The sequence below is a fragment of the Centrocercus urophasianus genome, unplaced genomic scaffold (genome assembly GCF_019232065.1).
Source record: "Centrocercus urophasianus isolate 14NV4802_14NV808 unplaced genomic scaffold, USGS_Curo_1.0 seq_22, whole genome shotgun sequence".
Lineage (NCBI taxonomy): Eukaryota > Metazoa > Chordata > Aves > Galliformes > Phasianidae > Centrocercus > Centrocercus urophasianus.
Window position 1 is genome coordinate 13,234,244 of NW_024884778.1, and position 143,628 is coordinate 13,377,871.

Here is a 143,628-nt window from a genome sequence, read left to right on the forward strand (position 1 = left end):
GCAATGGAAAATTACGAGTGTGTTTTTTTGATTTTCTTAATAATCAGAGGGGTTTTTTTTACAGCAATATAGAGTAGAAATAATGAATGAAGATGTAAGGTGAGAACTCAAGAACAAGAATCTCTGCAAAAAAAAACCAAAAACAAACAAACAAACAAAAAAACCAAAACAGGCTCAAGGAGCTTCATTTGTGCTCCTGGTCAGCAAAATCAGACTCAAAAGGACTTGGACTTTTAATGCAACTTTTTGTTGTGCCAGAGCAATGCAGGACTCAGCAGTAGAGAAAAGTAGCAGACTTTTGGCCTATCTCTCACATGATCGTGACAGCACTGAGATGGCTGGAAGCTGTCTGGAGCTGAAGCAGCCTTCAGGTTGCTAAGGATGAAGGCCTTCTTGAGCAGCCACAGGGACTCCATGGCGCTGAGACTGCAAAGCACCAGGAGCACCTCGCCCTGCTGCTACAGTGCTTCACTGCACTGATGTGCTCTGTGCCACAGAACAAATGATGGCTGGCATGACACAGCAGCAAATGGAGAAGGAGTGTCACATGGATTCAATTGACTTTGTAAAGAGTGAGGGAAATAATGACCGAAAAGGGCTCCTAAGCTTACATTGGGAAAGCTGTAGTCAGCAATGGCATAGTTTATATCCTTCTGTATTTCTAACTGTATTGTTGTCTGATCTAATCTGAAGCCTAAGGGCTTCTTGCATGGGGAGATAGAATCCAGATGAGACACCTGTCATCTTAACATCAAAGCACTTGAATCCAGTGTGGAAATGGGAGGTTTTTGTTTTAAGAGAAGATACACATTTTCTTTTTGGTGGACTCTGCGAGCAACATGACCCAAAATGTCCTGTACCACTGGGCTGCACAGAGCCAATTAAGTTTCAAAAACACAGTGAGCTGTAACTAATCAACGAGGCGGGACAAATTCAGTATCTCACCAATATATGTTTGCCCATCATTTCTTCTTGTCTTCATCCCAGAAAGAAAAAGCATGAAATAACTGCAAATGCTGCTCTCCAACAGTATTCTCTGAAGTAAACACAAATCAAATATAAGTGTTAGCATTCCAAAGTGTAACAAGAAAAGTCATTGGGACTCCTAACCGTGCAGATGAAGTGGAATTCTAACACAGCACATTGCTGTGGGTAAAATGCCAAGGCTACAAACCTCTCTGATTAGCTTCAAGGCAAGAATAAATGTGTTTAGGAGCTGTGATCTTGGGGTTGGCTTTTGTGAATGGCTGGAAAGAGAAGTGTGATGATAGACAGGTGAAATATATGACTGATAAGGGTAAGTGGCAAATAGCAGAGCAGAAGCCTGGTGAGGGCTGAAGCTACTGAAGTATGGGGGAAGGCAGATATCTACAAATAAAGTACCTAAAATGTGAAAGCTGATAAGGAGAGGACAGCATGAAAAATAAGTGTTGTAAACCAAATGAAAATATATGGCTTAAGCTTTGGTTGTGTTCAGTGCAGTTATCACTGTGAAAGTTATCTGAGTGTTTTCCTTAACTAGCAAGAAGCAAACATATCCCTTTTATCCCAGAACTAACAGAATAAGGAAAAAAAACAAACACAGAGTCGGCAGGAATCCTTCTGCAGCCCGTTCCCCTGGGAGAGAAAGGGAGAGGGTGAGACACCCCTGACATTCAGTGAAGGAATCCAAGATACGCCTGCTGTGTGCCAAGTCCAAATCTGTCCCTTGTGAGAATGTTACTGGATTGGTAACATTCAGCACCAAGGAATCTGTGCTCAGAAAGCTGCTGGCTCACAAGCAGTGGAGATTTCAGGCGTCAGAGCGAAAGGCACAGCCTCGCCCCCTGCATTACCCCCAGTGCAAAAGGAGGACCCTTGTGCAAAGTTATTTGTGCTTCACACTTGTCCTAATTAAAGAAAAAATGCTCGTGTCTTGATTAACTGGGGGCACAGATCCCCTTTCTCCTGTATGTGCTTGAATTCTCAAAGCAGTTGCAGTGCGTTCGTGTATCTCCTCACAGAGCACGTGCTGGATTTTTTCTAGGCAATCTTGACTCCTCCGCAATGAGCTCTCATGAATGAGGCTGACTGGGGTGATTGCTAATGAGGGCAGGTTAGGGTATGGAGTATGTTCCCTCTGTTTCTGGAGCACCAATGACACTGAGGCCACTTGGCAGGCTGTGTCTGAGCTCCTGAGGAGAGGTGTGTGTGCTGAGCCATCATCTTCAGCCTTGCATTACCTGTGACACCAGAAAACTGCACAGCACCGTGAGCTTCAGGTGTATTCATTTAACAGAATGAGCTACTTGTTCTGCTGAAATGAAGAAATTGAGTTATGCTTCTGCACAACTTTCTGGCTTAGCTTCACTACTGTTTTTCTACAGTATGTAAGTGAGAAAGGGGTATGATAGGAGCTCGGATGTTACTCCTGTGTTCTGCTCTGGGGTGCGTTTTCTAGAGATCTGCCTCCTGGTTTTGCCAGGTTGGAGGTTTTTATAGCAATCAATTGAGATTAAAACCAAGCAAAGAGCAAATTGCACAGCTTTCTAATAGTTCTTCCCATAAAGACTACTAGAAATAGATGGGTTTGACAAGGAGATGTCCTGAATCACCTTGGCTTCATGCTCCACTGAGACCATGTGTTAATGAGTCCCAAGTACTTACAGCAGGTTGATTTCCCTTTGGGATTGCCTTTGCACATCCTGCAGAGCTCAGTGCCCCTTGTACTCCAGCGTTCTGGGGCCAGGGGTGCCAGAACATCCACCAGGAGCCCCACAGCCCCCTGTGAAGTGCTGAGGATTGGCCATAGCAGAGTGTGAAGCACGTTCCCCTGTACTGAAGGCTGTGCACTTCCTCCTTTTGGTCCTCGAGCATCCCTTTCTGCTCCCAGCCCTATCACAGGGAGGATCAGTACACCTACTTCTCTTCCTTCAGTGTTTCTGGTTACCAGGGAGACAGCAGTCTGTCTGGGCTTTGCAAAGAAGGCCTTTGAGCCTGACTCCTCCAAGAGCAGTCAGGGATGGGATGCTTTTTTTCTCAGGCACAAGGTAATTCCCCCACAACCAGCCCTGTATCTGTGCTGCACACTGCCATACAATACTGCCATACATACTGCACTCACAAGGCCCTGCATGGAAAGGGCAGTGGCCTGGGACAGGGTGTGATCCCTGCAGTACAGGACTCATTTGCTACCAGTGTGGTCTGTGCACCCAGCAATCCAGAGGTTTTCCTCAGTGCTCGGTGACCTGGAACATTTTCTTTTATGCCTTTCTTGCAAAAAAAAAGCTGAAGGAAAGCATGTAAGGACAGGCTGTCACACAATAATACAAGTGCTGCCTATAATTGCTCTGTCAGAGTGAACACAGAGTGACAATGGATGTGCAGGATTTGGGTTATCCATGGTCACGTTCTCTGTTGTCTCATGGGCATGAGGAAACTGCATCCTAGGATATTCTGCCACTCCCCTCTTCCTTTCCTTTACTGCTTTCCTAAGCATATTAAAACCCGATTTGATAAGAGTTTATCTGTGCTTATTTCTCTGCATGCAAGGTGCAGCTCCTGTTGTGGAAGCTACGTGTGCTTGTTTGTACTGCTGGCCATAGGGAACACTGGAAGATGCAAACTGTGGTGCTGCCTGAAGCCTGCAGACATGGATAAAATAGCTTTGAGTCTGGGTGAATTTACAGTCTAAATAACAGAAGATAAAGAAATATTCAGGAGTCTGATAAACTCCACAACCACATCAGAAAAAAAATAAATAAATAAAAAGGAGGTTCTTCCTCTGAGTTACAGAAAAAGGCAGAGCACACCCACTGCAGGAAGAGGGCAGGCAGATGGTTTTGTGTGTAAGACCAAAGCTGGAGACGTGAGGAGCTGAACCTGGGAAAGGAAGATTGCTGTTCAGTGACACAATGGGCTGTGAAGTCAGGGATAACAACACAGCGTAGAGACTACATTCAACAGGGGAATAGAGACAGCACTGAAAGCATCACCGTTTTTGGAACACATTTTAGGCTGAGAACACATGTTGCTAGGAAACTTTTATATTAAAAGGCATTCATCTTTAAACCTTGGGAACACAGTGACAGCGTTTCCTCCATGCTGGGGAAGTACTTTCAGTGTCAGCCCTGACAAGCAGCATGAGAAAGGAAGAAAAATATCTTGAATTGCCTGGGGCAAAGATTAAAATCTAAGATTATTTTTAGATATCTTGCCGCATTTAGCTGAGCTTTAGTCCTTCTGGTTTGACTAACAAGAGACTGATAAACAAAGATGACCATGTTTTGTTTGGTAAGATGTTTCATGGAATGAGAATTGAGATACGTGATTTAGTTAGTCCAACCAGGAGATAACGTGGCTTATGGCAAAACTCAACAGGATACCATCTGGAGAGAACGACAGCTGATAAAATCCCTTCAGGCTATTGCATTCTCATCCACAGGCTTTCTGGCATTGTTTCCTGGCTTTATAAAAATTCTGTATACACTTCTTCGTGGCTTATATAAACTCTTCTAAAAATCCCCGTGCATCAGATCTCTTGAGGCCAGTTTTTATTATTTTTGCTGATGTTAAAAACCTACTTCCTGAGCAGAGAAATCCTTAGAAAAGAGGAACAATTTGTGGGGTTCTCTGCTGGGATGAGACTCCCCAGTCTGGTTCTAGTAGTTCCTTTCCCTAAGAAAGGCACTGCAGATAAGAACATCATGAGCTGTATTTATAGGCTTTTGTTAATAATATCCCCATGTGACGTGCCCTAGTGTAGCTGGAGCTTTTCCATTGTATGTTCAGCTTCAGCATCCTCACATGTGTTAATGAGAACAGAGAGCTCTTCCTCTCTGTCTGGCACCTCCAGGAGGCAGAATTCTGCTCTGGGTGAGTCCTGCAATTCTCAATAGATTCACTGAGAGGGGAAAGTGCTCTGTTAAGAAGATAAGGTAACATCCTTTGTACCTTCATGAGCAAGAAAAGAGTTCTGTTCAATCTCTGGGCAGAGATGATCGCCTTTAGCACTTCAGCTATAAACTGGAAAAAGCAGACGAGCTCTAGAGCTCAACCTATTCGTAACTTAAGAGTCGTCTACTGAACCAGAGCAGAAAAGTAAACTTGAACTGCAGGATCCATTGGCTTTGTTAGCATATGTTGCATGCAATCTTCTTTTCAGAGTGTTTTCATACGGGCATGCGGATTAATTTAACAGTTGGAAACCTTTCAAGGCAGGAGCCATCTTTGTTTTCTGTGCTGGTAACACCATTCGTTTCATGCCTGATGCTATTTAGGCACTGACGGAATATAAATGAGTAACAACAGATGTTTGAGTCCCCCCATGTATGTTTGTGCAGGCACTCATTCTGCAAACACTGCTGCAGAATGTGCGGGAGCGTGACACTTGGACAATTAACCTCGTAGCCAGTGGGATGATGAGTAGGATCAAGAGCTGAGCGTTACGTAAGTAATAATTACATTGCAGAGCATCTTTCTGCAACGCCCTGTTCGTCTTCCTTGTGGGAGCTAGAAAACAAAAATAGCTGAATGCTTAATAAAGGCAGGCTAAGCGGAGATCACAGTCACCTCTGAATCCATTCCAAAGCACAGCTCCCACCCTGACGGCAACGCGTTCTCCGTGGTGCCACTTGGTGGAGCTTAGTGATTTCGGCTATCGCAGACATTGTTTTGCACTTCTTTTTTGGTTACACAATCAGTTGGCACTGAGCCCTGGAAACTGACAACATCCCCGCTAAAGAACTAAAAGCAGCAGTGCACCAGAAGTTCTGGTGAAGAAGATACTGACTCCAGTTGAATTTGGTAGTCATCGCTGCTCTTCCTGAAAGCAATAAAATATACAGTGTTCGATTTAAAAAAAAATAAGAATATAAAGTGCTGGCTTAAGGCTTTGGCATTCTTGCTATATAGGAGGAGAGAGGTGTTGAATTGTATCATGTTTTATTTATTTTTAAGCTTAAAAATAGCATTAGGAAATTTGCCTTTGAAGTTTTATCTTTATAAAGTTTTCTGTAACAAGGGCAACGTGTGCATGCATCTGCGTGAAGGACCTCACAGCAGTTCAGATGTGTGCTTTTCCTCAACTCGCATGCGAAGAGCGAGCAGATCAGTGGTTAAATAGCAGAATCATAGAATCACAGAATCATTAAGGTCGGAAAAGACCTCTAAGACCATCCAGTCCTACCATCCATGTACCACCAACTATGCCCACTGACCATGGCCCTCAGTGCCACATTTACACGTTTCCTAAGTACTTCCATGGACAGTGACCCCACCACCCTGGGCAGCCCATTCCAGTGCTTGATCGCTTTTCAAGAGAAGCTTTTCCTGATGCCCAACTTGAATCTCCCCTGGTGCAACTTGAGGCCGTTTCCTATCATCCCATCAAAATGATTGATCACACCCCACATCTGCCTACATCTGCCCCAGGAACTAGTCAGTGTAATAAAACTGAAGCTGGGATGTGGGCTAATTATGTGCCCACATACACACTTGTGCTCAGAGCTATGTGGAAATCAAGGGTATGACATCTATGGAGACAGCTCAGGACAGGTGGTGGGTTTTCGGCTTCCCTATAGGAACTGGAAGGAATAACTGTGCAGCACCTTGTCACTGGAGTACTTCTCATGTTCTTAACAAAGAAACATAGCACCACATATTTATCAAGTACCGAAACTGACATTCTATTAGCGTTCTTCTGGTTGGCATTCGACAAGGAGCTCTGGGATCCATTCGGAGCTGGCTGTGATCATCTCTAACACCCACACTATTGGCTGATGTTTGCTGTCTGGCCATTAGTACTTACTGCACAGAAAAGAGCAGTGCAGAGTAATTGTGCCCAGAAGGAGGACAGAGCTCTAACTGACCCATAGTGCCCACGGAACTTCCTTGCACAGTGTTCACTCTTTGCTCATGCCCTGCCTGCACTGACAGGCCCTGTCAGCTCAGGTTGTCGTGTATTTTCAGATGGCCTCGTGGTGTTCCAATAGGACAGCCCGTGGAAGGTCAGAAATCCCATACGTTGGTCACTTGGTGCTAGCTCTCCATACACACAGGTGTTTGTTTTCAGCCAGTCTCTACATTACCTATGCTGTTTACCTGGTGTCTGTTTTCTCAGTTCAGTTTACCACTGCAGCAGAAGCACTTCAGGATTTCAGCTGTTGCTCACAGCAGGGCTCAGTGCTGTAGCCAGGAGAATGGCTACGAGCCCCTGTGGCCTCAAGACCTGCCATTGCTCCTTGTTCTTGTTTGTAAAACAAGCCTATTTGCTGGCATGTTTGTTGCATGCTTATTATTTCTGCCTGTTCTGCTCCATTCCTTACCTGCCTCTACACCTTATTTAGCTCTATCCATCAATTGTGTTTTTAAAGTATGGCAGGGATCATAACAGCAAGTGGCACAAGTAAGGGGAGAGAGGTTTAAAAAACACCACTGTGCTATCTGAGCTCCTGCAATCCTCGTGGTCACACAGAATTATCTGGAAATTAATTGGGCAGCCCATTTGCGTTTATTGTAGGCTCAACGCCATCATTTCCTGGCAAAAAAAAAGCAGATAAATAATTGAATACAAACTTCTGAATTAACACAGCAATCTTTGAACAACTGTTAATGATCCTGGGTCAGATTTTGGTGGGGGAGGTGATAACATGCCTGCCTGGAAAGGGAACCTCACCTTCAGGACATGGCATGGGGATGCATGTTACAACGATAAATGGTTCCTGTGTCACTGGAGAAGACAAACAGAGGCATTTCTGCACGTTGGATTCAGGTGATGCCATTTCCCCACTGCTGCTGCCTGCTCTGCTCTTCCTGCCAGCTGAGTTTGCCACAGCATCCACAATTTCACTGCACAGAGACCCTTTTTAACATGTCTGCAATAAACGTTTGTACTAACCTGATGACTTGAACTATTGCATCTATAAACAAATAGCCAGAACAGAACAGAAATGACCTAACTGAGGCTATATTGTGAAAGTGGGTCTTTAAATTATTATCCTTTTAAAGAAAACACAGGCCTTGTGCAACATAGCATTCGGGCTGGTCGCATACACGCAGCAGGAAGAGCACAGCCTCCATACAATTGGAAGTGGCTTTCCGTAAGGACGTGACCCACTTTCAGTCGAGTAATAAATTAGAAAGAAAACCAGTTAGTAGAAGTCCGAAGGCCTATACATATGTTTCCACAGTCCACTGCCAGCATGTATTTTAAACAAACACAAAATTTCTCAGTATCCAAGCACCGGGAGGTCAAGCTGTTAGCATGGGGAACTGGGCTAAACTTTCTTACTGCAAACTAACAAATAGCTATCGATCAATCAATCAACCAACCTATTTACCTATCTATCTATTTATCTACCTACCTATCCATGATGGCTGCTCTGAAAGTAATGCCTCCTATTTTATGATGTTGGCCCGTGATGTCAGAGGCGGATGTTGGTGGTATGGCAGTAGAGGCTGAACCTTCCCACCAATATCCTGTGACATTTTGTTGCCATGTGACAGGTAGCAGCAGAGGGGTGGTCTGATAGAATGATGTCTGACATGAAGTGTGTATGAAGCAAAGGGGTGGAACTGAATTCCTACATGTGGAAAAAGATGACACCCACTAACATTCATCAGTGCTTACTGAGCATTTATGGAGACCAAACAGTGGATGCTGGCACAGTGAGGGGCAGGTGGTGCGTTCCAGCAGCGGTCGGAACAGATCATGGTGCTGCCACTGGCAAGACCTCTACCTGTGGGGCTGTGGCAATGAGGGGAGCACCAGTCCTCACCTGCACTCTTCTTCCTGGAGCCCCAACATAGCAGTGCCCTAAGTCAGAGCCATTCCATTCTCTCCTGAGACTGAAGGAGGATGCAGGGCATTTACCCTTCCTCGCCTGCCTCTTGGTGCCTTCCTCCTGTGTTCTGCTTACAGGACTCCTGTTTGGGCAGTTAGGGCAGCACTGCCAGCAGTGCCTTTATAGCCTCACGCTGTGTGTGCTCACAGAGCTGTGCTTTGTGCCCCGACTGCACGTCCTGCAAGCACTGCATCGTATGGGAATGCTTCAAAAAGCAAACCACTGAAAGATGGAATGTTTCAAAACACTGAGTTATTATTCACCAGCCACGTCTTTACAATAAACAGCAGAGCTTCAATTAAAAGAAACACCTGCTTTCTTATTGTGAAGTTGGTGTTTTTTTAATGGTCCCATCAAAAAATGAATAATTAAAAGAAAAAAAACGATTATGATTGCTTGGCAGACACCTTCTTCGCACTCAGAAATCTCAGGTAATAATGAACAATAAGTTCTCAGATTTATTTAATTAAATCCTAATTACCAAACCATATTGTGTTTGTTTGTTGGAACTTCACGCCTACGACAGAGGGCTGTGAAGGGCGGGGTGCAGGATCCTCCTGCGGATGCACGAGCAGCCCCGTCCCTCTGCGGTGGGCACAGCCCCGCGTGTGCGGCCCGGCCCGGCCCCGGGCGGGAGCTCGGGGTCCCCCGTCCGGTTCAGGGCCGCTCTCCGCTCGTACGGCGCCGTGTCGGCCGCCGGGGACGGAGAGAAGAAGCAAACAAAGGAAAATCCCGATCCATGTGGCGGGCGGCGCGCTCAGACCCGCAGCTCCGACAGAGGTGCCGCAGTGAATTATCAAACGCTATGAATGAGTTATGCTCGTCGTTTCATCGATTATGAAAAATTACGAGCACGAAGGGGGCTGGGTTCGCGGCACCTGCCGTAGCGACCGCTCGCCGCAGTCACCTGTGCACGCACACGGCGTCGGGGATCCCCCGGCCGAGGCCGCTCCGCGGTGCCACCGCAGCATCGCTGGGATCGCTCGCCCCGCCACCCCGCTGCCGCCCCGCACGGCGGCGGAGGGCGCTGCGCAGCGGGGCGCGGTGGCGGCCGGCCGAGGCCCTCCCATTGTTCGCGGCCGGGGGCGGGCCGTGCCGGGGGGGTCCGCCCTCCGCCGCCTCATTGGCGGCCCGCGAGCGCCGGTGCGTTAAATGGGGCGCTCGCCGCGGAGCGCTTCCCATTGACAAAAGCGCGGCGGCGGCGCGGGGTGGGGGCGGAGGAGCGGGGCCGGGGCGGGCGGGGGGCGGCCGGCGCCCATCGCCCATGGGGGCGCGGCGGGGGCTGCCGCAGGGCTGAGCAGTGCTGAGCGGCGGGGGCGGCATTGCGGGCAGGGAGCGCTGCGGCGCGGGGCGGGCCGCGGGGCTCCGGCATCGCGCTCCCCGCACACGCAACGCGCACACACACACACACTCACACTCGCGCACCGCGCACGGCGACGCGCACACGCGGCGGTGCCCGCCCCTCTTCCCATCCCCGTCCATGGCGCTGAGGACGGCGGCCCCCCCGCTCCGCACGTAAGTAAGCGGCTCTGCCGCGCCTTTGTGCCCGCAGGTGCACCTGCCCCCGCCGCTCTCGGCTTCTCGCCGGGGGGTTGGGGGCGGGCGGGGCGGCTGGCGGTCCCGAGGCGGCTTCGGGAGGGGGGTGGACTGCCGGGCCGGGGCCCTTGGTGGTGCGTCAGGGCGCTGCGTTCTGCCTTCCCCCCGCAGGTGGCCCCGGGGCGGCCCGGCGCGGGCACGGAGCGCGGTGACTTCCCCAGGCCGGGCGCCGAGACCTCAGAGCCGATGGAAAGCGGGGGCGATGCCGGAGCGGCATCTCGGCGGGGAGGCGGCGGGTTCCCGGGCGCTACTGGGCCCGGCGCTCCCCCGGCTGCGGACGGCGGCGTGAACGTGGATGGGCCCGGCGGGAGCGGAGCGGCCGCCGCTGCGGGGCCGGGAGCGCCCGCGCCGCCGCCCCGAGCGCCGTGCTCCAGGGACCCCAAAATGGTCCATCAGCGGTTCCTGCGGCGGAGCGTGGTGGACTCGGACCAGGAGGAGCCCGCGTTCGACCTTCCCGAGTCGGAGCATCAGAGGAAAATCATCTTGCTCCCCAAAACCAGGAGGATAATCGCGGAGAGGGCGAAGGCAGGGCACGGGGCGGCGGAAAAGGTGTGCCTGGAGGCCGAGCCCCCGGGGCCGCTGCGGGCGGGGCCGGCACCTGGCGGTGCGGCGGGGCCCGAGGAGCAGAAGGAGGCCGGCAAGGATGCGGAGAGGAAGGAGGCGTCGGACGCGGCCAGGGAGCAGGGCAAGACCAAGAAAGAGGAGCCCGAGGAGGAGGCTGACATGAAAGCGGTTGCCACCTCGCTGGATGGCAGGTTCCTCAAGTTTGATATTGAACTCGGGAGGGGATCCTTCAAAACGGTCTATAAGGGACTGGACACGGAGACGTGGGTGGAAGTCGCTTGGTGTGAACTTCAGGTAAGCTCACCCTCCCGTACGGTTTCGGGTTTTCTTGCTTCGTAAGCCCCGGCGCTAAGGGCAGCGTGCCGGTGTCACCCCCGGCAGCTCGGCTCCGAGCAGCCTTTATAGCCCCCACCGCTCGGTACCCAGCGTCTAACTATAGCGCAGTGTCCTCATTGGCTCCGCACCCACCACCTTATGCGCACTCCTCCCCGCATTAACTCCCTCCGCCCCGCACTGCCCGCGGGGCCGTACGGCTCTCGGAGGCTGCGGGGAGCTGAGCCGAGCCCCGGCCCCACAGCCCAGTGCCGAGGCAGAGCTGCGTTTGGCAGCGGGTCTGGGCTGGAAGCGCTCGCTGTGTACGCTGACTGCAGTGCATTTGCAGAAGCACGCTGTCCTTTCCCAGCGAATATGGGTGTGAGATGCTGTTCCGGCGATGGGAGCTGTGCTGTCTCTCTCAGCCCTTCCTTGCCCTTTCCTCTCTCCTGACACTGGTGGTTTGTGTTGTGAGTCTCAGGCTGTGCCTTCTGTTGGGTGCCCTGAGCCCGTATTGCAGTTCAGCTTTGTGCTCTGATACATCTAAAAGTAAGGCTAAAAATAGCAGCTCTGCTTTGGGTTCTGGTTCTTTGCAGTGAAGTCACCTGGTAACGAGTAGAGAAGATGCAGGTAGTGCCTTGTGCTGTTCTAGGACGTGGTTTTTTAAACACTTATTTTGTAGTGCGTGTATGTTCTCCCTTCTGGATTTATGTTTCTGCTATGTTCACTAAAGTGAGAATATATATAAAGCAGGATATTATTTCTTCTGCAAATCTTTTAGGGCCTTCTCCTTACCTCACTTCCATTAACATCCATTCAGATAGGACTTTAGGAAAACATGTAATCTATATGTTTTTTTAATTTTATTTTTCCCTTGACTTATTACTCAGAGTTCCACCCCATGATTTGGGTGGGAATCAGGCTGTTTGACTCCTGGTTCTGACCCTGGACCCTCTTGGTCCTGAGCTTCCTGCTATGTGGCAGTGTTATGGGCCATGGGAGAGTGTGAGCAGCACATAAATACTGTGGTACACCACACTTATTCACACGTGAATACTGTGATGCACTCAGCTTGAGCTGTCTGTTTTATTAGGGCTGGCACAAACTCTTTGTAAATTACCACCAGCCTGATGGGATGGGCAGAGATGGATGTGCTGCCTCCTCATCCCTATTCCCCAATGGCTTCCTTGTAACAATATGGTTGTGATTCACTGCAGTGCTGCTCCCTGCTAGGAAGCACAGGCAGCACTCCTCAGCTTTTGCCATCGTTGCTCTCGTTGGCTGTCATTAGGCAGAGCTGTGAGGTGTGAGGAGGCCTGGCACATCATAGCCAGGATGTGGAGGAGGGGTTCAGTCCAATTTCCACTCCCATCATTGGGGGTGGGCGGTCCGGGTGGGGAGGCTCTAGGATTGCCGAAAGGATTGAAGGGAGAGCTCAGCATCTGTGGTGTTGGGAGAGGGGCTGAGAGGCCCTCATCTCTGGCTGCTGCTGGGGACTGAGCCCTGATGAGAGGCTTTTACTCCTGTAATTCATTTAGGGTAGTAATTCAGATCCACTCTGGGGGAATGTGTGTGTGCAGAAGAGGGCTGGGGCTGCTGAGCTGTCTGCTCTGACCGGTGCATGCGAGCTCTGTCATAACAGAGCCATCACACAGAGCAGGAATTCATTTTGCTGCCAGGTTTTCTCAGTATCCTCAGTAGGGGAGTTAGATTAGAGATTTTCCAACATATTTTTTCATAAGAGAAGAACTTCAGCTACAGAGGACTGCCTGGTACATTGGAGAGCCCATTCTATTGACATCCACTGTTTGGGTCATTTTAACCGAAGGTGGAGGCTGGGAAGTTTGCAGTGAAGTGTGAGGTTTGACTGGTGATTGTTTTTCATGTTCCTCGTTATGCTTGTTCAGGAGTTCCTGAGCCCACTGTTTGTAGAGAAATCAGCTGTAGTAATTCCACAGTGCCCACCTGTTTCAGTTACAGCCTGTGCTTCAGCGTAAGCCAGGTCTTACTACTGGGTAGTCCAAATGCAGTGCAGAGCTTGATTTAGGCCTCTGACTGTAGGAACAATCTTTATTGTTAAGGTACTTAAGAGAAATGGGTGCCAATCACCTGGAGTGTTACAGCTGCAGTGTTATAGCTGCGGTGTCTCTTTAAAGATGGAGGTTTCTCAGGTGTGCAGGTGATGCCAGAGGCTGTGTAGTGTATTGGGGGGGGAGGGGGGTGTGAATTGTGGTCTGCAGTGAGAATGTGCAGCTGGATGACATGAATCTGCCATTGGCATGTGAGGCCTTTGCCTCAGGGTTAATTGGAAGGAGGAGGCAGTCAGTAGGTGTGTTGCTCTGTGTTGTCTGGAGCCCTTTAACTTGTACAGCTGGGGATTCTTATTGTGTGCATCAGAGTGCTGTGAAGGAATGGCTTCAGTCACAGTCTTCCAGATGCTCTTGTGTATGCTACATTGTTTTGATGTGATTCTGTCTGTAGGAATGCTATGCTCGGATATACTTAGCAGTAGGCTGAAGGAAGCCATGACTGCTGAGCTGCTGAAGACAAAATGACGTCCTTTACAGACTCGCACAATTGGAGGACCTTTTTGTAGGGAAACTGCATTGTGTTGTTCTTTGTCTTTCTCCTGCAGGTGCATGTGTGCCTCTTTTAACTCTCAGACTCTAAAAGTGAGCAGTTGAGGTCCTGTGCAGGCATTAATCCCCTGCCCTGGCTCAGCAGCTCTTTCAGCCCACTGGTACTGCTGCCTGGTGCCCGCCTCTTTTTGCCCATCAGTACCAAGACCTTGCAAGCCAGTCCTGTTCAGTGCTTTTTATTTCAGTGAAAAGATGGTTTTAGGGTTCAGAAGCAAAATCGTGGCTAGGATTACAGCAGGATTCAAGTGAGAACCAAGTGCAATCTGGGTTTTAGACCTGTCTGCAAAGACATGAAAGCTTTAGTCAGATTCTAGTGAGAAAATGTGTATTGTTCCTTCTTGAAACTGAACTATTGGAATGGGATTACTGTGCCTTGCAGTTTGGAAGGATTTGCATTCTAAGGTTGTCAACAGCTATAATTAATTTTAATTGGTGTCATGCAATTGCTCTGTGGTGAGGCATCGGTAACAGTATTTCAAGTGTTCCTAAGTAAAATGTTAGGTCATGAATAAGGACGGCAGGCCTTTGCCAACCTGCTGCTGGCAAGCCAAATGTGCTTTTCTAGTTAAATGAATGGCTTCCAACATCCCCATCCTGCTCTCCTTTGGGAGCACATGGGGAAGCTGCGGAACAGTCTCACACAGTGCTATCTCAAATGCAAAGATCTCATTTTGTCTTGGTTCCTTCTTCAGTGCTGATTACTGAGGTGCTCTGTGCGAGCGCTTTCTCCATCTCCACATGAAGTTAGAAATTGGGGTGCTAAAAATAGCTGATTGTGCAGAGCTACTGAACTCAGGGTGTTGAAATGGCCAAACGCAAACAGGCATGGCAGGGAGATTATATGTGTATATATATGTATATATATTATATATTGCCACCCCTTAAGTATTCAGGAAATTTCTTTATGGGTAAAGCAGTATTCTGCTGATTGTCACTGGTGTGGTAGTTCTGTCTTTTATGATGTCCTTGTTGGCTGACAGCATTTGTCTGATGTCAGAAGAGCAGATTGTTACTATCTGGGCTGTTAATTTATTGGCTGGGTGAACTTCGTAGTGTAAATGAACAGAATAATTTAGAAAAAAGAAGAAGAAAGGAGGGAGAAGTCCTCTGGAAGCTTGAATCTGATATTACTATGAGCTCATTAAGTTATCTCCAAGACCAGTTTTGTCTCTCCCAAGTCAGTTTTTAAGATGCTGCTGTTTAAGCTTAAGCAACTGGTTTAGCTCTGCTTCATGGCAACAATATGAAAACGTGTCTGCATTACTGGTGTTTGTTAGTAGAGCTGTCTCCATGATACAGAGAAGCAGGAATAGGAACACGGTAGTGAACTATTAATAGACTGCTTCTCAAATTCACTATATGAAATAGGAAATATGTTGGGCCAGGCTTCAGATTCATTCCTTTGAATGAAATGAGACTCCTTTCCTCTGCTTTTTGAGTGTGTTTTCCCTAAAGGTTGGCCCTATGCTCCCATAGTCCTCTTTAAGCTGTTCTCTCTAAATGTGTGTGGTCCTGTTGCAGTAAGAGGAGAAGCCTGCGAATAAAATCGGGTTTTGGTGTAAAGGATATTTCAGGTCCCTTTGGTCCATCTCTTGTCTGCAGCTGATTTGGGGGAGGAACTGGTTTTTGGATGCTGTCATCTTAATGCTTGCAGTTGGTACACAATCTGATTCACGTGTGTATAACATGCTTGCTTTTGTGGTCTGGTGGTTGCTTTGCTTTGTGGTTAGAGCGTGACAGAGGGCTGAAGAGAGAGCTCAGCAGTGCTGATGGTGATGTGCTAAAAGAAGGATGGCAGCAGCAGCTGAGCTTCTGTTGCTGCCAGGGCTTCTCCATGCTCTGCGGTATCAGAGGTGTGGTAGGGGTTGGGAGGGTGGATTGCTGGGTGTGAAGGGGCTGTGGTGGAGGTGTGGATGGATCTGCATCCCAGGAGCCCAGCCGGAGGGATGGCTTTGGGGTAGGTGTTGAGAAGAGCTGTTGGATTGGAAGAAGGTCTGTTTCTAGACTTGCCATTTCGCAGCTGTTTGCTATGAGCAGCAGGATACCAACCTACAGCTTCAGTGGGGTCTGTGGCAGGCTTACAGTGGTGTTTTCAGGCCAGGGTAAGTGTTGATGTGTGATACCCAAACAGCCTGTGGGTGTGTAAGAGCACAGCCAAATGCGTTGTGTGAGATGTATGGGGCTTGGCACTGCTGTTGGAAGAGACATCTTCATTGCTCTGGAATAGGAGTGATTTATGCAAGTAATGCTTGGAGAATATCTGAAACAGTCATGCAGTAGCAGAACAGGTTTTCCAATTGCTTAAGCTTGTACATGTGGAATTGAAGTTACATCTGGAAATGCATCATTTCCCTGAAGTGATGTTGGCCTACTGGAAGACAAGGATGCTGTCCTGATGAGACTTGATTTCAGCATGCCTGAAACCTAGCTTGGCAGGAGGAGGGAAACCAGTATTTTGTTGTTGTTTTTGTTTTTCCATGGAGTTGTGAAATGAAGGCGGTTCCTCACTGTAGATTTCTCATCTTACCACTTATCAGTGACTGAAATGGAGGAACCAAGTCCTAATCCTTTATTAAGATTGATTAGCTTAGACTGACGTGTAAATCAGTTTCCAATAGATTTCTACCAGAACCTCTGTAGAGTGACTGTTCTGTTTGCTAACTCCAACATGGTTTTCTCCAAACATGCACAGCTAAGTTGGGCATGATACCCTTTATGCTCAGCTGCTGAAAAAAAAAAAAAAAAAAAGCACAATTCTACTCAAAAATTGTTTTTTGGAAGCTCCATTTTAGACTTGAAAGGACTTACCTGGGTTTCAGTTCACAAAATCCCAGTACTGCATTCTAAAAATGTTTCTACAGCCCTCTACCAACTATGCCACATCTTGCATAACCCATCATAGCTGCAGTGTTATTCCAAGTAAGCTCAGTCATGGAGCTGATGAAACTTGTTCCCTTGTACTCCAGAATCTTCCATGTAACAGCACGTGCATTTTAATTCGTATCACATGTTGCAGTCTACTCAATCCAATTTTAATAAGTGATTTCCTGGAAAATAATTTGGCTGTGCTGTGTTAATACATACTACTATATTACTTACTAGTTATTATGCATGCCATGGGAGTAATGGGTAAACTGAAGTGCTATGGCATAGGAATATATGTCAAACTACTAAGGAAGAAGTAAGATAAGACTAATGTCATCTGCTCTTCACTTGTTTGCCACAGAGGGACACAAAACACTGTTCATGAACTCTGAGGAAAACAGGCCAATACGGGCTCAAGTAACATTTGCTTTTTTTTTTCCTTTGGCCTCTTCTTGTAAACTCAATCTGATCTTCATTCCAAATTTCTTCAAAGAAAATGAAAACACTTTAGGTAGTCTTTGATGTTATTAAAAAGTCACTCAGCGTACTTTAGTCAAGTTGATTTGAAATCATTGCTGTTTTTGGTGAGGTAAGCAAACTTGAAACAGTGCTGAATCATAGCTTCTAAGAAAGTCAGCTAATCCCCTTCCCCACCTAAAAAATATGCATTTTTCTGTTGCATACTAGTCTCTGTTCTGGGGGGTTGTTTTAATGCTTGCTTTTTTTTTTTTTTTTTTTTTTTTTTTTTTTTTTTTTTTTGAAGGGAAGCTGTAAATAGAAAATACTAAAGCTACCAATTCTTTCTGAGGTGCTCAAAGGCCTTTTTTAGCCCAGCACTCCAGAAAACTATTCAGAAGGCTTTTTATTTCATCTTAATCCAGGGCAGTTGTGTTTGCATCTGCATGGATGATAGCTGACTATTCCCAGTTCTATTCACATTTTGGGGCAACTGTCTTCTTTTCATTAACTGTTTAGCCAAGTATGGCCCTTAATAATCTGTGGTTCTGAACAGCCCAGTGGTATTGCAGTCCCTGCAGATGTTGCCCAAATACCAGTCAGTTTGCTTTGACTTGTTTAAAGCTTTTTTTAAAAGACCAAACAGGTGGGGAAGGTTAATAATTGAGAATATCTATCAAATAATGGCATTATTAAAACATGGCAATTGGCCACTTCATATGTTGAGAACTGAATTCTATGTACTGAAGTATAAAAGATTGCCAGAGTCTGCTTCTAGAATGGATTTTTTTCTCTCTGCTGTATGGTTCAAGAATTAAAATTATGGTGTTTATTCCAGATTTTTGTACAATAAGCAGCTTTCAAATGTTGTTTTTCCTGAGGCTGTCTGGATTTTTTCAGTTAAAGGAACATTTAGGGTGACCCGCTGTACTTGCTGGAGCTAATACAGCTGTGGTGGTTGACTGAGCAGAATCAATTTTGTCTATTAAAATAGAAAGAGTGCAGGAGGGAGGGGGAAATCGCATTTCCAGATGTATCCAATTGCTGCAGACCAGCACAGCTCTTTGCTGAAATGCTTGATATCTAGTTCCTGTAAAACTGGCTCAATACATTGGCATTATTCTGAGTTTTACTGATTAACTGAGGGAAATTGCCATGTTTATGTGGATTTTGACTTGTTTCTATTTAGTACTAAACTTGCTTTGGATGTTAGAACAACTGTGGCTTTATTAGCAGCAAAAGACTTGCTTTTCTCTCAGTTGCCATAGGAGACTTATACTGCCTTCAGCTAACTAATGGAGGATGAGAATGTGTTGTCCTATGGCAAGTGTGATTGTAAAAACACAGGTGGTTTGGGATGAACTTTGTGTTCATCTATGTATAGAAATTAGTGGAAGTAAAGGGAATACCCTGTTGCTTCACACAGGTGGCTGTGTATTAAGTAAAATGAATTGATAAGAATGAGCTAGAAAGGTCCCTCACAGCCCATCTGTCATCCCTCTGGCCAGGTTTCTCCTTTGTGTTGTTTTGGCACATGCTGCTGGGGTTGTAGCATCAGCCCTGCTGTTCTTCAGCTTCTTGTGTGAGTTGCACTAACTTACCCCAATTTTTGTTGGCCTTAATGAGTTCAAATAGTACTTGTGGCAGGTCAGCCTGACCAAAGCCTGTATACTCCTAAAGGGAGCCTACAAACAGGAGGGGGATCAACTCTTTGAAAGGGTTGATAACTGCAGAACAAGGGGAAATGGTTTTAAGTTGAGGGAGGGAAGATTTAGGTTGGATGTAAGGGAAGTTCTTTACAGAGAGAGCAGTGAGGTGCTGGAACAGCTGCCCAGAGAGGCTGTGGATGCGCCCTCCCTCCAAGTGTTCAAGGCCAGACTGGATGGGGCCCTGGGCAGCCTGGTCTTGTATTAAATTTGGAGATTGGTGGCCCTGCCTGTGACATTGATGATCCTTGAGGTCCCTTCCAACCCTGGCCATTCTGTGATTCTGTGACTTGCAGCATGGAGAACCAGGACAGGGAGGGGGACAACCATCAGGAGACACTGAGATATTTTGCATTTATTTGAAGTTCTCTTGGTGCTGCTGTAGGAGACAAAGAGATTTTCTATAACTTCCTTGCCTTTTTTATTTTAGGGGTAAAGCTTCTGCTGTCAATCTGCACATCCTCAGATGCAGTGACCCTTGAACTGGACTAAAGCGAGCTGGAGCTATAAATTGCCCTGGCTGCCAGTCGCTGCTGAGCCCATTGGTGTCAAGTAGCTAAGATCACTTTGCCTTTAAATAGAAATCTCACTTTGGAGCCTGCATTTTTGGGCCTGGAGGCTGTGCCTCACAGCAGCGGATCCTCCACCACAGCCTGGGCCCTTTGCTGTGGGGTGAGGCCTGCCAGAAGGCCTCCATGTTTGCAGTCGGTTTCACCTCTCTGAGCTGGGCAAGTCTCCTGCCCTGCAGGACGGGAGCCTGCAGCTGAGTCCGTCATCCTTCAGTCTTAAGGAAAAGCATGCTGCTTTCAGTTCCTTGGCAGCTGCCAGGCTGGGTGGTGGAGCAGCAATGATTTCAGAAGAGCCTACTTGGCCTCGGGTCAATTTTATGCCTTGTTTTTATAGTCTCATGTTAGATGGAGCCAACTGGGATAGATTCCTACCTGACACAGGATACTCCTATGAAGGCACCCTGTGGCTTCCTCTATGCTAAAGACAACGCAGTGTGTCCTCGTATGCGGAAGGGGATTAATCCCCCTTTTCAAACCACAGAAAAATGGGAAAAAGACCTGCAGCGATACCTGTGGTTGTGTGTTAGTGGGTGGAAATAAATAAATGATGAACATTTTGTGGGATTTCTTTCACTGCTGTGCCACTTGAATTCCTCCACCTGCAGCCCAGAGTGCTCTGCCCATGTCTGTACCCCAACCAGGAGCCATACAGCAAAGCCACCAGGCAGTTCCCAGGGAAGGCTCCCTGTGCTGGGGGGAAGGTGGCAATAAATAACCCCAGCTGCACTAGCCATGAGAAACAGCGAGTATTTAAAAACACTTATCTGCTGTCTGAAATGTGTACCTGCTTACTTGCTTAAATAGAGCCAGTGCTACAAGTTTGTAACTGCTGAGGCTACAAAACTATTGGAAACAGGCAATTCTGCCTCCTGGTGTGAAGTACAAAGCTTCGTTTATTAGAGTATGTGTATTTCTTTTAGAGCTCTCTCTCAGGTGTTCTTCCCCTCCTTCAAAACAGGCTCTTGTACACCGGCATGTGGGCTTCAAAGAACAACCTCCCTCTACATAGCTTTGTTTTGTGGCAGTGATCTCTTGTGCCTGAAATGAGATACTTGGGAAACAATGGAGTCTGTTTGCATTCGGAAGTAACCGCTGCAAAGAAGGGGACTGAGGATGTTTATCGAATTCTGGCACACAAATACTTTTCTGTCCTCGTTTATCTTTCTTTGTTTTTGTGTTGTTGCTGAGCGAGGGCTCGATGTATATAAAAAGTACTGCTCTGCAGTGCAGCCCAGGTGGGGAACGAGTCTTTTGTCTTGGGAGGATCGTTGAAACTGCAGGCTCTGTGGCTGGGAGACGAGCTTCGTAGGAAGAGGGCGTAACAAAGTACTCAACTTCCTGACCTGGGACCTGAAAATGAGATCGGTGTGGCTGTTAAATCCCGGATAATCCGTGTGAGAGGTGTGACTGGTGCTGATCTGGCTTTGTTGCAGCTGATTACAGGCTGACTCATCAGCTGGTACCTGGGTTCCTCTCTGCGCCATTAGGGAGGGTTCATTAAAAATGGATGGTGCTTCATGAAAACTTTCCAGTGGTTTTTTTTTGTTTGTTTGTTTGTTTTTTTAAATACGAATTTAAGTCATCTTCCCTCTCGTTTCTCCCTGTTGCTGTATTTCTGCCCGTACTTCAAACACAAAAAGTTAGTGGCAGGATCTGGTCTGCAGCACCTCCTGCACTGCAGGGTGTATGCGAGTGCACCTGGCCATTTGTCCCGTGAAATCATCTTCCTTGATTAATCCCTTAAAGTGCTGTCTATTATAACTAGCAATGTCCTCAAAGCATTTTCCTGGACAGCTTCTGTGTGCAGCAATGAGCCCGTAAATCAGCAGCAGCTCAGTGCAGTCAGTTGCCTTCTCACTGAGGGCTTCAGCTGAGACCTGCTGTCCCAATGCAGCCTGAGGGGCAGGGGTTTGCACTGTGGGGTTTCAGGGGGCACTCACTGCCATTTTAACCAACATGATGTGATAGTTCAGGCTAAAAGTAATATCCGAGTTTGCAGAGGGGCGATGGAAAATGGAGTAGAAACCAATATGAAGAAGTGAGAAGGCATTTCATAACCTCTTGTGCGCTGCTAGCAGCTGATCAGCAGAGAGTGATAATTGCAGCTCCACTAATTCAGATGTTGCAATTAATTTGACAGTACATGTGATGTGTGTGTTTGGTTGGTTGGGTTTTTAAAGGAAAAAGAAATCACAAAACTGACGCAGCATGTATTCTATTTATACTGAAGTGTTTGTTGTCCTTGTTGTACTTCCTTCTTCGTTGTATTATCTCTGTATTTTTTAGAGCTGAAGCTGAGGTATCTGTTAGAGAAAGGCAGAAAAAGCCGTTAAAACATTTCCAATACTCTAATTTATGTGGGTAGGAAGAGAGAACTCTGTAATTTCCAATGAGTGGTGACTTTTGTACCTTAAGAGACATAGGGCTTATACTTGGAAATGGATTTCTGTGGGCTGATGGAGTCATCTTGGAGTCCTTGGCTCCTAATAAGATGCAGGCTCCCAGTGAAGCTGCTTCTTGCAGTTGGGTTACTTATAAATGTGCTTGTCAGGAGATTTGACAGCTACTGGGGTCATGCTTTTTTCTCAGTTTTTCCTTTACTGGGAGCAGCAGAAGAATTTCTTTGCCTTTTATATCAATTTTCCTGAGCACAGAATGTCACATTGTTAGGCCCTGTGTCACTGGCGGTTCCCTCACTGCCCTGGGGTGGCTGTGGATGAGTATGAGGATGAGGAGGGTGGCAGTGCTGAATCCCGCGGCGCTGCTGCTGGGTTGGCGTTTGGGAAGCACTGCCTTGGAGCATCCAGCTCATTGCTGCGCTCTGATCTGTGTCATTCTGTGGATGCGTGCGTTGTTTACAGCATCACAAAGATGGAGTATTTTGCAGTTCATGTGGTGGATGCGATGGAATGCTTCTCATCTGTTCTAAAGTAACACCCAGCCTGGGTGAATGAAGTGAAACCCACTCATTGCTTGTTGCTATTGCATCAGTTCTGAAAAAGTCAGTTTTTCCTTCACCGCAGTGCAGTTGTGTGTGTATTTTTCTCAGGATACATGCACAGAGGTTGGCATCAACTGTAGACTGTGGCAAAGCAGTCTGTTTAATTGCGTGAATGGAAAAATGGGAGGACTGGTTTGTCTAGAAGATGTTAAACATGCTGAAATGTTAATTATCCCAGAAGTCTAAGACAGTAGGATGAAAAATTGTTAATGAAGCCTGTGCACCTGTTTTAATGGATTCATTAAGAAAAAATAGCTGTATACTCCTTTTAAAATGCTCATACATCAACCAAATGAGTAGCAGAATTTTAAAACTGCTGAGCCATGGCTTAGACATGCGTTGCAACAAGCCTTGCACTTAAGCTGTTTTAATGATGCTCTGTATCTGAAATGCAGGAGCATTCCTAGAGCAGCACGCTTTTTTTTTTTTCATTTGCCCAAGATTGCCATGCAAACTTGATTTAAATATAATTGTCTGTGCTGATAGTGATGTGATGAAAGCAGGACTTCGGAATCGTACTTATCTTGCAAGATTAAAATACCCATGTAAGTGAACAAACAATTTTTTATCGGAGAGATAATGAAAGCGATGATACATGGTGCACAGCAGCAGGGTATGGGGCTGTAGTACAACTGCAGTCGGTGCAATGGAGAGCACAGTAGCAAAGCAGAGTACTTGTAAATAAATAGAAATATCTAAGTACATCTTTTCACATGTGTAAATATATACCTAAATATATATATCCAGAGAAACATATCTGTAATAACCATTTCAGCTGATTGACTTCTACTTAATCCTAGATGTGCAGGTGAAAGTCTATGCTCCAATGTTAGCTTTCTTTTCTTCTTCAATCCAGTAACTCTTGCTTTCTGTTTTACAGAACATTATGCTAGTGATTTGTCTTCATTTTATAGTGTTAAGTCTTACTGAGTAGGTAATGTGATGCATCTAGTGACAATACTACCGATAGATAGGAGAATTTGTTAAATAATGGCTGTTTTCATTTGATTTAAATAGCCTTTCTGCTACCTGTTGAGTTGCTATTTGCCTTCATAGCAACAATTTACTGTTTAGGCACTTGATCTTTGCCCATTTTATAGCTGAGATGGATGTGAGTTGCATGCAATAATATTAATAAAGAGAAGAAAAAAAAAGTTTGCCCAGATGAGATAAATACAAGATTTTGGAATTCTCAATGTCCTCTTTACATTTAGTAGCAATTAGATAAGATCTCAGAAGGAGTATTTTTGTTAAAAGACCCTTTAAAGAAGGCAGGTTTTTAAAATAAATTGCAGCATGTGACTGCGGTAATTGTTGTGCAGAATGTGAAATGTACCTCTGGCAGGCAGAGCATGCCTAAATGACTTTTAAGAAGTCTTCATTGTGTGGTTTTTTTTCATAAGGGAATCCATCTTTCGGTTCTTATGTTTTACTCCAGTGTTCCAACCATTGAGTTGTTTGTGAGCATTGGCCGTTGGGTGAATGCTGGTGCAGCTAATCCAGCCTCCTTCTGCTAGAAGTCCTTTGCTGAACGCTTAGCAATCTCTTTTAAGATACCTAGAATTTCACTACAGCTGTTTGGAGGTTCTTTGAGTTTCAACTTTTAGATTTCTAGCCTTTTTTTTTTTTTTTAAGTACTATTTGTAGGAAATCTGAACGTATTGGTTTCAAGAGTTTTAGTAGAAAACAAGTGCTCTTGGAAAACTTTGTCATCTGCAGCTAAAAACCAAGCTTTCGTCAAAATAAAAGGCTCAATAGAGTATGCTGAGAGCAATGAAATCTCAGGAAGATTGCCTGTTGGCTGTGTTTCCTTGCATTGCTGCAGATCACTGTCCTGCTTTGGAAGGGGCAGCCATACATCCCTGCTTCCCTCAAGAGAGATGGCAGGCAGTGAGAGCTGCACTTGTACCTTTTGGCTTGTTTGCAGTAGAGAAAGGCTGTGCTGCTACTTGCACAGAATTTTGGTTGCTTGCCCTTGTGTGTTGTTACCGCAGAGCATTTGGCAAGCCAGAGATGCAGCAGACTGGCAGCATGCAGACTTTTCATTTCTTAAGAAACTCGGCACAAACAAGCTGTGTGCAGAAATGGAGCTAGCAGGAGCTTAGGAAAGGTAAAACCAATTGTGAAGAGGTCACATTTCTGGAATTGGGTTAATTGAAAGAGTGGGAAGAGATAAGAGAAATTTTCCAGATTTAATGTAATGTTTGGGTGAGAGAATGACCCCAGCTTTTAATTCTTTTTTTCAGTAGGTAAGGGCATTCCATTTCCTACAGATGTATTTCCTGGCTCCCCTCGGAAGCCCTGGATTATGGCTAGTCCTTTCACATGGCTCGCCTAGGTAGCTGAAAGTAGGAAATATTAAATCCTATTAAAGGCTGAGCCTGCGGCAGTGTTCAAAAATATCAGCTGTGTGTGTTTAATGAGTTGCAAAATTTTATCTCTCTGTGAAACTTCTTTAAACGATGTTACAGGGGCTTAATGTCTCTTTGCCAGCTTACTGCCCTACCTGCTCATGCCGAGCCCTGCAGGGACTGCAGTGCTGGGAGCACGTGGAGCCCAGCAGCTCCTGTTGCTGGGTCTGCCGTGGTACCCAGGGCTCTCATTGGGGTGTGGAGGGTAGAAAGCTGCAGGATTGGGCTTTGTGGATTTGCGGGTGGATCTTTTTTTGACAGAGGCATGTTCTATCCTACTTTTGTCCCCTGCACTTTAAGCCATGTACTTTTAAGGCTGTCATTCTGTAGGATCAGGCCTTTTTTTTTTTAAAAAAAAAAAAAAATCACTGTTGAGAATGAAAGGTCATCAGGGCTTTTAATTTGGAGTCCAACCAAATAGACGTGGTATTTAATCCATCTTTCCGTGGAACAGCAGCCAATGTATAAAAGCTATAATAAGACAATGATCAGTTACATCCTCTTTGCAGTCTAACTGAACGTCCTCTGAGCTAACGCTGAAGGGCTGGTGATGTCTTTTTATAAATGTGGTTTTTCTTCTGCTGGAGAGCAGTAAGTTAAATGCCTCAGCTTTCAGGTGATGACAGCAGTCGTCCAACAACTGCATGGTGCCAGACACCTGGCTCTGCCTTGCAGATCCTGTTTGTTTCTCTCATTGGGGTCTGAACTGCTCTTTGCTCGGGTGCCTGGTTGTCTCTTCTGCTGTGTGAGATTGTTGGGATTGTTCGGTCAGTGATGCTCTGCTGAATCTCAGCTGTGGAAGCAATTTATAGGGAGCTGGATTTGAGGCTGTCCTGGCTTAACTGGCTCTGCTTTCTCCCTTTATTTGCATCTAGTGGTTCCTAAATCCATTCCTCTGTGTGGGCATGTGTGGTAAAGCACAATTGACTGGGCTTGCAGAGAATATCGATGTGTTATCTGAATTCTGTGAAGACCTATAGCTGTAAATTCCTCCAAGTCTTGCTTCAATTTAGTTAATTTGAACAGAGCTTAAGGAATGGTTTCTTCTGAATTTAGGTGCATGCCATTTTTTTAGGGTTTATGTTTCTTCTGTATCTTTTTCCATTTCAGTGTTTCTGTTGAAATGTTTCAGAATTCCTTTCTCATTCACCTGCAGATTTAATTGCGTGCGGAAATTTTCCCTCGCTATACCTGTAGTAAATGGCATGTCTCACATCCAGCTTCTTATAATAAAGAGGACAGCACGTGCAGTAGTACTTGGCTGCGCTGTACAATGCTCTCCAGCTCATTAAAAGTTGTCAGTGTGAAGTCAAAATTATGAAAAATTTGAAGTAGATTTGTCTATGATAAAAGCACAACAGTCTTTGTGAATTGTTGCAGTTGGAGGTTGTCGGCTTAGAAGGAATTTATTCAGGTATCCTTTTTATCCTCAGAAATTGAGCTCTATCAGCTGAGACTGAGCACTGTGTGTGCAGCAGGTGGAAAACAGTCTGAGCACCACAGGCACGTATGGCCCTGGGTTGTGTAAGGCAGCACAGAGAAAACCCACTTTGAAATAATATTTGCACTATTTAGTGGAACCGGTGATAACCTTATAACCAAAAGCATCACAGGTTTTCAAAACAAAGCTCAAAGGCAGGTGGGGTTTTAGCAGGTGCTGTGCTAATGTCTGTGTCCCCAAGGCACAGGGCTTTCTGGCAGCAGTGCCCATACTCCCGTTGGATCCTACAGAAATTGCAGAGTCTGACAGAGGGGTTCCTATAGGTACCTTTGCAGCATTGACTGGAACGTGAAGCAGTGACACCTCTCTGCGTTTCCTAGAGCTGCTCTGTCCTGGGGGGAAGAAGGCAAAGTGAGAGTGAATATCATAAGGAGCCAAAGCTGAAAACATGGCAGAGAGAAGACTGTGCAGGAGTTTGAGCCGTGTTAACTACAATTCAGGAGCAGGCTTCAAAAATAGATGTGCAGATAAGTGCTCTTGGCATCCTGACTGTGAAGGCAGTTAACAAAACCCAGTGAAGGGAAGTGCTCTGGCTGTTCCCCTCAGGTGCTCTCCGAGCAGATAACAAAAAGCTCATTGAGTTGGGTGTTGGAGGAGCCAGGCCAGGACCTCTCTGCTGGGTCCTCTCACAGGTCAGATTGCCATGGGGACCTCTCCCACTACAGCAGTTGTTTCTTCAAAGGCTTTCTTGAAGGGCAGGCTCTGACGATGCAGCCACATGCGACATTAAAGCAAGATGATGATTCACAAGAGTGCGTTCCTAATGTTCCTTCCTCTCAGAATTGCCATGAATGTACACCGAAAAACATGATTAGAGCTGATAGTGGAGGAATTTGTCCACATGCAGAGGGACAATTATGTAACATGGATATAGAGGGCACCAGCTGCCACTGTCTGCTAGCAAATTGCAGCACAGCTAAGTGCGGCTGCTTGGGGAGTTGAGAGCAGTCTCTGTGTGCACAGCAGTGTTCTGGGGAAGGGGAGTGATCCTGCCCAGTTGGTGTGAGTGTGAGCACGGTCACGAGAAGGGAGGGAGCCTGGTGATGATAAGCAGCACAGTCCTCTCTGAGGTGTTGTTTCAGGAGAGTGTCTAATTGGGGTGTGTGAGCTTCTTCAAACCTTTCTGAAATCTGCTGAAGGATTAATATCCCAAGTACTGCAAAGCCTGTAGGCTTCTCTGTGTTTTTCCTCTAGTTGGGGTGCCCTGTCACATGGTTCTAATGCTGAGCGAGTGCATTGAGATACCCTAAAGCTTTTCCAGAAAACAAATTGGAGCAGTATTGGGTTTCAGGTCTCATAGTAATAACTATAGTAATAACATAGTAATAACTCTAAAGTAATAACTCAACACTTGAACCTCAGGGGCCTGCTGAACAATGAAACTGTCTGGTTTTGAATGTGAACTGAGAATCTGTGAAATGACCATGGAATCTCTGCTCTCCCCAGAAGAGAGGGGATGTAATTCAGCAGGGGGCTGAAGTGAGTCATCAACTCTGGTTTCAACTGGTGTTTCTCTGTTTTCCAGTTGCAATACACAAAGTGTTGGATGACTCCATTTGGTAACTGCCTGCATGCTGTCCATGCATCTCCCTTGGGGGAAGATGTGGACTAATTGGTTGGACTGCAAACCGAGAGCTGCAGTGTGCAGCTGGCTGTGAGAGATGGAGAAGTAGATTGGGGTGCTGGGGGGAGAGACAACTGACATTAGATATTATTCTTCAGATATCACTAAGGAAAATCCCCAAAGCCTGAGCTCAGCCTCTGATGAATAAGTGATTCTTCATGCTTGCTATGTTGAAGAAAATAATTAAGGGGTGTAAATTGAAACTGGGGAGATGCAGGTTGGGTAAAAGAGAAGTTTCCAACTTAGAGCATTGAAGTATTGACAAATAGTGCCTAGAGAGGTTTGCTGGAGCTGATGTACAGGTCTGTCAGGAATCATTTAGGAATCATTGCTCCTGTCTTAAGCCTCGTTCATTTATTCTACGCTATGGCATTGGCTACATATTCAAGATTATGTTTGCATCCATATTGATTTGATGGGACCTGTGAGCACTGTTATTTCAGTCAACAGATGCTTTATGTAAGTTTGGTTTAGTTTGGGAAGGAGCCAACGTAAATTGAACGGTCGTAAGTCATCTTTAAATTGAGTTGCTGGCAAATTATGTTTGCATTAATTAAAATAAGAGTGTGTTGAACTGGTTTCAGACAGTGCAAGGGTTATGGTGCAACTTCAAATAAAAGCCAAGCCAACAAAAATTGTGCTCATTTCACATCCAGATGGATAAAGCACATGAGAAGCAGTGACTTGTTTGGGTGCAGACTATTGCAGCTGTGGTCGCTGTCTTCAAGAAGGAAAAACATGTTGTGCAGGATTACCAGAGGGACTGCATGAAGGATAACTGCTTGTAGGGGGAGGCTAGACCTTAGCCTGGTTAGCCTGGCAAGCTGAAAATCCAGGTCGAGGGTGGGCTGCAAAAGGAATGGAAGCGAGACTGGAGGATGAAACTGACTCAAGAAGCAGTGTATCTAAGCTGGCCATAAATAAGCAGAATGCAGAGGAGGAATAGAGTTTTAACATGAATTTGCTTTAGGAAAGGTGTGACAAAAATTGTGGTTGTTCTAAGATGACTGTTGCCAAATTGTTGAACAAGGCTATATGATGTGTCCTGGCACTGACCTTGGAGCCTTGAATTTTCAGGTTTCATCCAGCACTGGCAACACCACAGCATAAAGCAGAAAGTCTGGAAAGAAGAACGTGGAAATGAGATGCTTGTTAGCAAATCCTTCTTTTTTTCTTCCATGTTAGCTCTCAAGTTAGTCAGGCTTACAACTGTGTGAATCAGTTTTCACATACCTGTGAAAATACAGAGGTTTTTGTTTCCCTGAGAGTGCTTCCTATTTAAAACCAGAAAGGAAGGCTCTCGTTCTGTTTGTGAATCATGATGCCTTTCAGCTGATGCATTAATGTTTTTGCTTATAAATTTGATTTTTTTTTTTTTTGTATGTATGTTCTTGTCAGTAGCTGGAGGCTCAGAGTCAGAAAACTAACCAAAATGATGGCAGTGGAACCTTGAACTTGAGCGCTCAGATGAATTGATGTAATCTGATGGCTACTTGTCTACTACAGAGCACATGAAATCTATTTTTAAGTGGAACAGTGATCTGGGCAAACCAGCTGCCTGACTTTCACAGGTGGAAGCGGTGATGGGGGTTCCTTGGAGCAGCCACTCTTGAAACAGGGAGCTGCCAGCACTGCGTGGCGGCTGACTTTGTGGAAGTGGTGGGGATGTTCTCTGTAGGTTTTGCCATTTCCTGCTATCATCTTGATTTTTGTTTTAAGTACCCTACCGGTGTTGTTTTTACTAATGTTTTTTTTTTTTTTTTAATTTAAGTGCCAAGAATGAGGGGGGGAGATTATAATGTCTGACTTGTTTTTGAAAGAGTGCATCTTACAGAGGGCCTGCAGAATGGATGAGCCTTTTCTTGATACCTTCTTGAAACGTTTGAGCATTCTCCAAGGTGGCTGTTTGCAGGGCTGCAGTCTTGCTGAGTCTTACCAAACAGCTTGCCAGTGTGCTCAGAGCAACCTGAACACATAAAGCTGGCGTCTGTACTTTCAGAATATACATGACTGCTTTTGGTATTAGTTGGGAAAAACACACACTTGATGTCAAAATAAATGAAGTTTTGGCTGAGGCTGAAACGTGGAAGCTAACACTTAGGTTTCACAAGGCCTCATGTCTGTGAGTAGGGCATTGCTGACTGATGCGTGGGCTGCAAAACAGCCCAGTAAATAGACCAGGAGAAATCACTGGTTATTAACTGAAGGGTGGTTGAGAAAGGCAGCAGTAATAGCAGGAGACACTAATCCGATTGGTGGCAAATCAGCTGTAAATTGGTTACAAAAGTATCTTTGTGTTGAAGTATCTTTTTTGTGAAATAACACCTAATGGGAAAGATTATTGCAGTTTTTATTGGGTGTAATTTTTACTGCACAACATATATTCCATCTATTCTGTGAGAACAGAGCGAGTGTTGGCCCTTCCGCCTCCCAGTCTTTCTGTCAGTGTTTTATGATCGTTCTTCTTTCTTCCAAAGTCTTGGCACAGTGCAAGAATTGAATGGAAATGGTGTTCTTGTTATGGCAAAGGGTTATGTCTGTAGGCCATCTCACAAATCACACCTGCTTCCCTTCTAAATGTTTCCTATGGCAAGAACATCTGTTTAGGAGAATGCCACCAATCCCTGTAGGCTGATTTTCCATATGCTCCCATTTCAGGATAAAATTAAGCCAATGGACCTTGACGGTGTTTTCTTAACCAAAACCGAGTCTTTGTGCTCTTGTTAACAGTTGTGTAGTATTACTTAGTGAAAGCGTGAATCACTTCCACTAGTGCTCTTCTGGAAACTAACTCAGAGCCTGTGTGACTCAAACTGTTCTTTCGCGCATGAAGGCAGATGGTGTTAAATAAATCAGATAAGCATATGCCCAAGCTGGTGCTGCTTGGCATACTAACAGGATAATAATTTATAGGATTGAGAGCTCTACAGTTGCCACCAGTTGGAAGAAAGAACTCCTGCACCTCTTCCCGCAGACCAGCAGCGCAGTCAGGTGCCCAGATTTCCTGGGATGTGCCCTTGTGGTGGTACTGCCTGGTAGGATAAACGGAAGGCTCAGTTTCTAGAGAGAAACTTTCTTGCCTAAAAGGGCTGCCCGAATCAGCTCGGACTTGCTGTGATCTCTGAAACACCTCTGCATCGTTGCTGCATCTGACTCCTCCTGACAAACTGTGATCCATAAGGTGTGATTAGCATTTTGAAACATTTTGTGGTCAACAAGTGCCTGAGAAATGTGCACTAATGCACTGTGTGGTGTTTATAACAAAGCTTAATTCAGAAATCCCTTACAGCTTTCAATCGGAGTAAAGGAATCTGTTTGCATGTTTTTTTTTTTTTTTTTTTTTTTTGCTATTTTGAAGTTAACCTTCACTTGCACTGTGATTTTTAATATTTTTTCATATTCTTTTCGTGTATGAACTGCTGTTCATAACTCTCACCCTCTCACCCTAGCATGCATATCAGTGTGAGTTGTTAATAAAGGGACAAGCTGCTGTTCCTGAATGCAGCTGTGGGGACTGAGACTGCAACACACGCCTTGGGCTCATGCATGGCCAGCTCTGGGTGAGTGCATAGCCTTGGACCTTAATGTGATGATGGGTTTTGAAGACAGCCCTGTCCTCTTATATAAGCTTTCAAGATATCTTCATGCCTTATTTGTGTTATTTATCATGGCGTCTCACCTGAGTTTATTATGCAGCTAATTGTCTGCGTACTCTGATTTCAGAAGGACAGCAGTGCCCAAGCGAAATGATTTGGTTGAAGTGAGGCTGTTTGTTGAAGGAGGTGCAAGTCTTGATACCTTACAAATTTCCAGAATTCCATATACAGACAAAACAACCACTTCAGACTGCAGTAGAGTTGCAGACAGAAGTAATGACCCAGCGGGAATCAACTGAGAGAGCTGATATGTGGAGCTGGGAAGTAGTTTTTTTGTCCTCCCTCCTCTCCCCCTCCTCTTTTCTTCAAACTGTTTTAGGATCTGTTTGCTGTAGTACAGTGGAAAAGCAGTGTTCAGCAAGCATATTTTGGTCATCTGGGGGTGTTTAAGCCCAGCCAGTTGCTGCTGGCCTAAGGAGAAGCTGTGCAGACCGGTTCACTCTTTTTGGCACCAGGTTGGCAGTGGTAGAAGTGGAGTGGAATTGCTTGGAAAAGATTAGGTGTGATGAAAAGGATATCTTGGGGGGGCTTAGAAGGAAGGTCTGCCTCTTCTTTCCCAAGAGCAGGCAGGTGGCATGGCTGCACTGGGTCATTGTGCTCTGGGGAAGCAGCTCTGTGAATTCCTCTCCACAGGGCGAGCTGCCTCTTTCTCATGAGCTGGCAATAAATGATCCCTACCTGAAAGGTAAGTCAGAGAGTAAAACCTAAAAACAGAACCCCATTTGATCAGTGTGGGTGGCTAAAGAACAGGGGTGTCCTTTGCTGTTTGGCACATATAACAAATGCTTGCACCTTAATTGAGGGTCATGAATGCACGTGCAGAAGCGTGGAAGCCTGTTGTTAGTGATGTTTCACAGGGGAGAAGTGGTTTAAGTTCAGAAGTCTCAAGCATAAGCACTTTATGTGGAACATATTCCAACTGGTTTCTCCCAAGAAAACTCCTTAGAAAGGATTGTTGGTGACAATACCCTACCCTTGGACCAAGCCTCATGTGGCTGCATCCCTAACCTCTTGCAAGTTGTTCTTGCTCAGAGCGTGGAGCCCTGTGGCGCGATGCTGCAAGGTGAGCACTGGGGGAAGCTGGTGCTGGGTGCCTGGTAGGCAGGCAGTGCTGCATGGGAACAGTTATCTGACTGAAGCAGAAATCAAAGGTAAATACAATAATTTGAGGGTGTTTGGTTTGCTTTTAGTTTCAGTAAGCCTTGAACACCTTCCTGTAAGGCCATATCCTGTGATGCTTTGTCCCCGGGCAGTTGCTGGTATGTCTGCTGATGTGGTTAAATTCTTTCTTCTCTTCATTCTTTATCTGTCTACTCTATGACATCTGTGCTTTCATTTTTCTGTATGAGTACCATTTTCCCATGACTGAACAATAACTTGTTGACCAGTGAAACTTTCTGTGTACTCGCCTGTCACTTATGCTGGTGACTGTGAGAAACAGAATGACAGGATTTGCATTCTTTACAGTGAGTGTCCATTACTACTGGAGATTAAAATAAGTCTTACTTGAATTGCTGGTTCTCTGTCACTAGTAATTAAGCTGTTGTTTCATACTAGGAAAAAGCTTTCATGCTGTGCAAGCCACAGGGACTTCAGAGAGACCAGCACTTTCAGTCTTAAAAGGGCATATTGATTGGTCTTATTAATAGGAAAATCTCCAAGGAGAGATGAAATACTTGAATTTTGGAAAGTTTAAAGAATATTTATAGTGCATTTTGAAACTGCGTGAACGCTGGGCGTTGTTCCTGGACAATTTATCTTAACTTCTAGTAGACTTTTTTGCTGCTCTTCATTTTTAACATGTGTTGATTGGAGAGGTGTATACGTGGGGTAAAAACAGTCTTTGTAACACCTCAGTGAGTGTTTAACACTAATGTTATTCATCTGTTGAATGCACAACCATTTTGTTTACTGTGTGTTGAACCACATGGTTCTTCAGTACTAAATTTTGCAGGCACTGCAATTTGTCTTAAAAAAAAAAAATATCCAGGTGATGTTGTTCAAATTAATATAAGATTGTCCTTTTCTTTGGTTGTTTCATTGCAAGAAATTTCCATCTTTTTATTTGCTTTAATTAATAGTAGAGAGCAAGTACTTCCACTGGGTTAATTCTCTGTAGCTGGGTTCTTCTCGTCTGTAGTGCCTTGTTAGTGCACTTGAAGTCAAACACTGGCCAAACTGAAAGGAGTTTCCTGATAGCTTTCTGATGTCTTTGATACAAACTGATCTAAGGCAGGTAGTGCTGCTGTCTTGGGGTAAGGAGTCAGTGGAAGCATGGGAAGGAAACACAAATACTTCCTTTCAATGAAAATAAATACTTTATTAAATACTGCTATTAAGTGTGATCAAGCATCTTGCCTGTTGTGATATTTAAAAAAAAAAAGTAAATGATTGCCTTGGAGAATTGATTGATTTGGATATTTTCATTTTCTAGTTATGTTTATTGTTGGGTTTTAGAAGTGTAGGAAATAATATATAGTTAACCATACTTAAGTCTTTTGGTTTTTTTTTTTCTGACAAATAACGCTTCTTTAACAAGAATATCTTGTATCTGTCCTACACATTAATGTCCTACATTAAATCTGAGATTGAAGACCAAGCTACCAGGCCATTACTTTCCTATCTATAACTTGATTTTTCTCAGTTAAAAGTATTTGAAGTATACTGTTCTTGAAATCTTTAATAAAATTGCATATTTTGTCCTCAGTTTTCTGATTGATTCTGACTTTCTGCAGCGTCTCTGAATGTCTGATGCCGCTTGTTAAATCCGGTACATCAAACATTCCTTGCATTACATTCTAAAATACATACTTATGTAGTCTTGAGATTTTTAGCTAACTGAAGATCTGCCTTCAGGAGGTCTGAACACACCAACCTATAAAATACCTATCTATGCCCACCAACTGTGAATGTATCAGTGCAAGATATAGATGAATAAATGTTTTATTTTTTTCTTTGTTTTGGGGTTCTTTCGCTTGTCCAGTTTTCCAGCTCTAGTGCTGGAAGATTAGCTGCAAGAGCTCCTATCACTTAGCACAGCTCAAATTTGTTGAGACTTGGTGCTGCTGACTTCATGTTTTCATGTGTCTTGTCTAGCCAAGGTTTGAGTGCTCCTGATCGTGTTTGATAACCAGCATCCAAATTAGTATTCCAGGACTTTGGCCAAGAGCAACTGATGGTAGTATGGTTGTGGAGGTTTCAAGTCAGAAAGTAGCACTGTGATCATCTCATTGGATCTCCCGTGGACCTTGGTTCGTACGTGTTTTAGATCAGATTAATCTCTGATTCAAGGCCAGGCCTGCTGAATGAAGTGAAGCATACTGCTTAGGAGAACACCCAGCCCTGAGGTACGGGCAGCAGAATGGAGGCTGCTGGCCACCTTGCTGTGCTTTAAAAAAGAAAGAAAAAAGAAAGCAGAAGTGTGATTTTTTGCTGATGGGAATCTCAGCTTGCAGAATAACCTTGCATTTGATAGAAGAGTTTTCCCACACTGAACTTTGTCAGCAAATAATTCTTTTCTCTCTCTGACACATGGAGCAGATTGAGCTCCTTGGACTCACGATCTGTGTAGCCCAGTTCTGTAGTGATGCTTGTGGCCCATTGATCTCTAGACCCACATTAAGATGCATATTGAAGAACATGCTTTGCAATGGAGATGCTCTTCACAGCAGGGAAATTCAAAGACCCTTCTTGCTCCCTGCTCCCACTTTAACCTCTCGTTCCTGTTGCCCAGAGGCCTTGCTGGCTGGTGATGCTGCCGTGTCTTTGTTCAGCCATGCCAAGCTGGCTATCCTGCTCATGGCTGCCTCTGCAGCCTGCGGCCTGAGTTACACAACCCGTGATCGGTGGAGCGTTGGCAGTGCTTGTGCCTGGCTTATGCAATCATCTCAGTCTCTTTGTGACCTCTCGTCTTTATGCTTCAGCATTCTAACTCTTTCCAAGGTGTAAAATGTATTAGTAACCGTGCTTTTTTCACAGTTTATTATAAAAATGTGAATCACTTCATTGGCTACTGAATGTCATCAAGGAGGTGCAATTTTTATGGGTATAATTTTTATTTTTAATGATTTTGAACCAATTTTTTTAATAACTTGCCTAAATACGTATTTTCTGTATCACTTTTTTTTTCTTTTTTTTTACTTAATGTGAAACAAATGTGTTAGAGACATCTGAGTTTATTATGTCAATGCTATTATCTTTATCAACCCAAACATATAATCTCATTGGGAAGTAGCCAGGATCTGTTTCTCATGAAACTATGTTGTTGTTACTCTTTCATGCTTGGCTGTTGACGGGATGTGAATTTGAATTTTTAGCTGTTAGTACATTTTAGCTGTCAGGCTAGTATTATTTTTTTGGGCAAGGCTGTAGAATGTCATGCTTTGCAAAAGGGACTGCAAAAAAGAAAAAAAAAATATTTGGTTATGAATGTGATGCTCTCAGCTTAGTTCTTAACCATTGTGGCAGACGTTGATTAATATATCCTGGCCAGGAGCGAGGCATTTGCCTTTGAGTGTTTTCTAACAGGTTGTCAAGCGGTGTTAGCAATGCAGGAAAAGTGGCAGCTCTCCTTAGCATTTAAAATTTTTCCCAAGTTGTTTCCAGACACCACATAAATGATTGTGTGAGTGTTCAGAAGCAGAGGTACTTGTCTGCAGAATGCCCTTCTCCTGGTGAAAGGTGCCTCCTGATGGGGAGAGGGGCCTCCTGATGGCCTTTGCAGGCAGGTCTTCTCATCTTAGAGTATCCTGCTGTGTTGGGTAGGCAGCAACCGGTGAGAAAGATATTTTAACTCTTTTTTGCATGTCTTGAGGCAATTTTTGTGAAAAGAACAATTGAACACAAGATGCATTCATCACTGTGTAGGATTAAAAATTTGGAGAACTTGTGAATGCTTCTCTGACCTCCTGCAACCAAGGCTGTTAAATGTTTTTCAGTCCAGCTGTCTGCTTTGGTGAGAAGTTTTGGGGTGTGCTATGTTTTTCTGCTAATTTCAATTTTTTTGAGTTAGTAATAGCTAATAAATAAATAAAAACAAAACCTACTGAGTAATAGTTGTAGTTGGTTTGCAATTATGTACCAAGCCTGAAGGCCTCCTTGGTGAGTGTCTCTAAGGTTGATGAGACAGTGTAAACCTGTGCTTTGTGAATACAGCACAGTTTCAAGAGGTTTAGACATAGAAAATACATGTTCCCACTTAACAGTACTCCATTCTCAATAGGTTGAATGTGTTTCCTCTTAATGCATTTCTGATTAGATGCAAGTTCTAAAGATAGTGGTTTATCTTAAGGGACTGTTCTAATTAGTGTAGTAAAAACTAATAAATATTGAAAGCATTTAGAAGTTTACCTAAAAATCATTATACGGATGTCACCTTCTCCAGTTGTCAGTAAATAGTAATGAATGTGTTTTAGCTGGTTCTTACCTTTGCTACTAATGCAAAAGACATATTAATCATTTACAGAATACCTTAATGAAGCTGCAAACCCATGAGAACATCTCTGTGCATAGCAGATTTCCTTGTAGAACCAGGCGCTTGACAGGCACTGGGAGATCTGTGCTAGGTAGCTGCCTTTGGGCTGAGGAAACGGTTTGTTCTTTCTGAATGCTGGTGGCTGTGAGTATTGTCCTTTTGTTGGGATTCTAAGTTATTCACAGGGAAGGACCTCACTTTGTGAAGTGTTTCGTGTTTTGCAACTGAAGTCCCAAACTGATATATTATAGCAGGATGGGAAATGGTAGCGATAATGGGATGAAATGGAAAGGAAAATGAAATCTGCTGCTAGAAATGCAGGACTGCATGCTACATGAGAGGCAGCTAAATTATATTTGCCAGGGCAAGTCTAAATAAAAATTGGCTTATTCTGCTATTTCTTTTTTGTGCCAGTTAATTTCACCGGCAGAGTTAATTGTCCGAATGAGCATTGCCATTGACAAGCTGAATGGTAACGTGGGATGAATAGCAGTTTTTCTTGATGTTGGGTGGTGGGCAGCAGCTCGGGCTGGGTCTCCCACAGCCCAAAATGGCGCCGCGGCCTTCAGGGAGGAATGCTCCTCTCCTAGCAGGCCCTATGGAAAGCACAGAGTTGTGCACAGAGGAGAGAAACTCGAGGGGTTTTCGTTTTCATAAAATGAGCTAATTAGCAAATTGCCTTGAAGTAAGGAGAGAAGCCTGAAGAAAAAACATGGATGGATGGATATTTATCTGTCATGGGCAGCCTGGCTTCTCTCCCCCTCCCACTCGGCTGAGGAGATGGCGGCCCTTTGCAGGCAGTGGCATCTCTCTGGCGTTCCCTTTCAGACACCTGAAGATGGTTTTGGGCAGCAGCTGCCCTCAAACATCTCTTTCCATTCCTGCTGTGGCAACCCAGCCCAGGAGGGAGTCCCGCAGAAATATCTCCCTCCAGGAGACAGCTGCAGCCACCACTATCTGCCTTTGTGTGGCAGAGCCCAGCTCTGACAGAAGATTACCTCGTGACCACAGCTACCACAAGCACCCAGCATCAGCCGCTGTACCTCCAGCTATTTGCATGATCTTTCTGTGTCTTCCAACCTACAGCTGGTACTCTTTAAAAACTCCTGGATATAAAAGCAGAAGTCAGGATAGTTTTCCTGTGCTCAGCCCACTGTGGGTGAGACATAGGAGTGGGGCCACGGGCACGTGGGAGTTCGGCTTCATCGCTCAGAGATGCTGTCTGATAGCATTAGGCAGCTTATGTGTCCAAATACTGTATTTATGGATGACGTGAAGTAAGTGAAGCAAAAGGTTTTTTTAAAAGCAGCATGAACTGTTGCATAAACTTTAATGAATGCTAGTTCAGAAGTGAATTCCAGAAAACAGCAAAATATCAAATCTCATGACAGCTCTGAAGTGGTCTGTGTTTTCTTTTTTTCCTCTCTGTTTGTTTTGTGTGTTAGTTATTATTTTATTTCTATGTTCAGTGACAAACAGAGGTTGTATTTTGGTGGTCTCATGTCACAAGATTTATCTGTTGGTTGTTGGTTTTTTTCCCCACACACATTTATCTCAGTTTCATTTGAAAAAGTCATTTTTTCAGGCATGCCTGAACTGTTTCTGATATTTCATCTAGATTTATAAGCTTATGTGGAACCTGTGAAGTACTGGTGATTAAGAGAGTTAATGAAGTGCTGCCTGCAATTAGTTCAATTGCTTGCGACGTTTGTTTTTTTTTTTTACTTCATAAACTGTAGGTTATCATACCATAGTTGGGTTTGGAGGTTTTGATCTGTAAAACAGTCTCTGCCCAAGGTGTTGGGTTTCTTACGTATTTTCGTGACCCCTGAATACAGCTTTGCTTTGAGATGTTGATTCATCTTCCTGCTGCACCTTGCAGGGCGAGTTTTTTAACTTCTGAGTTCAGCAGAAGAGGTGAGTTTCATTCTCACTCTGCCATAGGACATATCCCTTAAGCAGTTCAAAAAGGGGCAAACTGTACTTCCATCCAGCAGGAAAGAAAGCTCAGCTTTTTTGCATTGCCACATTTAGCTGCAGTGGTTTGATTTCAGCTCCTAATTTTCAGTAGCTTTCTAGAAGCAACTACAGAAAATGAATTTAATTTCTTGCAACCTTTCCTGTAGGACCTGCTCACTGAATTGTGAGCATCCTTTTGGGCAAGGATTGCTTTTAATGCATTTGGAAAATGAGCTACCACTGGGAAACCTCCCTGCGCTTCACTAATACAGCTTACAAATAGTAGGTTGTAATTTCACAGAGGGTGACTTAGTGAAGAAAAATGTTGGCTGAAAGCTGATGTGCAATGAAGCTGTAAAAATCTTTCCTGATTCGCAAGTTGTCTAATGGCATCTGTTGGCCGTTTGCAGAAGGGGGATTTTCTACTTCAGAACTGCTTGAAGTGACACAAGTTCATAACTGGATGTATGGGGAATAGGAATAAAGGATCCTGGGTGCAATTAAAAATTGGTAGCATAGGCATAATAATAACAAGGGCATAAACCTGGTATGTGAGAGGAGCTACTTTGGTAACATCTTGAGCTCTTCATAGTCCAAAGAGCTGCATGTCTAAGCCTGCTTGTGCTCCCAGTTGTCTTTGGGAGAAATCCTGATTCTTGTGATAGTGGATGAGACTAATTTTAAAAGTGAGAAGTGATTGTACTACAGGAGCAAAGTTTTCATTTTAAATACAGAATTGCTTTTTGGTTCCTTCTTGAATTTTTAAGATCTCTGAATTACAGTATTAAAGGTTAAGTAAGCCAGATTTGTTCCTGTTAAAGTTGCTTCTTATAGAAGAACTTGCAAAAAGTTATGAAGATGGAAGAGATCAGATTTTGCAGTACACTCTATCTTGCTCCGTAGTCAATAAGAATGACATATTTCTACCAGTATTTCTCAAAGATTATTTAATATGATGTTCTTCATAAGGAATAACTTAAACAAAAAAAAAAAAAAAAAAAAAATGAGGCTTAGTTGTTGGAAAACACTCTTGACAATCTTCTCTAGCATGGGTGAAAGGTTTTGAATTGTATTCTTCAGAAATTGGAGAATTAATTTCTAGAACTGTGAAGCATTGATGGAGAAAGAGGAGAGCCATGAGGTGGGACAGAGCATCTGGGTACTATGTGTTTCTCTGTCAAGCACAGGATTATTCTGAAAATGCTAACTTACACTTATTACAAACTGCATAACTCCTGTTGTATCAGACCTTGCCTTCAGCCCTGACCTGAAGTGAGAAGTCTGGTCACCCTCTGTAAAACTATACAGACCCCACATCATCTACCTTGCACAGGTGTAATCTCTATTACTCAAAGATCTTTTTATTTTGCTAGTTACTTTGAGAACTTTTCCAAAACCGTGCTGTTTCTCAGAAAAAGACAATACTGCTAGTGCAGAATTTAAGGAATTAACAGTGATATGCAGGTACCAGCTGACATGTCCTGAGATTACAGCAGGAGCAAAGCAAGCAGTGTCTGGTGTGTGCTGTGCGCTCCCACCACACCTGGTGTCTGGCTCTCACACTCACAGGCCAGACCAGAACTGCACTTTTGGTGATAAGTTTGCAGTAAAGCAGTTTATAGCTGTGTGGGAGAGAGCTGTCAATGAATCCTGCTGCTGATTGATATTTCAAGGTTGATCTCTGTTTAGAGAGCATGAGCAAATGTACAGCTCTGGCACACAGATATAAAAATCAAACAGTCTGAAACAGATGTTCATTCTGCTGATTTAGCTATCTGATTTCTATTCCCACATTTTAAGTGCCTCTTCAGTTTTCTTTTCTTCATTGCTAGCCTGGATAAAAGATGCAAACAGCCCTAAACAGGAGCACAGCTGATGTAGTGAAGTGTGCGCTGAGGTGAGATCCACCCTTGTCTTCTGGCCTGCTGCTCCTGGCTCACCTCTGTTTCACCAGGCTGACTGAAGTATGTTCCAACCTGTGGACTTGGTTTGGTTAGGCAAAAACAAATAGCTAGCAGTAAGTACAGCTCTGTAATTCTAACCATCATTAGGCGTTACTGTGTCAAAGGAAAACTTGGTATAATCTTAATTTTTCTTCCATTTCATGTCATTTCTTTACTGGTTGATAATACTGTTCATTCCCAAATCTGTCACCCTCTCACAGGTAGGAGGCAAGAAATCTTGACTTCTTAATCTTTCTTAGGAATATTCTACAAGCTCAGGTGAAAGCTGGCCTCCTGCTTGTATAACTTTCAAAGAGTTAGTCAGAGCCCATATGTTACAGCCAGGAGGAAATTATGCTTGGGGATGACTAACAGAACATGTTCCTGCTGTTAATTTGGGTGTCATTCCAGAAACGTAATTCATAGCCTTCTCTTTGATTTTATTAACACATTTATGTACTAATGCCAGTTTTCGCTAGCATACTTCACCAAGGAAATTAATAAAGGGCTAGATTTTATATTAACAAAGAGAAGGCTTTGGTAGCCCTGCCTGGAAAGAACAGGGAGAAGCACAGAGCACGTATGCTTGGGTGGTGGCTGGTTAGTAGAAATATGAGTAACAAATAGGAAATTTAGTTGTATGCATCATCCTGCTACAAACACCACGTTCCTCAAGTCTCCGTGAATTGATATGTAATTTACCAAGAACAATGATATGCAGTACTAATTGGGAGTTGGTTTGTTCCTCCAAAAAGAAGGGAATAGCTTTCAGTAGTCTGATGCTTAAGGCTGCCCGTGCAGTTATCGTATGGTTTGCAGCAGGAAGAATTTGAACGCTAAGAAAATTAACGTTGAGAAGGTGGCTTACAATTTATAGCCTTTTTTTAATACTTATTATCTATCTGTCTGCTACGGACTGCCTTTCATAGTGAAGGATACATTGTATAGCTCCAAGCCAATTAATGCCTGTTTATTTATGTGAAAGGTTAAATTACGGAGGCATGAACAGCCTGGCTGCATGTGTGACTGGGCTGTGCCTGTGCACCTGCTGATGCAGTGCCTGTGCACCTGCTGATGCTGAGCCTGCCTGCACCAGCCATGCACACTGCTGTGCCGTGCTCCTCCAGGAGCACACAGTAAATAGGTAATTGCAGGAGCTCAAAACAGTTGTAATAACAAAATGGGAAATTCTAAACACAGCTAAGGCAGCTGACCATGGTTTGACAGTGCTGCACTTGAGAATGAGTTTTCTAACAATCCTGTGGGTGCAATCCTCTGTCTGCTCACAAGAGTGAATTTGTTCTTATATCTTAGTGCTTTCCATGCTGCTAGGTCTGCTTTTGATTATGTCACTGCAGTAAAATAACAGGCTGAACATGAGAGTTTGTATTGTGTGTGTATGTGCAAAATTGATGCAGCTCTGTGAGAAAGCTGCTTTTATCTGGTCTCACTGTTGCTCTAGTTCTGCAGTAGACAAATCTTGGCTGAATCCTTCTAAGCTGACTGTTCCTCACAGGAACTTCTATCTTTATTAAGATGGAAGAACAGGTTAAATTCAGAGATTCCTTCTTAGGGGTAGTGCAGACTGAGCAGCTGGCTTGCTTTGTGCCTGGTTCTGTTTGAAGCCAGTTAGTCTGGAAGGGCCAAACCAGCTCAGTGTGATCACTTTCGAAGGTTGAAGTTTATTTTAGAAACCTTGGTGCTATGTAGTAGACTTAGAAACCTTTGGTTATTTTAAATGGGAGTACAATGCAGCTTCCTGAGCCAAGGCTGCGTCCCCATGAGGGCGAAAGAGTCGAGCAGCTGGGGTACCTTAAAAGGAGACAAAGTGCGCGGGTATCTGCCAGCTGATATCTCTCAGATCGCACTAAAAACATCTTCCAATTTTCTGTTCAAGTCTCGTGTCTCGAGGAAGATCAGAATAGAAGCAGTGCCATCAGTGTGGTGCAGCAGACCGACCACGAACTTGCAGGGCAGCTCCAAGCAGAGCTTGTTGAGTGGAGGTGTGCTGTGTTACAGCGGCATTCCCGAGAGCCGCGTGTTTGGCTGCGTGGGGCTGCAAACCTTCTCCATGCAGGCAGCGTGACTATTGGTGACTCAGTGGGTGAATCTGGAAACTCTCTTCACTCCCCCAAGTTTTCACAGATTTTGAGTTTGGATTATGCATGATGATGCCTTACATCCAGCTCTGTGGGTTTGTATCTTTGGCGTGGCCTTTCCTGTTGCCATCTTAAAACTGGTTGTCCTAAAGTTGTTTCTGACTTGTGTCCAGCACAAAATCATTCCACTTTAGGGGGGGCCGAATGACAGGGAGTAAGGGTCAGTGATTCCTTCGAAGGCTTTTGGATTTGGACAAAATGCTGAGTGAGTCCTTCAGGTTTTGCTGCTCCAGAGTAGCAAGCGGTTGAACTGCTAAGCCCTTTCAGGAACAGCTTATGTTTTGCCAAACAGCTCATGTCAGGCTGAGCCTCATGGAATTTGCAGAGCTTGGTTCATGCCCTTACAGCACCTCTGTGCTGGGGACACCCTTGTGCCCATGCAGCTGCTGTGCCCACAGCCTCATCCTGCCCTCCTCTGTGTTAGAAATGGGCCCAGGCTGCCTCCTGAGGAGTGTGAGCTCAGCTGGTTTTTGACTGGGGAAATATAACAAACCTGTAGCTATATAGAAAATATGTCTTCCAAAATCACTTTGTTGCTCAGCTTGTGTTTAAGTACTTTATATTCTGTTGCCAGTCTAAATGCTCCTAGTGTGTAGAATATATAAACTATGGTGGTCTGTAAAGTCTGAAGAGTGTATTTTAGGTGTCGTCCATAATGTAGCGGTGGAAAATTTCTCCCAGTCCTCAGAAATCTGGAAACAAGAGTTGAGGGGTTCAGTATCACTTCATTTAATTAGAAGGCTGTTCAAAATTTGCTAGATCTGCGTTGCTTTCTTTCCCTTTCCCTGCTGGCCCTGGCTGAGCTCTTCCTGTCTCACACAAGGGCTCGTTCCTTTTCCTCCCTAACAGCGGTGCCTGATTTATCCTACAGGGCTTAAATTAAGAGGAAACTCAGCAGTAGGGGAAGGAGTGATGGATTTGAAAGCAATTCTCAGGCTCTCTTGTGCTGGCTCATTAGGCAACCTTTTTGTTATTATTTTTTAATACAGAGAATGCAGGAAGCCCGATGCAGCAGGAGCTGCAGTGTGCCAAGAGCTGCTGGACCGGGTGCTCCCCTCTGCCCTGGTGATGGGGCCAGGTCCTTGGGTTCTCCAAGGGCAATACTGCCCTGTGCCTGTGGAGCAGCAGCCTTTTGTCTTCCAAGCCCAGATAAAACATCATCATTGCCACCCAGGCTTTTCTGAGTGAGATCTCAGTGCAAAGCCAGCTTGTTTGCAGCCCTGTGAATTCTCATGGCTGCATTGAGCTCTCTGGAATCACAGCTGAGGGCAGGCTGCATCAAAAATGGCAGTGACCTTGCCGCTCTGGATCTCGGTTACAAACGAGTGGGCTGCCAATTTAATTTGCTAAGTGTGCGCTGCTGCAAACATCCCCGGTTAACTGGGAAAAAGAGAAAGTCCGAGGTTACTATATGAACTAATTAATTTCAGTGATTTGTGAGCCCGCATTCCTGTAAGTAAGAACAGTTACACAATTGTGCCTTTTAGAGAACTAAAACGCTTCATTTCTAGGGCAGTTTTGGACTGCATTGCTCCCGGCACATTCTGCTGTCCGCGGGACATGAGCCAAGTGGCTGCATGGCCCCAGGTGAAACACCTCTGTAGGGGCCAGGTGTAGAGTAAGGTGCCTGCTGTCAGGTTGGGTGGTGCTAATTAGAGCAGGAAGGCTTCTGCTGGCCAGGCAGCATCACTTGGGATATCTGCCCCTGCAGCCCTCCTGTGCTGAGCCTGCAGAATGGGCTGAGAAACATGGCACTGGGGGGGACTTGGTTGATGTCTCTGAGTTGCATGTGGCTGTTTCTGGCACCAGGAGCTCTTGAAGGAAAGCAGCTTTTCTTGGGCTTCAGTGCTGCTTAAACTTATGCTTTATGGCCTGCAGTAAATGCTCCCAGATTTCTTCAGGGAAAAAATGGAGTAATAGAACGTGGCATCGCTCACGCTTCTGAGCTAAAATTATAAGTGTAGCCATGCAGCCAAAGAAAACTGTGAAGAAGAATTTTTGAGTCAATTTTTGTCAGTTTTAAAGAGAGCTCTGAAATTAAGCAGGGCTGCAAGCAAAGCGAATAGGAAAAAAATGTTTAGTTTTGTTTTGTTTTTTGAGGCGGTATTGTCTTAATTCATCCCTGGAGAGACAGAAGGAGCTGCACAGGCAGTGGGGTTACTCAAGGGACCCCACCTGGAAGCCCTTGCCAGGTGTTCACAGGTGCAGCCATTTACTGTGTCCAGTATTCAGGGCTGTAAGGGGAGGCAGTAGCTCTGCTACTGACGATGTTGCACACCTGGAAGTGAAACTCTGTGTTTATTAATCTCTCAGACAATGATCCTCACAAAAACAAGAAGTAAATAGCCGTGTGTTGATACATCAGGACACTGGTATGTTTATGTTGCCTGAAATATTAATGCTGTCATGTAGCTTAGCACAGACAGCTCTTTGTTCTGAGGCAAGTCTTTGTCTTCTTGACACTGGGTTTAAGGCGAGTGCCCTAGTTCATACACATTGCTCATCTGTTACGTAAAAGATTTTGTAAGTGTTCTTGATACAAGCATATAACAAGAATTCTGACTGTTGTAGCAGCGTGGTGGCTTTGTTTTCTGTCCATTCCGTACTAATAGTGTTTTATTTTGGATTATAGGACAGAAAATTAACAAAAGTAGAGAGACAGAGATTTAAAGAAGAAGCAGAAATGTTGAAAGGTCTACAGCACCCAAACATTGTAAGGTTTTATGACTTCTGGGAATCCTGTGTAAAAGGAAAAAGGTGCATCGTGCTGGTTACCGAACTGATGACCTCTGGAACACTGAAGACGTAAGTACTGTGCTCCTGGCGAGCAGTCTAAGAATAGCTATGGAAATTTTTAGAAAAATCCTACTTTTGCATACTGAAAAAAGGCACCTCGAGATAAAGGATAAAAATGGAGCTGTTCTCTGGTGTCTGTCATTCGTCCCTGTGCTTAGACTGCATGGACTTGACAGGAAGAATTTCGGCCTCTGTCTCCCCTTCCCCGATCTTCTGCTTCACTTATGTAACTGGAAGCAGTTCTCTGCCTTGTTTCATTGTGTGCCTGTGACGTTTCCATTTGTCAGCGTGTGTTTCTGTGATTGCTTCTGCTCCTGTGCTTGTGTGTTTTGTTATCAAAGCCAGAATAGCACTCGAATGGTAGCATCTCCTTTTGAAGCAGGAGATGCTCTAGGTTATCTACTAAACAATATTAATAGCTTTGCTACTGACAATCTTGTTAAGGTTGATATAAAGCAGTTGGCATGAATTCTGGAGCAGATTTTCAGCCCCAATGGGAGCAATGCTCATCACTGAGTATATCCAGTGTGCTGCTCTGCTAATGCATTGGCAGCTTTTATGTTTTTCCAAAATGAACCCTCCCCCTTCTCAGTGTTCTAGGCATATAGTAAAAATGTAGGTGCATGATACAGAGGCCAAAGTCTTGTGCCTAAAATTGATTTTCAGTATTATTCTGTTCTGGAGATATAAAACATATTCTAAATCAGTTCTCTGCATGGAGTGAATTGCTTTGCTATTAGACTTGCTAATATTTGGTTGTATTTGCACCAAAAATGCTTATTATCTTCCTCCCCCCAAATGAATGCTCTAATTCCTCCTTTAAAAAAGATCTCTTCCAATTTGGTGATGTTTCTAAGCTGCTATTATGATATCTAATAAGGGGCTTTTATAAAAAATAAACTTCAGCTGCTAAAGCCCCGAGAATCTTTAATAACACTTTGCTTTCTTTATAACCAGCTTCTCTTCCTGTTTGTTCTGTAGGTATCTGAAGAGATTTAAAGTGATGAAACCAAAAGTCCTGCGTAGTTGGTGCCGGCAAATCCTGAAGGGTCTTCTTTTCTTGCACACGAGAACTCCACCAATAATTCACAGAGACTTAAAATGTGACAATATTTTTATTACTGGACCAACTGGATCTGTGAAAATAGGAGATTTAGGTCTGGCAACCCTCAAGAGAGCTTCGTTTGCCAAAAGTGTAATAGGTAATCAGTCTGTTCTCTTTGGCTTCCTTCTGCTGGTGTGATGGTTGTCTTTTTAATTTGTCTGCCCTTCACACTTCACAGTAGTTTTGCTTTTTGTGTGTTGGCTGGTGGTAGAGATTGAGGTGGTTTTGTGACTGTTCCCTTCATACCATTATAAAGAAGTCCGTCTGTAAGGCCTATCTAGGAAATGTTACCTTGGCCTTCTCTTTCCTTTACAATGGTAAATTCTTAATTGAAATATTATTTTGCATCCACAAATTCTTCTCTGTTCTCTTCCAAGAGAAGCAGCAACAGTTCCCAACAGCTTGTGCATCTCATCCCCCTGAGAGCAGGCTCAGTGCCTGTTTGGGAGGGAAAAGAGAAGAGATGGGGGATGGAAGCCACATGCTGCCTTGCTGTCTCACCAACAAGGTGGTGCTGAGAAATCTTATGCTTCCAGTGAGAGAGAATAAGTACAGTTGTTTCAGCTGAAGGCATTGGCAGCCTGTCCTCAGAGCAGTGCCCTGCAGAAGGAGGCTTCTTGTCTTTGCAGGGAGGTCACAGGAGAGCTGCCCTGGCTGGAACAGCTTATCCCCAGTCACCGGGCATCAGCAAAATAAATTGCTTCTGCAGAGCTTGTCTGTGCCCCAACCTGATCCTGGCAGAGTTCTACTGAAACAGCTGCAATTTATTAAAAATCAATAGCTACAAAATTGAAGGAAATTCCCACTAGGGTACACAATAGCTGATTCATGTGGGTACCACGTAGAAATGTATCAGAGCTTGATTTTGCTTGAACTGGGAGGATGTGTTCTGAATGGTGTCAAGGAGGTCATTCCTTTGCAAAAGTGAAATTTAATGCCTTCTGTGTGAACACCACAAATGGGATATCCTTTCCCTGAGTTCTCAAACATTTTGTTTTGTTTTTTTACCTTAATCTTTCTCAGCAAATTGGCCTTGTTCAGGTCTGTAGGTGATGGTTCTAGAAAGTTACAAATCCTTGAGGAAGGATGCTGAAAGTGAGGGAAGCTACTGTGCCCACAGTCATAATTTGGCTCCTTGTGTAAATGGAAATAAGATTTGAGATGACTAGAATTAGCAGACTGCTGGTGACAGCCACTATTCCTAACTATGAAAATGGCATGCTATCTTTAAAGCGGTGGTTGCCGAAGTAATTATAGGGCCTCATACATTTAGGGATTATATTTAGTATGATTTCTGTGCAAGTTTCAGCCTTCACACTTTGAGAACCCAATATTGTTTAAGTTGCCATAAGATTGATGCTGTGGATATAGGCTTGGCTGCTGTGGGATGCCTTAATGCTGCTGATTTCAGTGAAATCATGTTAGTTTGTATCTGTTAAGTTGTTCTAGCTTTTACTTTGTAGTAGTGTATTTTTATTTCTTTGTTTTGAGGGGCAGTATTCCTTCCCATAGTTTATTTTGCAGTGTAACAGTTGCTCATGGGCTGGGAATATCAGAAATATCAATATTAGCTTTTGCAAAATGAATTCCTATAACAGCACTGTCAGACCATAGTTGTGTCAAACAAATTCAATGATGGAAAGGGCTGCGGGTTGCTGGCTAGCTATCTGTATTCTTTTTGGCAAAATAACCAAATTAATCTTTTTCACAAGTTGTGCTGCTCCAAGGAAAGAATTAGGGGGATTGCAAATACAGAATCACAGAATCACCCGGGTTGGAAGGGACCTCAAGGATCATGTAGTTCCAACCCCCCTGCCTAGCAGGGCCACCAAACACACACATTCAGATCAGGTTGCCCAGGACCCCGTCCAACCTGGCCTTGAACACGTCCAAGGACGGGGCATCCACAACCTCCCTGGGCAGCCCGTTCCAGGGCCTAACCACTCACCTTGTAAAGTAAAAAAAAAATACTGGTGATGCTGGGCCAGCTCCCATCTTTACATCCAGATAGGAAAAAAATGCAATTCCCCCCTGTCCCAGAGCAGGAAGCTGAGGCTTGGGAGTGCAGGCAGAGAAATGGGAAGGCTGAAGAAGAGAAGGCAGGGTGGGGAGGGAATCCCACAGGTGTCAGCCCCAGCGTCTGGCTTCCCCATCCTGCTGCATGTCCCAGAGCTGCGTGCACCCTGCTGTCCTCACTGCTCACCTCATCTTCCTAGACGGAGTAGCTCTAAATGGATATTAGTAGCTGCAATTCTACATTATTTTTAATGATGAAGTCAGTGTGGCTGAGGTCCAGGTTTTCCCTTGCTGCATTTGTGCCACCGCTGATGCTTGCCTGACCTTGCGGTGTGTCTCTTCAGGCAGGCCAGCCAGGGCCAAGCCTGTGCTGCAGAGTGCAGCTGAGTAGCTGCTGAGCACCTTCGCATTTCCATGGTCTGCTTTGTTAGGAGTACTTGCATGTATTCCTTCCCGCCCCAAAGAGTTGGGTGGAAAATGTCATTTTCATGGTGATTTGGAATGGTGTCAAGAATATCATTTGCTTCTTAGACTACTTGCTATCATTTTTTCAGTTGTGCAAGGAACTTTAAATGCTCCATAATTCATGAGATCCACTTCTGTGTCTGTGTCTTGTTCATTCTCAAACAATGTAGCATCTCTGGGAAAGGCTCTGACAGCTGTTAACCATTTCAGAGCAGCAGCCACAGCCTTTGTGAAAGCTGGAAGAAAAGGCCTGGGGTCAGAGCTGAACTCAGAGCATGGCTGCTATGCTCTCACGACAGGGATCCAGCTGATTTATGAAGGCTGAAGGAAGGAATGTCCTTAAGGTGAAAGGAGCATCAACAAAAGGAGAGAGTGATGCAGAGTTCTGTGAATGTTACAGCAGTGCCAGAACTGAGGCTTGTTTAGTGAGTTAGGCCCAGCCTACTTTGTGATGCATGCAAAAGCAGTTTCAGAGACAAACCCTAATTTTGAGAGACGTAGTTTATGCTACCATTAGGAAAAAAAACAACCAACAACTTAAATCAAGTCACCAATCATATATAAATTTGAGAAGTGTTTCTCCTGATGTCTGTTGTTTAATTACAGTTGTGCCAATGGTAGAGATGTCCTTGCCAAAAAGCAGAGCTGCCAGTGCATGTCAGCTGGCGGAGGGCTCTGGAGAGGGGATGTGGGTGCTGAGGCAGATCCTGCTGTGCTGAAGGCCAGGTTATGGGTCTGGGATTGCTCACCTTCCTTTTGGCAGTTTACTGCTCACTGGAACTGCTCTCTCCCGAAGAAAACAACTGTGTTAATCTCCTTCCTTCATCTTTTCTGTACGTGAAAACAAAAATCGCTCTTGACTCCCAAGCATGCACTACTTTAGGAGATAAAGTTCCTGGAATGAATTACCTAAGTGTTAATTTTGCTCTGCCAGACCACACCTTTTTGGTGCAGAGATTTTTTTTTGACAAAGGCTGAGCTGCTCTTGAGTCTGTGTGAAGCGTAGGAGTTACTCTGAGGTTGTTGATGAAACATTTTGCATTCATTCACGTTTTTCTGTATAAGAGAACTTTCGCAGGCGTTGTACTTGTCATAACGCTGCAACTTCCCGTTATGAAGCAGTAAGTACAATGTTTCCCTTCATTTATCCAGTTTTATTGGTCTCCTGACACCCTAATCCCTTTTGGAGTAGGACCTTATTCTGCAAGTAGTCTCACTGATCTGTACTATTGAAGCAGAGGTAGAATCATGTTTAATGCTTTGTGCATGACTTCCTAGATGAATTTCTGATACCGCTTGCTTTCAAAGTGCTGTCTCATCAGCTTGGTGGTTGCTGCGCATCTCCCTGGAGGAAGAAATGCAAATTTGCATTGACAAAAACAAGACCGAAGCTTCTTGTTTCTTTGGTCCTTTTCACCACCACAGACCTCTATGCGTGTCCCTCTCTTCATCCAGAGGAGGAAACCATTTTGTAGCTTTCAGTGTATTCAGGCACCATGCCATATCTCATTTTGGTATTCTCTTTTGAAACTTCAGTATGTTTTCCCCCTCTGTGTATACTATCAGTGAGATCTATGTGTGTGTGTACACTTTTGGTTTCTTCCCTGGAGGATGCTTGAGCTTATTCTAGTTACTTCCCTGTTTTGAAATAATCTCGCATGCTCCCTTGCACATTTGCAATGGACACATTTCTGTAGGCGGAACAAGACTGGGATGGAAACCTTTCAGACTTCACGAATAATTTACCATCTTTTTTGTGTAGGTACACCAGAATTTATGGCCCCAGAAATGTATGAGGAACACTACGATGAATCCGTTGATGTCTATGCGTTTGGAATGTGCATGTTGGAAATGGCTACCTCAGAATACCCCTACTCAGAATGCCAGAATGCTGCTCAAATTTACCGGAAAGTAACCTGTGTGAGTAAACTTCCTTAATTTCAGTTATGTCTGTAATTTGGAATCTGCTGATCAGAAAGCTTAAAAGCGTAGTTCAGTGTGAGATGTCATTGCTGTCCTATGTGTGCAGTTTGCTGTAGAAATGGAGGTGTCTTAGTTCTGAGTTGCAGAAACTGCTGCAGGCTTTTCCAAAGAGCTTGCAGTTGTGTGTTGAATTATGTTTGCCTGCACTGCAGTTGCATGTGGTATTTTCAGTAATCTTTGCCCATTTTGTCTCACTCAGCCGAAGGTGTGCGAGACTTGGGGAAAACGAGCAGGGAAGAACCTCTGCTGTTGTCTTGTTTCTTGTAGAGGGGTTGTCAGAATTGATCAAGTTTCCCACCAAGCCAACAAAGCCCTAACTCTTAGATCGGAGACTAAATATTTATGTGGTGTAGGATGTTTGATTCAGATTTCCAGCGCGGATTCTTGCACCTTGTATGTGTAATAAATTATCTGAAAATATAAAGGGGAAAATATGGCAATGTTTAGTTTGGGAACGAGCCAGAGGAGCTTTATGTCTGAGCTTATCTGTTCTGCAAGCTCTGTTAATTCCCAGACTGGAACCATGGAAATGGGTTTGCTGCATTTGCAGGTGAAATCGGGGCATAGAAGAAGCCAATCTAAAATGATTTCTATCCTGAAAAAAAAAGTATCCTTCCCAGCACCCTCACCTCCATGTGACAAATATATTTGTCTGCATGAGCTGCACTGTGAATGCTTGAAAAATCTGAGTTTGGGAGATGCTGTCAGCTTGCAAATCAGTGGAGGAATCACTGACTGCAGAGAAAAGGGACTTGCCAAATGCTTTGGCAGTGGTGGTTATCTTCTGCTCTGCTTGGATAAGTAAAAACAAGAATATGGGAGTTTCTGCCCCATAGGTTATGCTAAACAGTCTGGTTTGTCAAAGGCTTTTCCAGGTACTTCTTTCCTTCCAGTTTCTACAAAAGGACGCAATGAGCTATGTGCCTTGGCCCTTGTGCATTCCCATCACCAAAAGATGCAGACTGCACACTCAGGATGTGAAGAACAGTTCTCTGAAGTAGGCTAGGCTACAATTTGCAAAAATAGCTACAGTTCAGGTGGTTATAATATTTTTCACCTATAAGGTAGGAGGACTGGTTAGACTTAAAGTATGGTAGATGTAGTGAGTGAATCCATCTCAGCCAGAAGCACGGTCCTAAATTAGTGTTTCTCTTTTTCCACTGCTTGCAGAGAGCAAAAATCTTCACAAATGAAAAATAAAAACTGGTCAATTTTGAAATGCATTTGATTCCACTTGCCTTCTCCATTTAGTTTAGTGGATCATGCTGGTACAGATAAAGTCTGATAAAGCACTGTGGTTGGTTAAAATTGCCTGAGCTCAAGATTGCAGTTTCTGACTTAGTGAATGATAGTCTCTTGCACAGGTTTTTAGAGATGCTTTCATCAATACCCATACATTTGCATGTGGCAGATGATGTGCATTTTAATGTTCTTAGGTATATTTTGTGCTAATATCACTGAGAACCAGTCTGCCAAGTGGTCACAGAATTGTAAGGATTGGATGGACCTCTGGAGATCATGTAGTCCAACCCCTCTGCTAAAGCAGATTCCCTACAGCAGGCTGTACAGGAAAGCTTCCAGATGGGTTTTTAATATCTCTGGAGAAGGAGCCTGCACAGCCTCTCCATGTAGCCTGTTCCAGTGCTTCATTACTCTTGAAGAAAAGAAGTTTTTCCTCATGTTCAGATGGGACTTCCTGTGTTCCAGTTTGTGCCCATTGTTCCTTGTCCTATTGCTGGGCACCACCAAAGTGAGCCTGATCCAGTGCACTTGGCTCCTGCCTTGTAGATACTTACAAGCACTGTGATAAGATCCCTCTCAGCCTTCTCTTCTGCAGGCTGAACAGCCCCAGATTTCTCAGCCTTTCCTCATATGGGAGATGTCCTCCACTGGACACTCTCAGCAGTTCCCTGTCTTTCTTGAACCGAGCAGCCCAGAGCTGGACCCGGTGCTCCAGATGGGGCCTCACCAGGGCAGAGTAGATGGGGAGGATCACCTTCCTTGACCTGCTGGCCACGGTCTTTTTAGTGCACCCCAAGATACCATTGGCCTTCTTGGATACAAGGGCAGATTGCTGGTTCATGGTCAACCTATTGTCATTTGGAAAGTTAGGTCTTTCTCTGCAGCACTCCTGTCCAGTAGGTCAGCCCCTAATCTGTACTATGCATGTTCCTCCCCAGGTGCAGGACTCTGCACTTGCCTTTGATGAACCTCACAAGTTTCCTCTGCTCAGCTCTCAGCCTATCCAGGTCTTGCTGAGTGGCAGCACAGCCTTCTGGTGTGTCAGCCACTCCTCTCAGCTTTGTGTTGCCAGCAAAATTCCCAAGGGTGCGTTCTGTCCCTTCATCCAGGTCACTGATGAAGATGTTAAATCAAGACCGAATCTGGTGCTCTTGTGGATTGCTGTGCTAACCAGCTGTGATATTACTAACCCTGATGGGAGAGGGAGGATGCAAATGATTCAGGAGTCTGTTTAAAAGTTTAAGTCACTATCACAAGAAACAGGAGGGTGTCCCTGCTGGAAATGAAAGAGATGTCACGATGTGCTGAAAGCAGAAAGATGCATCTGAAGAGTGAAACAGCTTTATCTCATTTCTATGTAAATTGTTGCAAGCTGACATTTGTATCTTGGCAAAGCTGAATCTTTCCCAATGGACTGCGGCCCTGATTTTGGCTACTTTAATCCTTCTTAGAGTGCTGATTTCAACCCACTGCTACTCAGAGAGGGAAGTGAAAAAGACATCAGAAGCTATTCTGCAGTGCAGTTAACTTCATTGCTAGCTCCTGCACTAATGGCTGGGCCAACCCTGTAGGGAAGGGAATGAGGAAAAGATGGGTCATCAGGTTTGCTGACTGCAAGCCCTGCTGCTCTGCAGTATGAGCTGGCTGGAAATGAGTGCTACATATTTTCAAAGAAGTGGGATACAGCTGATGTTTGGTGCAGTTGCTTGCCTGAATCCTTATGAGGATAGCTGCTTGCATTGTATTTCTGTTCTGCTCACTCCTCCCCTATAAGGAAAAGTTTGTTTTGTTGGCACCGTGGCTTGTTGGCTTAATTTAGGTATGTGGTCCTTTAGTATCTACTCTAAATGCCATCTTTGTGTATATCTCAGGAAAGATCTCCCTATGCTTCACGTGATGACAGTAGAACAGTATTCTGGCTTTAGGTCATGGGGGCCTCATCTCCTGAATGTAGCAGTGGGTGCACTTTTGGCCTCATCAATCTAGTGATGGTTTTTCTGAGGAGAGTTTGTGTGAGCAGCATGCCAAATTTGTTAGCGGTTGGCTCATGGTAAGCTCACCTGTGCATGGACATAAAGGATTAGAGCCACAAACAATATAGGTGTCTTCTGATGCTCCGCATTCTTAGAAAAGCTTTGTGTACAACTCTTAGCCATCTGGAATATTGCTGATTAAGGCTTCATAAGCCTCATTTATCAAAACAATATCCAAGATGGTAAAGAGTAAGTATTAATCAGAGGATTCCTAACTAGATACTACATTTCAATTTGCAGACCTAAGTAGTCATTTTTAAACTCTGAGGAAAGTCTGAGCCAACTCATTCTCTGTTGCAATAGCCTTTACACAGCAGAGTTATATGTAAATTATAACTTTGTAAGAGTGGTCTTATTCTTGCAACTTAAGAGAGAGAGAAAATGTTTGTTGCGGATAAGTTTTAAAAGGTCACTTTGCTCGTAAGAGAGGTGTTTTAGATCTGACTAATAGGACAAAGCAGCACGCATTGGGTGCAGACACTGGTACTGCTCTTTTCTGCTGAGCTCAAGACAAGAGCAACTGGAGCAGAGGCCTCAGGATTCCTTTGGTGGACAAAATGATATTGCTGCCATTACAAGGAAAGAGTTAACCTCTCCCTGTGGAGAGGAAAATGCCCTGTCACATGCCATGAGCTGCATGGACTGTCAGATATGGAGGAGGAGCAGGGGGAGGACCTCTGAGGCAAGGGTGCGAGAGGAGCAGCAGAGCCCCACAGAAGGTCCTTGGTCCCAGAGGGAGCAGCTCCTGGGGGCTCAGCAGCTTCTGCCAGAAGCTGTGCCTGCAGAAGAGCTGGCGGCAGACGGGGACCCCGCTTGGAGCCATGTGAGTCAGCCACAGCTCGCTGCTGGGCCTGGGGGACACTGCCTCTGTGCTCAGATGCAGAAACCTGGGTGTGGGGAGCATGCTGTGCCTGTGGCCTGAGCTGTCACACAGCAGTTGGCTCTGCCCACTCTGCTGGGCTGGGGACCACCTGAAGGGAGAATTGTGCAAGCACTTCTCATGGGGTAGCCATTGTCGTGCTGTACCCATTACTAGCATTGATATAGAAGGAGAGCATAGATGAAAATTGAGAGGCTGAATTACACAGTTTTATTCCCAGGACTACCCAAAGTTTGAGCTTCTCACTAAGGCAGAAGGGGTTGCTGAGATTCTCACATGGGCAGGATCAGCAGTGGAGTGCTTCAGAATGCTGCGTGTAGCACAACCCCTCAGTGGGAGATGTACTTTGTTTTTGATTGAATTTCTTTGCACCAGGAATGTAAACGTTATTCTTTCTGTTAAACCGAGACTGAACAGTAAACATTTTTTAAGTTTGTTTCTTGATGCTTTTCTTTCTAGAATATAAAATACAATAACTCTGTTCCTGCCTTGGTCTGAGTGTCACAGTGGTGTCATCCGACATCCAGGAAGAAAACTCTCTAACATACTGATCCCTATTGCTAAACCAGCCTATCTCAATGGCAACCACCGGTGGTGCTGATGGCATTGCTTGCTGATAGTAGAATCATGCAGGTGATTGCTTGCAACAAAAGTGCAGTAACTCCTTTGTTCTTCTGCCTGTTCCAACCTGACTTGGATTGCACTGGGACACACATTCCCTCCGCATCCCACACTCAGTGCATTAGCTCGAATTTGCAACCACTTGCACTCCGCATCCTAACACTGCATCAAATCTGTGTGCGCTAACAGGTTGCAAGGGACATCTGAAGTCATAGCTTTTATAAAGTCACATGCGTTGGTAACCCATATTCATACAGGGAACAGATACCTTTTGTAAACATTATTATTGTAAGATATTAAACATTACAAGTATTTATATTGAAAGATCATTATACTTCTTATTTTGCTCACCTTTTATGCTCCCTGCCTGTAGATTCATAGTTCAATCGCTGCTTTAATTTTCCGCTCTTATTTGTGTATGTGCAAGTGAAAGTATATAATAGTCCAGGGTGATGCGACAATCGCTTCCAAGCTGATTCCCAAACGTACAGAGGGGCTTGTTGCTGTGCTCGAGCAGGTGTGGTTGTTACAGCCATTCCCTCCACCCATACAGCCAGAGATCTGCTGTGTAAATGAACATGCTTAAATGATCTCCTTCTTCTGGTCCTCTCCTGATGATTTCTTACGTTTTTTGTCACATCCTAAATAACAGACAGTGGAACTAAAACTTGTTTGAGTCTGCGATGAGAAATGGGAATTGCAGTTAAAGATCTTGTACTCACTAGGTCTTACTGCAGCATTGCACCCAACAAAGTAAATGAGGCAAGAGATAATAAATGCAAAACTTTTGTTGGCTGATTTCAGTTACGTGTGGTGGGAGGATATATGTAACGTGTTTTTCAAGCAACAGGTCAAGGCCACGTTTACTACAGTTAATTTTGAAGAGATTTCCTGGTCAGCATATTTGCAGTGACCTTCATTCTGATGCCATAATCTCATTTTTCATGCATAACTTGATGGTTTTTCTTAGTCAGATTATTTTTTTTGCGTGTTTAATCATTCTGCCAAGAGATTTATATGTAGACAATGGGCATATTTAGTGATGAAACATCAGAGCCTGTGACCTTCCCATGAGGCTCCAGACCAATGTTTTTTTACTGATGCTCTGCAGAATTCACTGTGGGCCAATTGTGTTTGCTAGGGGTTCGTGGCTACCTTGTTGGGTTTAGCTACATAAACTCACCCTTGAAAACAACCCAAATGCCTATAGTGTTCTGTCTAGCTCGTTAAATGTTCATATTGTTTCCTTTTTAAATATATCAAATGTTTTCTCTGTATTTGTAGGTTACGTATTGCTTATACAGATGAGGTAAATTCCTATCAGACAGTGTTATGAACATCACTGAATTGTGTATTCCAGATACTTTCTTAGATCTGCAATTAATCTGCTTAGATTATCCTTAGACTTGGACTTGGTATGTTTTATTTCTTTTTTTTGTATTTAAACAACTTGCATGAAATTCTCCATATCCATCTTATGTCAGTTAATTAGCCCTCCATTTCAGAAGTATGGATGTTGAGTTTACTTCTGTTTGAGACAGTTGTGCAGTTTTTCTTAGCTAGTATATTTTGAATTTTGGTGCCATGTTTCCTTGGGAATGCTCAGGGGAGACAGATGGCTTTTGAATAAATGAATGAGATGGATCCTTTGATTTCAACTAGAAACCTGTGTTTCACACCAACCCCCTCCGTTGTTGGGAGGCTTGTAAGCATTAGGGCACAGTGCTGCGGGGAGGATTTTCAGCATTACAATGAGATGGCCTTGGAGATTTTAATGAAGAGTAAGGAGCTGAAGCATCCTGTAACATATGAGCATTGAGAAAACGCCTTGGAAAAGCAGTTTTGTGCAGTACTTCACTGTGCATCTTATGTCCTCGTTTGTTTTAGTCATTTATTTGTAGCTTAGGTGCTCGGCAGATTCAAAAGAAGTGGAAAGTTTAATGGTATTTGTAGGAAGGAAAGGGATTTGTAAGGTAAAAAAATCAGGGTCAGACATCACAGGTCTGTCAAAAGAACGTTTTGAGACAAACCTAATTCCTAGCTGCCCAACACATCCTGCCCTGCTCCATCCTAGCCGTGCTGGAGTTCATCAGACCACTTAAATGAAGGGATGTTTGTGGATTCTGGAAAATTAAGCCAAGAGGCATACAGTGACCTGCCTTATACTGTTCCTGCCTCTCATGAGCTCAAGTTGTGCCAAAACACCCATGAGGCACACTTCCATTTTAAAAAGCAATTGGCAGCTCCTGTGAGCACACATCTAGGAGCAGTGTGTTTCTCCAGAGGGTTGAAAGCTCCTCAGGTGCTGTGGTGGAAGCTGTCTCTGCCTCTTAGTTATAATGCTTTCTTTTTTTCTTTTCCTGCAGTTAAATTGATACCTTTGTACATTTGGGGGATGTCTTTCAGTAAACATGAAGCTCTAGTACGTTACAATGTTTATTGTCCATTCTTCCTGATGAGTGTCATTAACATCAGAAATAGATGGTTTCCTGTAGCAAACTGGCTGTCTTCTATCAGTCAGTCTTCTCAGGATAGTTTCTTATGGCACCACCTCTGTGGCTCGGCAGAAGCAGGAAGCAGAGCCTGCAGCTGTTCTGTGAGGTTTTCAAAATTCATGCATTACGTATTTTACTCTTCTGAACTTTAAGGTGTAAAGGTAAAGATTGACCTGAAGTGAAGATGAATTGATTTTAAACTCAAATCTAAGGCTGAAGTGGCAACAGAATGCCAATAAAGAGGTAAAAGTAAAATCTGATGTTTGAATATTCAGAAATACACAGGGAAATACCAGCCCTTGCCAAAATTCATCCCTGGCATTTCTTCAAGACCAAATTCAGTAAGGGCTGATCCTTTTAAATGAAGACAGGGATAGGTGAGCCCTTCTCAGGGCTTCAGGCTTCTTTGCCTGCTGCTGTACAATCACAGTTACTGTCCTTTCAGGGTGAAACTTTAAAAGGGTTTGAATGGAGTTCAATGTCTAAATCCCATTCAGTCATTTGCCTAATTGGATTTTGTCTTTATTAAGATAAAGGAAATCATGTTTCCTTGTTGGTTTTTTTTCCCTGCTTATTGACTTCACTGCAAGTAATAGTCCTTAAGTAATAGGGTCTAACTGCAAAACCTCGTTCAAAATTCATGTCTGAACTATTGTCCATACATACCTTGATTTAGTAGATGTATATGAGATTTTCAAATATGAGTTTTTGCTTCCAATTTAAGCTGAACATCAGAAATAAAAAGGATAACTTCTAGTGTTAGCACTGTTACTCTCTGTAACTGAATGTGGAGATGAAAAGTATTCACAGTAAATGACTACTTCTGCTGAAGGGAATGGAGGTGAGTTGCATGTTACCAAAGGTGGGTGTCTGGTAGTTCCTCCTGCCTGGGCAGGGGCACAGAGGGGTGGCTGCTGTTTTCTGAAGTGAGCCTCCCTTCTTCCCCGTCCACAACCTCACATCAGGAAAACATCAGCCTGAGCTTTGAAAACACGCAGCTAGACGTGTCCATTAACTTCCCAGGTCTCCTTGCTAATTATTTTTACAGTACATTTTGATTGTGCAGAGATGACGTGATATATAAGCTGCTATTTAGTTTGAGTACTTGCACACTGCTTCTCCTGCAGTCTCTCTTTATGTTGGTAAGATGTGTGTTTTTGTAATTCAGAGGCTCAATACCCTGAGGAGGATCTTGCTGAGTGAAGGTATTTGTCCTGAAATATTAGAGAGTAGGGAAAAGTGACCTTTGACTACCCTACAAGTATATGTGTTTCTTCTAATCCTCTCTGTCTTCTTAAAACAGCCCCACCTAACCTGAAAGAAATACAAATTGTTCCTCTTACATCTACATAGAGCCAAATCTCCCTACATGGAGAATGTAGTTCTGCTTCTGTAAGATTTCTTCTGTGACAAAACAGTTGGCTTTTTTCCTTGAAATGACACGGTCATAGGCTAACACTTTCAAATCTAGAAGTGAGCCATATTCCCAGGAAAAAAGAAATTAGCTTTTGATGGAAATGCGACTTAGTTTCTTCATAGGTTATGCCTGTCCTTCCATTTGTTTCCAGTAAGATTCAGACAACATACTTAGGAAATGCAAGAGCAACACAGGACTGTTGGGCATGCTCTCCCTCTAACCTGCTTTGTTTCAGATTGTTTTGAGTGGGGGAAAGGAGCGATTGAGAGTACTGGGGGATGTAGAAAAACAAGAGGTTTATGGGAAACAGAAATCTGAATTTCTGCATGGGTCTTTGAAGGTATTTTCAACTCATTCTTGAAACTGCTTATTTGAAGAAAAACGCAATTACTCTTCTTTAATTTTTTAGTTGTTTGAGTATTAAGTCTGTTTCTTGAGTAATGACCTCAGAGTCCACAGAATGCAAAAGTAAGGTCTGCAGTTGTTTGTAAAGAAAAAGGACGTGTGTGTGATGTAAGACTGAGTAACGTACAAGCCAATGTGTTAAAAATGCAGTGATACTAAATTAAAACTATCTTCTTCAAAGTAGCTGAGTTGACTACATAGTATATAAAAGCATCCTTACTTAAGAGATAGAACGTATATATATATCTTTTCAAACTGAATTGTTTTCCTCTATTGTTTTAGGGTATAAAGCCAGCAAGCTTTGAGAAAGTTACAGATCCTGAAATTAAGGAGATAATTGGGGAGTGCATTTGCAAAAATAAGGAAGAAAGGTTTGTATCACATAGTCAAATCTTGTTTAATTAATGTATATGCAGAGACTTTGGAACTGTGTGGGTTCCTAATCTAGATTCTGGGTCTCCTCTGAGTGGAATGGAAATACAAATGGTTATGTTCCTGCCATATAATGTGAAGATAATAGAATAAATTCAATTGCTGTGTTTCTCTCAAGTTGAAAGAATTATGTAAAAAAGCAAAGTTGTGGACTTGTTTTCAGCTTTGATTTTAGAAACTACTCTTCTATGCTGGTCTCTCCTGGTCTGCTTGTGTGTATCTTGACTTTCAGAAATGTAGTTCCTGGGAACCTCAGGTAACTGTCTAGAGGGAACCTTGTTTTAGAACTCATTAAGCTCAGATACTCAAGGAACATGAAGGGAGGGTGTAATCTCCATTTCTGAGTATGTTTAAGATGTATGAATATTGTAGAAGCTTTGTTAAATAGGAAACACAGCAATCCTCAGCAACTCTAGAAATATTGCCTCTTTCTGCTAAGAATACAAGTTAGTTATGGATAAGCACGAAGAAAACTGTAAATTTTTGCCTCTAATAGCAATTTATTGTCACAAGTTTCTCAGAATGTCCTTAAGACTTGCAGTGTTTGACTGTTCTTTATATCCAATGCAGATATGAAATTAAAGACTTATTAAGCCATGCCTTTTTTGCTGAAGATACTGGGGTAAGGGTGGAACTTGCAGAAGAAGACCATGGTAGGAAATCCTCTATTGCCTTAAGACTCTGGGTAGAAGATCCTAAGAAACTGAAAGGAAAACCCAAAGATAATGGAGCCATTGAGTTTACTTTTGATCTGGAGAAGGAAACTCCTGATGATGTTGCACAAGAAATGGTAAAATAAACTTCTCCTGGCAAATATATGTATAATTAGTGCATAAATCTCAAAGGACAGCAGGAGCAAGTCTGGTAAAGGAACTTCAGTTTAAACTGTTCTAGATTAAGCAGTTTGCATTGATCTTGAGATTGAATGCCAGAACAAAAAGGGTGAACTAGGAAAACTGAAAAACTGAAAAAGGATGTGGAATCAGATACATGAAGTGCTGTTTCAAAACAGCAAGTCACTCAAGGATCAAAGAAGTCTCTTCTACTCTATATTTTGAAAATTAATTTGCTAGTTTATCTTAGCTGTTGATCTCTTTACATTTGTCTGAAATCTATTGAAATATATCTAATGCAGTTTAGGTTTTTTAATGTCATGAATGCAAAGAGCAAGTAAGCTCTTAGGCAAGGGTCTGCATTTTCTTGTGCTTGCACTTGTGTTCCTATTATTATATCCTAAATCCCAAAGGATCCTGTTTATTGATGTTGTCATCAACACTCCTGCTTAGGAAGCAGTCACTTTGCTAACGTCACCTTACCATTCTTGGAGTCATCATCTCATGTATCCCAAAAATAATGAGAAAATCAAGCTCCTCTGTCATCCTGTTACTTGTTTGCAGTAGGTCCAATATATTTTCCAATATATTGTTACAGAACTTCATTTAAAAGTTGCTTTACTACAGTTACTTACTGTTGTATTTTACATCTGTATTTAAATATCTATGGAAGTATTTGGAGTTCTGAACTTCCATAGATTACCCTGCTTGTGATATTTTGTTTTTCATGGGAAATAATTCTTATAGTATAAGTATGCTTCCAAGATATCTAACTACTGTGATACCCAAATTAATTAATTGCTTTCAAACTTGAATCTGTTAGAGGGACAAGCAATCATAGATATTTTTTTCTAATCCAAATGAAGTGCAAAACACCAAATTTATGTATTTTCATCAGTTCGTGTTGCTTTGTGTGCTATGGTAGTGAAAAATGCAGGAGATCTCTTGAGTGCAGGGAATTATTTATCATTATTGATAGGTTTTTAGTAGTCAGATATTCCAAGCTTGTCCAAATGGTGTAGGCAAAAAACTTCAAACATGCTGCTGGGTTTGGAACCTAACATGTTTCACAGTCAGTTGTGTGATGAAATAGTATGTCTTAATTAAATGGTGATCATTCTCTAAGTAGAGATGTCAGAATAGGAGTTATGTAGAAACTTGCTGATATGCCAGGTTTTTAGTTCCTTTCTGTTAAGCTTTGCCAAGAAAAATCCACTGTTTCCCTTAGTTAATGCCATGCAAGGCTCTCTGGACCTGTTTGGTCCATTGATACAGTAACTCGCACCCATTAGTTTGCAGATCCTCTGTTCAGGAGCATCAGTAAAGTCTGAGCACATTGGCAGTGGAAAATACCACAACCATTTGTAAAAGTGTATTTTAAGCTCCTTTGTACCTATTTGATTTTACACATAAAAAAGATATAAGCTGTAAAACTGTAGTTTTTGGGCAAGAGCAAAATGAGAACTTCTAGACTTCCTTCACGTAGATAAATTGGTCGAATATGCATCTTTCAGGAGATGCAGATTTTAACGTGCAATTCTCTGGCAGCTCATTAGTAGGCTAACAAAGAGTAGGAGTCTGACGAGGAAGTTCATGCAAAGAGCATACAAACAAATTTTCCATGTTATCTTCTGAGGAGTTGAATTCTGAGAAATGTTGCTCCCCTTTTCAGTCAAATGTGAGCAGTCTGAGTTTAGCCAAAATCTTTTATGAAAGTAAGTCAATACTGACTTTGTTTTAGAAGTTAATTTGTGTCTAAATTCTGTTAAAATATTGACTTGCAGTGTTATCAAGCACACCAATTTGGGAAACTCTGTATGCTGGAAAGGTTAAGGCAATAAATTCTGAGTAGAGGTAATGAGGTTTACTCCAATTGCGTTGTCAAAATACCATTTTTCAAAGATGCTTTTTTCTTTTGACTATTTTGTTAGTTGTAACAAAACAAAACAAAACCAAACAAACCAACTTCAATTAAGCTTATTCTCTTCTCATCATCGGAGATTAACTGGCTAATAAATCAATCAGATAGGTAGTCAAGTCTTATAAAAGTTACTTGTTCTTAAAAGCACTAGGGAAAGAAGTTTTAATTCCCCCAAAAAGCAAAAACCCCCCTCGCAATAAATGAATAAATAACAGCCCATCAAGCTCTTGAATTCCTGTTCTTGTGAGCAATGAGTATGTTGGGTTTTTCTTCAAAGTAATGCTTTCTATAAGGAAGTGATTCCAGTAAAACCCGAGTGCGTTTCTGCTTGTGCACCGCTGTGCACACATGGCCTTGCTAAGTTTGTGCCTCTTCTGTAGATTGACTCTGGATTTTTTCATGAAAACGATCTCAAGATAGTTGCCAAGTCAATACGTGACAGAGTAGCATTGATACTGTGGAGAAGAGAGAGAATTTGGCCTAGAATACAGTCGGAGGAACGCCGAGATTCTGAGTGCTTGGAGAAGTCGAAGGCGCCGCCTCCACAGCAGGTTCAAGTCACATACCTTTCCCACACGGGCCATCACATCCTGTCCGAGTCGGAGGAACCCGAGGCAGACCAGCATCCCTTCCAGCAAAACCTGCCCACCAGCATCACATCCGTTGCATGTAAGTCTCAGGTTTGCTTTGTGTACGCATGATAATGAATGTCCCAGTATGAAAATGAACAAGTATATGAGCTCAGCAGCTGGACGCCATGCAGGTTTTGCGTGTTAGCTCAGAGGCATCAAGTGAATCCGGCAAGTGCAGAAGGCTCGAAAGAAATGGTTTCAAGAAAAAGTACTGTTTAAAGATAACTCCTTCAGTAGCAATAAATGCAGAAAAGACAAATATGTTTTCAAATGGAACAGGTGGTGGAATTGCTACTGAGTTTGTGTGAAACAATTGCAGAACTTGAACTGGCACCAAGGTGGTTGCAGTGGCTGGTGGTGTTCATTGTTCGCCTTTTCAAGTGGTGTTTGCATGTGGGGGTGTTTATCCAAAGCCAGGTCTTCCTGAAGATGTTGAAGCTGCTTGCGTTTGCATGTTACTCTTGATGGCTTATATGGTGGTTTTGTGAGTCTGTGCAGTGACCCAGAGCAGAGAAAAAAGGCTCACTGAATGTTATGTGGTGTAACTCAGGATTTCCCTTTTCTATGGGAAAAAACTTGGACTAGTTTGACAATATCAGACCTTGTGGGCTGACAACATTTATTGGGTTTTTAAGTTATCATGCAGGTGCTTTCTCTGACCATCCAGGCTCACTGTTTTATCCTGAGCTTGTCTACCTTCTCCATGTTCAGAGGGTGGTTGGTTTGAAAATAATCACTGGGCTATTTCAAGACAGGTGGGTTTATGCCTCCTGTTATAAATCCAAGCACTGGTTTTGTTCTGTCTTGGAGTAAGGAACTACCTGGCCTTGCAGAGCTTGTGTTTCTTCGTTTCACTTCTGAGCATCAGACTTGTCTCCAGCAAACAGCAAGGCACGAGGAAGCAGTGTTTATAATTGCCTAAAATAACTCAGCCTTGTCTGTCCCCTAAAATCAGTCTTTGTTAGCAAGTCAGGTTCTGCCTGCTACTGAAATCTTTATTTATACCTTTAAACATCTTGAAGGAAATATTGCCAGATAATTTTAGATTAGAATATTTGAATTTTTGTGAGAGTTTTTTTTAGCCACTTTTTCTGGTTAAAATCTGATGTACATATTTTGCTACTGAACTATTATTATGATGGTTTTGTTTTACTGTTCTAGACTTCTATGTAAGCATATTTAAAGTCAAGGTACTTTAGCAAAGAGACAGCTGCTGCTTTAATGCAGGCATTGTATAAATTGCCATACAGAGGCCTGCTTTGAATACTAGAACAACCAAGCACGCCTCTACAAGAAAACAAATCTTTACCAGATGTGAGAAATGCAGTATTTGCATAATTCTCAAGAATATTGGAGTATTACAAAGCTTATTCTCAAGTCATATTGATCTTATTTCATTTATTTTAGATAATGTACTTACTTTATGCTAATCCTTTGAGGAGCACGATGATTATTATTCCTTATTTCTGATGGTGCAATGACATTGTGCTTCTCACAGTTCTGTTGGTGGTTAACTAGAAATATTTTTTAGTAAATATAAATTTCTTTCTTTATTTACTTACTACTCCTCAGCTTTTAACATTTGGTATTATCAAATGTCTTCAACAGTTTCTTAGTGCCTAAGAGCTCTCTAAATTACTTTTCTACCAATTCAAATAACAATGTGAGATCAGATGTAAAAATGTAAGTTAATAATGTGAACTGTAATGCATGTTGTTTCATAAAACCAAGAGATTCACGGCTTTTATAATAATTAATCCTATGCTGCCATAGTCTTCTCATTTCCTTGGTGTCCTGAATAATTGTTTGTAATAAAGTGAAAGTGTATATGCTGCAGAAATCCCTACCCCTTACAGTGGAAAGATGATTTAAACACATCTGTAACTTAAGCCTTCTTTGTTAACTATACAACTGTTCTCTCTTTGAGTTTCAAATTTCTATTATAAGCTCTTTGCCTTTTGGGTGCTTGCAGCTACCTTCTCAATTGTCTTTTGTTATTCTTCTCATGAAAAATTTGGTAGCTTATACTGAACAAATACTGAGCACCTGCACTTCACAGGCTTCAAACACTGTAAAAAGATATTTTTAAACCAGTAATGCTCAGTGGTACAGTTAGAAGATTTATTTTTCTGCAGTAGAAGATGCCATGCTTGCCCAGTGTCAGGTTGTGTGATTCTGCTGGTTCGTTGGCATGAGAAACACTGGTAGAGCCCTTTAATCTTTTAAATGATCACAAACCTGAACTGAGGTAGCTGTTTCATTTCATTCTGTGATTTTGTTTTTATGCGCAGGTGGCTAAAAGCTTTTCACTTACAGATTACAAAATCAGGATGCATTTTGGTTATAATTCCTCTAGCATCTGTTCTTGTAGTGCCGCATAGCCTGCTTACAGTGAGAGCTGCCCTACTGCTGCTGCTGCCTAATGCAGGGCATCATGTTATAGGCTTGCTTAAATAATGCTGCTTTACCTTCTGTCACATACATCAGTCAAAAAATCCATAGTACATTTTCCTGTGACTTCTTCATGGTGTGTTTTTCCCCTAATCCAATGGAATTATTTTACCTATTCTTCATCTCAAGGTATCGTTGTATACTCAAGTTGGTGGTTATTTGAGGAGCTAATGCAAAGCATATAAAAGGTTGTGTATTTTTCTACGCCACTGGTCAAAAAGGTGCTAAAATCAGTGCTTCTCTAGAAGAACTGACTCCAGGATGCCACAATCTGCTGTGAACATTACAATGGGAGTTTTCTATCCTTTTATCCTAGAAAATCCATGAAGGTCTGCAATTCTTGCTATCAACCATACGCGCGCCCTTTAAAGGAAATATCAGTGTGCTTAAAATATCATTGTGCACAGAAATCCATGAGGATTACTCTTGGGGTTTGGCTTAGAAGGAGCAGTACGTGCCCTTTGTAGAAAATAACAATTGTGTTGTATAACGTGTTTTTAGAATGGCAAGGTCTAAGGTAGTAAAATTCAAATTACATAAACAAATGCTGACCTTGCTCCGAAATCATTACTTGAACACTTTAAGTTGCTGAGCTCAAAATAAATAAATAAATAAATAAATGAAATGTAATTCTTTTTTCAGCTGACAGCACATTCGACAGTGGTCAGGGGTCCACTGTTTATTCAGACTCGCAGAGCAGCCAGCAAAGCGTCATCTACTCATCTGTGCCCGACGCCGTGCCGCCCGCAATCCAGCGGGTGTACAGCCCGCCTCTCAGCGAGGGCCAGGCGCTGCCCCACAGCCTCCCGCAGCTGGGGCACTACCAGCAGCCCTCAGCAGTAAGTCTAAAGCTTCTCGAAGCTGTGCTGTAGCCTAGATCATACTTAATGACTGCTTTTATGCTGTTTTCAGTGGGTGTAGATTGCAGGGCTTGCTTTATATAATTCTCGCTTGTTTGTAGCAGTGTATACTTGCTTAGTACTTACGTCTCTAGTTGATCTAAAATGTGCATTGAGTAGACAGCGTACTTCTAGTTCATTGTGCCGTTTTTAAGGTGTGCTTTCCTAGCAGCTGTCTTTTTTATTTTTTTCCCAATTAAAGAGTTTTTCATCAGTCTGTTTTCACTGAGCTGCAGTAACAGTGTAGCTGTTTTTACAGCTTTTAATTTATTGCTTTTAAGCTTGTGCATAAATTTGAGGACGTTTGTTTGTTTTCATTCACTGTCAATATAGCCACACATTATTGCTCCTTCACTTGTTCAAGACCTTCTTGGGTGTGATGTTTCTCCCCATTGTGACAAAGGTCAAACATCCGTTCACTACCTTTCTGGCTCTGGATTTAATATTGCACAGAGACGGCGAAGTACTTCCATTATTGAGGCTCCGAAATCGAGGACTGGTAGCCCAGTCAGGCTTTCACACTGTTGTGACCTTGACCAAAAGCAGATAATGGAATTACTGGTGAAAGAACAAACAAACGTGAGGGAACACAAATCTTCAGGTGATCCCGCTGAGAGGCACAGTGCAGTGTTCCCTTTAGAAGCCGCAGCTGCCCCGTGTTCCTGTTGCAGCCCACGCTTGCTGCACATGGCAGGCGATGCTCCATGTGCTTTTCGTCGCCACAGTGACTCTGTTGTGAGTTTGGCTCCGGATGCGATGTCCTGTCCCCAGGAGTTAAGGGAAGGGAGCTCTGACCTGCAGACCAGGGAAGGGGAAGCAGGCATGTCACCACTGATGGCACTCGGGAACTCAGCAAACCCCACCGAGCTGATGTTTCTCCAGCAGGCTTGTCAGATGTGCCTGGCCTGCTTATTTCAGTCTGGTAAAGACCAGAACACGTCAAAAGTGTTGATGCCTGCTGAATGCGCTCACTCCCTGTGCAGCCGGATCCCAGACAAGTCAGTGTCTCAACCTCTCCCCCAAACCAGCGGGCCGTGTGGCAGAAGTTTAGACCTGCCTTTGTTACGTGAATCTTTACAATACATAATTAGCCAGAAGACCAGTTCTTCTCCCATGAGATCTGCAAGAGTTGCAGAAAATATTCCGCCTTTTGAATCCTGTGATTATGGAGAAGCCAACATGCCTGGACTGTTCCAGCCCTGTCATGAAGCTTGCACTGGCAAAACCCTGCTGGCAGAGAAGAGCAATTGGGTGACTGCAGCTACCCTGAGCAGTGGAAGCAGCCTACCCAGTAAAAATGACAGTAATGATGTGGTAGGTTAATTCTTTGTCTCATGCTATTTGACTTAAGAGAAGAAAAGTCAAATCCAGGACCAGTGGTTGTTTCCTGCTTGATCCAGATTTACCCAACATTGGGAGTGCTTCATTTTCCCTGGTTTTACCTTATGTTTTCCAAAATGCCTGCAAGAAATTGTGAACAGTATTTTGTGAATGCACTGAAACATGACTCCATTTACCTGAAGGAAAAAACCCGTAGCCAGATCCCTCCACTGTGGAAACCACCTTTCCCATGTGCATACTTCTGCCGAGACACATCCTTCCTCGTTTCTTGTTCGCATGAAGCATTAACTTAGCTCTAAATGTAGCCCTCGAAAGGCACATCTTTTAAAGATTGTTTTTATTATTACATTATGCCGTGCAGCATACTGTTTTAGAGCAGATTCATTCTTTTCATTGGTAGGTCTCTAATTTGGACATAAATGCATTACTTTCTCTTTATTGGAAGATTTTGGAAGAATAATAACTTTTATTCATGGGCAAAAATCTGACTCGGAGCTTTCCTTAATTTGATGATTTTTGTAAGAAAGATGAGTTATCATTGTGTTTTTCCTGGGAGATTATTTATCAAGATAACACCAGCTCAGAACTGGAGCTGAAGTAGCTTTTTTGTTTCAGGCTTATAAACATCAGTCTGACAAACTGCTTAGCTTTAACATCTTTACCTACTCTGAGCTGAAGTATCAGAACTGTTACTGGTACCAGCCTTACCTAAGCTGTTTTTTTGTCTTAATTTCCTCCATGGTTTTAATTTTTTTCATTTCTGTATTTATTTTCGTGGCATCCATCTCAAGGAAATTACTTGTTTCTTTCAAAGATGAAGATTCTTTATGAAATAATGAAAATCTTTGTGAAGTTACTGCTTTACTCCATTAGTGGCTGCTTGTTGATATATCCTCTGTCACTGTGTATATGCTTTCAGTGGTTTTACTGGCTTGCATGCTTGCTTCCAGATGAAATGCAGTGCAGTGTGGTTGTCTTATTGGCTTTTGGAATGACAGCTTTTTTCCACCTTGTTAGATTAATGATCTTTCCATTCCTTGCAGATAAGTTGTCATTATGTCGTCTTCCTCTGTTTTGACCTAAGTATTAAGTTGGCCATTAGTTGGAATGCACACTCTTGGCAGTTGCAGGGACTCCTTCAGCAGGAAGCCTTCTCTTTTCCCTAACGTTGCCTTCTCCTTGCTGCAGCCTGCCCTGCCCGTGGTTCAGGCTCCACCTGCGGTGGTGCCCCAGAGGCCCCAGCACTACCAGGAGCCAGCGATGACGTTCCCAGTGGTGCAGCCGACCACCGTGGCCTCCATGCAGCTGGGGCAGTCGCAGCCGGTGCTGGCCAGCCAGCAGGTGAGGGGCTGCTGCCCAGGGGCTTCACCTCACACCTTGTCCATGCTCTACTCAAGACGGTGCCTGTGATAAGTTTGAGTTCTTGAGCACTTACATTGCTTTCAGTATAGTACTTCATTGTTGTTTTGTTTTTTACAATAGGCTTTTATTAATTTCACTTCGTTGTTTGGCAACTTGTGCTCAAAATACTTCTAAAAGGTGAGAAAGCAGCTTTGATGTTGGGATCAGTTGTCTTTAGGTACTTGGGGGTGCTGCTTTTTGATTTGGGTCTTTTAATTGTAATTCGGTAGAAGCATCTGTCAAATCTCTTAATCTTCTAAGAAAAGAATCTCTCTGAATTGTCTCCAAATAATGCACATTGGATCATCAAATTCCCCAAAAAGTCCTGTTCCTTAACAGTGTTTACACAACATGGCTTTCAAGCAGGGACAGCTGTGAAGGTTGCAGTTGCTTCCTTGTACGAAGGTGATGTCAGGCAGTAAGAAATGTAGCCGCAGACCCGTATAACAGTTGATCTGTGGCTCATTTTTGTGATCATAGCAAAACATTGGCTTCCTTGGGTAGAAACTGTTGATGAGGCTGGGGAATGCTTGCATGTTTTGTGTCTGGCACATACTGTGTCTCTTCATACCTTCCTAGTTACCAAAATGTGTTGGTGTTAATTTTTTTTTAACATGCCCTATTCTTCTGAAAGAATCAGTATAAAAACAGTGTAATTTGGTGTCCTTGAAAAATGCCTGCTTATGTGAAATTTTATGATGCATTAGATTTTTCTTTTCTAATGGACAGTGATGATGATATGGTTCTTTGTGCCAAAAATTGTACACTTTCTCAAGCACACTGAGGACGTTTCTGATCACAGTGATCTTCCTAGTGGCCTCTGAAGCTTTATGCTGACAGATCGAAACACGTTGTTCCCCTGGCAAATGCAGTTTTGGATAGGGTATTTACCTAACTTAATTTCTTCTATATACTCTTCCTTCCCAGCATTGCTGTTTCTTGAAATAATTCCATCTCTGTTAGTAAACAAAGACAGAGCAGTCATTGTATCTGTTTTCTAGTGAGTCAGGCTGCATAGTTCCCTTTTTCTGTTTGTGCCCATGTATACTTCCTTTGGACACTGATAGAAGATAGCCTTGATGTAAGCTCTGGGACAAAGTTCATGCCTGAGGCCATTAGTTCCATTAAATGGAATCACCCTCAGGATAAATCTGGATGCAGTCCCAGATCAAGGCTAGACTTACGCAGTTTTTTATTCTTAAATTTTTCAGGATAGTCCAAAGAAGCAGAGACACGTGAAGAAAACACATCCAGTTTGCAGTGTAAGAACACCCCTGGGTCCATCTCACAGTACTGTGGGAGAAGTAGCTCAGTGACTGTTCAGCTTTTGATAATTGGCGTTTACCAATTCTAGGAACTCTTAAATGTTAGTATCGCTCTTGGTTCCATTTAGGAAGACCTACTTTGAATGAAGAATCTGCCTTCTACTCTCAGCAGCAGAGAACTGCAGGTTTTTGTAGGACGGTAGGGCTTCTCAGCCCGAGTACATGAAGTCAGGGTGATAAATTCATCTCTATAAAACAGTGGAATGTATTGATCATTTATGAATATAAGCTGATGACTCAGATGGAGGCGATCAATATTGCATCTCCTCAGTATTTTATTTTTTTCATTTTGGGTATCTGTCTACTTATAACACTGAGGTTAGATTAAGCCAGAATTAGTGCAGTTCGTTTGGATTCTTTCCACTCGCTGCATTTCATCCAGACTGCACGCATTTTGTAGACTGAAGGTGGAGGCCTTAGGAAGTTACCTCAGTTCTGTGAGCACAGTTTTTCTGCCTTCTGCTCAGCATCCCCTTGGGTGCAGGCAGGTCGAGCAGCCGCGATCAGTGGACTCAATTCCCAGTTAGCTGCTGGCAGCCTGTCTGAGCTGCAGATTAACCCAGCTGCAGATGCCCAGATACCTGAGCTGGCTTTGTGCTGGTGAGATTTATCAGCCCAAGCATACGCTGCGTGGAGGTGCGAGAGGAATGCTCTGCTGGGACTGAGAAATAATGCAGGAGATGAGCTGGTGCTGTGCAGAGCTGGTTAGTGCCTGTTCAGTGCCACCTCCAGTGCTGCTTGTGGCATTCAGGGCATTCAGCCCCAGACACGGCGTGCCAGTAGCCGAATGCTTGTTTGTTCACTGATCCCAGTATTGGAAACTTAGCAGTTGTGGCTGAGTTTTTGATGCTTAAGGGCAAGTGGCATCTGGCTCCCTTGATACATCATGTACAGTTCTATTGTACTAATGTATCTAGAAACTCTGGTTGACAAATCCTGCTGCTGAAAAAGCGCAGAGCAAAATATTGCTCTACTGACTTACAGCACAAGTGGCAAAAATGAAAGATAATGCTGCTTGGCTGTTCATTTTGAACTTACCTTTGAACACCAGGCATGGTATTAGATTTTATGTGCTGCAGAGCTCGGGCTGATTGATGTATGTCCAAGTATATCCAGAGCCAGCTTGGTGCCTCAGTACTATGCTTCTGAAGCAAGATTTAAAATATATATACATATATATATTAGTATTTTCAATGTTAACAGAAGTGAAGAAGGAGATGTCAGAATCACAGAAAATGTGAAACTTTTTTGCTGATTATTTTCAGCTTTTATGCAGCTTTTTTTTTTTTTTTTTCCCTGCTATGCTATATGAAATCTGGCAGGCCAGTGGAACGCCATTCCCTAGGTAATGGTAAAATTACTTTTTTGGCTGCCACGTTGTTACTGCAGCACCTTACACATAACTGGGATCTAGCTGGAGCTTTTATGATAATTACTGTTTTGTTCACATCTCAGATAATGTGTTGTCTATTTCAGCGCCTGATGCATTACATAGTCAGCTCTTAAATGCCAAGATTAACGGGGCGTAATCTGCATAGTGGGACTCTTTGAAGCCAGTGGGTGGGGATTTTACAAGGCCAACCAGAACAATCTCTGGGATTTAAAGATTGAGTCATTAAAAATAACCTTTCCAAAATAGCTAGAGCTTGTCTTTTCAGGTAATGTATCTGAAGTTCAAATGTGTTTTAAACACAGGCTCTTGTACAGTGTTCAAATTAGGAGTACCCTTCCCTTCTATAAAGTGTTTTTACTGAGTGCTGGTTCTGATCTGACTGTGCAGCATGGCTGTGTCCAGTGATCTGATTCCTTCATAATATACATGTTATGACCTTCTTTGTTCTTCCTTTCTTTCTTTCTTTCCTGGCAGCAACCCATATCACAGCAAACTTCTCTGCAGCAGGTGCTTGCCAGCCAGCCGGTTTGCCCCATCCAGCCTGCCCCCCATCTCCTGCCCCAGTACCAGCCCCAGACCTCTCAGGTGGCAGCCAGTAGTACACCACTGAAACCCCTTCAGATTTCAACTGTGCCACAGCTTCCTCCAGTTGCCCCTTCCCAGGTAATATCTCTTGAAAACTGTGTGAATACATTGTTTGAGTAAAGCTTTCTAGCTAATAATTAACATGATTTGCAGTTGTTGGGTTTTTTTCTTGTGTGTGTGTGTGTGGCTATATTGCATGCATGCAATTCAGTCCATAGGTATTCAACATTCCCCTAATACTTTTCTTTGTCATATGTTTTTGTTTTGAAAACCAAAAATATCCTTTGTGAATAATCCTGTGCCATGCCGAGATAATCCAGTTAGTTACAAATTTGCTATAATTGCATATTTTTTGCACTTTCCCCCATGGTGTACTCTTCCCCCTTCCAGGCTTTAGAGCATGAGAAGTTGTCCGTTTTTTTTGTTTTCGAGCTCCTGGCTTCCCCACAATTTCTACCTCCCTCCCAGCTCTGTTCCAAGGTTCATTGGTAGGGATGGACCCTTCTTATGCCTGGAATGGTTTGCTGCTGTGCTTGCTAGTGGCAGCCATTGTGATGTGAAACAGCTTATCCCAAGGGGAAGAAGCAAGCTGCTTCCATGATAATGGGATAGTTATCATGGTCTGCAGTGTCACTGGGAGGTTTTGGTGTTAAAAACCATTTTACAGCATTTCCCCTGCTGCCTGTGATGCAGACAGATATGAAAACAAAGATTTTTAATCATGGTGTTGTATTTTGCATGAAAGAGTGCAGTGTTTTGTCTGGTCTGATTCCATTTCCCTTCTGTTAAAATGGAAGCAATTCTTTGTTAACTAGGATGTTGCTTGAAGGCTATCAAATTATCATGAGAAATAGTTTTAAACTCCCGAAAATATCCCCTTAAAATGAAATTTTATTTTTTTTCCCCTAATGGTTTAATAATTAAGGTTTTATTACTGTCTGTAAACCTCAGGAAATAAATGGAAGTGATTAACAGACATAATTATCATGGCACAGGTGATCTTTGCACACTGTATGGCAAATGAAACTGCTTTGTACCACCAATGAAAGCTCTTGCGATTTATATGATATTATATTTTTTTCAGATGCCTCAGTTTCCTGTCATTCCTGCAATTACTCCTCTGGCAGGACTTGACAACCTTCCTCCAAACCTCTCTGATATACCTGCTGCAAACGTGCCCCCCATACCTGCTCCTTCTCAGTATTTCGCTCCAGCTGTGATTTTGCCGAGCCTCCCCATGAACCCCACTTTGCCCATGGCACCAAACTCCCCCGCCCTCCCCATGCAAGCAGTGAACCTTCCTCATACAACTGTGGCTTCTCTGGTCTTGCCCTGCCAAACAATAGTGCCAAATATGTCGGCTGCTACAATACCATTGCTTGCCGTGGCTCCGCCAGGAGTGCCAGCGCTGCCGCCGCACCACGCGGTGTCCCAGCTGCCCCAGCAGCAGATGTACCCGACCACCTTCCAGCAGATAATCCAGAGCGAAGCACCCTCTCCCCATCACACTCAGAGCACGCAAGCCGTTTCCCAGCCGCAGCAACCTCCACCTCCTCAGTCACTTCAGCCAGGCGTAATTCATCCATCAGAACAGCCACTGTCTGCCCCTGGGGCCGGTAACCAGGTAATCTGCCCGGCGCTGGGCTGTGTCGGTGCTAGGCTGTAGGGTGGCTGTTGAACGTTCTGGGGGCTCGTTCCACTCTAAATGCAATTGGGAGATTGGTTTCCTGCATTAAGATGTTTTGTTAACTCTTTGTCCTTGGTTCTGGAGGTGATTGCTAGAACTGAACTCGTGTGAAGCGCTGAGGTCTTTACGTGGGGGCAGGTGGATGTTGTGGGTGTAAGGACTGAAAAGTGGGCAAAGTACCCACTTCTGAATTCCGTCTTCCCTCTCCCATCTCAGTTACAACAGAGTGGCGGGGAAATGTGAGCTGTGGTTCTCCTGGGGCAGGAGGAGTGACTAAGCCCTGGCAGTAGCTGCATGGCACTGGTGATGCTAATGTCTTTGTGCCGGTACGCTCGCGGTGCAGGGGCATTGTATACAGATGGCAAAATACGGATGAGCTGGCAGGAGCAACTGAACTGAGAGCTGTTTTGACATAGAACTGCTTTAGAAGTTTGCTTTGTAAAGCCAAGAAAAATGACCATTTGATAACAACTCCAGAAAACTCTATGGAAGAGGTTTATCAGATGGGAACAAACGCAAGCCGCAGACCCTTTCTCCCCCTTAAAGGAAATGAAGCATAACATGAAGCTTCAGATGTTAGCGCTGCTTACAAATGAGCTGATTCAGGGCTTGTTAAGAGTCTGTAAACATTTCCATTGCCACATCTGTGATATGACAACATGAAATGCAGCCTGACCCAAGCAGGAGAGGGCAGTAAATCTGTTAATAATAGTGTTCTTGAAAATTTCTGCTCTACCACATCACTTTGTTGTAACACGCTGATTAAAATTCATAACGTCCCATTTCAACCTGCCGTGTCATGGCATCTTCAAAGCAATGCATCATTTTAAAATTTGTCTCCAGCCATATATTTGGTACAGAAATATTGTTTGTAGGAGTGTAGGCAATGTGGAGCCAGAGGCAGTTCCCATTGAGCTCATTAGCCACAGCTTTTCCAATGCCTTTAGAAAGAACTGAGTTGGGCATGGCCAACACCAGAAGCAGACCAAATACGTACACACAAAACTTCACAACACACACGAAACACAAAAATTATACTTTTCAGGATTTAAAAAATAGTATAAAAAAGCCAGACAAGAACATAGGGGTATTCAAAAATACACCGTTCTATCTTTTAAAACGCTTTGCATAGGAAGCATTTCTGTAAACAGAGGCATTCCTACACAGAGCTATATTTGCAGTTGATTTCAAACATCTCTGTGTTCAGTTATACTCAGGTAAATTATACTTTGAGGCATTTTGTGAATTATTTGAGTTACATAAAGATGAAAAAAAAAGTTGTCACTGTTCTTCTGCTCCATACACTGCAGTTACTGTTCTAAAAACCTCCACTTAGGCAATCTTGTAACAGTTGTGTGTTGCAAGGCCCACTGCATCTTTATTTTTATCCACTTAAAACCTGGGATAATAATGTGAGCTCCTACCTACATTCTGCACAGAGCACACTGCGATGAAACTGTGAGCCCTAATTCTCATTTGAGTCCTGATTTACTTATTTATTTTTGTTATCCAATGCTCTGAATCTCCAGGTGATGGTAGATACTCCTCAAACAAGTCATGCAGTTTTACCTAGTTCTGAAAAATTTTCTTTCTTCCCTAATTCTTCTTTCCTTTTTTCCTCTTCCTATGAGCTTGGTCCCCTTGGAAAAATACACAAAGTTCCTAAAAGGAGAATGTTCTGTTCTTAAATATACAACTCACAGAACTGTTATGCAGAATAACAACACAGTCTCTAAGGCATCTAATCACATAGGTCCTGTTCCCACAAAGTGTTCAAGCACACAGGTTATTTTAATGCACTGAAGAAATCCACTGAGATAAATGAAACTTCCTCAGTGCAAAGTTACACAAGGAAGCGTTTGCAGGATCAGGACCTCAATGTTTAGTGTGCCAAGACTGAAATTTGGTTTGAAATGTTCAAGTGGAAGACAGTGTGTTCTGCAAGACACTGCATATGTTCAGTATAAAAAGAGTTAATTGCATAGCCTTTGTCTGCAGGTGGTTTATGTATAACAGATTTGAAAAGTGCTGATTTAAATTACTGATAAAGTATGTATTTCTCTGTATGTTGTGATATTGGAAACAGCAAATTGGACTTAAGATTTGGCTTTCTTAGTGAAAGATGGTTTTGTTTCTATAAACTAAGTAGCACTTGTTAAATAAACGCACTGTCACGCTTGTTTAGGAAGAATCCTTTGATTTGATTTGATCATTTTAAAGCCAACTTTAACTGCAGTTGCCCTTTCAATTAGAGACCACACATATGCATTCTCACTGTAGATTTAAAACCCTTTTTCCATAAACCAGAGTGACGTCAGCGCTGTGATATGTAAGTCAGGAGCACGCTAAGTAGAGCTGTGTTTTAATTAGGTGTCTGTTGTGTTGCAGCAGGTTACTGGACATACTCAGTATGGTTTGGAAACTGGAGCCCAGGTGCCGGTACTCCCAGTGCAGCCTTCGCTAGTCATGTCACCGCCTTTGCAGTTGCAACCTGAACTGTTGCCTCCCCGCGTCGCTCCAGAAAGCATTTCACAGGTTCATGGCAGCCTTGCTACAGCTAGTCCACCAGTGCCCATAGATCACTGTCTGCCTCTACAGCCTTCGGGTGTTCTGCAGCTTCAGCCAGACCTTTCCCAGCCCCTGGCTCAGCAGCTCCCCGCTCCTGGCTCAGCCGTGCAGGCGGTGGCAGAGACATCGCAAGAGGTAGAGCCGTCTCCTCCTCAGTCACTCACCAGCCTGCCCTTAACCTCCTGTATACCTGTGGGCTTAGTTCATTAGGAAGATTCTCCACTCTCACGATAGAGAGCCAGCTCTAGATGCTAACTCAGCAAATAATTGGCCATTTCCAGCAGCGTGCTGCACCCTGACTGCTTGTGAAACATCTCCTTGAAGTGATCAGGCTGCAGGACAAGTCAGCTACAAAGCACCTCTTTGTCAGTAGCTGAGCACAAACAGAATTTAAAAGACTGTCTTTGAGTGCTGTGGGTCAGTAAGAAGCTGTTCTACAGAGTTTCATCCATGTTTTGTCCAGTCTTGTTTTACATGTGTCAAGCAATTGTGCAACTAATCATCATTTGCCTTAAGAAATTATTTCATAATCCAGTTCTTCACCCTTCGTGCCCTGCAGTTTGGGTCTTATTTGTATTTTGTCTGGTATTGTACATTCCTGTATTGCCGGAGTTCTAGCCTGGCCCTGGGATTGTTTTTTTTCCAAATACTCACAAACATTACCAATTCTCAATGGTCATATAAGCAAGATAGATTTTATTTGTTTCCTTTTGAAACTGTCAGCTTGCCCTGTCTGCTCTTTTGGCTTTTCTTACCACTCCCGTGATTGTTTAAGCTTCAGTCTTGACAGAATGTCACAGAATGTTTCCTTCTCTTCAGTTCTTTGATAGATACCCATAAGCAAAGCAAAACAAAGGTTTTGGCATTTTAGATTTTGGTGAATAAGTTTTCCATTTCTGAATGGAAATGTCCCTCAACAATTCTGCTCTCCTGTTTCTGCTTTCTCTTGAGGTTCTGTTCTGAGGCTTTTCCTCCCAAAGTAAGCATTTACATCTGTTCAAACTAATTTTTTTAGCCAGTGCATTTTGTTGTGATCCTTTCCTATGTAGTGCAGCCTAAGAATTCCATTAGACGTCCAGTTAAATCCTCTTCCAGAAGCTGTAGCATAAGAATGAGACTAAATCTGAAACGGGATTCTGATACCTCATTCTGCCTGCCCTTTTATGCAGTGACAGCCTAGTTCTTGTCAGAAATTAATCGTGCTGTGCTATAGGATGTTTCCTGGTGACTTTCTGTATGTACTGTAGGTTAGATATAGGTAGAACAACTAGCAGGACTCGCCTTTCATGCTTCGTGTGCGGAGTCCATAAGTAAAGCCTGACCACACTAGGCCTTACTCCTTCAATCCTCTACTTCCGTCCCTACTTCCATCCCTTACTCCAGCTGTTTCTCCTCCAACCTGCCTATTTTCTGTGTGCGCAGCTCTTGTCAGAATCCATTCTGATGCCAAAGCTACAGCCTTGCCTGCAGGGCCCCTCCTGTTTGAGCTTCTGGAAATACGAACAGATTTCATTGCTATGGTTCAGTATGATGTAGGGGGGGTGCAAGTTATCCCATGTTAAGTGAGAAATGGGTGCCTTCCACGGCACGAGTCTGTCCTGGCAATTTATTGCATCCTTGGGAACAGATAATGGCCGTTTTGTTAACTTCATTCTCATGTTTCACTTGTAAGTTATGTGCCTTCTCTTACGCAGTTTGAGAAATCAATCCAGTGTCACACTTTTGTCCTCTTTTCCTGGAATGCAGAAAAGGCACTGAGTAGGTGTGATTAAAAAAAAAAATAATAATTCTTGAGTGACAATATGATATCCAGATTTATTTCTTTCAAAGCTTCCCTCCCTCTACTCACACCTGTGAAATCTCCAGTCAGAGCCAAGCCTAGAGTGCAGGTGCTGGCCTCTGGAGCTCTTTGATATGTGAGATGCTGGTATCCTGCAGCTGTAGAGAGCTGTAAGTGCTGATCATCACAGCTGGCTCCTGAGCAAAGCACATGAGCATCACACTGTGACTCTGTGCAAAGGTCACATTGGTCCAAGTACTCCCCGTGCTGATTTTATGACATATTTTGCTAAGGTTTTCTGGGATGAAAGAGGAGTTTCATGCCTGTAGATACTCCAAATGTCATGTTTTGTTACTGCTCTGCCATTAGCTTTTATCTGTCTTTTGTTAAATTGTGTCGCAGTACTCACATCCAAACCAATTTGTATTGATAAGGCAAATGAGATTTTGTGAGGCACTTGATGAAGTGCATTACTAAAATCTAGATACATTATGTCTGTGTTCTCACTGTTCATTAATTTTGCAGTTTTATAGAAACTGCGGTCAATTTTGGCATGGCAGTGAGTGGCGTTATGAGCAATGAGGGGTGTGGGCTGGTTAAACCTCAAAGCTTTTAACTACAGTTAAAAACTCTTCTGGTATGAGTATACAGTGGTGTCAGTCCAGGGGTTTGTTTGTAACCGTGTCTATGGAAGAGTGTTATACATGTTTATAAATATATATGATTATATATATTTATTAAGCTGATGTGTGTGTACATACATGTACTGCTATATACAAACAGGTGTGTGTGTATCTGTTACCCATACATGTAATGAGGCTGTAGTAGCAGGGCATCATCCTATCCGGTCTGTGCATGGTGAAACACCGCTGATGCTTGGGCTAGCATTGGACCAGGGAACAGGGAAGTTTTTAGGGTAAACTTCTGTTGTGTCGAGACCAAGAGGGCATTATATGAAGAGTGTATTTTTAAGAAAAGCATTTCTGTCTTTTATTTGGAAGTTCGTCACAATTCTCACAATAAGCCAAGCATGCTTAAAATACCTAATATTATTTCAGGGGACTATACAAAGCAATAAAACACATTGGTGTACAGTTTACGTTCATTCAAAAAGGAATCAGGCGTTGATGTGAATTTGTCCTGCAGTAAAACTTTTCCATTGTGGTGAGGAGCGCTTCTTTTCTTTCACTGCCTCTTCTGCTTTAGCAGCAGCAGCAGCAGGGAAGGGAGCTGGCGCACTGGTGTCCTAAGAGTCTGGGCACAAATGAAGATAGCAGGGTGAAATGGGGCATTTTCAAAATTGATGAATAGGTTAAAGAGAATGATTTAGGATATTAATAATATCTCAACAACAAACCTTTCTTAAGGGTGTTTTTGTCTGGCAGTACAACATGTTTACTTAAATGACTTTTTCTTATGTTTTAGGAGCAGGCAATACAGGACAAACTTCAAACTCTGTCACAGAGCTGTGAAAGGTACCATTATAATCATTTCAGCAAAAAAAATGTTTTCTTTTTAGAGGGTGAATTTTCTGTCTTTATAAGGCTAACTGAAATGCCTGGTCTTTGGATGGGGTATTGCATCCTAACCTTGATGTATGTACAACAAATTTCAGTTCAGCAAGTAATTTATTTCTGTTAAAATAACTCAAGTGGTATGATCCCTGATTTTGATGCCATTAAATCTGTACAAAGGCATTTTATACTTGAGTAATTGGGTATGTAGCTTATTTCCCCTTTGGAATGGGTGCACCTATATCACCTTCTGTAATGATCCATCCCCAAGAGTGATATAGGAGATGATGTATTGGTGAGAGTTGTACTTTGAGCCACTCAGATGTATCATTATGACAAGGATTAAAACATGCCAGAGCTCATTCTGAGGTTTTGCAGTGCACAAGTTTGAACTCAAGCCTAGTAATGCATTAATTACTGAAATAATGACGGCACTTCCTTATGGTACTGACAGAAACTTCGAGAGGTCATTTCTTGCTAGGTGTGATAGCCAGAGTACATGCCTGACTTAGAGGAGCTCCTTTCACTTACTGAGCATCTCTCAGGAGCTGGCTCAATCTGGGCCAGAATATACACTTTTCTGTAGTCTGATTTTCCTCTGTCTTATCTATATGTAACTCTGTTGTGTGATGGCGGTTTCATTCTGGGGGATTTCTTCCTTTGTCTTGCAAAGCTACATGAGTCCAGATGTTGCTTCAGGTAAAGAGATGAGTGACAGCTTCGAAGGAGCAATAGGAAGTGGAAAACAAGAAGGAAAGTCTTCAAAGAAACATAAGAAATCTACACGTGCTCGTTCACGCCAGGAGAAAACCAACAGACCCAAACTGACTATACTAAATGCAAGTATTCTTTCTTTAGGGATAAAGTCAGGATTAGTTCAGTTGTGCTGGAAATAATTGTTTTTTAATCTTTGTTTGCAGGTTTGTAACACAGGAGATAAGATGGTGGAGTGTCAGCTTGAAACACACAATCACAAAATGGTGACTTTTAAGTTTGATTTGGATGGTGATGCACCCGAGGAAATTGCTACTTACATGGTAAGACTTGGTGATGCAGCTGCCCACAGGCTCTTGATGTAACATGTTGCCTTAACCAGTTTATTCTCATGTTGGCTTGTTACAAGCCGAATGGGGCATTAGCCAAAAAGTTATAGTTCTTTTCTCTGTTTTGATGTGACTTTGTAGGTAGAGAATGAATTCATATTGCAGAGTGAGAAAGAGACATTTATTGAACAAATGAAAGATATTATCGATAAAGCAGAAGATATGCTCAGTGAAGATACGGAAGGAGAACGGAGTTCTGATCAGGGAACAAGTCCCCAGCAGGATACTGATGGAACAGAAATGAATGAGGTGAGAAATGTTAGAGTTCTTGGTTGGTACCTTTTTGTTAATGTCCAATTACTGTAAAGAAGTTTCACAACCCGCACTGAACAAAAGGAAAAAAAAAAAAAACAAAAAAGGTTTCTTAGCTAGAAAAGCAATTCTTTAACTCAGTTAAAACTTAAATATAAAGGTTCCTTGGAATAATGCTGCTTTTGCATTGATACTAAGACAGTGGTTTTTTGTTGTTTGTTTCTTTGAATAGGAGAAGCGGCCATCTCAAGTGAAGACTCCTGTGTATCAACAAAATGGTAAATGTGCTTTTGAATAAAAGCTTAATCTCTAGCTTGAAGTTGCTGATTAACTTATGCAGAAGTTTTCTAGATTGAGGAAAATATCACCAGTTTTACTGGTGGTTGGATCTAGAAATAAGGGTGTAACAGTGATCTCTGCTGTTAGCAACCTTCACGATCATAGGGCTAAGCTGACTGACACCTGGGACATCTAGGGAAGCCCTAAATTACATCAGTAGATAATCAGTGGTGTAAAAATCAAGAAGCATACTCTTTTCATAACTACATCTGCAAGAGAAAGTTAAAAGATATGTTTGCATTGGTAATTTAATTGAAATTTCTAACCCATACATTTTCAACTACCTCATTATTATTGAGGGGAGTTTGGGGCGTCTGCATGCCATTGCATCTTATGGGTTTTATAGCCAAGTGGAAGGGAAGGGGATGGTCCTTTTATCTCTGTGTAAGTGTGTGTTCGTGGAAAAAAAGCTAAATCTCCGATGGAGGAAGCATTGTTTCAAAAATTCTTAATTACAGGAAGGAAGGATAACACAGGACTTCTTTAATGAATGCAGAAATTGGATGATCTTTACCGACTAGATCTTCTGCTAAAAATACCTGGTTTATTTTTGCCTAGAAAAGTAATATCATTTTTTAGCACTTTTTTTTTTAAACATTTTTACTTATGCTGGATGTTACCAAGTGCGTATAATTCTCATTTGCCATTTATATATGCCAGACCTTGAGATGAGACTTGAAAGAAATGTTAGCTATAACACTTCCAACTTAGAAAAGTTAAAATGGATAAACTTTACCAAACTGACATTTTTTTTCCATAGTAAGCTGTTTGCAGAACCGTTCATAAATTTGTGTTGTATGCAATTATTACCTTTCTAAGGATAATTAGTACTTGAGAATAAACTTACTATAAATGTGTGGCAGAATCAGGTGGTGTCAGTCTCCCTTACGGAAACTGGCTTCTCAGGGATGAGAATCAGATGGGAGCCATTGTTTATAATCTTGGCTGTTACCACAGGAATTTGGGTTTTCTAAATATAAATATAAAAATTAAAACTAGCTTATGACGGGTGATCTGGAATAAACCAAAACTATTGTTTACTTTTTATTTTCATATCTAGTTTTGCATACTGGAAAAAGGTGGTTTATTATATGCCCTGTGGTGGAAAACCCGACTACGGATGCACCAGAATTTTCTCCACCAGTTCCTCAGGGTGCACAACAGTCTGAAGGTCCAGGTATTTACAAAGTTTAGATTTTTTAGAAAACATTGTCTCAGAAGGAAAAGAAGTCTCTTGGCTTTGATTCTCAGTACCCCAGTCCTTCTGAAAACTCTGGTGGCTTCAGAAGGGCAAAGGGTGAGGGGAGGAATGGACCCTGATGCCTTGGCTTAGAGGTGTATTCGTCAGCTTCTAGTTCCGGGATGATAAAGAAAACTTCGTGAGATGTAGAAGAGCTCTTCTTCCTTACCCTGTAAAAGGTGCACTTGATGAAGCCTAGGCCTCATTGTCATTGTAACAATTGAAGACAGTTGTGCCAGAGACATCACGTAGTTTGAACAATCCATGTTATCCTGTCCTTGGTCAAGTGTTGAGCTGAGTAACGTTCCTGTTGATAACGAAACACTTATCACACAAAATTAGTTTGCGTCTTTTTCGATGAAGAGCCTTCTTTGAGCCATACACGACATACGTGTGTTTATTGTACTGAACCAAATTAGAAATGTTTATCTGAGTTTGGGGGAAGTTCCAGAGTTTTAAGTGTCTGCCTTTCACTATAGCATGGCTGAAATTCTAATCACAGGATCACGGGGGTTGAAAAGAACCTCTGGAGATGAGTCCAACCCCTGCTAAAGCGAGTTCCCTAGTGTAAGTTGTACAGGAAAGCATCCAGATGGGTCACTGCAGCCTTAATTTTTTCTGTAGGGAAAAGTTCAGGCTAGGTGTAGTTGTCATTGCAGCTAGTCAAGAGGCTCTGCAGTGACTTTGTTTCACTTCGTACAGCCCATCAGAAGTTCAAATGCTGTTTGTGTCCTTCCTAGACCTGGAGCAGTCGGATGATCAGCAAGCAAACTCTGCGGTGCCGGATGCGCCTGGTGTCTTAGCTTGTCAGCAGCTTCCTCTACAAGCAAGCATCTGTGACAGCCCCATTGGGGCCTCTCCATCTTTGGCACAAATTCCTGCTGCAGCATCTTCAGCTGGCTTGCCGAGCCAGGCAGAGCTCTCAGCTCCAGCGCCGCCAGGACCTGCTCCAAACATCCTGGAGCAGGCAGCTGCTAACGGAGGCCAGCCGGAATGTTCTCTACTGCAAGCAGCATTACCTGCCCCACCTGGCACTCCAGCTCCTCCTCTGGAGGAGCCTGCTGATGCTCCCCTGGCTGCCCAGCCTACTCAGCAGGCGCAGCAGCAGGCAGATGAGGCCATGTGTATCCCTGACGTGGAGATAGCGTGTTGCAGTGTTGGGCCGCCCAAAGCAGTCCCGCCAGCTCCTGCCAAGGCAGCAGAGCTCTGCCCGCTCCCTGTGCTCTCTGATGCTGTTGTTTTGGAGCGGCAGCCTGCGGCCCAGATCCCTCACCTGCCAGAGGCCGGCCAGCCCGGCGTGGTGCAGCACTCCTTTGTGAATCAAGTGTTTCCTGCATCTGTTGCATCCGAGTCTCTCAATCTGGCAGGATCTCAACTTCAGAGCCCCACTCAGGTGTCCATGGCCACATCCCAGCAGCACGTGATGCTGTCCCAGACACAGCCTGTCACCTGCGCCAGTGTGGGGATCAGCCTGCTGCAGCAGCAGCAGCAGCCGTGCACTGTGGAGTCTGATGGAGAGGGGCCACCCCGGGTGGATTTCGTTGACAACACAATAAAAAGCCTCGATGAGAAATTGCGCAACTTACTTTACCAGGAATATGTCCCGACTTCTTCTGCATCAGCAGGAACTCCAGACGCTTTTGTGCCACTGGAACAGGCTGACAGTGAATTTAACTTGCCACCATTCACCGAAGATCCCAAGTTGGTGTTGGATTTGAGAGAACCAGGCCATAACGCCACGGATAGCTGCCAGGAGGTGAAAGCGGCTGAGGCCCAGTTTGTGCCGGCTGTGCCACCTGAGGTCGCACCTTACCCAGCATTGGTTAGTGCAGTGACTTTGCCCTTTGTGTCTCTAAATCATGGACACCACCAAAGTAGAGCCCAGAAACAGTCTGTAGTATAACCTGTGTATGGGCTTCTTGCTTCTCTAAACATTTTACATCTGCTCCTCTGTGTATTACCTTTTGTCGCTGCTTGCTTTCCATTGTGAATGTTCTCTTAGAGTGCATCTCGTAAAGTTAGAACTTGACTCACTTTACATAAGCATTTACCAGTGAAAGCCAAATTTTTCCTTTGGGTTTTTAAGCTATATAATATCTTAATTCACATTTCACATCATATCCTGTTTCTAAAGCAGGCAGAAATATGACATTTTGTAGTTTATGGTAATATGCATCATGGGAATAGTCGTTAAGTTCTGAAGAGGGAAGATAGTGTTTGTCTGGTCAGCTGGCTCTGACGTGGTATTGTCTGTGCCTCGTTTGCATGTGTAGCTGGTTACATGGGGATGTTCTGCTTCACCCTTGCCTCATACCACAGCAAATGCACACAGCAGCAGGGAGCTGGCAGAGAGTGTCCCATTTATGAATGAGGTGGAATCACAGCAGTTTCAGAGACCTCCTCTGAAGACTGATTATAGTCTATGAATAGTTTTGCTTTGTATCGTTATCACAAAGTTAGCAATAGTAAATGTTTAATTTGCATGTTATGCATTTATGACCAATTTTAGAATATGTAGTTGCTTACTGAAATAGCACAGACTCCAAACACAGCCTATATTGCTCTCTCTTTGAAAATGAGGTACAGTAAGTAGCACCGAACATGAAATATTTATAGGATTTTTCTAATATAAATTATTGGCAGGGATTACAATACCTGCTTTCTAAGTCAGAATAAAATAAACACCTCAGGACACTTCACACAAGTGCTGCAGCTGGTGGAAGACTCCATAGGTAGATGATTGCCCAGTTTCCAGGAGCGACCTCTTTTGACTTCCTGGGAAATAGCTAAGGAAAGCTGAGCTTTCCTGTTTTGGTTTTGTTGTGTTTTTAATTTTACTTAGTTTACTGATGTTGGTGGCTTGGGTCAGCATTCGCTCTGGATATGTGTTGCAGTTTCTCAGACTGAATGCTGAGTTCATGAAATAAAAAGGTTTGCAGCACTTTCTGCTAGAAGATCAATGTTTACCTTCTTTGAAAGGACTTCTGGAGATAATTCCATCACCACTGCCAAGGATGAGGCAGTTTCATAAAGTGTCAGCTGGATGAACTGTTGGAAAGATGCAGTATTTTATGGAAGTATGGCTGCATTTGAACAACTGGTTTGAACTATGTGGTGATTAATGACCACCTACTGCAGTTACAAGGCCTTGTTTATGAAAGGTGGTCTCTCTCCAGTAATTGAATCTAGTCCTTCTGAAATCTGGGATTTTCTGAAGAGATGGATGCAAAGTGTGTGGTTTTGCTGGAAAAGCAAAGCAGAACAAAACCGAAATTCATTTATAATTCAGTGCCCATGTTGACTTAGGTTGCAGTCTCCTCTGTGATTCTGCCTCCTCTTTGTCTTCCAAGGGAGAAAAAAAATGAGTTAAAGGAAAAGCTAAGAGGCATCTCCACAAACAATATAAAATAGTTTCACATTGCACGGTAGTGTGAGTATAGAGAGATGGGGGGAGAGAGAGAAAGAGAGGATGAGAATGCACTGGCTGAGAGGATGAGAATGCACTGGCTGAGAGGATGAGAATGCACTCTCCACAGCTGGAGGCTGAAATGCTTTTCTTTTCTCTTTTTACTGAAAGCTTGAAAAATCTGAGGCCGCAGGCGTTGGGACTGAGTCCTTGGAAGCAAGAGGTGGGTCAGCAAGCCAAAGAGGTAATGCTCCTTTCAGTGCTGAACCGCAGTGATGGATCTGTACTTGTGCCCAGTCCTCTCCTGTGTCTCCTTGCTGCTAGCTCTTGGTTAACTGCCCAGCAGTGCCCGGCGCAGTGCTGACCCTGCTGTAATATAACAAGTATTAAATAGCTCGCTCCTGCCAAGCTTCCTAGAAATAAACTGCCTCGCAGGCAGATTTATTTTAAACCATAAGTAGGTAATATATGCCTACGGTATAGGGTGTTTGTGTGGAAGTCTGTGATCTCAACAGTAAATTTCTGGTGCCATTAAAACATCTGAACAGAAAGTCCCTTGGATTTCTGGGGCTGCGTAAAAAGGAGCTGGTGAAAATCATGTGGTTGAGGGTAATATCTCTGGGGAGAAACTTGTAAGATGTTTGAGGCTCCTATGGAGAACTAGGAAGAAGTTCTTTTCATTAAGTACTCGCAGATACAATGGCAGTTTCCATAATAACACAGTAGGAGCAGCAGTAAGAAACTGAGCGGTTGTAATGCTCATTTTACCTGTCTTGCAAGTCATGGGAAGCCTTGACTGTTGAGGAGCCTGAAACTCCTGCCCCTGTCACAGGTGTGGGGTGAGGAAGGGCTGGTCTTTTTTTTTTTTTTGAGATTGTCATGGCAAAGCAGTGCCACATTTGTGTGATGGCAGACAGTTCTTTGCTGGCACACCTGGAGCCGCCTGCAGCACCTCTGGCTTGTTCAGAGCTGGAGCTCACGCGCTGCCTCTTCAAGCTGCAGGGAAGTGCAGTACTCCTAGAATAAATGAGGGACCTCGAGTCATGTAAATTGCCAAAAATGTTCATGGCTCATTGGAGTCCATCACTTAGGTCAGTGCAAGAGGAAAGCTCTGAGTTTCATGTGTTAATTTGTCTCACTAAAGGTGGAGAAGAGCGGGTGTAAGTGAAACGTAGCACTGGGTAGTAGAATTAATGTATCTTGGATACCATAAAGCAAGAATGTATTTCGCTGTTTCAGAAATATGAAGGCTGTATGTTCACTGTGTGCCGTAAGAAAGCAGCTTTCTGAAAAAGCTTGTGTACACTGCCTTAATTTCAAAAGCAGTGGCCCAAGTGGTGAAATAGTGTTGTCTACATTATTATGCTTTTTCACATATTTTGTGGTCCAAATGGCATTTTCTAAGCTTGTAATTTCTGCTTTCAGCAGTGTGATGTTTAACTTCATTTCAGACACTTTGAATTGTTGGTGTGGGTACCTGTGAAATGAAAGGTGTAAAGTAATGGTCCATTTGTGGTCAAATGCAGCATTTTACACGCGTGAATATCTGAGAGGAATTACTTATTTTTTCAAGACACGAAGAATACCTTGGTCATACAGGTCTAGTGTACCATGCAAATGTCACTCTACTTCCTCTCCAAAATTTTCCAGTTGGCTTAAGAAATTTCACACTCTTTTTATTATTTGAATTCCCCAAATGAATAGACTGAAGCTAGTGTCTACCTGCAGGTAATTTGTACTGTTATCATTACTGTCTCCTGCATTAAAAAAAAAAATAATCCTAGATCCTGCATTACAAGGAATTGGTATTTACATCATTCTTCAGTGCTGCACTGTTACCCTTGAGTTTGCCATTGGCTTGCTTTATGCAAAACCATTCCAGACATTAATTTGTTGTTTTCTCCAACTTGTAAACCAGGGTCAGCTGCGAGCATCACTCCAGCTCCTGTGACTCCAGCAAAGGGCCTCCTCCAGGTAACCAGAAACCACGCATAGTTTTATATCTGATTGTTACAGTTCCTTTCAAAATTAACCTCTGTTATTTTCTCCAGGTTGCACCTACATCATTGAGCAGAGCTAAACAGATGGAAACTTCTAAAACGAACGAGAAGGCAAAGGCTACAACTTCATCTACGCACACAGATAATGTAATGCAGCTATCGACAGCAGATGGGGTGATAAATAACCTTCAAAGGGATGACTCTCTAGACTCCGGTTCCTATGGAAAACAGGCTGGAACTCATGATAGTGGTACACCAGCCAAAACTATTGGCAGGTTTTCAGTAAGCAGCACGCAAGATGAATTAACTTTAGCAGCGCCGCACTGCTTAAGGTTCTCTGCGCCCCCGGACGTCTATTTGGATGAGCTCCCTTCCAGCCCCGACCAGAAGACAGCTGTCCGACGGGTGCAGACAGCCTCATCTGTTGATGTCCTTTGTGACCAGGGCTCGAGTGATTCTGCTGAGGAACCCTTCCATCGACAGGCTGCTGCGGCTCAGCCGTCCCCTCCGAGCAGCAGCGCAGCCTCTGACTTAATTAAAAAAGCAGCAGCTTTTCTGCAAAGGACTGGAAAAGTGGGCTCCCAAGGCCCTGATTCACCGAACGGGCAGGGAACAAAGATTCCTACCATCAACATAACGTCCTTCCACTCGCAGTCATCGTACATGAGCAGTGACAATGACTCTGAATTTGAAGATGCAGACATGAAGAAAGAACTGCAGAACTTGAGAGAAAAGTATGTTGGTTTTGCAAACAGTATTGGGGTAGAATGCACTGAGATACCTAGGCATCTCTGTGTGTGCTAAGCAAATGTGTTTTGTGTGGCTGTAGTGAGTAAAATGCTCCTGAGCAAATTAGGCATCACTGAGGCCTTCCCTTGAATGTCATCCTGCATCATTTTATGCCTCACTTTATTTTCCATTTCCATTTGGAAGTGGAATAATTCTTTTTAAATCAGTGAACTTCTGCTGTGATATCCAGTTTCCCTGCTTAAAAACTGCATTGATATAGCAGCAAGTGGTAGCACTTGTGATGTGTTTGTGTGTACTATTAGGATCCAGTGTGGGTGCTGCGTAAGGTCGCATAACTAGTGTGGATGTCTGCATAGAGAGCTGTAGGGCATTCTCTTCATGTCCTTCTCTGCAAGAGTGCTTCAGACTGGCAGACCCACCACTGTCCCTGATGTCACTCTTTTGAGAGATACCTGCTAACAGATACTAAATTAAAACCTTCACTTCACCTCACACCATGCCTAAACCTCAGCAATCTGCCCAATCTCAGGGAGGTCTGAGAAGCCTCAGTAGTCTGCTGTGCTGCCAGTCCTCACAGCTTTATTAAAACATTAATGTTCCTTTCTTTCCTGACATGCGATGGATAATTGCTAGCATTAGTTGGTAATCTAAGCAAAATCTTTAATGTATGATGTAATGGTTTTGCTGAATATAGATGCTACACATTTTTTATACAGAACTACACTAATACAAAAAGTTTAAAACTGACTTTATGGCAACTTTAAATCAGAATTCCAAAATTGATTGCTTTTACTTAGCATATTTGAAATCTTTTACCTGGGGCTCTATCTTACAAATCAGTGTATGAGAAGTCAGCCACCACCTTTGCTAAGTAGGTGGTTCTGACTTCGCACGCTGTTGGGTAGCTTTTATGATTGAAGGTTGTTTTGTTTCATCTCACTGCTAGTTCTGCTGCCAACGCGTGGTGCTTTATCAAATACACGCTAGCAAATGTTTTGTTTTTATGCTTAGGCATATGAAAGAAATCGCCGAACTCCAGACTCAGCAGAAGAACGAGATAGAGGCTCTGTACATTCGGTTAGGGAAGCCCCTCCCTCCCAACATGGGGTTCCTGCACTCAGCCCCACCAAGCGGCCGTCGACGAAGAACCAGCAAAAATAAATTGAAAGGTGGAAAACTATTAAACCCTCTGGTTCAACAGCTCAGGAGCGGAACATCAAGCACAAGTAGGTGCACTAGGTTACTTTCCACTTCCCTGTTGGTTTTGGCTGTTATGGTTTTGCTGTGTAATTGCATGGACTGCATAAAAGTTACTGATTTTTTTTTCTTCTTAAAATGGTGTCTTAAGTTTGCATGCTGTGAACTGGTTTTGAAGTGGGCTTCCTTTGAGACCGTCTTGTTACAGTGCCCCATGCTGAACTGTACCTTCCCTGCATTTGCTGACAGTGTTTGGCAGACAAACAATATCCCACTTTAATTTGGAATACAGCCTGGTTACATTTTCTCATCTTTTCTCCAAATGCAATTTATTGATGTTTGTATTCACTTCTTAGGAGCTGCTGTCCTCTATTGATTGGGTACTGTATCCTGTTGTTGTTTATTTTTTCCTACAGTATGCTGTATAAATAAGATGGGATTGTATTTGCTTCCCCAAGAGTGGGAGATAAGAAAACAGTTAATAAAATCTGTGATGGATGCTTCGACCATCTTTGAAATACTTTGAGATTTTCTCAAATGCTCTCAAACAATATGACAATCTTGAGTCATGATCTCTTTGGAAAGTAGGAAGATGACGTTACAGATAACAAATATTGATACACTCCAGTGCCTATTTCTTCAGCAGGATGTAGAATAGGCCACTTTTCCTTCAGCTTAGTTCATAGGGTTATGTGGGAGAGTAGCATGCTTCCATATTGACCCCGTATTTCAAATCTGGTGGGTCTCGTATGCAACATCACTTTTTCAGATCTGCTTAGCAAGGCTGATGCAGTGGAATTCTTATAAGACAGTTTTAGAGGGTTTTGCTTTTAATTAAGGATTCCAATTAAGACAGGGAAAGCAGATTCAGAGGCAAAGTGTTGGACTAGATGATCTTATAGGTCGTTTCCAACCTTGTAATTCTATGATTCTATGTTCTGTGCTCCATCTCAAATCGGAGTATTTTTGCATGCAGGATCTGAAGCAGTGTTCAATCTTTCATAACCGTTTTGCTGCTGCTTGGCTAACCGGCGTAGGTTTTATCTCCCTTCCTTGTGGTGAGATGCTGTGAATGTCTGTGATTTTGTCCATCCGTTTGCCAGTTTGTTCTTGGGTTGTCTGTAGCCATTTTCTGTCTAACAGAGAGAACCCATATCTCTCTGTTTCTGCTCATGGGCCTTGGCTCATATCAGCCAAGGTAAAAGCCTTAGTTCAAAGAATTTCAGCCTATTTCTGAGTTATAATGTCCTCCTCTTAAACACCATTTAAATTAGAGAATGGCAGTCTGCTCAGTTATGTTGCTTCTTTGGTGCATGCTTTCCTTCCTGCATTTCTTCTTCATTATTTTTCACTATTCTGAGGCACTGACTGAAGTTCTCATTACTCTGAGAACCTGTATGCACTCCCGAGTCTTCTCACCCTTACCTAGTCAGACTCCTCATTTCTGGGGCTTTCTGAGGTCATTTCTCAGAGATGAAGGGCAGGTAGTCTCATGCAGTTATGGATATAAGCTAATTAGTATTGCCTCCGTTAGTTGCTTTTGCTGTTGAATCTGTATCACAAATGATTACGAAGCTACTATCTTGCTAAATGTCTCCTTACCCAATATACCTGTATAGATAGATATACAGATACCAATTTTTGTATAGAGATGTGTATATATAGATAGATAGTTATAAAGAAAAAAATCCTCATGTCTTCTCAGCAGCTTTTTATTTTTCTCCACTGACTTGCTTTCACCTCAGGTGCAAACCTACTTATTCTGCTCAGTCGTCTTGTGCCTCTGTTGTCCTAATCAGGTACTTCTGCAATTCTAAACAGTGCTTTTTGAGTTCTTGACTCCAGTCCTTCTGAAAAACTCAGAAAAGAAACTATAAAAATCAAACTTACCCACAAGCTTCTTGGAGGATCAAGAGCAGTGGCAGTGTGTGTAAACTATTTGGTGGTGGTGGTGATCTGTGTAGTCTGTGCTTCATATGATACTTCAGCATTGTAGACTGCTGTTCTTGGAGGCACATGAGCAGTTGTTTTTAGGCACTGATATTTCTTCAGCAGTTTGCTAGCATTTGCTGTTGCTTGTATTTTGTTTTTGTTCTTTCAGGTAATGTTTCAGACTCTAAAGACTCACCTCACAAAGAAACAACTAAAGCTCAGCCTGGATCTCTCGAAACCACAGGAGTAACTTCCTCTGTGTCAGCCACATTTGGGAAGTCTGTTCAGACACAGCAGCCGTGCTCTGTCAAAGCCTCTTTGTCTTCTGACATCTGCTCCGGCTTAGGCCCCGAAGGAGGTGATGTGAACGCAAGCTCTGGCCAAGGTGATTTTTTCCTACCAGCTGTTCAGCATATCCTCCAGCACATGCTAAAATCAACTTGCTTCCCTTATGCTTGAACTTTTAGGAGTGGATTTGGCAATCCAAATTACAGGCTTATCTTTAAAAATATCACTGCAGTATTGTCAGGAGAACAAAAATACAGTATCTCACAAAGTATTCAGAGTCAACACTCAAGAAGGCACACTAGATTTTAGGTAGGAAATACCTTCTACCTTTGCCGGCAGTGCTACTGACACTTTTTCTGGAGTCTGCCTTGTGGATTTCTTAAAGGGAAAAAATAGAAAGGGAAGAGAAAAAAATTAACAAATGAAGACGGATAGGAGACTGTTTCCCGTGGTCCATTTTGGGCTGTTGTTTTAGCGCCTTGATATGGCTAGACCTGGAGATCCTCATTATAAAGTACTAATCCTTCTGAGGTGTGGAAAAAAATAGAACCAAGTTATGTCTCCTTTATCTAAGGGGTTAACGTTGTGCATGCTTTTGGAAGCCCAGCTAAATGACTGTAGAGCAGTAGATTGGCTGTTCCCCAGTCCCGACTTCTGGTACTTCTGTGTAGTGCATACCTCTAGGCTTTGACTGATCTTGTTGCCATGCATAGTGGAAGTTATAATGATGATTAAAGTACCTTCCTCTCATTGCACATCCTGCCAAACTAATCTACAAAATATCTATCTGTTCTCTTTTGCCGTTATTGCATCCTTTGTGTACGGTCAATTAACTTAATCCTCTTTGGCAAAGTTAAAATGGAGATGTGGATGTTTAACTAACAAAGCTGATTTGACTGATGGTATAGGACATCTGATCACAGCTACTTGTACTTTATAAGTGTCTTTGTTTTCTTCCCTTTATATTCATTTACAGGCTGGACGGTTTTCCACCAAACGTCTGAGAGAGTGACCTATAAATCTAGTAGCAAACCTCGTACCAGATTCCTCAGTGGACCTGTGTCTTTGTCCATCTGTTTGTATTTGTTCTTTTGTATTTTATCACAGTCCATCTTTCTTTTACCCCTTTTTCCAATCTCATGTTTTATATCTCTAATATGTTTGGCAGGATGCCCCTTTTTCTGAGCCATCTTATCTTTCTTTATCTTTCTTTTAAGTAATCATCACAAACACACCTTATTTATATTAATTTTTCATATGAAAGCTTTTTTGCACTGCTTTTGGCTCATGCCTGGGCACCAAAAGCATGTGTGGAAGATCTCATCATTTATGATATAGCCTAATGGTAAATTTTATCCTGGACTTATCAAAGCTTTTGTACTTTATGTGATTTATGTTGAAGTAATTTTTTTATTTGCAATGTGGCAAATATACATGTCTGCTGTCCCGGTTCCAGCGACAACAAAAAGAAATCCATCCTTCTGTAGACGAATGGTCTCTTTCACACATGTTTGGACTATGAAGACATGCATGTAGCAAGCTGATACAATACTAGAAGGTCACTGAAGGGTATAACTTCCATACAAGGGCTGTATTAACACGATCTACAGTACTGTTTATATCCACTCTATTTTCTTTAATTTTTTCCCCCGCTCTTTGCATGTGGAAATGCTGAGACGATAGTGCTCCAGCTAGTTCTTTCAAAATGTCTTTTCTAGGTGGGCTTTTCCCCATGCATTCCCTTCAATCAGTTTAAGTGAGCAATTCTCATGTACACCTCAGTGGCGGGAAGATGCGGTTACTCCAAAGGAGAGTGCCATCGACTTTGTGTGTAAACTGATCTGGCTGAAGCACTGCGCTCAGTTTATTTTCTTATGACCTTATGTGACCTCTGAGATGAAGTCAATTAGCAGTTCATCAAAGCAGAAATCAGTAAAAAGCAGTATCAGATTATTAAATGATACTCTGAAATGGATTGTTAGGATCCAGTATTTCTCAATTCAGATAATTGTGCACCTATTATTTATACCTTATCTGTACAACTTCTAAAGTAATTGGCGATTCAACCAAATGATATCAAGCTATTTAATTAAAAAGTGCAAACCTTTTTACCTAGCAGTATTTGCTGCCCTTTAGGCAAACAGATTTTGCTTGTACAATAAAGATATGTTGGGCTGACCAGGTACTATAGGCCACTTACATATAAAATTAGGAAGGCTGATAATGTTCAGGAGAAAATGTTTGGTTAACCCACTGTTTGTTTGCATTGATACCAAGTCTCCCATTGCAGTGCGATGTTGCTCATCATTACCCACGTGGTATAGATCAAAGGCACAAGACCACTTAAAAACACTCCCCCTAATGTTACAAATAAACAATACTTTTAAGAATAATCTTGATTTTGTTTGAGGTCCTAAATCCAAGCATTCAGGTTCTGTAAACTGATGTTTACTGCTTAGCACACTGCTTTTATTTTCGTACCAGTTTTTAATAACAGTTTTGCCCTCAAGGTTTTTCCTAGTACCTGAGAGAAATCTCAGTATGTGATTTTGGCCATCTGGTATTATAACGGATGTAGTAGTTTCTTCTCCTGCACATGTAAATCTCAAAGTGGTTTCATTTACTTTCACAAAACCACTGTTTAGGAGGATACAAAAGCTCTGGGAGGTGGCAGTTCACAAACAGCGTATTAAAGAAGTTTGAGTGCATGGATATTGTGAATGAAACTGAGGTGAATTCTTCCAATTATGAAGCTTCCCAATACTTAAAGTAATCAGCAGCGCAACAAATTGGTTTTCTGTTCTCAGCCCATATGTTCTCTTCTCAGTTTCTTTGGGCAAAGTGTTCAGAGATTTGCACTCCCCCATTTGTGAGTCATAGCAGAACCGAACTGGGGACCTGTGAGGAAGCTGGGCTGTGTGGCCAGAGCCCGCAGACGTGTCTGGTGGTTCCATCTAGTGGGTGTCCAGAGCAGCCATGGGCCTCAGGGAACAGTGCAAAGTGACCATGATGGCAAGGAGAGGGCCAGCTGGCTCGTGGCCCTTCTTCTCTGTCAGGAACGTGGGCTGCCCAGTGCAAAGGAGACGTGAGGGTTTGCAGCAGCTCCTGCATGTGCTCTGTGTGAGCACCTCTGCATGCAGGAGCGCCAAGAGTGGGTTTGAAACACGGGGAGCAAGCGCATGTGGGTCTGATCTGTAACCCTTGGGTGCAGGTAGTTCTGTGAGAGTTGGCAGTTCAGCTGGATCTGTCCCACAAATCAACGCTGTTTTGTTATTTAGGAGTTGCTGGGAGGAGTTGCTGCATTTTCAGGAATGTTCTACATCTACACATTTGACTGAGGAATAACAGCAGTCTGGGGAGGGGAGCTCAGATGTATTGTATTAGTAAATTAGCATCATGCTTCCGTGAAGTAGTGTTCAGATGCTTTAAAGACAGTTGTGCCTGGCTACAAAGCCCATCAAGCTTGAACGCTTTCAGGTTCACCCAGCACTGCTGTCTGGTCTGTCCCCTTGTCCAGTACTGCTTTTTTCTGCAACTTCTCATGGAGTAAAATATTTTTGATGGTCTCCAGCATAATTTTAGCCCAACCTTTTCCCATGGGTTAAGTTGCAAGGGCGTCTTAGAGAGGAGTTTGCACTGACTGTGAGTGGGATTTTCAAAAGCTCCACTTGGCTAAGACTTGTAATCTCATGCAAAGCTATTCTCGTCAGGTCTGTAGTAATTAATATATTGTATGTGAATGGGATTATGGAAATGGTCTAACAACTTACTGCCATTTCAATTTTGTTTTAGCTTTCATGTTTTTTGACAGCCGTCACAGCACAAATACGGGACGGTGGATTTTTTTCTGTCCTGAAAGATACAATAGCTTCTTAATTTTTCAGATGTTACCTCTGGAATTGGAAATAAAGCTTAACTTAGCTTAACTTTTACAGTCAGAGATTAAATCTCAATTAATTAGGGTTCATCTCCTTTTCTTTTCCGGCTATTAAACACCTTTATTGTGGAAGTAATACAATTAATCTGGTGAATTAGGTTTACCAAGCGCACTTTTAATTGAATTTGAATTTAAATCAAATCTTAGCTGGTCTTCGTCAGTCCCTGCTAGGTAATGTTCCCCTCTCCCAGGCAGCGCTGCAGGGATGCACTTGGGAAGAAACAGCTCTTCTTGGTGATTCACCTTTTTGTAGTACTTGTCTTAAAGCAGGCTCCCTTAGCGTGGGTACCTTGTGCGTGTCTAGAATCAGTGCTATCTGTCACTTCCCACATGTTTTGGAGCAGAAGGTTTGCATTGGCACCTGGGGTGCACAGAGCTCGTGGCTTGGTGCTCAGGAAGCAGTGGGGCTGGTGATTAAACATTTTTACATGCATTTGAGCACGTACTGAAGTCAGCTGCCTGCATTTAGTTTTTGCAGGCATTTTTCATTTGCATACAGACTGTGCCAACTTCTACCTTTTGCTACATGCAGAATGCTGCAGGATAGTTAAGAAATTAACATTATATTATTATATTACTACCGCTGATGTTGCTATAATGGGGGTTGCTAGCTAACTTTAAAAGATAGGTGTTGTAAAATATATGAGGGAAAAGAGAAAAAAATTACCAAAAAAATGCAACACGATGTTCAGTTGTGACTGTGACTTGTACTTTTCATCTAAGCTTTGAGTTGAGAAACTAAGCTTTTGGTCATGCTTGCATAAGACATTACTGTAGTCATGTCCTGATTTTCCTGAAATATAAACTTCATTAAGCTGTAGGAAATAACAAAAAATTCTTTCAAACCAATCGTTCTTTTCCTCCTCATGCCACCCATATCAGAACACAAACATTTCTTCTCCCTTTTTTCCTCCCTCTCTTCTTTATTTTCTCTTCTCCAGTCTCTGAGTGATGTCTCTCCTTTCTCCTTTGAAGACTCATTCAGAGCCCATGTCAACCTGGACCTGCAATCTCTGAGTTTAAAGCTGCATTTCTGGCACAGTAAAATTAAACAGTGGCACCAGTTTAGCATAAAGAAAAGCACATACATTCTGTATCTTGCTTTCTGCCCAGCCTTTTGATTTTACTCATGTGTTCAAGTGCTTCTTCACGATGAACTCACCATGCCCCATATCAGATGTTCATCTCCTCCCATACCATAACGATATTCTTCTTATCAAGTCCAAAATACCTTTCAGGAAATTTGGCACTCTAATGGAAATGGTGCCAATGTCTGGCAAGACCTAACTGTCAAATAGGGTTCTCTGTACACATCTGGCACTGTAGATAACTGTCCAACAGAATATGTAAAATAATGAAGGCTCTAACAAGATAATAATGAAAAAACACGTAGTTTGGTTAAATGAGAACTCAGCTACTCTGCTGGATTGTTTTTCTGCACTTGGACGAGATGAAGGGAAACTCATTTTTAATTAACGTTCAGAATCTCACATTTAGACACAAATCATGCTAATAAATAATTGAGAAAATTGGCCTCAGACCTGCAGAACAATGTATCTTTTTGGACTTGTAAAACGGGATGTTTCAGGGTTATTGTACAGTTTGTCTTTGCAGCCAGACTAGCGTTACTTGTTCCTGAAAGCATTTTTGGCCTCCTATCACAAACTGAATTGACATCATTTCCTGCATAAATAGGAATCAAAATCTCCTATTAGGAAGCCAAGGCAATTTGAAACAAACAAAAAAATGCATCTTTAAGTCATGGGACCTTGCTTTTGGCATGCTATTGTACCTCTCAAAGCTTCTGAATGGCTGCACATTAATAAAGGTTTGAGCTGTCCAGTTACTTAGACTTCCTTTACTCACCTGAACTGCTGACTTTGTCTGTCCTTTCTTGCATAATAACTACTCTCTGATTGCTTAAAAGTACAGAAGCTTGTCCGTCAGATTTGTTATGTTCAGTCTTACCTAATTCTGTATGTCTTGTATTGTTTTACCTTGTAGGGTCCACCTTGAAACGACTATGTCTAGGCAAAGATCACAGTAGTAGTAACTATCCCATTTTTGTTTCTCAGTATTTCCTTCATGGCATGGGATGCTTTTTCTTTGAGTTTTCTTTTTTCTTTTTACTAAAAGCTAGTTGTTTAATGAATAGAGCTGATGCACTTATACTGGTATGAAATTAGACTATCTACGTTGTGATACTTTCCTAATAATGCATGTGCTGTGATGTTTGGGATCTACGCATGCTGCAAGACAGTCGTGGTATTCTTTATGTGTGAGATTGTGCACGCATGCTGCCAGAAAACTGGAGTGTGTGTTTGTTTCCCTTAAATACACACTTTTATATGACTGCAGTTTTTTGCTGGAGGAATTTATAGCTTAAAACTCTCTTGTTCCTGTGGAGATGCATGAAATGTTGAGCACTAATTGAAGAGCTTTCCTGTCCAAGTACTTATTTTCTCACTGGTCCCTTTCCCCCGAGAAAAGGAAAAGGAAATGAGCAGTGTTCACTTACAAGTTGTGTTGCAGGTTGAATGCATGATCATTTAAAGGCTATTAATGTATTTTATATGACCGTAGGAATACTTAGTTTATTCAGTTTCATTGTCTGGTAGCTCATTAACAGAAAATGGAAAACTGAATATTTGTGTTTGCTTCTGTAACAATTTTACTGCAGTTCCATGAACTTTTTGCTTGGAGAGATGGTCTTATTTAAAATATTTAGATACAGTAAATCTGTTTATAGAAACTTTCTTCCAGTTTGCTGCCGGTCTTGCTGTGTCAGACTTGTAGTTACCAACAGATAAATAGGACAGATCTAGAGGCATACAAGCCTATAAAATTCAGTTCCTGTTAGTGCTCTTCCCATCCGCCTTCATCTGTCCCAGAAGTTCTGTATCTCTGTGTCAGAAACTCACATGCCCACTTATGGCCTCCTTTCTCCTTTTTCTTCTTCACATAATGTTTTTTTCTCCCAAAATGTCAAGATGGCAGAGGGAGCCTGTGGGTCCTGGAGCCTTTGAGACATTGAGGCCAACTGTACTCTTAACCTGTGTGCTAATTAAATTTTTCCAGGAGGGCAGAACACTTATGCAAATGAAATACATTTTTAAAACACATGAAGCTGCAGCAAGTAACGTACCCATGGCAGCCTTCTACGGAGAGACTTTGCAAGCCTGGCAGTGTCGGTTGCACTGGGGGTGCCTCTGTGCATCTAGTCCTTCTCTCTTGGTCGTGAATTTCAGTTGAGAGAAGTTCTGGGCAGGTAACACAATGAGACATAATCTGAACGCATTTGGACCAGTGGACTTGGACCATTTCTTTAAGCAAAGGTGTTCTGTAGAAAGGAGGGGGAGGGCAAAGTCAGGAAAGCCACTGTTTGAATTGCAGTATGTGGGAAGCTATGTGAGCAGATAAGTGGTGAAATGGAGACGCCATTGTCAACTTTCTTTGTGTGTGATTTTCCAGGATCCTCTACAAACAGTCTTGTAACGTGTCCCGAGCCCCTTCCGCAATCAACTCTGCAGGTTCAGGCCAACAACAGTAACAACAAGAAGGGAACCTTCACCGATGATCTTCACAAGCTGGTTGACCAGTGGACAAGCAAAACTGTTGGAGCTGCACAGGCAAAGCCTTCTTTAAACCAACTGAAGCAGAACCAAAAAAGGCAGGACATGGAGCCAAAGGCAAATCCCATGCAATCACAGAATGAGACATGTGGAGTAAGTGGCGCTCCTTGAAGAACGTTCCTTTTGCTATGTGTCTGACAGCCTTTGCAGAACTCAGATTTGGAGGAGGACATAAACTAAATTACTTCAGATAGCTGCTTCGTATAAATGTCCAACTCTTTTCATTAAGTACTAAAACAGTTTTGTTGGTTTTTTTAAATTGTCTTTTGGAATAATTTTGGGAGCTATATGGGCCGCAATATATATACTTTAAAATATATATTTTTAAATTGCAAACTGCTCATTAACAGTAACATGCAGCAATACTTAATACCACTAACCGTACGTTCTCTGACTTAAGTTTTTATTATTGCTAACATTTTCTGCTTTTTGATGTTTAACATGAATCTTCCTCAGGCAGGCAGTGCCTGGGCTAGTGGCCTAGTGGCCTGTTGGCAGCAAGCTTTTATCTTAGCACAAGCATTGCAGGTACTGCGCCAAGACAGGGCACTGCTCAGTGTTGTTCTGACCCTTGCTTGATATCCTGCACTGTGCAGTACTAATCTTGTGCATCTGTAAGGCCCTTTGCCTCATGGAAATACCATCTCAGGAATTCCGTGGAAGTGAAGTGCAATGAAGCCAGACTCAGTGGTGCCCCATTTGTCCTCTCTTATTTTCCGTAGCAGGCAAACAGTACCATGGTGTGTGTCTGTGTCTGTGTCAGCGTTCAGTGCTTGTTTGTGTGACTGCATGACAGTGTTGAGGACACAGCCAGAATCCCAATTCAGAATTCTCTCCCACCCTGGTCTGGTTTTCCAGATCCCTTTCTCATTCTCACAGACTGATGGTTCCTCAACTAATTATTTTTGCTGGATTCTTTTTTCTTTTGGAAGAGCGGAAATTGAGCCAAATAGAGGAAAACATTAATTTTAAAGGCAAAGAAATTGCGAGAGTAAAACTAGTGAAGGACTCCGTGGTAATCCCTTAAAAACAAGATAACTGGACCTGGGTAGAAAACCATTGCTTTTTTGGCATGTAGGAGGCAGAAGGCTTGGATGCAGCAGTGGCAGCTCAGTCACTGTTCAGGTGGGACCTGCTGAAGCAGGAACTTGCTGATGTGTCTGTTTTTGTATCTGCTGGTCTGTGTCGATCACTGACTTCACAGGGAAAAGCACTTGTGTGAGCTTATTAAGCAGTTTTGTATCGATTCATAGTGGCCATTAATGAGCAAAAGCTGGAGAGTAAATAATCCCTTTCCACAGTGATGGTTTAAACAGCATAAACGTGTTCTGGAGTAGAAGTGACGTCAAGACCCTGTTAGTTCTCAGAAACCAAGTCATGAAGGTGCCAGTAAACACAAATAGAAGGTTTCTGGAGATGCTCTGGGAAGCCATGGTGAGGGCACAAGCTCTGTTCCTTTGTTGTCTCTTACTCTTTTTGATGTGCTTTTCACATCTCGTTGTCTTTTCCGTGAGGCTCCTGTGGTAGCCGGAAGGATCTGGTGGGGGTGCTCTGCCTGCTTACAACTCTGGAAAAGAGATGTGGGGGAGTCTTCTTATCTTAATGATGTAGACATCAATTTAAGATTAATTTTACCTTCTGCCATGTGCTGTCTTAACATGCTGGGTTTTAGAGGGTTGGTTTTTTTAGGATATGTCTGTTCCAAGGATTTACCAAGGCTGAAGTAACTTGGATCATTGACTAAGAAGATAGAAAGGGTGGGATTCCCTGCTGTTCTTCACATTGTCACTTGCTGCTTGGAACACTCATAGCTGGGGACTGAGAGCTCTGTGCCAGCTGGTGGCAGGTGACTTCATGCACCAGTCCTAGTGGGGATGTGGGCTGCAGAAGAGATGTAAATGTGGATGGCTCCTGTTTTAGGGTTGTTGTTAGGGTGTTTTGGACACAGGAGTGGCACAGCATGCCACGGGCTACTTCAGGCCTTCCAATATTGAACAGCACTGCTGAATTGCGTTCCCTGTGTCGGGAGCAGGAGCTGCCACTGTGCTGCATCCACCCAGCCTCCTGGGCCATAGGAAGCAGAAAGCAGGGCCACAAGTGTGATGAAGGAGCCTTTTAAAGCTGTGTGAGGGCTGCTGTAGAAGTTGAGTACCTTTTCAGATTCACCTTAAAGGGGATCTGAAGTGAAGGAAGAATAATGCTTCATGATGCTGGGAGGAAAAACAGCCAGGAGGAGAGGGAGGAAGCAGAGAGGATACTTAGCCTGGGCAGCCAGGAGAGTGACCCAGTGACACCAGTTCTTGGAGTTACATGGGGAGATGTTGTACTTGCAATAAATCAGTATGGAATCCACACTTCAAAATGGTATTAGACAAAAAGCACTCAAGAGATCACAAAGGACTGAAAAAAACCAGCTTTCTAACAGGGAGCATATAAAGCTCAGGCTGTACTTCTTTAGACCATCTGTTAACACCATCTTCTTGTCTTTTTTGATTAAATGCAAGATTACCTTTGCAATAAAAGAACTAAGGAGCACTAAACAGATTCCCAGCTCATCAGAGAAATTTTTAATAAGGTTTTATGTTGGAAATAAAAGCTAGATAGATTGGAAGCATGGTGATGCTTATCATTCTTTTTATCTTTGATAGAGCCAATGATGAAGCACTGGAACAAACCAGCGGGAAAGTGGTAGGGCCAGCTGTCTCATAGTCCAACCAAGTATTTTGTTGTGAGAGAAGCTAACATTGGCCCGTTGTAATAATTGGAAATGTAGGCATTTCTGAATTCCTTTGGAGGTTATGGGATTGGAAAGTGTCTCTTTGAAGAGTTTTTAGGCAGGAGTAGGAGCTGTTGAGCTCTTCCACACAGCCAGTGAGCATCCTCCTGGGGTGCAGTCCGCACAAGGTATGACAAAGACATCAAACCAGGTGGCTCTCTTCTTTGTGTCCATTTTTTCCCACAAATAAAATTGCAATAAGTCATTGCTAAGGGTATTATTATTTTAATACTCTCTTGCTGTCTTCAGATTGCTATTTACGTATAAGCTAGTTTGGCTCATTTCAAGTCTTCTATTTCACCCTGAAAACAGGTGTTTATTTTCCCCCCACCTCCTTTCAAGATGCCCTTTCAGTGGACGTGTTGGTGATGGCTTAACAGTTGGACTTTTGATGACCTTAGAGATCTTTTTTAACCCTAAGGATTCTATTATTCTAAGATGCTTCTAGCCAGCAGCAGCAAATCTGCTTGGTGTGTGAATACAATGTGTTATCAATGTCTTTTTAAGTTAGATGAAGGCTGCTTTTAAGGTTGAAAGCACAGAAGAGAAATCTTGAAGTTAGGTATTCAATAAGCTGCCTAAAGACTTAGGGGTTTTATTCTCTTCCTTTTTATTGTCACAGGTATAGGAAGCAATAATTTGGGTGCAAAGGTGGACTTGAAATTCTGCTTTGTTTCTGTGAAAGCGACAATTCCATCAGGGGAAAAAAAAAAAAAAAAAGCCAGTTTGTTTGGCTGCAAATCTCCATTAATGCATATTATTGTGGGGAAACCTTGAGGCTTCCAGTTTCATTGCTAGAGCAATGAAATGTTCCTTTTCAGAGGTTTTATTTAAACGTGGAAATATGCATGGATTCTTACTGTCAGTAATATGAAAGGGGAGTAGGATATAGAAGGCAGAATTAAGTCAATCTGCCTGAAAATAGCAATTTCCCTCATGCTTATCCATCTTGAAGGCGTTATGCAGTGATCCTTTCTTACAAGTAATTGTGGTTACCACCACAGGGTCCATCTGTGGACCATATCTAGGACCGTGAGCTGCTTTCTGTGTAAAAAGCACTGGATATTGTGTGGCTGCAGGTGTTGTGTGAAGATGTCTGGGAACGAGGAGTGTAGCAAACGTGTTTTGTCCCTTTGTACCGTTACACGACTGCATGGACATTAAAGAAAAATTATTACCAAAAAAGAAAAGCTGTAAACATGCTCTGAGTCTGTGATATGGCTGTATCTGTGGCAGTCCATGACAGCTGCTGACGTGTGTGGTGGTGTAGGCACTATTAGTAATCACTGCACATCTGTTTGCGTTTAGTGCATCCTCATTTTAATGAGCTGCCTGCCTGGGAGATAGCTGCAGGTGTGAGAATGGAACAGGACTGTTAACACCTTTGGCTGTGTCTTCCACGTCCGTTGGATTGAAAGAATGCTACAAATATGATGCATCTGTGCTTGATTGAAGCTGATCAATGCTGCCTGCTCGCTCTGAATGTCAGAGCAGCTTTCTGGAAGCTTGAAGATCAGAAACACAAATCTTCAGTAACACCTCTTAACTTTCAGTACATTGAAAAAGGAGGGATAAGAACCAACTGGAGAACTAGAGGATTAAAAACAAACAAGCAGAAGCCACTGGTCCTGTATGAGCGCAGGCTGTTTTTACATCTGTTTTGAGCGTGCTCTAAGCATGGGCTCTTTGAGTTGGTATGGGATTCAGATCTTGTGCCCCTTGCTTTCAGTTTCCAAGATAACTTCATTACAAATTTTGTCAGCAAGGTGCCTTGCAGCCTCTGTGGCTTTGCTACAGCTGGGCAATCCAGTTCTGTTTTGAGGACTGTACCACTGCTTGCTTATCTCAATATTCCAGTCAATTTTTGTGTGCAGGAGGAAGGGTTTCAGCCTCCATTGGTGTTGATTTGTTGGTTGTCCAAAGATTGTGGTTTGAAAAATGAGTTTGTTTAAGGGGCTGCAGTACAGGGGGAGTCACGAGCTGGCTGTCTTTGTTGCTCACAGCATGGGTTTGCTTGTTCAAAGTGTGCCGCAAGGTGGAGGGTGCAACCTTACATTGTGAACGTGCCTTTGTCATCATACAAACAGGTTTCAATGTGTATGTGGAATGTTTGGGTTTGCAACATGATGGCATTTATTCCTGACTGACATGCGTGGCCTTAAATATAGCCGCTGCTTTACTGAGTTGATTAGCTGAGCAAGGAATGGTAAAGCAGCATAAATCGGGTAAAGAAGTACATTACTCAGCATTTGAAAAGATCTGAAAAGAAGGCTTTTTTCAGTTGTATAAGTTTTAAACATGCTAAAACGTCATCTTGCATTTTCAGTGCTGCTTGATAAGCCCATTGCTTTTAGAAGAGACTCCCTATATAAGCTCGGTACCTCTACCGGCGTTCTTGGTCAGCCACTTCACTCACAGCCATCTAGCAAGATGAAAACCATCACTGTGAGGATGCCAAGCGTGGTTCTGAGAACAGCCATCAGAAGTCGTCATGTTGTGTAAATGTGCACGTCCTCAGTCGCTCCGTTTGTTGGTCTTTGCTCTCTGCTGTTAGTTTTGGTGAATCTTTATGGATGAATGATTTTAAATTCATTGTACCAAAGTAGCTATTTCTTACTTTGACGTTTGCCATCGCATTCACGTTTCAGATCAGAAATTAGAAAAGCAGTGGAAGGCACTGGATGTTTGTGTGCTTGTAAAATTTGCTCTGGAGCACAGGTGAGCACCCCAGAGCAGTGCATCAGAGTGCCATTGTCATTTCTATTTTGAACTGAGAGACTAAAACCAGAGACTAGAGTAAGAATTCCACTCACTTCTATACGTATATTCGTTTCCTCTTAATTTTCACCTTCGTGCTAATTCTATTGTTTGATGTGAAATATTTTTGGTATTAATGGGACACTCCCAAAGTGAGAGTATTGTTTTTTCTTGTGTCGTGAATAGGTGCTGGCTTGATGAGACCCATGGCAGGGAGTTGCAAATTATGTGAAATTTAAAAAGCAAAGAAGTACTGTAAATCTCATCCAGATTGAGACCAGGCAGCATTTTGTGTAATTATTGTTTCTGTGGCATTGTGCATTAGGAAGTGTGTAAGTCGGGTGCCACTGCCATCCCCATGTTTAGGAAGACAGAGCTCTTTCTCTGAGCTTAGCATGCAAAAACAGAGTAATTGAAGTGAATGCTAATTGAATCTCAGCAAAATAGCAGGACTGGCTCCAGCAGCCCCTGGGCAGGGTCAGCTCCTGCTGAGTCCTTCTGGTTTACCTGACTTGATCCCACAGCCCCAGTGCTGGGTAGTGAACCTCTACACAAAGTCTTCCCTTCTTTGCTGCCCTTGGTTGTGCTTGGGCGAACGGCCCAGCATGAACAGCTTTCTACAGCAATAATGTGCTAAAGGTTTGAAGGGCTGTAAGAAGTACAGTGAGATTTGGTTTCATTCTGTATTTGGCTTTATTTATTTACTTCTGCACACAAGATGCAGTAGCGCTGAGGGACAACAGGGGGATTACTTTGCACGTTAAAGCTTTTCCAGGGATTCTGCGGCATTACATTCTTACCTGCTCAGTAATGTTTCCTGATTCCTTAAACAGTAAGATTATACTGAGACATCCTTCCCTGTGTCAACCTTTGCTATTAATTTCCAAAAAAGAATACAAGTAAGAGGTGTGAGGAGGCCAAGAGCTGGGCTGTCCTCCTGTGCATGCCGCCCCTGCGTCCCACAGGTGGGAAGATAGACACTTAATAGCCATGCTTTTTTATTTTTCTTTTTGTAGGTTAATTCAGTCAGAACAGGATTGGGGAAAAGGTGCATTGTTCCAGTGTCTTGTCCCATGTCTGCGCTAACTCCTGGAGTTTCGCCATCCATGCCAGTGCCTATGCCAGGTACTACCCCTTCTGGCACAGTAACACCCTATGCGATGCCTCTTTGTCAGTACGGAGGAGTTTTCCCTACGCCGCTTTACGGAGTGCAGTGGTCGGGGCCGGCAGCACGGCCAGGGCTGGTAGGAGGGCAGAGCGTTGCTCATTTCTCGGCTCTCGGCAAAGCTTGCTTGCAGATGTACCCTGTGCCACTGCAGCAGCCCGCGGCCGACCCGCCCGGCCCACGTGTGAGACTGACATAGCTCAGCAGGCTCTGATAGGTGACGGTGATAGCGACCTCGTGTCCATCTGTAGATGCCATATGTGTCGGAGAGGCGCGGGTCCGCAGCGGGCCTGCCAGCCTACACAGCCATACACCGCATCCAGCAATCACTGTGATGGGTTTCGCAACAGGTCGTTTGTTTGTTACGGCAATATCTGCATATGTCATTGCTGAAGACACTTTATTATGTTGTGTTCTGATGTTTTACACTTGCAAGCCTTGAAGTTGATGTACTTGAATCGATGACTAGAAATTGTACTAACCTGCAGGAGTACAGTGCCTTGAATATCAGCTTTTCAGTTCCAGCTGGAAAGAGATGTAAAAATATTTGAAAGGTGTATTTTATTTATGATTTGCTTGTGAGTAAAGTTCTTTTTCTTTGCAAAGATACTGAAGGTTTACAGTCGAAGCTCGTCATCAGTTTCATACTGCTGTAAATGCTTTAATTTTAACTGATGTGTTGAATTTTCATTTCCGAGGCTTTAAAAAAAAAAAAGTGAGGTGAAGTTTGTTTGAGATACTGATGGAAATTGATTGTGTTTGTACAAGGAGTAGTGAAATGCACATTTGAAAATAGGAGCATTGACAGAGTGATCCTAGTGAGCTGTGTATAAGAACAGATAATAGCTTCGGGCAGTGCAATCCATTCCTTACAGCCTTTGCTAAAGCCGCTGCAGGTTGCAGCCGCTGCTGTAGCGGACGCACGAATTCTGCTTTCTTCCAGACCACAGTAGCCAATTGGATTACATTTTCTTTCCCTGCCGGGCTTTTATAATTTAGTTAAATTACAAATCTATGCGTGTTCCTAAGTGAGAAGCCTGATGGAAATCTGGGTTGCAGGAGCACATCCGCAGGTCGCTGTCGGAGCCATGTAAGTACACACATGTGCTCTGCCTTCAGTTCCAAAACAGACGCTAAGAACGTGCTTTGCCACTCAAGTGCTAACAGAATTCACATTGAAATGGAATAAAAATGTGAAGCTATTATTTTTCTTTTTTCCTCTGTGAGCAATGAATGCTTCAGCTTTGGAATCTCACCACCTTTCATTTGAATCTTTTTTCCTTTTTCTTTTTTTTTTTTTTTAATCAAGTTTGCACCGTAGGCGGCACGGACACCTCTCTCCTGTTTGCGGGTTGCTTTTTGCCTCTTTTACTGTGCTTAGAGTCTGCATCTGCACCTCTCAGTCTAAAGGCACAAGGTAACCACTGACACTGATTTGCTGATGGTAAGTTCCACTTCTATGGACGGCACTAAGGGCCATCCCTACAGGCACAGGGAGCCAAACGAGCGGCCAAATCTGAAGGCGCGTTGCTCTGTATCTCTACTGCAATGACATTCTTTACTGTCTGACGGGCAGAGATGTCTTGTGCTGCCGAGCTGTGAATTGTATAGTTCTATTGTACTTTGAGCATTATTCTGTCTAAATTATTTTGTTTGTACCCTTTGAATATATTATTCCATCAATTCAGTTAGAATTGAGTTTTATAGACAATTATGCAGAGTCTTCTGCCTGGGCAAAATACTTACTGTAGTAAGAGATTTCTGTTCTCTGTAACATGTATCTTTAATTTGTTTGGGTTTTTTAGATTCATGTCTGTATGCTTCATGAGCAAACATGGAAAATATGTTCTCACACCAGTTTTCCTTCGGCTTGCACTGAATCCTACAGTTTGTCGCTATTGCCTGTTGTATAGTCCATCCCTTGTACACTGACAGAGTCAGCGGCACTAAAAGCCCCAAGAAATTGTATAGATTAAAAAGAAGAAAAAATAAACATTTTGTGCTTGAAAACTGTGTGAAAAACCCAGTGTTTTTCTGAAAACAGAAGCGTGTCCATTCCCTGCTCTCCCAGGTAACTGCGCCTGTTTTCCAGCCTTCTGTGTGAAGGATTAGATGCCGTGCCTCCACTGCTCCTCGGTGCCTGCCCAGGGCTGCGTCCCATCTCTTGCAGCTGTAGACGTGCAGTGGTGCTCCAGAAGAGCTGTAGTGCCACCCCACAGCACCTCGCTGCTCCTGCAGCGTTTCTGGTGCTCCGTTGCTGCAAAGCAGGCCGGGCCAGAATATTAAATGGGTTATTTTAAGAGATGGTATCTTTAGCATCTCATTCGTACTGCCAGCAATACTGCAGTTGGGTAGGTGGTAAATGAGGCGTTTGGACCGTGCACATCCCACACTGCCAGTACCAGGGAAGCCCCATTAGCATGAGCCTGGCATAATTTAAATGTGAGGGAGGGCATCGAAGATACTTGGCCCCAATACAAGTTTGTGCTGCTTGCACGCTCTTGGCAGTCACTGATGTCGGTGTAGGCTGCAGTAGAAATGAGGAAGGGCTGTGCAGGGAGAGGTCTGGTACTTCTGCTTCTGTGCTTCTGCACATCTGACGTGCAGTTCTGCTGTGGGTGCTGCCTGCATGTCAGGTGCCAGCCCTGTGCTGCTGGTCATCAGAGCCTGCCACCCAAGCATGGCCAAAGCTGTGGGAGCTCGTGGGGCTGCCTGGTGCCAGGTTTGGTCCAGAGCTAACCGTGTTCACTTTCACTTTTAAAATGAAGCTTTCAGCTTTTTAGTGCCTGCTTTCCTAAGTGGGCTGCTTTTAGCTGGCGGTGGGGTCAGAGGTTGATGCTTTCATTTCAGTGTTCATGACTTGAATTTTGTGATAGCCATCTTGGCTTCAGTTCTTTAGGCTGTGAACTTCCAGCTATGTTTTGTTGTCCCTGATCATGCTGAAAAGAGCTTTGGGCCTTGATAGCAATTAAGCAAATGACTTGGGATGGAACAAATTGGGCAACTTCTTGAGAAAAATGTGAGCAAAGGTGCTTTGCCTGCACCTTTGGAAAAAGAGAATGCCCTGCTCCAGGGAGCTGCTGGTCATTGGATGTCTTTCTTGTGTTTTAAGAAACAGTTTTTGTTTCTTAAAAACTGAGCTATGTTCCTAAGAAGTCCACTTAAATAGGACCAGTGGGCAAGTAGTTGACTGCTAGCTATGTGCCTGTGCTTTATACGAAGCCTTCGGAAAGCAAAAGGTGTTTGCACAGCAGGCATCGGTGCTGCTCAGGTAGCAGGGCTGGCTCCCAGTGATCTGTGCATTTTGCTGGATTTAACCAACTTGTGCTGAGCCCTGTCATCCAGCCTTAGCCTGGAGCAGGAGGCACCACAGGGCTGGTGCTACAGCATTGGTGGAGGGACAAGATATTGAAAGAGGGCTTCCTGCTGCTGAGTCACACACCTGGTAGTAAGGAAAGGGAGTGCGACTGGTCTGATGTCGAGAGTGCATCATTGCAGGGCAGCATGGGAGGGGATCCTGCACCCTTCAAGGTTCGTTGTTCACCCCGGCTCAGCCTCCCTGGCCCGTGTGTTCAACAGCTGATGTGAAAACTTGCCCTGTGTAACCGTGGTCTCATTCTGTAACTTAGAGTTAATATTACTCAGGTGTTACTTTACATCTACCCCTCTTCCATCACTGTCTGGCACAGCTTCTTTCATTTTTCTCTGAGATATTTGACATTGATGGTTATCAAAAACAGGCTGTTGAACTGAACGGGCTGGTTGTCCGGCCAAGCGTGGCAGTCTGTGCGCTCCTGCAAATTGATTCCTCTTTGGAAAGAGGCAGTCGTGCTAAATGCCAATATTTCTGAAATGAACTTCTTAATCAAGATGCGGGTTTTGCCATTTGATATTTGGGGAAGAAAGTCACTGATATCTTTGTGTCATTCGTGAGGTTAACTTGGCTTTTTCAGTAGCTGCTTTTTCCCTTGAAGTGTTTTTGTGGTCCTATTGCAGTGCTTTCAGTTCAGAGAACAGTGAGATTTTCCCCATAGACTTAGCGTTCAGAGTGTTCATGTTGGCTTTGTTCAATAACCATGAGTTTGTTATGGGCACTGCTTGAGTGGTAAATGCATCCTTCTTCATTCTTTGAAAGTCAGCCCTGGAGAGTTTTGAATAGAAGTCTTCATTCTGAAATTACTTGACCTCAGCATTGCTTTCCTCGTCCTGCCTGAAAAATGGCAAAGATTTCATGACTTTTGAGCAAGGTTGGCATCTCAGAAGTTAGATAACCTGCTGAGTTTTCTGCATTGCTGCGAGGACCCCCGCCTGAATTTCAGTAATGTGTGTTGGCTCGGAGATGCAGTAGTTTGTGACCGTTTAATTCCTGGGTGAAATTTTTTGTGTTCTGGTTCCTCTCCCGCCCTTCTCAATCCCTGATTTGTGGTGATGTTTGTGGGAAACGATGGCTGTGCTGCAGAGGTGTGTCTGCTGAATCTCTGAGATCTCTGCAGAGGCCACAGAATCAGAGAGTATCACAAGTTGAGTCCCACTGTCACGGATGGGTGACTCTCTTGCTATAGGATTGAATTTATAAAATGGCAAAAACATAATCACATGGGATCTCTTGGCATGGGTATTTATTGAATCGAGTACAGGTTATTTTTTGTCCATTTTTTCTTTTTGTGTGCGTGTGTTTCTATGGGGTTGACTTTTGCTTATGCAGCTGTACCAATGCAGATGTGAGCTGAGATTCAGCTGGGTATTTGTGCAGGCTGACTGCTGTGCTGATTGCTGCGCTTCTCTTGAATGAGCCTGGTAAATGCAATTATCTTCCTGTCTATATTGCTGAAACTAACTGTTGAGCACATGCAGACCGTGTTGTGGCTGATGAGTTGGTGAGGTTTGCCTGAGCAGGACTTGCTTTTTCCTAAGGTCTGTTTTTCCTATGTGTGCAGCAGGAAGGCGTTGTGCCGGCCCTGGCTCTGTGATCTGTTACTAATGCAGATAAGTTGCAGAAGTGCACCGTAATAAAACAGATTTTAGGAGCTGTCAGGTTACAAATTTGCATTTTGAAAGAATTTCTTGCTCAAAGGGACTTAAATGTACTGTGGTGCTGAATGTTAGCTGTGTCACTAAATAGAGTACCTGTAACTGATTTCATCTGGAAGGCTCATTCCAGAAGGCAGCAACTTCTTGTTGTAAAGTGTGCAGTCCCTTCTGTTATATTTTTTCTCCATCCAAAGTGATAGCCTGCTATCAGGATTGCTGTTACATATGCTTGGATCTATATTTGACTGTAAAGCTTCTCCCTTGAAGTAACTCCCCCATGAGAAGTCTAGAGGGTGCATAATTCAAGCCTTCACTTTTGTATACACAAACTTACTAAACTTTAGATTTTTCTTGCTAAGTGTGGAGAAGCCATGTACAAAATAAGGCCTGGTGTGATTAGGGATGTGCTGTAATGGTGGAATTCTTGTGAATGGATGGAATTCTTATTTGTAGAGGGTTTTTTTTGAAGTCTGTGGAGGAAGGAGCACTCAGTTTACCCTTCAGTGTCGCGCCCCGAATGGATGTGCAGCATACGTTCAGCGCAGTGCTGCAGCTGCCCATTGACAACCTTCCTACAAGGCAGAAGGAAAAGGTAGAACTTTCTTTTCCCTGTGAAGGCCTATAAAAAGTATTTACTTCTGTGTTGTAGTTTGGTGGGGATTTTTGAGTTACTTTGTAAATAAGTTAGAAACTTCTTCAGCATTCAGTTTTTTGTTTATCAAACCAGATATAGCACACCTAACAACGTTTCTTAGTGTTTGTTTCCTTCCCTCTGGTCAGCAGCTACAAGACACAAGGCGCAGTTTTTCCCATCGTTATCTCCAACACAGAAAATGTTGTGTGTAATTGAATTCAGTGATGCCTTTAGTGCTGTGGAGAGGACAGTTCAGTTTTTGGCCAAAAGCTCAGGCTGCCTTCAGAATAAGAAGCTAAGAAGTTGTCCACTGGGACATGGGCTGAGTATCTGTGAGAGTTTCTATCAAGAGGCAGGAACCTGCAGAGCTCGCTCTCATTCTGGCTTGATGGCTGACCTGCTGTATATGTGTATGGGATATGTCCCATTGCTATCTTAAGGTTTTTCCCTGTTACCTGGAGATCATAAATTTTGGCTCATTTCATTTCTCCTGTGCCCGATACTAGTTGTTATTAGTGGGCAAATGCTGAGAACTGTGGTGGTTTCAGGTGAACGTGCAGAACCGATGTTGAGCAGAAGCTTGTGGAAGGATGGCAACCAAGACAGCTTTGCTTCCTTTAAAGCAATTCTTCCTATGAACAGGCAGAGCAAGAAAGATGGGAGGGAGAAAACTGGGGCTGCAGTTAATGAGAGCAAAGCCCAAAACAGGGAATCCCCCAGGAGCTATGCCAAACACAGACTGTTTGCACAGCATCCTTTCCCCCATGTCCCATGTATTTATTCCCTTCTGCCCTGAAGTACTCACTGCATTTTTTTCTGGAAGAATCTAGCAAGCTTCATGCTGTATAAAAATGTATGTGCTTGCAGACCCAATAACCAGTGTGCGTGTTGCTGGGATGTAGAGTGAAGGACGCTGGTGATGTCACGGTGCAGTGGGTGCACAGCAGCAGGACGTGCGCTGGCCCTGAGCTGCTGCTTTCTCCCACCTGGTGCTCAGTACGTTCCCTTCCAAGTCCATCGTGAGCCCTGGACGCTGCGTAGCCTCCTGCCCCCAGAGGGGTGCCTTGCTCTGAAGGAATGGGTGAGGTGCTCTGGTTCTGCTGCAGCAGGCTCTGGGCTCTGACAAAGGGCTTTAGGAATGTTTATGCTGCCACGTTCTCAGTACGACACACGTGATGCTCTCTGAGGATTTCGGGTTCTGTTCTCGTGCAGAGCCTGCACTGGCTCTCGTGGAAGCGCCTTCGGCACGCTGCGCTCTGTGATCTCACGTGGCCATTTTGTCTTTTAGATTCTGAAAATGCGATCGCCAGCGACTGACACGTGGCCCCCGCAGCTCCGGTGCCAAGCGCCAGGTCCTGCTGCAGCTAAAGAGGAGGAAGAGGAAGATGGGAAATGATTTGTCGTGTGTGAGAAATTCTGTGCCGTTCTGGTCCATTCTACACAATTTTGTAACTTCTTTCTAATCATTTTCCTTTTTTATTTATAGTTGGAAATACAAAAATGTTATGCAAAAAAAAAAAAGAAAAAAAAAAATAAAGGAAAATTATTTTGGGGGAAAAGGACTTTGTTCCAAATCGTTCCCTTCTGTTGTGAGCCAGGTTCCTGTGAGCAGTTTCTGGAGAAGAGGGAGGAGGAGGAGGAGGCATTCTTTCAAATGCTTTTTGTTTCATGCAGTTAATTGTAATTTAAGAGATTATCCAAAAAAATAAGCTAGGCACATGTATTCAGGTTCCACTAAAAAAAAAAAAGATAAGTTCCAAGTCCATTTGAATTTCTCGCAGTCAGAGCTGTTCTTTTGTAAAGAGAATACTTAAAATCTGGTTAAATCAAGTAAAGAAACCTGCAGAGACTTCACTGGAGAGTAACTTTGTACTTGTCGTTTCCTTTTTTTTTAGCTCTTTCTTTTTCTTTGAGACTGGCCGCATTTTCTTGCCACAGTTAAATACAGGTCTCAAGTCACTTCTAATTTTAAATGTAAGCCTGAAATCCTTCTGCAGACGAGTCAGTAATTGGAGCAATTTTTAAAAGACTTTCAAGTGCCTTCAACAAGCAAAAATTATGGTGGTGGGAGATTTCTTTTCCTTGATTCACTCACAATAGGCTTCAGCTGTCTGCCGGGCTGGGGCGATGTACAGAGCCGTTTGTAGCAATAATCTCATGAGTAATCATTTATTACAAAGGACTACTCAACTTTTTTTTTTGTAGAGCAGTGGCTTTTAGTGCAGTCCCCGAGGAGCAGGAGTGCTGCTTTCGCTGTTGCATTCTGGCCCCAAACTCTTCCAACCCACTGCCGTGCACTCAGAGTTGTGGCTTCCCCTCAGCAGGGTCAGAGCCCATGTTCTGTTCACTCTGCTTCTGGTACTGGAGAAATACGAATTTCTAGTTGCCCACGAGCCTTTCCGTATCATCCCTTCTCGCATCCGGAGCCTGGCATATTGTTTTGTTGTTATCTGCCATGTTTGTCTCTTCCAGCTCTCAGTTCTAAATAATAAATCTTATTTTGATGCCGCTGGTCACTATTTCCTTACCACTTCAGCTCTGGGCTGCTTGTGAGCCGGGTCTGGGTGTGCTGCTGGCACAGCTGAGCTCAGGAACTGTGAAGCAAGGTGCTGTTAAATGCCTGGGAAATCCAAAATTTGAAGCCCCAGTGGCAAAACAGATGTCTGTGCTAACGTCGTGTTTCTCTGTGTTGCCTCCTGTCCTGCCTGTGTCTAAGGAAATGGAAATAACCTCCTGGCTGAGAGCAGAGCTAGGCAGGTGCTGAGGGCTGTTGGTTAAGTATTGCTTGCCCTCGGCTTTCCTGACGCAGGAGGGTTCCGTTCCCTTTGGAGCAGGGAATGTACAGGGGTCTGCTCTACACCGCTCCTTCCCTTCACATTCCTGGTCCCTCCAGTCTGCATGGAGTGCTCCCCATCCCATGGCTCTGTGTGGGGATGGCAGTGCCACAGCCTGGTGCTCTGGGGTGAGCACTGTGCCATCGAGCGCAGCATCACTGTGCTCTGCCACCACCTGGCATTTCGCTCCCGAACAGTCCTGAAGGCTCCTTGCTGCAAGGCAGGTGCTCACAACCTCCCACCTCCCAGGGCTTCCCCCTGCCTTTCTGATGCCTGGATCCACTGCTGCCTCTGCAAACCCTTGAGCTCCTTCATGGCCACAACTTCAAGAAGCTGAGAGCCCCCCATCTCCAGATAAGTATTCTAAAACGATCTGTGGGAATTCAGATTAAATACGGGGGTTAGTATGAGGACTGAAAGATGTAGCATGTAGGATGTTTGTTGCCCCCTTCTGCAAAGGATATTCACCTTTATTTCATTTTCTTCTGCTCAATTCCTGGCTGCAGCCCGTGTACTTACTGCTCGTGCAGTAAGGGGTGCTTGCGCTGCTCGGGGTGCGCTCAGGTGCTGCTCCATCCCTACTGCCTCCAGCCCCTGTTCCTCACAGAGCAGTAACAAGTGTGCCCCTGTCAGCTCAGTGCAAAGCTAGTGTTACAGTTTAAAGTTAAATCTGAATTACAGTGTGCTGAAGTGTTAAGCCTTAGCTGATGACTTTGAGGTGGCAAGGGAAGGGATCACTGCGAGGTGCAGTACTGTGTGTTAGCAGTGGAGCTTGGAAGAAGAAAGCCTCAGAGCCAGCGCCAGCAGCTCCATGATGTGAGCAAGGACTGAGACAGCACAGCTCACTCCTAGCAGGGCTGGGACCCCCACATGGGCAGCCCCACACGTGCTGTGAGCAGGAGGCTGTGCCTTTGCTGCAGTGGGGCCCTGAGGCTTGGTCACTGCCACGCGTCCTGAGCACCTGCAGCGTTACTTTGGAGCTTGCAGCGCTCCTGATGCTTCATAGGGGCTAGGCCCAACTTTGGGGCAGCTCCAGGGCTCCATGCTGGCATTGTCATGTGCCAGCAAGCCGCTGCCTGATGCTGACCCTTGGGAAGTGTTCTTCCATGCCACCTGCCAGTCCTTCCAGCTCAGGGCCTGTGCTGCCTCCTGGGAAAACAACTGTAAGAACAGAGAAATGAATCCTTCCATTTGGCATTGGGTGCTATGAAAGCAATCCAGCACATCTGCTGTAGGCGCAGCCATGCCCAGTATAATGGGACTCCTTGGTGTTTGCCAGTTATTCTGAAACTCCTTTGAGTGCAAAACAAGGGTTTAAGAGTATATGAACTACTTATAGCGATCTTGCTATTAATAGTGTAGCTGTGAGGTTTGGGTTGTACAAGAGTTAAGGCAAAAACCACCTTCTGGTTAGCTAAGTTGTGGGCAAACTCCCAGAGGTTGTTCTTCCTGCTGCCTCTGTTCCCGTGAGCCGCTGAAGTCTCGGAATAATTTGCAGTGAAGAATTTCTGGGTTATTGTATGGGATCTGGATATGCTCAGTCTGTCCATGGGAACGTCCTCAGAGATGTTAATCAATCTGAGGTTAATCACCACCAGGAGAGGTGGCTGGTGATGTCAGCTGTTCAGGCTTTGGGAAGGCTCCCAGTGAAGACAAGCAGAAATGGCAGCTGGGCTGCTGCACAGCTTCCTTGTAAACATAGGGAGTGTGGTGACTGCTGAGATGAGGTGAAATGATGGTTGTAAGCCGAAGTAGCCTGGCTTTAGGGTTGATTGGCTGAAGAGCCAAGGCTTCCCAAAACCTAATGGAGCAGGTATGCAGGAGAATCACACTTCTGTACCCTAGCTAAGGTATGCAGAACAATGGGATTTATGTCAAATTCCTCTGAGATCCTCTCATAAGGTACAGAGTAAGTACCAAAGTGCTGTTTGGCTGAGGTTCATGGGATGGAGCTGCATTGGCAGCAGCTCATCTTCTCTTGGGCTCCCTGAGTAAAGCATGGCAAGGTGTAAGTTGGTGCAAGGCCTCCAAAGACTGGCAGCTGTGGGCCTGCGCCTCCTGTTGCTGCCTTGCCTGGCCCAGAGCAGGGAATGGTCAGGGCCTGTATGGCCCCAGGGATCCCACGTGCAGCTGACAGGGCCCGGACCCCCCACTCCCCACCTCTCCCAAGGCCAGTGTGACCTTGCAGGGGGGGCAGTGGTGTTGCCAGAGCTTGGGCAGTGCTCCAAGGCAGGAGAGCCCAGAGAAGCATGCAGTGCTGGGAGGCAAGGGTGCTTAGCAACAGGAGCTGTGGAAGATGCTGCATTTCTCCCTGACACCCTTGCTGCTGTCAGAGCAGGGAGTGCAAACACTCAGTGTGTCAGCATGACTGTGCACCTAGGAAACACAGTTTAATTTGAACAAAAATATAGATATGTATTGTGGCAATAGAGGGAAGTAATTGCAAATGTTAAAAATGCAGCTTAACTTCCTGCAACAGTGATTTTTGAAGCAGAAAAGTAATTTAACTGCTACTGTCTTAGGGAAAAAATGTTGAGCAGTTTTCAAATCCTCTCTGGAATTAAACAGTTTCAGCGAGATTTGAGAGCATGTGTAAATGGTTTATTTTCTGTCCTCAGTTTCTTGGCACTTTAGCACTCGGAGCAGGAGAATCTCTGGAAAGAAAGGGAGGAATAAACTTGGCGAGATGCTGATTTGATGCTGGGGACACACGGAGATATTTGCGGCTGTGAGATGTTTAACGAGGATTCCAAGGGCTGATAGCATAGCCACGGAAATTGGGAGTCAGCTAAAAACATCAAACATAGCAAAATAATTCTCAAATATTTGCTGTTGCATGTGAGAGCTTGGGCTGCCGGGGCTATTGGCTGCGGGTGCAGGTCCTGGCAGCAGCTGACGTGGGGAGTGCTTGGGATGTAGGTGTATGAGGAGACTTCACAGACTTTAACGTGACACTTGGAGGAGTTATTGTCCAGCTTAACCTGGCTTTGCTGTTCTTTTTAATTGGAGGTCTGTGTTAGTTTAAGAAAAAAACAAACCTGTAAATAAGAGTGGTGAAAGCTCAGCAGCGCTGCACTCACCAATTGGTGGCAGAGTGAACCTTTGTTTTCGTGTACCTGGTGGTGCTGTCTGGTACTGGGGGAGTGAGGAGGGGAGGAGGGAGACAGCAGGAGGAGGGCATTCTTCTTCTGATGAGCCCACAGTGCTGGCAGGACAGATCTGTGGCTCTGCTCATGCTGGTGCAAGGTCAATGATTGCACTGCAATAGGAATCTAGGCATGTATTTCCAGGTATTTTTGCTGATGAATGTTCATTACTAATGATATGAAAGCAAGATGGCAATTAGCACTGTGATGTGAAAAATGTTTCTGTTTGCTCACCAGTGTTTGCAAGTGAAGGGACACAAGACTGGTGGAGCCAACTGCTCAGAAGCCTTTCTTTCTGCTTCTGCCTGCCGTTATTCTTCACTGTTTTCTAACATCAATTATTATAAAACTGGGCAAGTAGAATTGTTTAAAGATTGTCTCTCTGGATGGTCCTTCAGTGGAAAACGTGGTTGCTAAAAAATCAAAACTGAATACTCTCTTTCAGTTTGAGTTGTGGCTGTTTACAGAAGTCCCATCTCCAGCCCAGAGGTATCAGTGCTGCGAGCATGCTGGCAGTACAAGGAAGGTGAGAGAGGTACAAGCACAGGAGGAGCTCCACCACCTGCCCCAAGGGTTTCAGAACGCTCAGAAGCCATGGGTGCTGTGTGGGGGAGCCACAGGTTCCCCTGAGCAGGACCAGCGTGACCTTGGTGCTGCTGCAGCCGCATCCCTGCAGTGCCACGGTGTGTGTGTTATGACGCACAGAGCAGGAGCAGGCCTTCCATGGGGCAGTGCTCCATAGCTGCTCAGCAAGCTGCAGGACTGCTCAGTTACCTCCCCTGACCCGAGCACCTCGCCCACATTTGCAGGCTCATAGAGCTCTTTCTGCAGGAAAGATGGATCGGCTGCATGTCTTGTGCAGTGCTGTTTATTTCCAGAGGCTGCGCAGGGCTCAGCTTCCCTGGGCATGCACAGAGCAGGCAGCAGCTCTCTCTTGCCCGGATGCTCCTCTGGGCGCTAAGCCCTCAGCTCCCCCATGGGGCTGAGCCCCCCAAGCAGCCAGCACCCACACCCCAGCTCCATGCTTGCAGACAGGGAAGCCTTCCTGCCACTGAGCTCAGCTCCTGACCGCCCTCAGCTATTTTTGGGTGATGCCTCCTATTGTTTCAGCCCTCCAAATAAAGCTCAGCACACCTGGCTGTAATGCCGACACCATTTGCTGCAGGGACAGCAGCCTCAGCACAGCTCTGCCTGCCCTCTGTGGTCTGGGATGGCTGTGCAGGCTGTGAAAGCCAGTTTGGTTTGACTGCTGCTATGCTGGTGCAGAGGCATCATCACCTCTTTCCAAGTTTGCTGTGTAAGGACTGGATGAGTCCCCTAAAATAAATGGACCATCAGCAGAAATGATGGAGACTCTGTGAAAGAGTATAATATCACTGTGCCCAGTGATCTCAAGGACATGTAGTTTTAAAAGTCCCTCTGCCCCCTGCCTTGAGCCTATCTGTGAGCAGCTCCCCAAGCCTCTACCCTCACCTTGCACCCTGCTGCCCTGCCCTGGTGCTGGGCAGATGCTCTTTGAGTGCTCCTCTCCCTCTCTCTTTCATCCTCTCCCAGAGGAGTACATGCACTGCTGGGGCCATGCAGGGGCTGTGCCTGCTGCCCAAGGAGTGGGCTCTGGTACCAGCATGGGGCTGCTTGGTGGGGCCACAAGAGGAGAAAGTGGCAAGGCACGTTGTGGTGGTGGAAACCTGTACCATGCAAATGTTTTGTCCCTTCCTCTGGTTTCAAAGTTATTTCCTATTTCTCATGAGAGTGTACTCTGATGGAGAAGGGAGGGGCGGGCAATGAACATGTGATTTTTTTTTCATTTTTCTTTATAAACAGCATATTATATATATAATATATCGTATTATATACAATATGTTTATATTGTATATAAACAGCATATATGTTTTTTATTTTCTTTACAAAAGGTGTGCAGTGTGCGTGCTGGAGCACTGGGCACTCTGACAGCAGTGTCCCGTAGGGCATGGGATGGGGTGCTAGCAGCCACCAGCCACGGGCTGAAGTGCAGCAGCTCACAGAGCAGCACACTGTGAGCGAACCTCGGGAACAGCAGCAGCACCTGGCCTGCTAGCGCTGAGCTGGTGCTGCCCTGGTGCTGCCCTCAGGTCCCTGGGGCAGGACTGGTGCACACCCCAGGCCTGGCACACCCATCGGCTGGCCCTGCTGGCACTGTGGCTGCATTTCCCTGCCATTGGCAGGAGCAGAGCTCTGCTCCGTGCATTTTCAGTTCTGTTTTTCTTTTAAGGAGATAGCAGCAGCTGCAGGACGTCGTCGTTACCCAGCAGTGAAGGCGATGATCCAAATGAACCTCCGTAGATGCTTCGAGGGGGCCGAGACCCATTCCCACATCTTTATTTTCATACAGCGCTAAGAAGCAGGCGTTGAAGTACGATTCCTGCAGGCCGTGCTTTCCATGCGTGCGCCACTTCTGATTGGCCCGAGTTCCCTTCCTGCAGCAGCAGCAGCCTCGTCTCAGCTCTTTGTCATGGTGATTCAGTAATGCTTCACCGTTGTCATGGTTGCGGGGCTACTACTGAAGCCAAAGCAATTGCACAGCCCTTTTATTCATAGTTTCAGTGTATAAACTAATTAAGTAAACTGAAAGCAACAGCCTCTTCCCCGAGCCTTGTTTTTGTAATACCCAGCATCAGATGGGCTCTATTTTTGCAGTCCTTCCAAATATCAAAAACCTGACTTGTGCTTGATCTCCTTGGATGAATTTAGTATCCGAAAGTGGGCAGAGTTCACTGATCATTTAATCACCCAGAAGCATTCTCTCAAAGCTGCGAGGGTCTCTGAAAACCTCTTTTGAGCAGCGAGGCCAGAGCTGGGAGCCAGCGTGTTTCAACCCAGTCGCATTCCTTATCGCTGCTCTGCTCGTGGCAGAAACCCAACCAAAATGTTTGGTTTCTGAGTTCATGCTTTGCTGTGTACAACTGCTGGCAGGACGATTTGGGGGAACTCTGCCCACATGCACCCAGGGGCGGTGGGGGCGGCTGTGAGCAAAACGCCCTCCGTGGCTGCAAAAATGGTCTCCTGCAATCCTGATTTTGTTAAAAACTGGGTGTAAGCACAGAGTGTGTTTGCAACCCCTGAGAGCAACGAGGGGAACCCGGTGGTTTCTGCGTGAGACGGGAACGGTTGCCCTGGCATCTGCCTTTGTCAGGGAACGAGTTGGAAGATTTAGTGTCCCGGATTGGTGCCCTGTTTGCTGATCAGCTGCTGCTCTGCCCTTGGCAGTCATCCTTGTGTGCTATGGGCGAGGGGGAATTTAAGGATAAATTGAAACAGAACAGAAACCTATTTCCTGCTAAAATTAGCTGTTTCTGCCTTTGCTGGGTATCTCTCCATGATGATGCACTTGCTCTGGCATCTCGTCCCTGGAGAAGTGCTTTTGTGGGGTCACCCTTCTTTCCCTCAGCCCTCCTCCTCCTCAGCACACAGTGGGAATTGTTTCCTGTCCTGCAGTTACACTGTGCTGGGGAAACTATGCTGAGCAGCTCATCCCAGTGCACAGGGAAGCACGGGACTGGGGCTAGTGGGTGCTGGGGCTCTGCTGCCCTGTGCAGGTGCCGGGGAACCATGGGGACCAGGACTATACCAGCATGTGCCAACTGGATCTGCAGTGCCAATGGGCTGCACCAAAATCTGCCCCTCTGCACCCCAGTCCCTGGGTGGACACTGCTGAGGCTGGCTGCTTGAATTCAAAGCAAAACCATGAATAAATAAAACCCATCTCGCTGCCTCTGGACGAGGCCAGACCTTAAATGAGATTTCCACAAGTGGAAATATGGGAGCGTTCCAGTGAGTGCCATCCCTGCCCTGGGCATGGAGCACTGGGAGCCATAGTGACAGCGGCAGCAGTGCAGCTGGGAATCCAGGTTCATGTAGACCAACTGGGAGTCTGCATCACTGGCACAACTGTATTATTGTCTGCTTCTTTAGATGCTTATTTTTTTAATTCAGTAAAGTGGTGTTGCAGTGCCTTGTTGCTGCAGCTTGTTGTATCTGAATGTGCAGCCTCATCCTGCAATGCCTGCTTTTCCTTTTCCTATAGGCCAGCAGTGAAGCAATGACAGTGGCCACCTCACACACTGAGGTGCTGTCCGATGGGTGATGCTCCACAGATGCAGTCAGTCTGTAACCTCTGAGCTCCTGCCTGACGTCTGTGTGCTGAGAGCAATTACAGCGTGAAATATTTCATCTTAAAGCAGAGAATTTTTTCAGTGCTGCGCTGCAAGTAAGTTAATTATCACAGTTAGGCAGCCTGATGAGGTGTAACTTCATCTCTGCAAAGTCAGTTTCTCAGTAAAGTTCAGCACTGAGAATTCTGAATTTACTAAATCCCCTGTATTCAAATGTGCTGCTATAAATACCTCGGAGTGAAGACTCTTTTTCCTTTCTGTGAATGATGGCTAGAAACACTCTCGTCACTATTTTCAGCAAGGTGATCTAAAAAGCAGCTCTGTTGCAGGGAGCTTACCTCGAAGAGAAGAGTTTCTGAAGAATTTTTTGCTGTCCCTTCACGAAGCTCAATATTTGGTTTTCCTAAGTCGGAGTGCTTGTTTCTTTTGGAGGAGCCTGTTTGCACTGATGTTTGCCATTCTGCATGCTTGCAAGACCAGTAACACTATAGGCTTTAACTATAAAAATGAGGTTGTTAGCTTTTCAGGAACATCTTCACCTTGCCGTTTGCTACCCTGTGAAGCACCAGGTCCAGGCACTTCTGAGTCCAACCCATGGGATTGTATTGCAGAACACAAAAACAGCAAAAATGGAAGAAGAGCATCACTCTGTAATGGATCAGTAGGTATTTCGTAGAAATGTTTCCTCCAGATGGTGCAGCTCAGCACAAGGGAAGGTTTTGCCTGGGAAAAGTGCCCACCAAGGTGGTGTGGATGGAGAAGGACAGTACCGTGCTGCCTTGCGGAGCAGCCTGTGCTCTGTGAGGGAGCCTCTCCTCATGGCAGCAATGCCATGTGTCAGTGAGGGGTGGGTGCTGGGAGAGGGGGAACTGAGGGAAGGGAAGGACAAGGTGACAAGGAATGTGTGGCCTGCGGGGAAGATGCACCTGGTGACACAGTGTAGTCTTCACCAAAGGAAGTTCTCCCAAAGCTGCAGCTCTTTGATAGACACCTTTGGGGCAGGATAACACTTTTTTTTTTCTTTTTCCTTTTTTTCCCTCCAAGTATTTGTTAACAAAGAAGGAGGCGCCAATTGGGGAAGATAATAATTCTCCTCTGCCAAGGGCCTGTTCACACAGCGTGCACCTGACTCTCAGCTGAGGCTGGGTCAACCTCAGCAGCCCGGTGCTGTCAGCAGGCATGCACCGTGCCTCAGGGCTGCTCTCAACCACTTCAGGATCAGCTGGGACCAGTTCTGTGTGCTTCAGAGGCTGCCACCTCATCTCAGTGGAGGTGGAATGCTTGGCGGGAGCAGCGCGGTGCCACCAGGCCTCACCCAGGTGTGAGGGGCCAGGCGCCATGTTGATTCACGCCGCCATGGGGACACTGAGGAGATCAAAATGGGATCAATTTCTGCATCTGAATGGGAATGCTGTTTTTGCAAAGCAAGGGGCCTGTTTGGAGTTAATCTTCAAGACGAAGGAAGGCACTTATGATTCTGCAGAAGGATTCTGTTGCTGATAAACATCAGTACATCTTTTTTAGCACGGCAAATTAAGCATGGGACTGTAACTATTTATAAATACCCTAAGGGGTGAATATCAAGCAGGAAGAGCTGCAGGAGTTAAAGGTTAATGTTAGCCTGTGATCATGCGGGTATAAATTAGTCATGAATAAGTGCAGACTGAAGACGAGAGGACTGTTCACAGTAACGTGAGGAGCAAAAGTCTGCAACTGGGGAAAACCTGAGTAATAGACAGATATCCCTGAAGGCAGACAATTACCAATGCTTTGGGCATCCTTGGGAATTTGTAGTGCTGACCAGTGCTTCCCCATCTGGCTGTGTCCAGGTCTGGGGCGCCCAGCACAAGACAGATGTGGAGCTGTTGGGTAAGCAAGTCCAGAGGAGCGCTGCTAAGAAGCTCACAGGACTGGAGCACTTCTACTATGAAGAAAGGTTGAGGGAGTTGGGCTTGTTTTGCTTGGAGGAGGCTCCAGGAAGACCTTGTTGTGGCCTTCCAGTACTTAGAGAGGGCTATAAACTAGATGGAGACCAACTTTTTACCAAAGCAGATAGTGGTAGAACAAAGGGGCATTGCTTTAAACTAAATGACAGGAGATTTGTGTTAGATGTTAGGAAGAAATTCTTTCCTCAGATGGTAAGGCACTGGCACAGATTGCCCAGAGAAGTTGTGAATGCCCCATCACTGAAGGCATTCAAGACCAGACTGGATGGGTCATCAGGAAATCTGATCTAGTGGGAGATGTCCCAGCCCACAGCAGAGGGGTTGGAAATGAATGAACATTAAAGGCACCCTTCCAACACAAGCCATAAGACACCGTAAGAACACTGCAAATACGGGTATGGATATATAATTGCCTCTATTTAGGCACAACTTTGAAAAGTTTCAGTAATTATTAGAATTGCAGACTTTATTGAACATCAGAATGCTGCTGGCTACTATTTGTGTGGAATGGAAAGCTTGTGTGGGTATAGGTTTTGGATGACACAGTTTCTGGGTGCTCAGTCTGAAGGTCAGTTTAAGATGTACCTTCAAAGTGTACTCAGCTGAGTATCTCCTATTTCATGGACATGAATTCATTACTCATATAATGTAAGTAAAATTACAGTTTACAGTCCAGGCAAACGATGAGTGATATGAAATCTTTGAAAGAACTGAAGGAGCCTAAAGCAATATGTCAAGCTATTTAATTACATCTCAATGTTGCAAATTGGTGTCTCCTAGCTTGGGAAAAAACAAAACAAAACAAACACACAAGCAAACAAACAAACAAAAAACCTAAATCTTTCTATTTAAGAGACTTTTTATATTGGCTGAGAAAACAGTAAATTAAAAGGAACTGCATCGTGTGGATTTGTAACAAACTGCACACTTCCACCTCTCTTGGAAATCCCTTAATGAAATATTACATTATTTTATTCCTACCATATTGACTGTAACAGTTTCACTGCTTGATTTTTCCAAAGCCTCAACCTGTTGTTTACATTTTAACTCCAGAAATGTTCTTTGATGTTTGATATTTCTATGAAAATGACACTCCTCATTCATTTGGTAGATTCTGATTTTGCTGCTTGTCTCCAATTCGGCCCTTTTTCTGTTATAATTTTGAACAGTAAGAACAAGCATTTGGTATTTTTTTTGTTTGTTTCCCAGCAAATGAACTATTTCCTGTTGTCTTTTGTGACTCTCTACTTCAATAGCAACTGACAAAACTGACAACAACAGAGACGTTGTTCCCCACTTCTCTTTCCTCCAACTGAGGCTGCAAAGGAAGAAGGCAAAGAGGTGAGTCTGCAGCATGGAAGGCGAGGACCTGGAATGTGGAAGGTGCCTTGAGCATCCCTGGGAGGAAAAAGGTGGTGTCCTCTCCTGTGTCAAGTGCTGCACAAAAGGAAGAACGAGTGACATGACTGTAACTAAGACCCTCCTTCTAGATGAGGAAGCTGACAACAGAGCAAGAAGGTGGGCAGCAAGCAGGAGGTAAGTGTTGCACTGTTTCAGAAAAAGGACTAGAAAAGGATGAGGGTGAAGGCAATGCCTGAACCAGTTGTTTAAGGGTAAAAGAGCCTGCCACAAAAAGCAGAGAAGCAGCAGCATTAGAAAAGGCAGCTGCAGCTTGTGTTGTGTAAGGAAATGCAGAGGGACAGGGCCTTTTCAAAAACAGTAGGTCAAGAGTGAGTTGTTCAGTCACTTGCCATTTGTGATGTGCTCCAAACACTTCCTTAGATAATAGTTTTCCAACCTTCCAAATGCTAAAAAGCTAATAATATTTTTAAGGACTAACCAACCAAGCAGTGAACAGTATCAGACTGCTCGAAGATAAGCACATGATAACTGTAAATGACAAAGCAAAAGGGAATACCATGAGAACAGATCATAATTATGACAGTGATTATCACATGTGATGTCTTGGCACAATGCAAAGCAGTTTTTCTATTTATCCTTTAAAACCTTCTGTTTCCTGATGTGTTTTTTTGTTTTCTTTTTGTTTGTTTTTTGGTTTTTTTTTCTCATGTCATCTAAAATTCCTTCATCCGCTTCGTGCCAGGGATGACCCTTGCTGACTGAGGTCATCCCGTAGGTTTGCTCCCAGAAAAACCCACTCCTTCTCCTCAGTGCAGAAAATAGTTTGACTGATGTTTTTCTGAAGTTAAAAGTTAATTTTTTTTATATACACAGACCACTCCACAGCAGTACTACAGGTGATTAAAAGAAATCAGCAGCTACTCAGCAACTCCAAGGATGCTCTTGAGTGGTATTCCACAAATGGGGATATACAGACCTGACACAACAGCAGTGTCCATGCCACGAAATAGATAGGGTGTTTCCTGGAAAATCCTTAGAAAATCCTTCTAAACAATGTTTGAGCCATCAGAAAGATACAGCTAATGCTAAAGATTATGATTTGTTCTCAAGTTCTTAGATTTGCATGTTGCTGTAGCAAAGCCTAATATTTTGAATTCCTGAAAACACAAAGCTTTTTCCAGCAGAAGATGCATAATGCATGAAGTCTAAGAATGATAATTAGTGCTCCTCAGATTTGCACACCGTGCAAAGATCTTTCATTAGATCTATATGATATGCTTGATCTAGGTGCTATATCATGGAGACAAGGCCAGGCATCGCTGGTATCAATGGGACTACAAATCAAGAGTGTTTGTGTTTAGATCATCAAATGAGAGGTTAAAAGGTGGTCTGCAAAATTAAGAGAGAGGCAAATACATTTACCAGTATTAGAACAGGAAGTGCAGAGAGCTAAAGAATACCTTTCTGACTGAATATAAGTGAACTGCCACCTGACTCATGAAATAAATCAAAATATCCCCTTCCACTTTTGATCAAACACTTCATCCAAATGATATGATGATACCAGTGGAAATTATTTCCTATGTTCCTATGTACCCCTCAGAACGAGCTCCAGTGATCCATCCCCTATGAGCTAGTGTTAGCAGCATGCTGCCATCAACACCCAGAGTAGGTGCAGAGCAGAAAGCAGTAGAATTCCCAGGAGAAGAACTGGCAGGGAAAGAAAATCTCATTTTCAGCTTTCCATTTACAGCCTAAAATAGCCAGTCTGCTGGGAGCAGTAGTTCTTAGCAAAAACAGTGATTATGAGGACTGTGGTCTTATTTACTTTCTGCCAGTGTTGCAGCACGCACCGTATACTCACAGGATATTTTTAGTCATGGATTCTGCCAGGCAGAAACACAGAGGAGTTGATCATGTGTAACAGATTAAACAACAGACAAAAAAGCTAGCAGGACTGGGGGGCTGCAGCAGCAGAATATCTTTCTTACCCTCTCTAGCCCAGGTTCCCAAATGCATACGGTCTGGGGGATTCTGGGCAGGATAAAGGCAAAGGTTAGTGGTAAGTTTTGAGCTGGGTCAAGCATTCTACAGAGGCTGGCTGAGACCTGTCTGCATTCAGATTGTTGTCAGTTAAAGCTCTTGTAGATGTAAATTGTTGAAGTTGACATATTAGCGGTATAGAGCTGTAGGCCTGAAGTGGACTCCTTCCTATCTGCCATCCCTGTGAAAGGCAGCACTGCCTGCTCAGGAATTAGGAATTAAATATGGAATCAGGAAGTCAAGGAGTTAAGGAGATCTACTGTTGGCTGTACACCCATCGTGTCACTGGCATAAGCAGGATGCTCAGAGCCACCTCTGTCTGGAGCAGGAAGTACCTGTGCCAGGCTGTGGCTAGGCCTTGGGAGAGGGATGCCCAAAGTCTTCTTCCTAGGGGGAAGTAAATCACTGCTCTCTTAATTACTGTGAAGGAATGAAGATGGGCTGGAGAAGATGCAGTTTATTCAGGTCTCCCCAACTCACAGGCTGAAGGAAAGCACCAAGTTTATAACCAATTCTGAGTGTTTTCTGGAAGGGCAAATATTTTCCCTTCTAATGGGAAGATGCAAAGAGGATTATGACAGCAATATCCTTCCTCAGGCAGGTTTATTTTCGGGCAAGAGAAGCCTTTCATAATAAGTAACTGCTCTTTGTTATGAACCAGCCTGTGTCGGTGACCACAGGACTTCAGGGACACAAAATAGATGCTATCTGCCCAAAACTCACAGTCAGTGACTATCATTTTGATTTCTTTACTAGGTAAGAGCAAGAAAATGGCTTTTAAATTAGATGTTGAACCCCTTCCAGAATTGCAATATAAGACACCGAATCAATCATTCTTCTTACAGTTACCTCCTACTCCACAAGCTCCTACTACCATAAAAATTGGTCACTGTAAACTGAGCTGAGTGAATAATTTCCAGTTTCAGATTTGTTTGAGAATATTTTCCTCTTCCTCTGTTCATTATTTGTCTGTTAGCAGATTGATTTTCCTGAATTTATGTTTTTGGAAAACTTGTGCTGTAACCGTTCTGCAAGTAATTCCCTCCATAAATCATGTGTGAGTGATTTGCTGAGGAGTGTTCAAACATTTGTCCTAATTCTGCTCAGCCTCCATGAACTTGCATCTCATGGTATCTGCTCCTCAGCTCCATGGCCACATCAAAGAGCCGGGTTTCCACTGCCTGTTCTCCTTGGGAAAATTCTCACTTTCAAAGCCCCTCCCTAGAAATCTTGCACAGAAAGCAGGAATTACAGAAAATCATGTCAGTCTTAGGCAGACATGTTCACTGAGAGGCTCACAGTTTATCAGCATCTGTGATTTTCACATCAGCTAGCTGATAGCTTTTCTAGCCATGAAGAGAACATCATTTGCACGCTTCGCAACTGGGAGCTGCTCCTAGCCAGAGCTTTTGAAAAGCATCATCCCAATTTGTCTCACAAATTGTCTATGCGAGACAAGGCCTTCAATGGCACATAGAGTGGTTGGGCTCCAAATAACGACTGAAAGTATGCAACATGTCACCACTGAAAAATTATTCATTAGTTCTCCAGAAATAATTAGAGGATTCTTGTGGTTGTTGTTGCATCTTCATGAGAAACAACTCTATCAAAGCACGGGCAGAGGTGTCTGATCCAGACCCTACTGAAGCCAGTGGAAAGTCCTCATTTTGAAATTATCTGCCCCTGAACAGAGGGAGGAAACTGCCCTTCTCAGCTTGAAAAATAGCATCTTTTCAGATAAAAGTTTAAAAGAGGGATTTGAGTATTTACCATGTGTCCTCTTACAAAGAAAGTACTGGAATGCATATGCAATATTGAAAAGTAGGTAAAAGTCAACCCCAGCCCGGCATGCCACCATTAACCACAGTGAGAATTTCAAACCCCAGGCTGGCAACTTGCCTCAAATATTTCCTTTGAAAACGTTTGTAGAATATGGACCTCGGCTCTTGTTGGTATGCAGCAAAAACACTGTGCTGGTATTTTAGATAATGTAAACAGTTGCTGCAACTGTCACCCAGGCACTTCATGATTGTTCATAGGAGAAGTGGAAATTAACAACTCGTGAAATCTTGATGGCGTCTGCATTTGTGCCTAGGACATGTGTGGGCATCTCTTCCCAGGTCCTTTGCAAAAGGTACACTTTATGAAAATCTTGAAAAATAATTATTAAAAAAACAATCTGTATAGAGTGACTGAGGAATGCAAGTCAAAAACCAATTAACATTTTTTCCAGATACGAATTTTCCAAAAGGAGATTATGTTTTCCTTCCAAATCAGCTTCTTCTGAAATTATATTCGAATTCATCAGTATAACAAGGACTTAGTGCACCTTATCAGTGTTCCTGAGCTGTATCTTCTGAGACGGACTGAAATGTTAATTCTTGGTGCTGATAAGTGACTTGGGATTCATTAATTCTGGACCATTCGGTCAGCTGCAGGAAGAAGCTTTTTGTTCCACACAGAGGAGACTAGGCCACTCTTAGGTTGCTTCCCTGTGTGCTGAAGTTGCATTTTATTTCATAAGCATCAACAGGTACATCAGCGTTTCTGTCAAGTCAGTACTATACCCAGAGTAGTGTTGTGTTGCTGCCCATCACGGTCTGTATTTTCTGCTCAGAATGGGTAATGCTTCATGTCTGTGTTCTGATGACACCATTTTAGAAATTGGGCACAGAAATTCTTGTGTCACTTTGACAAGCACAGTATTCCTTTTGCTGCCGAAAGTGAATCTCAAATACAGTATTTTGATTTATTTTTACATGCGATTTATGCTGAATCAAGTAAAAGATGACTAGCTTGGAGTTGCATCAGATTTCTTTGCACATTTCACCACTAGCTGTTTCCCCCTCCTCCCCTCCCACCCCCCCCCAGTGCCTACATTATGCAACTTCACATTTGGTAATCTGATCCTAATGAATTTTAGGGCAAAGAAGTCATCACATGCTGGCATGTGTTTTTAAAAAGCTTCATAGGAAATAGTTTCTTTTCATGCATTCTTTTACCTGTAATTATTATACAGATGCATCATGTTATACGTGAGAGGAAAAAAATTGCCCTACTGCATAGTCGACTCCATTTATATCACTGAAAGAGCAGCAATCCAAAGCATAAGTAACCTGAGCTCCATGTGCATTGCCACCCAAGCGAGCAGGACACACGGTGATGCCAAAATGCCGGTGCTGGGTGCAGGTCTGTGTAGCTCCATCCTCAGGGATTGCCTCCACTGGAGCAAAGCGTGTCGTTAAACCCTGCTGTGCTGTGCTCTGCTTCACTGGGCGGCTGTGGGAAATACTATAAAATAGAGCACACTGTGCACCATGCACCTCATTCTACAGAGCAGGTATAGACTCTGTGATTACACCACAATGCCTGGCACATATCATGTAAATACGCAGCAATTGCATGTTCCTACAGCTTACTTGTTAATTACGCTTTGTTACCAACAAGTTCAAAGATAAATGATCATAGCACATGCAGCACTTAGATGCTTGCAAACCTCTTAAGCTACGAATTTGTACTATTAAGTGCCACTTTTGTTGCTCTTCCATTGGGAAGGGAAGCACGGCGCTCTCCCAGCTGAAGGCCAGCAGTTGCAGCACACAGCTCTTACTGGTGCAGAAGAGGTATGCTCAAGCACTTCAACCAAGGAGGAAATCTGGATGAATTAACAAAATAACTTCCATTAACAAATCACTTTGCAAATTCCATTTAGTAATCCTCCTAAGCAAATGCTGTGTTTAAAATCACTGGCACTTGCATGCAATAGAACTAACAGTTTTCCTGACCCAATATTTAATTTTGCACAAGCTAAAAATGAGAGGAAAACCTCATTCCACTGATGTCACTGGCAAAACTCCTATTGATTTCAGTGAGGCAGGGTTCTACCCAGGCAGCTTACTTGTAAATGGGTTCTTGAAATAGCTTATATTATATTCTGGCAGAAATAGATCACCATGTAAGGCCGCTTCACAGCCCGTGCTGGCTCTTCTGTGAGCCGCACTGCAGTATTTTAGACTACAACATACAACTTTTAATAGCTACCTCAGTAGCATTGTACAAAATACAATAATTCTCTATAAACATTGCTTTTCTCCAAAGTGAAGCTTCCCTGTAAGATATGATTCTGTAACGGTTTGGGGTCAGCTGTATATAAGCACCCACACTGGATTATCTTGCTTTTTTTTTTTTTTAATTGTTTGTTTGTTTGTTTGTTTGTTTTTTCCTTCTGTTTTTCCTATTTCCATATTGATTTTCAATCTGAAAGGTGATGTCGATGTGTTTAAGTAAGGTCAGGAGGCAGCTTCATAGCTGATGTGAGCGTGAGCTCTCAGGCTGGAGGTAGCGCCAGTGGCTATCAGGAAAAGAGGGAGCTGGAGGAGGCTGGTCTTGCTGGAAAAGCGAAGAACTGGAATTTGTTCAGGTGACAGGGGAGCACAAACTAAAAGAAGGTTGAAGAGAGTAGCAAGAAGGTATGCCAGGACGCAAGTTGAGGTTTTAGTTGGAACGGAAGACTGTCTAGGAATGGTGAGTGAATTTACATTTGTGTTGAAGGCTCCTTAAAGATGAAGGGTCAAGGAAGCAGGGAGAGAGACCAGGAGGAGGCAGGGAGGCGGAGGAAGCAAAAGGGTGATGATGTTCAGCCTGTTTTGAAAGAGCAACTAGGCAGGAGAGAGCCTAGCATGCCAAAATGAGATTGCATTTCAGCAGGAAGAGAACAGCTGGCAACGTGCGAGGCAGATTTTGAGGTTAAAGACAAGAGCAAGGAAAGGGAAAAGAAGGTTTATAGAAGCCAAACAGGAACAGAGTGGGATTAGATCACTGCAGCAACATATAACATTCCAGAGAGCTTTGTTATCTGCTGTGCTCTTTAGTTGCAAGTGCAAGATGGTCAATCATTTCTAAAACAAAATACATTCAAATTGCAGTTCCTTGATTCTACATTAGAAAATAACTTCTTATGCAGAAGGACTGTTATTTTGAATGGATTCAATTTTATCTAACCTGTACTGACTTTAAATAAAAGAGAGGTACACATCTCCAGTGCTGGAGATCCAGCGGTGTAACGGAGGCTTGCTGGCCCCGTGGCTGAAAACAACAGGTCCTTTAAAGGCAGTGTCCTTGTTCTGATCGATTTACTTTGCTGTCCTTCCCCAGCTTTCACTCCCTCCTCAACCCTACTCTGGAGCCTGAAGAAATGTTTGCAGGTTTTCCTACATAATAGGCATATTTCTAATACAAACTGAAGGCCAAGCTCTTTTTTAATTCCTAGGGACTAATTTTGTTCCTCCTGAAATCTACAGCACAGTTCCTGCTGCCTGCAGTGGTACCAGGTGTGGTTCGACCGGCCCACAGGCGACCTTGGAATTCTAATGAAAAAAGCCTAAGTATACTGAGTGGGGAAAACACTCATTAATAAATATCTTAGGAGAACGTGGTTACCTCGAAAAAGGCTAATTATTTTGATAGTTACTCGTTCAAAAAGAAAAAAAGAAAAGTCTACTCAACGAGAGGAGAAATTAAAAATTAGGAATCTCACAAAAACAGACAGCAGAATATTGCATTCAAGAGGACAGCCACCAATTAAGAGAAATGTCAACAATTCAAGTGGCAACAACTTCAAAAGGGAAATCTTTTCCTCATTTTCATATGCATTCTTCATAAACAACATCAAGAAGTGTAACATGCTAATAGCTAATAACACTCAGAATAAGATTCACTAATTTACTAACTGAATAATTTAATGCATATCAAAGGAATGATTTTCTCATTTCATTCTTTTTTTAGATCTAACGCTAAGCTGGGTATTATCAAGTAGATGAAGCTGCACAGATTACAAGTCATCACTGAAATAGTCATTTTAGAGTTGAGTTTGTTTTTTTCCATTGGATGTATCCTTTAAGGAATCATATTCCTTTTTTTCTTATTCCTACAATGGATAGCAATAAGTAAATAAATAAATAAAAGAGCAGAAAAGAAAAATCAGCTGTGCTGAACTAAGGCAGGGAGATGGGATGTGGTGAGCAGTGTGCCCCACGGTCCCTTGGCTGGGGGGCCCACGGTCCTGGCACGATGGCTCACACACGTGCTCGGCCCCAGGTGCACAGGGATAGGTTTGATTTGTGCCGCAATGGAAGGTGCTCACCCCAGCACCACACACCATGGAATGAGGGCGGCAGGCTGGAACCATTGGCTTTGTGGCAGGTGGAGCAACTTTTGCAACTGGGAAAAAAAACCAACACTCTCGTGCTGCCAAAATATGAACAAGGTGCTTCCTCAGAAATATTCTGCCACGGCCGTTGGTAGATATCAATTCCTCATGTACACAGGACTTCCTCCAAGGAAAATGGCATAATTTCAGCAGGCTTTCTGATGAGAAAACCTCTCTGCACTGTTTTTTTTTTTTAACTCCTGCAAAGTCTTTCACTTCGAGTCATGAGCTTTCAGCGCAGCAACATCTCATGGCTGCGACCTGCGGTGACTGCGATCAGGCAGCAGTAAGCAGAGCTGCTTTGGGGTCCCCGGTGTGGCTGTGCCCAGTCAGGTGGCAGGCTTGGCAGCAACGGCACGGTGTGAAATCAAACAGGGAATGGGTTCTTTTGTGTTTTGCTTTGTTTTTTGCATAATATACCTCCCTTTGTGAATGCCCGGGTTCCTTACCTTGGGAGAAAAACAAGAATTTCCCTATCTTCTTTTATACCACCCATTATTTTGCATATCTTTAGGTCTTTCATTAATTTCCTTTTAAAAACAAACTCTCCTACTCCTTTCAGATTCGTATGTAACATCAAAGCATTTCAGTGAATTTTTCATTCCATTTATATGCCAGCTCTCTGGTGATGGAGTCAGACATGTTGTGGTAGTCCTGCAGGCAGCAAAGATGCCCAGCTTCTCTACCACTGCTGAAGTTCTCCTTGCTGTAAGCACCGATTAACTCGGAACAGCCCCTCAAATAGCAAAAAACCGTCCTGTGATAACCCTGCTGCCTTGAAGAGGGCAATGGGACCAGCGTGCTTTATCCTTAAAGGTAAAAAGACAGCTGTGGTCTGTGTGCTAAAAGGAACTGAGATTTATTTTTAACTTCCTTTTTTTTCCTGAGCATTGTGAAGAAGCTGAATCATTCTATTTTTGTTTAGGAGGAGACTATAAGGGAGAGAAATAATCTGATATATTTTAGAGACACTTCCAAAGAACAGAGGCTGTCATGGTGCAGTGACCCATGCCAAAGGAAACCTTATTTTCTCCAGTAATGTCACTTGGGCTCAGTTCTCCACCAAATATATTTTCAAGAATTTTTGTACTAAACTGAGAGTTCAGTATAACGCTTCTGAGAATTCAGATCAGTCTCCCTTTGTCAGTGCTGAGTTTAGGAAGTCGTGAAGGCAGTCTGCATCATAGTGGTACTATGACTGCTCTGAAACAGAACCATATCATATATCTGTTTTCATTCTTCTGCTTGAGACATACCTTCAGAAAGGCAGTTTCTGATGACATGTTTGGGCAAATGATGCCTTATCTGCATGCTTTTTTAATGTATCATCCTGATCTGGTAACTTGAATGCCATAACAAGAAAGCTATGTTAATTGTACATGTTTATAAGTTAGTGCAGTCCAAAACACATGCCTTAAACTATCTGCCTCAGAAAGTCTGCAGATTGTTTGAGAAGTCAGAGATGTTCCCTCTCTGCGAGGGGAATCACAGAACTTTTCAGACCAAAAATCTTCAAACACAGTAATTTTAGCCTCATGGATATTTTATATTTCTCCTGCCTAAAAATAAAAACCACTAAGTATATGAACTGCTGCTGTAAATAAAAGCACGAGTAACAGAGTTCTACTGTTGCCGAGCTCCTCCTCCCACTTGATCTCAGCAGTCAGCAAGAACACTTATTCAGTATTAAGTTACAGTAAAGAATTGTTGACTGTGGTATAATTGAGAGCAAAGATAAAGTCAAGTCAGTGAGTTTGCTTCAGCTTGCAACATTTCAAAGAAAGCCTCTAAATTTGTTTAGATCTTAAAAATGAAATCTTATAGGACATACTTGTTAACAGTAAAAATGCTTCTCCATTAAGTAATTCGTATTGAAATGCACAAAGTTAGTGTTATTTGCTTCTAAGTTAGATTTCATTCTAAATAGTGTATGTTAAAAACTTTGACTACTTCATGCCAAATGCTTTACACATTTCTCTTTAATTAAATTCTGCCAGAGAACCATGTTACATAAGCCAATACAAAAAGCACTCTCAGAGAGCGTGGGTAGAGTCCAGGTGCCCTTGCACTGACTAGTGAAATTCCTACAGAACTCATTGGAGGCAGGATTTTACTGTTCATTCTGTACACTTTTTATACATAGGCATTTAAAATCACTTTGTTATTTAGTACACAAGATCTTCAGTACATTATTTTTAAAAACTTTTATTTTAATGAGCTCCGGGCTGTCATTTCTCACTTTTGTTACTAGATGAGTCTTCCTTCAGATTTCAAACACGTCTAGTTTCAAGTATGTTTGTAATTGCCAGAGTACATAACAGATGCCAGTTTAGATAAGCTTCCAGTCTGTGGATGGAGGTAGGCATTTGCTCTCATAATCTGCAGCTTTACTGCAGAATTTGAGAATTGCCTGTAAAGAGTTCTGGGAGTATTGTGTGCCATTAGCACTTAGGGATTCCTTAACTGCACAGTAATACGTTCAGCAGTAAGGCACAGGTGGTGAGGACAAAGAAGTGGCATAAAAATAAAAACAAATAAATAAATTTTAAAAAGGGTAATCTTTAAGATTGCTAGAATAATACCTAAGCAAAACAATTAAACTGTGAAGTATTTTTCAGCTGTGTGAGATGAAACGAAGTGAGCAGCACTTGCACTAATGCCATCATTCTTAGGCACACCCAGCTCTGTGCTGCAGTTCCCTTCCTGCAGGCAGCGCAGCCCTCAGGGGAGCATGCTGCCTGGTGCTGGACACTCACTGTGGTGGATGTGTCACGTCACACTGGTGCCAGATTTCAGCTCCACGTGCAGCTCTGACGCTTGTTCACAACAGTGTAAGAACAACAATCAGCTTGTGGGAGGATGCTCTGCAGACATGCTGTGGGGTTTGGTGTTTTGGTACAAAGGGAACAGGAGGAGGATGGCTGTCCTGGGACAGCCCTGCTTGGACACACGGCCGCGGTGGGTGAGCCGCAGCCCTGCAGCTCCTCGAGATGCTGCTGGCGTATGGCTGGGGAATGGGGGAGGCTGTCTGAGCATTGCTCATCTACCTCCATTCAAAGTTACTCTGCTGATATTTTTTTCAAAGTTGCTAAGCTGTTACCTGGTTACCATAGCCTGGTAACCACGCAGGCAGATACGGGCTTTTTCTCCCCAGCAGGTAAGCGGGTGACCCTCACTGAGTCAGTCAGCCCAATGGCACCAAAACCACTCAGCTGCAGGCCAGGATGAGGCTCTGGGAGAAATGTATTTGAAGTGTTCAGAGGAACGCTGGGTATGAGATATGATTAGTTCTGACAATGCTTATTCAATTTAAAATATGCTTAACCGGTTTAAAAATAAAACCACAGACTCATTTTGACTGCAGCCCAGTCCTGAAGCTATTTCAGCATGCGCTGCCCATCCCAGACCTTATATTCTGATCTGGCTGTAACGTGGCTATTAATAGAGCAGAAGTTGGGGGTGCAATTGGCGAGGTGGGCAAGCAGCTCAGCAGCCACGTGCTGGTGGGTCGGCCTGGCCTGGACCACCATCCTGTCCACACTGCTACCAAGCCCACTTGCCTCTGTGCCAGGAGAGCAGCACATCAAAGGTACCCACAGCCCTGAACTGCTGCAGGACTTTAAGAGGCATGCTCCTGTGCTGTATTATGCAGGAGGGGATCAAAAGTCAGTCTATATGCAGAGAGTATCTGGAGAACCAAACTGGATTCTTCTGGAAACCACAAATCTCTCATTACTGAGAACTATGTAATATTTACTTTTTTTTTTTTTTTCCCCTCCATACAAATTTGCACAAGTTTCTTAAGTGGGGTTTTCCAGGGACAAACTTTATAGGTTAGCTCTTCATTTCTTGCATTCTTCATAAATATTCAATTCAATACATTTCTATTGTTTTTCTGACTTACATTAAAGTTGAGGAGATCACAGGTTAAACATTGTGAAACAGCATTAAAGGGATAAATGAAGAGAAAATAATCTGTGTAAATCAATATTCCTTCTGTCAGGCAGAAGAGCTACAGCACAAATATCTCAGACCCTTCTAAAAAAATTAAATCATTAATTTTAAAATGTGGGTGTACATTTAAATGTTACCTCTTGCCAGACCAGCACTTACCTGATACCTGCTCAGCTCTGCTGCTCTGTATAGGCTGTGGGGTCTGCAGGAGCACACTGGCAGATCTGTGAGCATTTCCTGAAACAGAAAAGGCAGGAATGGTTTTGTCTTCTATCTATTTGGGTTCAAACATCATTGATGTAGTAAAAAGGGAAAACAAATGGAAAAAAAAAAACAACACCCAAGAAAAAGCCAACAATCACTGAGTACCAATGTGCAAGGCTCTCATTTCCAAAGACACCATGGTCGCACAGCCTTACAGAGAAAGGAGAGGAACCCAATAACCTTCCAACAGCACTACCTGAGCAGGCCAGACAGATCATTTGCATGGCAAGCAGAACTCCCAGGTCAAAGGACTGAAAAATAGGTATCTTAAAAATCACTTGCAAAATTCATTCCCAGTGCCAATTTTGTTCTGTGACCAGACACCTTATCCACACAACCAACGGTCTCTTTTAAAGCAGTTTCAGGGCTCATTCACACAAACAGGTGCTCGTGCAACTGCAGGTATAAACTCCCTGGCTCTGGGTGCATCGTGTACCCAAGCAGTGTGCCTGGCCACTGAGCACAGCCTGCTCCTCGCTCCCTGCTGTGCTGCAATCTCACATAAACTGAGGGTAGATTAGAGAAACCTAATACGCTCTAGGACTGTAAAGGGATTAATCTCACATAAATCTTCACCAAAAAAAAATCAACATTAGTTGATTTATTTACATGCATTTTATTTTCCAATGAGAAAACAAACCTCCTTTTCTCTTGGAACAGTAAAAGTCTTTTCAAAATTTTAATGGCTTTGGTTTTGCATTTAAAATCCCCAGCACTACAGTTAACCTATATTCTTGAGCTCAAATAAAAAGCTAAAAGCACGTATTTTAGAGGAGGGCTTAGCAAGCTTTTCCATTTCATTACTGGATATCTATTACAGGGGCAAGATGCGTACTTTCATCTCACTGACACACTGTTTTACGTATAAACATCTTGACCAGCACCGTGCTGTCAGTGGTTAGCAGATTCAGTGTGTTTTGGCTGAATTTCTGAAGGGGAAAACTGCGACTTGCACTCTAAATATTTTTTCTGGAAAATGGCTTCCTCAACAGACTGTGGGCATCTTGGAGGGAATTCCAGCAAACATTCCATCAAGAGCAGCGTGCTGCTGGCGGGTGCCGACATGCCAGCCTTGGGAACTGAAATTGGGCACCCGTGGGTCCCACAGAGCTGTGGGCAGAAATTATGCCAATGTTGTTGGCGCTGCTGACTGAGGCTCGTTTGAGATCCAATCTGATTTACGGTAAGACATTCTACATTGGGGAAGTCTTGAGGATTTTAGTTAATATTTGTTACTAGCAGATTTTATTAATATTTGTAGAGTTTTACTTAACATGTCAGCAATCGTTAATTGCTCTTCTTTCCTGTCTTTCTGGAGTGCTGCAGAACACCTGTGGACAGGGAAGAGGCTGGGTGAGGAGCACGAGACCAAGAGTTTGGAACCTGGATGGCGCTGAAGGCCACTGTGAATGTTAATTATGTCACTTCATACTTTTATAGTGCTCCTTGTGCTTAAAGCACCACACAGACTGCTAGTCATTAGTGATCTGATGGTTCTGAAATGATCAGCAGTGTCATTTAGGCTGTCATTAGGACACAATTAGCAGCCCTCTGATCGGTGCACAGCCCAGAGCAGGCTAATGGGGCTGCAGGGCAGCGAGGGGACACTGCTGCCTCTCCTCACCCTGTGCCCGCTGCAGCCCTGCATGGAGCTGGACTGAGGGCAGGGCACAAAGCACCCCTTGTGTCCTGCCCATCATGCCAGAACTTGGGGATTTCTGAGAGCTATAAGGAATGTGCCTGCAGAACTGACCATCCACTGCTCCACCACTCTGTGTTTCAAAACAGGTGGGTTTTTTTGTTTTGTTTTGTTTTTTTTGCTTGATTTATAGAGAACTTGGCTTTTTGCAGCAGCAGAAGATACAGTGGCAAGGGTCTCAGGGGTGACATTCTGGAATCTAAGGGCACCACATTTGGGTAAGATGAAGAATTAAGTTACTCTAGCAGTCTGAAAACCAAGGTCTGGCTTGGACGGTGTTCCTGAACCTAGCATTCTTACTCCACGCTTAGGTAGTGAACTCTTTCACTCACGTGCTTTAGATACTTGTGTTAATAGCATAAATGTCAACAGAAACGACATGCTTTTAAAATATTAGAGTTGCTCTTCTGAAATGGTCCAAGCATATATTTTTAGCTTCTACAATCTCTTCAGATTACACCACTTGCAAAGGTATCGTATTTCTTGTCACATCTAGCTATAGTAACGTGTCAGTAGCTGTACTACTGCTGATTCCTCTGCATAAAGCACTGTAGAATATACTTCAAATACTGGCTTTTTGTGTGTCTCACACAAGTAGTCATTAATACCAAGGGAACAGCATGCTACTGTTCCAGGTTTTCTAAGAACTAATGCTATCGCTCTCCACCAGCTCCTGTTGCTGGATCCACAATGCCTTTATTATTTATGTTTTTACTCTTGAAAATTCAAATTTAGATCTGAAAATTTTCATGCTTTTGTTTTTTCAAAATAATTAAAGCAGGCAAATGGACCTGATGTAATCTGCATAGTGTGCACCATGGCAGTGAAAGCACTGCTTGTTCTCTGAAAGGAGTAATTCTTCCAACTGGCGTCCCATGGCCCCTCCCCGTGCGGCCGCCTTTCCCATACACTCAGGGGACTTGCTGCCAGTCATTGGCTTGCCCCGGAGGTTTGCTACAGTAATATTATGGTTTGCTGGATGTCTGTGCCCGGCAGGTTTGTCTCTAAGCATAATTTAGTGTTTTGCAGTTCTGCTGGTGTGGCGATTGCTTTGCCGAAGCACCATCCTCTCCCTGGGCGCTCGGGGTACACATTGCTCCATCTGCACACGGCCTTCACAGCAGGCTTGCAGGGATCTTTTCTCCTCCTCTGCCATCCCCATAGTAAGTGGCATGTTTTCAGATATGTTCCATCCACAAAGGATTTGAATGTTGGCCTAGCATATTTTACTGGTACTTGAATGGCTTAAAGAAAGTATTTGGAAAGTGGCAGATGCCTTTGGAAAAGACTGGAAGAGAAAAAAATACACTAGATGGGGATGTTAGCAGGTCAGCTGGCCCAGGAAAACAGAAAAAAAGTGCAGTGCAGAAGTGGTTGCCAGCAAGCAGCCGTGTAATGCCCACCTCGGCAGCCACCAAGCTCCTCCTGGCCCCTCTGCTGTGACACACTCAGCCTCTCTGCCTCAGTATTCATTCTGTACAAGAACTGTGAACTGCTGTACAGATCATTCAGGCAAAACAGACTTCCCAAACCTGCTTTTTTTCAAACACATAAAATAGGTATTGTCTGAGGAGGAACAAGCACCAGGTAGTACAACACGTGATGTAGGTGGGGCTTTTTCATCACCACAGCAGTGCTCCAGGCGCGCGGGCAGCAGCTGGCACCAAACTGCTAGCATGGCTGCTGGGCACCACCACAACACAGGGAGATAATCGTGCTGCTTCTGTCACAGGAGCAACAGACCTGCAAAATGAAGACGCCAAGTGGAATTCCCAAGTGATAAGGAATCATTCCACCACTGGTACCATTGGTGGGCCACTGCACAGTGTAGGTAGGCCATCAGGATGCACTTCTTCATAGGAATGTTCCACGGGACACATGTGGAAAACACACTGAGTGCACAACAGCTTGGGAAAACTTAGCAGTTTGGGAGGAATTAACAAAGAGACAACAGTGTTCGTCTTGACAGTAAAGGAAGAGGTATGAAATAAAACAGCTTACCACAACATGGCTTCTGACTAAGAGTGAAAAATGTAATGAGGAAGAATGTACTTCGGATAAACATACATTCTGTTAAGGTAAGTGAAAAAGCATGTGCCAGTAGGA

The 143,628-nt window shown here is 43.6% G+C and overlaps 1 protein-coding gene and 1 long non-coding RNA gene across 3 annotated transcripts in view; one reads left to right on the plus strand and one right to left on the minus strand.

Annotated features, from left to right (window-relative positions):
- Positions 1 to 10,604: 10,604 nt before the first annotated feature.
- WNK2 (WNK lysine deficient protein kinase 2) lies at positions 10,605 to 116,382 on the plus strand. Its single transcript, XM_042823754.1, has 28 exons — positions 10,605 to 11,276; positions 45,889 to 46,061; positions 47,034 to 47,254; positions 51,401 to 51,558; positions 60,997 to 61,085; positions 61,717 to 61,936; positions 64,281 to 64,569; positions 67,626 to 67,822; positions 70,412 to 70,564; positions 73,817 to 74,005; positions 75,012 to 75,551; positions 78,003 to 78,317; positions 81,388 to 81,437; positions 82,150 to 82,315; positions 82,397 to 82,513; positions 82,661 to 82,828; positions 83,064 to 83,109; positions 84,231 to 84,347; positions 85,151 to 86,232; positions 87,988 to 88,060; positions 89,735 to 89,790; positions 89,868 to 90,550; positions 91,578 to 91,792; positions 93,865 to 94,080; positions 94,960 to 95,058; positions 99,925 to 99,969; positions 101,392 to 101,645; positions 115,204 to 116,382. Exons 1-28 carry the CDS (start codon positions 10,605 to 10,607, stop codon positions 115,309 to 115,311), a joined length of 6,711 nt encoding a protein of 2,236 aa, XP_042679688.1. The 3' UTR covers positions 115,312 to 116,382.
- A 15,888-nt stretch (positions 116,383 to 132,270) lies between these two features.
- LOC122163040 overlaps positions 132,271 to 143,628 on the minus strand; it is a 16,898-nt gene continuing 5,540 nt past the window's right edge. For both annotated transcript variants that reach the window (XR_006169770.1, XR_006169769.1), the window contains exon 3: positions 132,271 to 139,796. This is a non-coding gene — a long non-coding RNA (uncharacterized LOC122163040). The remainder of the gene's footprint in view (positions 139,797 to 143,628) is intronic.

Coding starts and splice junctions, on each gene's coding strand:
- WNK2 (XM_042823754.1), top strand. CDS start 10,605: ATGGAAAGCGGGGGCGATGCCGGAGCGGCATCTCGGCGGGGAGGCGGC. Junction 82,316..82,396: donor CCAAACTGACTATACTAAAT/GCAAGTATTCTT, acceptor CTTTGTTTGCAG/GTTTGTAACACAGGAGATAA. Junction 89,791..89,867: donor CAGCAAAGGGCCTCCTCCAG/GTAACCAGAAAC, acceptor TATTTTCTCCAG/GTTGCACCTACATCATTGAG.